This window comes from Bufo gargarizans, chromosome 5 (genome assembly GCF_014858855.1).
Source record: "Bufo gargarizans isolate SCDJY-AF-19 chromosome 5, ASM1485885v1, whole genome shotgun sequence".
NCBI lineage: Eukaryota > Metazoa > Chordata > Amphibia > Anura > Bufonidae > Bufo > Bufo gargarizans.
In genome coordinates this window covers 393,244,926-393,389,104 of record NC_058084.1, presented here as the reverse complement: position 1 = coordinate 393,389,104, position 144,179 = coordinate 393,244,926, and the positions used below count along the sequence as shown (strand labels likewise).

Sequence of the window (144,179 nt, the reverse complement as noted above, 5' to 3'; positions counted from 1 at the left end):
GGTGTCCCCTGCAGATATTTAATTTCTCCATGCCACATCTCCTGTTTAAAGTGTGCACATCCCTAAAATATCAGTGACATCTAGTACACTTTTTCCGTAGATGGTGTCCCCTGCAGACAGTTAAATTATCCGCGCCACATCTCCTGTTTAAAGTGTGCGCATCCCTAAAATATCAGTGACATCCAGTGCACTTTTTCCATAGATGGTGCCCGCTGCAGACAGTAAAATTATCCGCTTCACATCTACTGCTTAAAGTGTGCACATCCCTAAAATATCATTGACATCCAGTGCACTTTTTCCATAGATGGTGTCCGCTGCAGACAGTTAAATTATCCACGCCACATCTCCTGTGTAAAGTGTGCGCATCCCTAAAATATCAGTGACATCCAGTGTACTTTTTCCGTAGATGGTGCCCGCTGCAGACAGTAAAATTATCCGCACCACATCTTCTGTTTAAAGTGTGCGCATCCTTAAAATATCAGTGACATCCAGTGCACTTTTTCCATAGACGGTGTCCGCTGCGGACAGTTAAATTATCCGCTCCACATCTCCTATTTAAAGTGTGCACATCCCTAAAATATCAGTGACATCCAGTGCACTTTTTCCATAGACGGTGTCCTCTGCGGACAGTTAAATTATCGGCGCAACATCTCCGGTTTAAAGTGTGCGCATCCTTAAAATATCAGTGACATCCAGTGCACTTTTTCCGTAGACGGTGTCCGCTGCGGACAGTTAAATTATCCGCTCCACATCTTCTGTTTAAAGTGTGCGCATCCCTAAAATATCAGTGACATCCAGTGCACTTTTTCCGTAGACAGTGTCCCATGCGGACAGTAAAATTATCTGTGCCACATCTCCTGTTTAAAGTGTGCGCATTTCTAAAATGTCAGTGACATCCAGTGCACTTTTTCCGTAGATGGTGTCCCTTGCGGACAGTAAAATTATCTGCGCCACATCTACTGTTTAAATAGTGCGCATCTCTAAAATATCAGTGACATCCAGTACACTTTTTCCGTAGACACTGTGAATTGTGACATTAACTGTGGTACCTGTCCTGTATAACGTTTCTTCATGACAAATACCGATGTAATTTTTTTTGCACATACACTTCAAAATCCTACGCTACTGTAAGTGTGACATACTTTTAAGCATATGTCACATTTAGTCCTCTTTCACACTACCGTATTTTTCTTCCATTTTCCGGGCCGTTTTTTGCGTTCCGTATGGTCCGTAAATGGAACCATTCATTTCAATGGTTCTGCAAAAAAAAAACCAGAATGTACGTATGCATTCGGTTTCCGTATTTCCGTTTTTCCATTCCGTTGAAAGATAGAACATGTCCTATTATTGCCCGCAAATCATGTTCCGTGGCTCCATTCAAGTCAATGGGTCTGCAAAAAAAATGGAACACATACGGAAATGCATCCGTATGTCTTCCGTATCCGTTCCGTTTTTTTTCTGAACCATCTATTGAAAATGTTATGCCCAGCCCAATTTTTTCTATGTAATTACTGTATACTGTATATGCCATACGGAAAAACGGAACGGAAACGGAAACACAACGGAAACAAAAAAACAGAACAACGGATCCGTGAAAAACGGACCGCAAAACACTGAAATAGCCATACGGTAGTGTGAAAGAGGCCTTAAAATGAAGAAGGTGAGCAGTAACGGACGGGGAAGTGGCCGTGATGCTGATGGTGCATACAGAGGCCGTGGCCCTGCTCGTGGACAAACAGTGCCTGCTGTCAGAACACAAGAAAAACAATCAGACGATACCTAGCTTCATGTCCCACTTTTCAGTGCAGCACAGGACATCACTCTTGAAGTCAGACCAGTGCGGCCAGGTGGTCGGTTGGATTGCAGCTAATAATGCTTCCAGTCGGTTAAGCACCACCCTGTCTTTCACCAAGTCCAGTCTCAGTAGCCAGGAGTCTGGTCAACACAATCCTCACCCTAATCCTTCTTCCTCCCACCATTTACAGTCTGGCCAAACAAGTGATCCCACACTTGGATATTCTGAGGACCTCTTTTCATCGCCATTACTTGATTTGGCCCTCTCGCCAAGCAAGCTTGATGAGGGACATGAGATTTTGTGCCCTGATTCCCAACCTCTTGAACATCATGTTCCGTGGCTCCATTCAAGTCAATGGGTCTGCAAAAAAAATGGAACACATACGGAAATGCATCCGTATGTCTTCCGTATCCGTTCCGTTTTTTTTCTGAACCATCTATTGAAAATGTTATGCCCAGCCCAATTTTTTCTATGTAATTACTGTATACTGTATATGCCATACGGAAAAACGGAACGGAAACGGAAACACAACGGAAACAAAAAAACAGAACAACGGATCCGTGAAAAACGGACCGCAAAACACTGAAATAGCCATACGGTAGTGTGAAAGAGGCCTTAAAATGAAGAAGGTGAGCAGTAACGGACGGGGAAGTGCCCGTGATGCTGATGGTGCATACAGAGGCCGTGGCCCTGCTCGTGGACAAACAGTGCCTGCTGTCAGAACACAAGAAAAACAATCAGACGATACCTAGCTTCATGTCCCACTTTTCAGTGCAGCACAGGACATCACTCTTGAAGTCAGACCAGTGCGGCCAGGTGGTCGGTTGGATTGCAGCTAATAATGCTTCCAGTCGGTTAAGCACCACCCTGTCTTTCACCAAGTCCAGTCTCAGTAGCCAGGAGTCTGGTCAACACAATCCTCACCCTAATCCTTCTTCCTCCCACCATTTACAGTCTGGCCAAACAAGTGATCCCACACTTGGATATTCCGAGGACCTCTTTTCATCGCCATTACTTGATTTGGCCCTCTCGCCAAGCAAGCTTGATGAGGGACATGAGATTTTGTGCCCTGATTCCCAACCTCTTGAACATCCACAGTCACGAGAACATGACGGTGGGGAACGGCAATTAGTGTTTAATGAGGTGGATGATGATGAGACAACCGTAATTACTGTCTCAAGAGGTTGATGAAGAGGATGAGACACAGTTGTCAATCACTAAGGTTGTAGTTAGGTCAATAAATCAGGAGGATGATCAGAGTGAGGAAGGGGAAGAGGAGGTGGTGGACGATGAAGTGACTGACCCAAACTGGGAAGGTAGAAAGTCAAGCGAGGACAGCAGTACAGAGGGGGAGGGATCTTCAGCACCGCAACAGGCTGGAAGAGGCAGTGGGGTGGCAAAAGGGAGGAGGAGGGCCACACCACACAGGCCCGCAACTGTTCCCCGGAGCAACCCCTTGTGGAAATCTCCCTTGCCAAGGGGTAGATGTTCCGCAGTATGGCGCTTTTTTGAGGAAAGTGAGAACGACAAAAGAATAGTAGTTTGCAACCTGTGCCATACGAAAATCAGCCGGGGTGTGAACACTAGCAACCTCACCACCACCAGCATGATCCGCCACATGGCATCCAATCATCGTAATAAGTGGCACGAATGCCTGGGTCCACAATCTGTGTCTGCGCATCACACCACTGCCTCCTCTTTCCCTGGCCAATCCCCTGTTGAAGGCGCAGACCCGGATTCAAACCCGCCCTGCACCTGGACATTCTCAAGCACCATCAGCGACCACATCCACTTCCGTGTCCCAGTGCAGCATACAAATGTCCTTACCACAGGCATTCGAACGCAAGCGCAAATTCCCAGCTACCCACCCACAGGCCATAGCACTAAATTAGCAACTTTCCAAATTTCTGGCCCTGGAAATGTTGGCATTTAGGCTCGTGGACAGTGAGGCCTTCCACAGCCAGATGTTGGCGGCCTTCCCTCGTTATGCGGTCCCCAGCCGCCACTATTTTTCACAGTGTGCCATGCCCACCTTACACCAACATGTGTCCCATAACATCACACGTGCCCTGACCAATGCAGTTACTGGGAAGGTCTACTTAACTAGGTACACATGGGCAAGTGCATTCGGTCAGGGACGCTACATTTCTCTGACAGCACACTGGGTGAGCATTGTGGGGGCCGGGAGCGAGTCGTATTCTGGGATGGCACAGGTGCTACCGACGCCAAGGATTGCGGGCCTTACTTCCATCAGGGTTTCCGCCACCACCTACGTTAGTGGCTGTAACCCACTCTTTTCCTCCTCCGCCTCCTCTATCACTTTCACCTCTGAATTATCATCTTGTAGCACCAGTCAGCCATCAGTCAGTAACTGGAATCAGTGTAACACTGCAGTGGGGAAGCGACAACAGGCCGTGCTGAAGCTGATATGCTTAGGGGACAAACAGCACACTGCCGCAGAGCAGTGGCAGGGGATAAGAGACCAGACTGAGCTGTGGCTCTTGCCACTCAACCGAGAACCAGGCATGGTTGTGTCTAATAATGGCCGTAACTTGGTGGCAGCTTTGGAGGTCGGCAAGCTCAGACACATCCCATGCCTAGCCCATGTGTTCAACCTTTTGGTTCAGCGGTTTCTCAAAACCTACCCCAATTTGTCTGAGCTACTTTGAAGGTGCACATTTCTGCAAGTCACCAACAGCTTCAGACGGTCTGTAGGCGCTGCAGCAGCGCTTGAAATTGCCAACTCACTGGCTGTTGAGCGACGTGAGCATGCGCTGGAACTCCTTGTTACACATGTTGGCCAGGCTTTGTAAGCAGCAGAGGGCAGTAGTGGAATACCAGCTGCAACATGGTTGTCACCTTTCCAGTCAGCTTCCGCTTTTCACAAGCGACGAGTGGTCGTGGATGTCTGACCTCTGTGAGGTTTTAAGAAACTTTGAGGAATCAACATCGATGGTGAGCGGCAATAACGCTTTTATCAGCATAACCATCCCACTTCTGTGAATACTCAAACACTCGCTGATCACAATTAAAGACGTTGCTTTCCATGTGGAAGAGGTGGAAATGGTGGAAGACATTACACAGGGTGAAAGTCAGACCACCCATAGTTCGTTTCTCAGTGGAATGACGATGAGAGGAGGAGGAGCAGGAGACGGTTGCCTCCGCTACAGAGAGTAGTACCCATGGAAGCTTAATTCCATCTGTTCAGTGTGGGTGGGCAGAAGACTAGGAAGAGGATGAGGAGATTGAGAGTGATCCTTCTGATCACGACAGCAAAGTTTTGCCTGTTGGTACTCTAGCACACATGGCTGACTTTATATTAGGCTGCCTAGCCTACGCGTTATACGCATTTTAGACAACACAGATTACTGGTTGTTCACCCTTCTTGACCCTTGCTATAAAGAGAACTTCTCATCTCTCATTCCTCTAGTGGAGAGGATGAGCAAAACGGTGCAATACCAGAAGATCCTTGATGAAAAATTGCTTTAAAAATTTCCATCTGACAATGCTGGCGGCAGAGTATCACGATCGGCGTAACTGTCACATACGTGACACGGAGGGAGGAAAAGAGGGAGGCCCTGCCCTAGTGAGAGGGAAGGTGGTGACCCCTGACTCACCTTGCGACTGGCGCCTGGCTGCCCTGTCGTCCCTAGACGGGTTCCTCACCCGTACGCCGATCACGTGCCTAAAACCCTGTCTTTCCCTAGGATGAGCCCTAGATAGTGAACAGGGCGGTGGGAACACTAGTCCGCACCACTAGCTCTAAAGGAAAACACCAAGGGGAGGACAGACAATACAAACTAAACATATAATCCCAGGAGGGCAACAACAGGAGACAACAAAAGCCCAACAGGGATCCGGAGGGTAGCACTCTGGAACAACAACCAGATTCTCAGCTCCAGTGGGTCAGCATAGATGTCCAGGCAGGAAGCTCTATAACTGGCAACAAGAGAAGTGTGAGAGGAGAATATAAGGAGTTTGGGAGTGGCAGACAAGAAACAGCTGAGGAGGAGAAGCTACGGATCCCTGAGTGAGACAAAAAGGATAGCAAGGCAAACACAGAAAACAAACACTAAGAAACACCGTGATCTTTAGACATAGAGCGCGCAGCCACCCGCTGCGACTTCCTGACCCCGGGTATAATGGAGTCAGACGTGGCTCTTGACACCCTCGTGACACAGAGTCCCTAGTTTTTGGGCCAACCGAGGAAGGGAGACAAGTGGAACACACAGCAGTTCCAACAGAGGCAGGGCAACACTCTCCAAAGCCTGGGACAGTTTCATGACACCCCGCCAGCAACCTCACCCTGATGCACGGCCTCCAGTCACAAGGAGGGAAAATTTTGGAAGATGGTGAAGGAGTACATAGCAGACCGTGTCAGTGTCCTCAATGATCCCTCAGTGCCTTACAACTACTGGGTGTCCAAGCTGGACATGTGGCACGAACTTGTGCTCTTCGCCTTGGAGGTGCTGGCCTGCCCTGCCGCCAGCGTTTTGTCTGAGCTGGTATTTAGTGCTGCTGGTGGCATTATAACAGATAAGGTTGACTCTTAAAAAAATTAACAAGGCCTGGATTGACCATGACTTCTCGACTCCACCAGAGGAAAGCGGCTGAACATAAAGGCACTTTAAATGTGTTGTTTATAATGTACTGAATACACTGTATTCCCATGCACCCCTTCCACCACAAACAAGGGTATATTGTTGAATCTTTCTTTTCTCATCCTCCTCCTCCTCCATCATATCAACATGCTTATTCGTCACATATAATGTCCTTGCATATATGCCCTTCGCATATAATGTTTTACAGAGTCAGCTCACATACAGGCTCTCACATATAATATTTTAGAGGGTCAGCTCACCTGCAGGTCCTCGGCACTGGAATAATATTAATTAAAAACTTCCCCTTTATTAAACGTAACATAAATCCAAATACAAACAGGACCATGCACGAAGCGGTTGTTGAAGCGTTTCAGACAGATGTCCTTTTTCCTTTCTTCACATTACCTGGATAACCTGTTCCTTTCGTGCACTCGGAGTTCCTATACAAGGTGAGCTGGATTTGTAACTTTGTGACTCTTTTACAGGGTCAGCTCACCTTCAGGTCCTCGCATATAATTTTTTAGAGGGTCAGCTCACCAGCAGGCTGTCACTACCAGAGCTTTGAGACGTTCTCACAGCTCTGTTTCTCCACCCCTGTGATGATGTCACTACTAGAGCTTGGAGGAGTTCCCTCTGCCCTGTTTCTCCGCCCCTGTAATGAGGTCTTTACTTTCTGTTTCCTTCCTCCCAGCTGTCCCTCCTGTGTTTGATTTTGCTGCCTTTAAATCACCCCTCCTCCTTTGTAGAGGTGCGGATTATACTTTTCATTTGAGCTGTATCTCTCGCTTGAGGATCTTTCCACTGGATCTGTGTTCTGCTGAAGCAAGTACTTTCGGATATTGTCTGCTGACTTTGGATCTGTTTTCACTGCAGCTGCAGCTCCTTCAGTTAAGTGTTCAGACATTGTGTGTTTCTGTTTCTTTGCTGACTGGATCCGAGGCGACCCCGGTTCCCTCCATATACTGAGCAGGGCACCGGTGGCCGTGCCCCTTCCACTATTGTAGGGGTTTCAGTGGTCATCAGCCTTAGGTACGCGGGCATGTATCGATCCACCATCTGGATCTGGACATGTGCTTAGCAGCTTAGGGAGAGCTTTTAGGGTCTGACAGGGGTCACCCTTTATCCTCCCTAGTTTGGGTCCGGTCAGTTGCTATTCACTGTGTAGGCTCTTGTTGTTCACTTACAGCCGTGACACAGGCCTTCACCTACAATCTTTTACTGGGTCAGCTCACCAGCAGCCCCGCACATAAAATCTATTTAAAAAAAAATAACCATGATTTCCCCATTACCCATGGTCTACATGGTTTGGGCTGAAAATAACATTGAAAGTTAATAGGGCAGACATCCGAATGGACGTGCAATCGTCCCCAGGTTATCTAGAGTCACCAAAGCTGCAGCAGGCCCTTGCCCATAATGTTTTAGATGGTCAAATCAGCAGGCCCTTGCTCCAAATGTTTTTGAGGGTCACCAGCAGGGCATCAATCATAATTTTTCAAGGCTGTGTATGATGCCCTCCTTTATGTGTAACAAAGGGTGAATTGGAGTGCTGGTTCCTTGTAATTTTTGGCAGCACTTTCACTTAGTGCATAGGCTTTATGAGTGTAGGAGTCCCACTACCTGAACAATTGTACCACAATGTGAATGAGGCCCTCCTTTATGTGATATACAGGATGTATCGGAGTGCCTCTTCTTTGTAATTTTTGGCAGCACTTGGACTTTATACACAAGTAAATATACAGGAAAGTATGTTTCCTATAAATTTTTCTGCTAAAATCTATTTTTTTCTTCGGTTTTGTGCATATTATTGTCAGTCTGTAAAAGTGGCGTACTATTCAGACAACATCGTTCCCAGCAGCGACCTGGGAGTCCAAGATGCTTCCATACATCCTTCCCATGCTGTTCCCGAATCATTTCGGTCGGTGTTTCCATCAATTTCTGACCTTTTCCAAAGAACTAGGCACCCTCCCCTCTTCAGAGCAGGTTTGCCTGGTTTAATGCTCGTGTTCCCCCATTGACTTCCATTCATACTCGGGTGCTCGGTACCTTCATTTGTATACAAAAACACCCTGGTGTGGAATTTATTTTTCCCTTCAAGACCTGGATTTTGGGTACTTGCAGGTACTAGTCTCTTACTTCTTATATAGTCTAAATATCGCTGTTGTCATTTTTGCTGCTACTAGCAACTTATATTTTGAAGAGCTACTTGGGATAGCAGCCATTCCTGACGTCACCCATTTATTACTACTGATTGCTAACATTGACTTATTGCAAAATTGACTTATTGCTACTGATTGCTAACATTGACATTGCGGTCCTTTTCAGCTGTTTTTATATATTTTACATTTTATAGTTACTGCCTGTCTAATTGATACGATTGTATCTGCATATGCATATTTATTTATTTATTTATATATGGACCGAGGGTAAACCCCTCCCCCTCCTATTTTCATATATGAATTATTTAGTCATATACCCAATCGATATATTTATAATTAATGATATAGCAACAGAAGTTCAGGGCAGCACACCTGGTTACGGGTACTGGGTGCCAGCGATGTCAACACTCACCGCAGTGTCGAGTCAATGTAAAGAAATAAATCCACCGCAGCACATCCAATGGTGAAAAAATGTGGGATCCTTTATTCACCCAAGCATATATTCACCCAAGAAATATATTCATACCATTTTAGAGAATATCCCCTTTTTCTCTTTTCTTCTTTTTTCCTTCTCCTGTTCTAGAATCTTTATAGTTTATTTTAATTATCAATAAATTAACATTATATTCATGCTTCACAAATGTTTAGAGGGAGTCTGTCACCAGCATTTCACTTTTTTTTACCCTTCAACAGCTCCCTAGCATGCTTACAGTTAATAAAAACGTTACCTCTGGCATCAATGAGTGCGCAGGTGCGGGAGTTAGTAGAAAGGCGGTCAGAGGGAAAGGATGGGCGGGCGGAGGGTAGGAAGGGGCGGGGGGACGCAATGAAAAGGCTGAGCAAGCAGGGCACCTAGGAGAGTAACACCACCCCTGGGCACTTGCGAGCCCTCATTTGCACGTTTTTATTAACAGTAAGCATGCTAGGGAGCTGTGGGAAGGGTTAAAAAAGTGAAATGCTGGTGACAGACTCCCTTTAGAGTGCCATCTATCTGTTTTTTTTAATACAATTGGTTTTGGACATATATTTTTTTTTATATGTAACTATGATGAATTAAGCACAGATTATGAATTCACATAGTTTAATTGAAGTTATTAATCCTTTCACAGTATGGATACTGGTATATTATGTGATTTTTTTGTAAACAGGATTTGTTATTTTTAGACACAATACTAATCCAACACATTAATTGTAATTCACTTAGGCTACTTTAACATTAGCGTTCGGGGCTCCGCTTGTGAGTTCCGTTTGAAGGCTCTCACAAGCGGCCCCGAACGCTTCCGTCCAGCCCTAATGCATTCTGAGTGGATGCGGATCCGCTCAGAATGCATCAGTCTGGCAGCGTTTGGCCTCCGCTCCGCAGGCGGACACAGCGTTCGGGTCCGCCTGGCCGTGCGGGGGCAAACGAATCCGTCCAGACTTACAATGTAAGTCAATGGGGTCAGATCCGTTCCCCCATTGACTTTCAATGTAAAGTCTGGACGGATCTGTCCGAGCTACTTTCACACTTAGAATATTTTTTTTAATATAATGCAGACGGATCCGTTCTGAACGGATCCCATCGTCTGCATTATATGAGCGGATCCATCTGTGCAGACCCCAGACGGATCCGCTCTGAACGCAAGTGTGAAAGTAGCCTAAGTAACAGTTTTCTTTGAATAATCACCTGAGTTTGTATTTGGCACCATTCACTTTTGTCCCATTGTGTGGACCGAAACGTTGCTTTTGTTTTGTCGCACATTTTCTGGAGGCTGTGCCGTGGCATCTGTGTGTGTATATATATATATATATATATATATATATATATATATATATATATACATACACACACATACATACAGTCAGGTCCATTAATATTAGGGGACCGACACAATTCTAACATTTGTGGCTCTATACACCACCACAGTGGATTTGAAATGAAACTAACAGGATGTGCTGTAACTGCAGACTGTCAACTTTAATTTGAGGGTATTTACATTCAAATCAGGTGAACGGTGCAGGAATTACAACAGTTTGCATATGTGCCTCCCATTTGTTAAGGGACCAAAAGTAATGGGACATAATACTAATCATAAATCCAACCTTCACTTTTTAATACTTTGCAGTCAATTCCAGCCTGAAGTCTGGAACGCATGGACATCACCAGATGCTGGGTTTCATCCCTGGTGATGCTCTGCCAGGCCTCTACTGCAACTGTCTTCAGTTCCTGCTTGTTCTTGGGGCATTTTCCCTTCAGTTTTGTCTTCAGCAAGTGAAATGCATGCTCAATCGGATTCAGGTCAGGTGATTGACTTGGCCATTGCATAACATTCCACTTCTTTCCCTTAAAAAATTATTTGGTTGCTTTTGCAGTATGCTTTGGGTCATTGTCCATCTGCACTGTAAAGAGGCGTCCAATGAGTTCTGAAGCATTTGGCTGAATATGAGCAGATAATATTGCCCAAGACACTTCAGAATTCATCCTGCTGCTTTTGTCAGCAGTCACATCATCAATAAATACAAGAGAACCAGTTCCATTGGCAGCCATACATGCCCAGGCCATTACAGAACCACCATGCTTCACTGATGAGGTGGTATGCTAAGGATCACGAGCAGTTCCTTTCCTTCTCCATACTCTTCTCTTCCCATCACTCTGGTACAAGCTGATATTGGTCTCATCTGTCTATAGGATGTTGTTCCAGAACTGTGAAGGTGTTGCAATCCTACAGGCTCACCTGAGTCAGAGGACAGCTGGCTGGAGGTGGGAGCCCAGTGGCAAGGACCGCAGGCAGGTTGTAGTTGCAGGAAGTCAGGCAGAGGCGTAATCGGTTGGCAGGCGGTGGGTCAGGTCAGGCAGGCAGTGAGCGTGGTCAGACAATCCGGATCGGGAACGGTGGTAGCAGTTCAGTTGGTAGGGACAAGCAGAAGAGTAGTCGGGGACAATTCCGAGGTCGGCAGCAGTCAAGTTGGTAGTAGTAGCAACAGAGGAACAGCGGTAGATGCAGCAGGATCAAGTCCAGAAGAACAATAACCAGCAGGGATCTGGGGCAAGAGGCTGGGCTTATAAAGAGGAAGTAGCAGGTGCAAGGAATCACAGAGATTAACAAGGCAAGGCTGGAACAAGGTAGATCAAGGAGTTCAGTAGAAGGAAATGTCCAGAAGGGTTGGTAGTCTAGTGGCTAGAGTTACTACCTGGGACATGGCTGGTCACTGGTTCGAATCCTGACACAAGGCTTTTTTAGATGTCATTTGGCAAACTCTAATCTGGCCTTCCTGTTTTTGAGGCTCACCAATGGTTTACATCTTGTGGTGAACCCTCTGTATTCACTTTGGTGAAGTCTTCTCTTGATTGTTGACTTTGACACACACACACCTACCTCCTGGAGAGTGTTCTTGATCTGGCCAACTGTCGTGAAGGGTGTTTTCTTCACTAGGGAAAGAATTCTTCTGTCATCCACCACAGTTGTTTTCTGTGGTCTTCCGGGTTTTTTGGTGTTGCTGAGCTCACCGGTGCTTTCCTTCTTTTTAAGAATGTTCCAAACAGTTGTTTTGGCCACGCCTAATGTTTTTGCTATCTCTCTGATGTTTATTTTATTTTTTTCAGCCTAATAAAGGCTTGCTTCACTGATAGTGATAGCTCTTTGGATCTCATCTTGAAAGTTGACAGCAACAGATTCCAAATGCAAATAGCACACTTGAAATGAACTCTGGACCTATTATCTGCTCATTGTAATTAGGATAATGAGGGCATAACACACACCTGGCCATGGAACAGCTGAGAAGCCAATTGTCCCATTACTTTTGGTCCCTTAACAAGTGGGAGGCACATATACAAACTGTTGTAATTCCTACACCGTTCACCTGATTTGGATGTAAATACCCTCAAATTGAAGCTGACAGTCTGCAGTTAAAGCACATCTTGTTCATTTCATTTCAAATCCATTGTGGTGGTGTATAGAGCCAAAAATGTTAGAATTGTGTCCATGTCCTAATATTTATGGACCTGGCATATATATATATATATATATATATATTTATATATACATTGGATATAAAAAGTCGACACACCCCTGTTAAAATGTCAGATTTCTGTGATGTAAAAAAAATTTACAACTCATTTGAAAAACAAACTAAAATCTTTTAGGTAGAGAGAAGAAAAAATATAAAAATAAAATAATATGGTTGCATAAATGTGCACACCCTTAAACTAATACTTTGTTGAAGCACCTTTTGATTTTATTACAGCACTCAGTCTTTTGGGGGTCTATCAGCATGGCACATTTTGACTTTGCAAAATTTGCCCATTCTTCTTTGCAAAAACACTAATAATCTGTCAGATTGCGAGGGCATCTCCTGTGCACAGCTCTCTTCAGATAACCCCACAGATTTTCAATCAGATTCAGGTCTGGCCTCTGGCTGGGCCATTCCAAAACTTTAATCTACTTCTGGTGAAGCCATTCCTTTGTTGATTTGGATGTATGCTTTGGGTCGTTGTCATGCTAAAAGATCAAGTTCCTCTTCATGTTCAGCTTTCTAGCAGAAGCCTGAAGATTTTGTGCCAATATTGACTGGTATTTGGAACTGTTCATAATTCCCTCTAGCTTAACTAAGGCCCCAGTTTCAGCTGAAGAAAAACAGCCCCAAAGCATGATGCTCCCACCACCATGCTTCATTGTGGGTATGGTGTTCTTTTGGTGATGTGCAGTGTTGTTTTTTGCGCCAAACATATCTTTTGGAATTATGGCCAAAAAGTTCAACCTTGGTTTCATCAGACAATAACACCTTTTCCCACATGCTTTTTGGAGACCAGAGATGTTTTTTTTTTTTTTTTTGCAAAATGTAGCCGGGCTTGGATGTTTTTCTTCGTAAGAAAAGGCTTTCGTTTTGCCACTTTACCCCATAGCCCAGACATATGAAGAATACGGCAGATTGTTGTCACATGTACCATACAACCAGTACTTGCCAGATAATCCTGCTCTAGGCATCTTGGTAGCCTCCCAGACCAGTTTTCTTCTCTTCTTTTCATCAATTTTGGAGGGACGTCCAGTTCTTGGTAATGTCACTGTTGTGCCATATTTTCTCCACTTGATGATGACTGTCTTCACTGTGTTCCATGGTAGATCTAATGCCTTGGAAATTCTTTTGTACCCTTCTCCTAACTGATACCTTTTAACAATGAGATCCCTCTGATGCTTTGGAAGCTTTCTGTGAACCATGGCTTTTGCTGTGGGATGCGACTAAGAAAATTTCAGGAAAGACAAACTAGAGCAGCTGAACTTTATTTGGGGTTAATCAGAGACACTTTAAATAATGGCAGGTGTATGCTGACTCCTATTTAACATGATTTTGAATGTGATTGCTTAATTCTGAACATAGCTACATCCCCAGTTATAAGAGCTTGTGCACACTTATGCAACCACATTATTTTAGTTTTTTTTTGTTATCTTCCCTCCACCTAAAAGATTTCAGTTTGTTTTTCAATTGAGTTGTACAGTTTGTAGGTCACATTAAAGGTGGAAAAAGTTTTGAAATTATTTATCTTTTTTTCATATTTTTTACAGCACAGAAACTTGACATTTTACCAGGGGTGTGTAGACTTTTTATATCCACTGTGTATATATATATTTTTATTTTATATTTTTTTTAATATATTTTTTTTTTACATATTTCTTGTGGGCTTTTCAATCTTAAAAATCCTTAGAAATAAAAATTGTCATAAGAATATATTGCAATTTGTATGCATAGGAACACATTCCAGCTGTAGACAAAGAACCTGCTGCTGTCAGAGGTGTATACATTTAATTTTGATGTTGCACCGGTCTGGCTGGGGCCCATTCCTGGGAACATATACCTGCTACAAACAAAGAACTGGCTCCTGTCTGTTCTGGCTGAGTTTGGCCCAGCTATGTGTAGGCCTTATACTACACTGTTACAATTTACCTGCTGCTGTCTGTCCTGATGATTTTGTCCGAGCTATGTGTAGGGCTATTACTACCCTGTTATCATTTACCTGCTGCGGTCTGTCCTGATGATTTTGGCTGAGCTATGTGTAGGCCTTATGCTACCCATTACCATTTACCTGCTACTGTCTGTCCTGATCCTGATGAGTTTGACCCTGGACTAAATGTACCTTACTGAAATTTACATGAAATCAAAACAATATAAAAAAAACTGAAGCGCACGTTAGAACTTATTTTATTTTTATTTTTTACAAACATGGCTCTAAGGCAACTTTTTTTTGTTGGTAATGAAGGTCCAACATCTCCTGCATACTTTTGTGTTGCAGCACCTCCATCTTCCATATCTGCTTGCACATTATCTCGTGCATGCCGGCTTTGTGCTCCTGCTGCATCTACCTTAGTTTTTTTGAAAATAATTAGTACTGTTAGGATAAAAAAAATATGACAATTACTTCCAATTCAGATTAAGAGGCATGGATACAGAATTATATTGCTAAGTGCACATTTTTACCCTCCTCACAGGGATTGGTGACAACCTCCTCCTCTTCATCATCCTCACAGGAGCTGTGGGGAATCCGGCTGCTGGGAGAGTCCAGCCTCTTCCACCTCCACCTCTTCGCCCACAAAGGTGGGGGTGACGCCTCATGCTGCTGCTGCTGGGAGGGTCTGGCCTGCTCTCCCTCCTCTTCCTCGGCGGACAATACCACCACCTCCAGATCCTCTGTCGAAGGCCTGCGGCGGACAGAGGGAACGGGAACCCCTGTAATCATTGAAAATAACGTCCTCAACAAAACAGAAAAAAGTATTTCATTTTTTCAAGGGGAAATATTAGATTTAATGTTACAGTTATAAGATCAGATTGTTTCGCGATTGTATGTGTGTGGGTCTGAGCAATCGAATATTGGCCATCTGAGCAGAGATGTAACTGTCTAGTGAAGCAACGGTACGGTATGGGGTGTAAAGCTGGTTCGCCTCCCTGTAGTTCCCCCTGGGTAGCTCTAAATGAACCAGCAAATACTGGCAGTCAGACAAAGAAAGCTTCTCCTGAGTCCTGACCAACAGGGCACAAACTCTAAACTATACACTGTGTGTGTGGTATATAGTGTGCGGCAAGAAAATGAAGGTCCATGTGAGAGATATTTCTCGGCTGTCCATCCATACTTGCTACAGACATAGTGCTATGATTATCACAACAATACTTAGTGCACCAATAAGTAATATCTACTGAGACCTGATAAAATGTGAAGTTGTATGTATTGTGAAAAAACATTCACATCATTAGCAATGATTTTCACAATTGCGAATATTTTAAAACACTCTATCTGCATATAAATCGATTGTGCTGACATGCATGTGAAATGTAATACACTTCTGTAATGTCAAATTACTTACAGTGATCAGAAGTAGTGTTGGTCGAGCATCAAAGTGCTCGGGTGCTTGAGTGGAACACTTTGGGATGCTCGGGTGCTCTACAGAGCACCCAAGCACAATGGAAGTCAATGGGAGAACCAGAGCATTAAACCAGGCAACCCCTGCTCTGAAGAGGGGAGGGTGTCTGGTTCACAGGAAATGGTCAGAAATTTATGGAAACACCACTGAAATGGTTCGGGAACAGCATGGGTAGGATGTCTGGATGCATTTTGGACTCCCAGGTCGCTGCTGGGAACGATGTTGTCCGAGTAGTACGCCACTTTTACAGACTGACAATTATGTGCACAAAACCAAAGATAGAATCGATTTTAGAGGAAAAGTGCAAGTGCAGCCCAAAATTACAAGGAAGAGGCACTCCGATACAACCTGTATATCACATAAAATAGGGCCTCATTCACACTGTAGTTCAATTGTTCAGGTAGTGGGACCCCTACATTAAGTGAAAGGGCTGCCAAAAATTACAAGGAACCGGCAATACAACACACCCTTTATTACACATAAAGGAGGGCATCCTACACACCCTTAAAAATTATGATTGATGGCCTGCTTGTGACCCTCAAAAACTATTGGACCTGTTAATCTGACCATCTAAAACATTAGGGGCGAGGGCCTGCTGCTGATGTGACCATCTAAAACATTAGGCTTGAGAGTCTGCTGCTGAGCTGACCCTCTAAAACATTAGGGGCGAGTGCCTTCTGCTGATCTGACCATCTAAAACATTATGGGTGAGGGCCTGCAGACGACCCCCAAAATCATTATGGTTGGGGGCCTGCTGGCGACCCTCAAAATCATTATGGTTAAGGGACTGCTGGTGACCCTCAAAAACATTATGAACAAGGGCCTGCTGGTGACCCTCTAAAACATTATGGGTGAGGGCCTGCTGGTGACCCTCAAAAACATTATGGTTGAGGGCCTGCTGGTGACTCTCTAAAATAGTATGGGTGAGGGCCTGCTGCTGAGCTGACCCTCTAAAACATTAGGAGCGAGGGCAGCCTAATAAGCATGTTGATATGATGGAGGAGGAGAAGGACGAGAAAAGAGATATTGAACCATAAAGCCTTTTTACTGGTGGAAGGGGTGCATGGGAATACAGTGCATTCAATACACCATAAAAGCCAAATTTAGAGTGCCTTTATGTTCAGACACTTTCCTCTGGTGGATAAAACAAATCGTCACAAAATACATATAGATTTACGTTCACATATAGTGATCCTATGTGAAAAGAACACCCTACAGTAACATACCCACTCAGTGTACATCAATATATACAAACAAAAGATAAACTCAGACTAAACGAGTTTAGTAGCAAAATGTAAATATACTTTATTCAGTAATTCTCATAAAAATTATATATATATATGATGTAATACATCGGATAAAAAAAGTGGACTACATCTGAAGGGACATGACACAATAAACCAGTGGCAATAAGACAACCACAATTGGCTAGATTATACACTAGGTACACTGATATATACAGAAATCACATATCAAAAAGTGCAAGTGCATACCTCTATAAAAGTGCAAAGGAAATGACTATCAATGCCCTAAGAATGGGGCCGTAAGCAAAAATTTATATATGTATATAGATCAATAACTTAAATGGCTGTGCCCACTGTAAGGCTACTTTCACACTAGCGTTCGATCGGATCCGTTCTGAATGGATCCGATCATATTAATGCAGACGGAGGCTCCGTTCAGAACGGATCCGTCTGCATTAAAATGGCAAAAAAAAGCTAAGTGTGAAAATAGCCTCGGACGGATCCGTCCAGACTTTCAATGTAAAGTCAATGGGGGACGGATCCGCTTGAAGATTGAGCTATATTGTGGCATCTTCAAACGGATCCGTCCCCATTGACTTACATTGTAAGTCTGGACGGATCCGCACGCCTCCGCACGGCCAGGCGGACACCCGAACGCTGCAAGCAGCGTTCAGCTGTCCGCCTGTCCGTGCGGAGGCGAGCGGAGCGGAGGCTGAACGCCGCCAGACTGATGCAGTCTGAGCGGATCCGCATCCATTCAGACTGCATCAGGGCTGGACGGAGGCGTTCGAGTCCGCTCGTGAGCTCCTTCAAACGGAGCTCACGAGCGGACCAACGAACGCTAGTGTGAAAGCAGCCTTAGTGAGCACAAAATCGATAAGAAAGAGAGATTGCACCAGATAAATATAAAGAGTGATGTCCCTATAACATATGGCAAATGGCCAAGTGTATCAAAGATAACATATGCAGGCCCCAACCCCAACCACTCATGTAAATGCTTCACACCATAGAGTAACATACCCATAAAATAGTAATGTCGACCTCAGGAGAGCCACGTACCCCGATGCACGTTTCGGCTAGAATGCCTTCCTCTGGGGGATCCTTTGCACTTATAGAGGTATGCACTTGCACTTTTTGATATGATCTGGATACTCGTGATATTTGTGTGATTTCTGTATATATCAGTGTACCTAGTGTATAATCTAGCCAATTGTGGTTGTCTTATTGCCCTCTACCCACTGGTTTATTGTGTCATGTCCCCTCAGGTGTAGTCCACTTTTTTATCTGATGTATTACATCATATATATTTTTTTTTAATGAGAATTATTGAATAAAGTATATTTACATTTTGCTAGTAAACCCGTTTAGTCTCAGTTTATATTTTGTTTGTGTTTCCTCTGGTGGAGTAGAGAAATTAGGGGCAATCCAGGCCTTGTTCATTTTTATAAGAGTCAACCGGTCAGCATTTTTAGTTAACAGGCGAATGCGCTTATCAGTTACTATGACTGCAGCAGCACTAAATACACACTCTGACAAAACGCTGGCGGCGGGGCAGGCCAGCACCTCCAAGGTGTAGAGCGCCAGTTCATTCCACGTGTCCAGCTTGGACACCCAATAGTTGTAAAGCACAGAGGGATCACTGAGAATGCTGACACAGCCTGCTACGTACTCCTTCACCATTTTATAAAAATGTTCCCTCCTTGTTACACTAGGCTACGTGTTGCGGAGCTTCAAGGTATACCCTCAATATCTTCACTTAAATCCCCTTGTAGCTGAAGAAGCAGGTCAATATCCAAGAGACAATTCCCCCAGTAACTGGACGACACACAGTTTGGGAGTCAACTGACTTTACTAGGCATGCGCACCTGGTTTCAAACCTCCAACAGCCTCATTTACATACAATACATAGATTACTATGGAACAAGGAAAGGTGGGGTCAGACAATAGCAAGGGCTGATGGGAGGTTGAGGGGGGACACTGCAGCTAGTTTAAACTGGTCTCCCAGTGTCCCTGAGACAACACCCTGCTGGGGAAACAATGGGACAGAAAAAGGGGGGAGGGGAAGAGGTACAGACAAGAAATACATTCTATAAGTGGCGACGTTTGCCACACTACGCATCAGATTGAGGGTGCTGGTGGGGTGTCATAAAACTGTCCCAGGCCTTGGAGAGTGTTGCCCAGCCTCTGTTGGAATTGCTGTGTGTTCCCCATGTATCCCCTCCTCGATTGTACAAGAAACTACGTACTCTGCAGCCAGCGTTGTCAGCTGGAAATTTTTGGAGCAATTTTTCCACAAGGACCTTCTGGTATTGCACCATTTTGCTTGTCCCCTCTACCACAGGAATGAGAGATTAGAAGTTCCTTTTTGTAGCGGGGGTCGAAAAGAATGAACAACCAGTAATCAGTATTGGCCAAAATGCGTGGTGACGCGAGGGTCACGGGAAAGACAAGCTAAAATAAAGTCAGCCATGTGTGCCAGAGTCCTAACAGAAAAAGACTTTGCTGTCCTCATCAGGAGGATGACTCTAAATCTCCTCTTCCTTCTCTTCGTCCCATCCACGCTGAACAGATAGAATAAACCTGCTATGAGTACTACCCTCTGTAGCGGAGACAACCGTCCCCTGCTCCTACTCTTTCTCATCATCATCCAATTCGCGCTGAGAAGACGAACTGAGGATGGTCTGGTTATCACCCTGTGTACTGTCTTCCCCCATTTCCACCTCTTCCACATGCAAAGCATCCTCTTTAATTGTGATCAGCGAGTGTTTAAGTAGACGTAAAAGTGGGATGGTTATGCTGATAATAGCGTTATCGCCGCTCACCATCTGTGTTGATTGTTCAAAGTTGTGTAAAATCTCACAGAGGTCAGACTTCAATGCCCACTCGTCACTTGTGAAGAGAGGAAGCTGACTGGAAAGGCGACGACCATGTTGCAACTCGTATTCCACTACTGCCCTCTGCTGCTCACAAAGCTTGGCCAACATGTGGGACGTCGAGTTCCAGCGCATGCTCACGTCACACAACAGTCTGTGAGCTGGCAATTGCAAGTGCTACTGCAGCGTTGCCAGACCAGCGGAAGCTGTCGATGACTTGCAGAAATGGGCACACATGCGGCGCACCTTCACCAGTAGCTCAGGCAAATTGGGGTAGGTTTTGAGAAACCGCTGAACCACTAGGTTGAACAAGTGGGCTAGGCATAGTATGTGTGTGAGCTTGCCGAGCTCCAAACCCTCCACCAAATTTTGGCCATTATCAGACACAACTATGCCCGGTTCTAGGTTGAGTGGTGAGAGCCACAGCTCAGTCTGGTCCCTTATCCACTGCCACAGCTTTACAGAGGTGTGCTGTTTGTCACCTAAGCAGATCAGTTTAAGCACGGCCTGTTGCCACTTCCCCACTGCAGTGCTACACTGCTTCCAGCTACTGACTGATATCTGACTAGTGCTGCAAGATAATTCAGAGGTGAACGTGGAGGAGAAGGGGGGTTGCAGACACTAATGTAGGTGGTGGCGGAAACCCTGATGGAAATAGGGTCTGCAATCCTTTGCGTCGGTAGCACCTCTGCCATCCCAGGGTATGACTCGCTCACGGCCTCCACAACGTTCAGCCAGTGTGCCGTTAGGGAAATGTAGCATCCCTGGCTAAAATAATTTGTCCATGTGTCAGTCGTTAAGTGGCCCTTCCCAATAACTGTGTTGGTCAGGGCACGTGTGATGTTACGGGACACATGCTAGTGTAAGGCTAGGACTGCACACCGTGAAAAATATTGGCGGCTAGGGACAAAGTAACGCGGCACTGCCATCAGGCTGCGAAAAGCCTCAGTGTCCACAACCCTAAATGGCAACATTTCCAGGGCCAGCAATTTGGAAAGTTGCACATTTAGTGCTATGGCCTGTGGGTGGGTGGCTGGGTATTTGTGCTTTTGTTCAAAGGCCTGGGGTATAGACATTTGTACGCTGCGCTGGGACACAGAAGTGGATGTGCTAGCTTATGGTGCTTGCGAAGGTCCAGGTGCATGGCGGGAGGCATCCGGGCCTGCATCTTGGACAGGGGAATGGCCAGCACGTAACACAGGGGACGAGGAGGTAGTGGTGTGACCCGCAGACACTGATTGCATACCCAGGCGTTCGGCCCACCTATTAGGGTGCTTTGATGCCATGTGGCGGATCATGCTGGTGGTGGTGTGGTTGCTAGTGTACACGCCCCTGCTCATTTTGGTACAGCACAGGTTGCAAATGACATTACAAATTATTTTATCGTCCGCAGTTTCCTAAAAAAAAAAGTGCCAGACTGCGGTACACCTACCCCTTGGCAAGGGAGATTGCCGCAAGGGGGTGCTCCGGGGAACAGTTGCGGACCTGTTTTCTGTGGCCCGCTTCTCCCTTTTGCCACCCCACTGCTTCTTCCAGCCTGTTTTGGTGCTGCGGATCCCTTCCCCTCTGTACTGCTGTCCTCGCTCGGCTTGCCACCTTCCCAGGTTGGGTCAGTGACTTCATAGTCCACGACTTCCTCTTCCACTTCCTCACTCTGGTTATCCTCCTGACTTGTTGATCTAACAACAACCTCAATTATTGACAACTGCGTCTCATCCTCATCATCAACCTCTTGAGACACTAATTGTGGTTGACTTATTGGCAACTGTGTCTCATCATCATCATCATCCACCTCGTTAAACACTAATTGCCGTTCCCCACTGTCATCTTCTTGTGACTATGGATGCTCAGGAGTTTGGGAATTTGGGCACAATATATCCTCATGTCCCTCTTCAAGCGGGTTGTCAAGAGGCCTAAATCAAGGAATGGCGATGAAAAGATCTCCTTGTAATATTAGAGTGTGGGATCACTTGTTTGCCAAGACTCTATATGGTGGGAGGAAGGAGGATCAGGGTGAAGATTCTGTTGACCAGACTCTTGGCTACTGAGACTGGACTTTGTGGAAGACAGGGTGGTGCTTCACCGACTGGAAGCATTATCTGCTGCAATCCAACCGACCACCTGGATGCACTGGCCTGACTTAGAGAGTGGTGCCCTGTGCAGCCCTGCAAACTGGGACATGAAGCTAGGTATCGTGGACGAGTGTTTTTCTTGTGCTCTGGCAGCAGGCACAGTTTCACCGCGCCCAGGGCCACTGCCTCTGCGTGCACCATCAGCAGCACGGCCACTTCCCCATTCCTTACTGCTCGCCTTGCGCATATTAAATGGTATATATGCTTGCAAATATGTCACACGTACAGTAGCACAGGTTTTGTAAGTGTATGCGCAAATAAAGTACACAGATTGTCACAGATATTTTTAGGATGCACACACATTAAACAGGAGATGTAGCGCAGGTAATGTCACTGTCCGTAGCGTCTATGAAAAAATTACACTGAATATTACAGATTATTTTAGGATGCGCAAATGTTATACAGGAGGTATAGCTCAAGTAATGTTGCTGTCACCAGCGGCTAATCAAAAATTACACTGAATTAATGTCACTGATATTTAGGATGCGTAAACGTTATACAGGAGATGTAGCGCTGGTAATGTCGCTGTCACCAGCGGCCAAACTATTGCGCTGAATGTCACAGATATTTATTCTGCACATATGAAGAATAAAATATATAGCAGAGGTTGTGTCACTATCAGAAGTGGTACTAACAATTTTACGCAATTTAGCTCAGGTTGCGCTAATAATATATATTGCTGCCAGATACAACAATAGTCCTTAAAAGGACTTTTGGGTCTCTAACAAGTTTTTTACTAAAATATTACTATTTCACTTCCTACACTATCTGTCCCTTCTTCAGCACAGCTCTCCCTGAAAAAGAATGAGCCGAGCACGTATCATCAGGTGCTATATAGCACCTGATGACGAGTTCCAGCCAGCCAATCACTGTAATGCCAGTAGTCAACTTGGCTACAGCATTACAGTTAGTGCCAGTATCTCCGTGTGCGTTTATTGGCTGCGTAGCAGCCAACAAACGTGCGGGCAGGAGACTCGAGCATCGAGATTCTCAATTAAAATTAGTATTCAGCCGAGCATACTCGCCCAACACTAATCAGGTGTTCTTCCTCACTGTCGCGAACATTGCTGCCAACCATGTTTTCTAATCTCATCAAACTTCGGGTAGTTTGAGAGCAGTTGCTAAACTAGGCCACGCCCATTTTGCGCATGCGCAATACGCAAATATTACACTGCCAATTTTTGCAATGAAGAAAATAATGAATGGAGATCGAGAATTCTCAAATTTGCGAATATATGACGAATATTTGCTCAAATATTCACAAAATATATTGAATTTGAATATAGCCCCTGCCGCTCATCACTAGTCGTAATGCTGCGTGTCTGCCATTGAGTAAGGAACCTGTTAAACATTTGAATCCCACCCCTGGGTATAGCAGCCTCTATCCCACCAAACTGCTGTCCAGCATTGTGATTGTGGATCTGAAATAAGCATGTGGCACTATCCGTACGGTTGCAGGTCAGTATTTTCACCCGCAGCGCCATACTCTGCAGCTAATATAAGGCACAATATAGCTGCCTCTGGATAGCCCTGGGTGGCTCAGCCCTGGAGTGTATCTCCCCAGTAACAATGTGACTAAAGCTCTACAGACTTTGTGGCTGAATGGCCTAAGTATTATGAACCGGCGTCTAATCCAGCTCTACCATGTGTGTGTGCTGATAGCGCTAACCTGGATTCTACACCCTGACAACTTTGTAAATTTTGTGACATTCAATTTCCAGCATAAATAACATCATAACTTTAGTCTTTGGGTCAGTATGATTACAGCGATAGCAAATACACATATATTTTTTAAGTTTTACTACTTTTGTTCAACTTTCCTTTTTTTTATTTATTTTTTTAAGAAAATGTTTTTGGATACCAAGACCCATAACTTTTCTATTTTTTGTTCTGCAGAGCTGTGCGGAAGCTTAATTTTTGTTGGACTTTTAACTTTTATTGATACCTTTTTGATCGCTTTTTACATTTATTTTATGTTGTTCACTGTGCTGGAGATATTACATGATAATTGTATTGCGTGAACACTATAGGAAAAAACACATCATAAAGGGATTAAATTAGAAGATTCCTTAATATTATGTTTGTTATTTCAGTTTTTTTACGTCACCCCATCTGTGACAGACTTGAGCTTACCAGAGGAAAAGATCCTTTTATCTATAAGGAACATTTACTTGTTCACTTGAAAATTGCATCATACTTTGTTGTTGTTGTACATGACATTTCATTGTCAAATAAGTTATTGGTGATCGAACTGTAATTGATAAGATACAGACCCTAGTGACAATGGTTGACCCCAAGGTTAGCTAGAAATCTTCCGCTGAACTTTTGGGGTCCATTAATGGATTAGAGCCAGGGACTGGATGATCATCTGGTACTCTGGTGGGCCAATCTAATCCTGGATTATTATTATTTTTTTTACAATAAAGCTTACACTTTAACACATCATATGCCTTTCTTTCCATCTCTCATTGTCCACCTAAAGGCAAACTCAACCAAAAAAACATAAAGATTTTATTTAAAGTATGCTGCCTTACAACACATGAAGTGAATGCACAGCATGAAAAATCCATACACAGCATGAGCTATACAGGGAAATGTTTTGGTCTGCAGAGCTCTGGACTATCTATTTATTTAAGCACTGTCCATACAGTTTGAAATTAAGGTCATAGATCTTCAGAAAAATTTATAGAAACCCCAGCATCGACTGGAGACTTTCAAGCTTATTAGTAGGGGAAATGGTACTACCCAGTTTTCAATTATATGTATACATTTTCTGGAGGATTAATAGAGGAACAGCACAATTCAAAGTTCTAAGTAAAGATTCTCTAGAATTATTAGTTTGTGGCGAATGCAAGGTTCAACAGAAGAGAGGACGATGCCCTTTAACAGATATTGGGGGAAAATAGTACTAGCACACAGTGCTGGCGAATAGCCTCTCTTTCTGTCTCTGGTGAAGCAAGCACTTGGATAAAATGGTAAAGGACCTTATTATATATGGCATTCAACCCAATGTTATCAAATCAAAATAATTTAAAGGGGTTTTCCGGAAGTAGAATATTGATGAGCTATCCAAATGTCATTAATATCTGATTGCTGATGGTCCAACTCCTGGCACCCCACGACTAGGGATGAGCGAACTCGAACTGTATAGTTCGGGTTCGTACCGAATTTTGGGGTGTCCGTGACACGGACCCGAACCCGGACATTTTCGTAAAAGTCCGGGTTCGGGTTCGGTGTTCGTCGCTTTCTTGGCGCTTTTGTGACGCTTTTTTGGCGCTTTTTGAAAGGCTGCCAATCAACAAGTGTCATACTACTTGCCCCAAGAGGCCATCACAGCCATGCCTACTATTGGCATGGCTGTGATTGGCCAGAGCACCATGTGACCCAGCCTCTATTTAAGCTGGAGTCACATAGCGCCGCCCGTCACTCTGCTCTGATTAGCGTAGGGAGAGGTTGCGGCTGCGACAGTAGAGCAAGATTAGGCAGATTAACTCCTCCAAAGGACTTGATTTTTGATCGATCTGCAGCTGTGGGTCATTAAGCTGCTGATACTCAATTGCTCACTGTTTTTAGGCTGCCCAGACCGTTTGTCAGTCACTTTTTTCTGGGGTGATCGGCGGCCATTTTGTGTCTTGTGGTGCGCCAGCACAAGCTGCGACCAAGTGCATTTAACCAGCAATAGTCTGTTTATTTTTTGGCCATATACTACATCAGGGGCAAGCTGCGCCTGTCACCAAGTGCATTTAACCCTCAATGGTGTGGTTGTTTTTTGGCTAAAGCCTACATCAGGGTGAAGCTGTCACACCAAGTGCATTTAACCAGCAATAGTCTGTTTATTTTTTGGCCATATACTACATCAGGGGCAAGCTGCGCCCGTCACCAAGTGCATTTAACCCTCAGTAGTGTGGTTGGTCAAGCTGTCACACCAAGTGCATTTAACCAGCAATAGCGTGGTTATTTTTTGGCCATATCCCAGTCTAATTCTGTCAGTAAATCTATACCTGTCACCCAGCGCCTAAATACTAGGCCTCAAATTTATATCCCGCTAAATCTGTCGTTACTGCTGTACTGTTGTGGCTGGGCAAGTTATTTAGTATCCGTCAAAGCACATTTTTTGTTCTGGGTTGAAATACAATTCCCAATTTAGCAATTTCCTAATTTAGTGGTTTCTGCTGTATCAGAGCTATTTGAAATCTATCCCTAAAAGGGTATATAATATTCAAGGTGCACATAGGGTCATTCAGAATAACTTCACACACACGCTACTGTGCATTTCCAAGTCTAATTCCGTCAGTAAATCTATACCTGTCACCCAGCGTCTAAATACTAGGCCTCAAATTTATATCCCGCTAAATCTGTCGTTACTGCTGTACTGTTCTGGCTGGGCAAGTTATTTAGTGTCCGTCAAAGCACATTTTTTGTTCTGGGTTGAAATACAATTCCCAATTTAGCAATTTCCTAATTTAGTGGTTTCTGCTGTATCAGAGCTATTTTAAATCTATCCCTAAAAGGGTATATAATATTTAAGGTGCACATAGGGTCATTCAGAATAACTTCACACACACGCTACTGTGCATTTCCAAGTCTAATTCTGTCAGTAAATCTATACCTGTCACCCAGCGCCTAAATACTAGACCTCAAATTTATATCCCACTAAATCTGTCGTTACTGGTGTGCTGTTCTGGCTGGGCAAGTTATTTAGTGTCTGTCAAAGCACATTTTTTGTTCTCGGTTGAAATACAATTCCCAATTTAGCAATTTCCTAATTTAGTGGTTTCTGCTGTATCAGGCCTACTTTAAATACATCCCTAAAAGGGTATATAATATTCAAGGTGCACATAGGGTCATTCAGAATAACTTCACACACACGCTACTGTGCATTTCCAAGTCTAATTCTGTCAGTAAATCTATACCTGTCACCCAGCGCCTAAATACTAGGCCTCAAATTTATATTCAGCTGAATTTGAATACAATACATTGGGCCAAATAATATTTTTGTTGTTGTGGTGAACGATAACAATGAGGAAAACATCTAGTAAGGGACGCGGACGTGGACATGGTCGTGGTGGTGTTAGTGGACCCTCTGGTGCTGGGAGAGGACGTGGCCGTTCTGCCACATCCACACGTCCTAGTGTACCAACTAGCTCAGGTCCCAGTAGCCGCCAGAATTTACAGCGATATATGGTGGGGCCCAATGCCGTTCTAAGGATGGTAAGGCCTGAGCAGGTACAGGCATTAGTCAATTGGGTGGCCGACAGTGGATCCAGCACGTTCACATTATCTCCCACCCAGTCTTCTGCAGAAAGCGCACAGATGGCGCCTGAAAACCAACCCCATCAGTCTGTCACATCACCCCCATGCATATCAGGGAAACTGTCTGAGCCTCAAGTTATGCAGCAGTCTCTTATGCTGTTTGAAGACTCTGCTGGCAGGGTTTCCCAAGGGCATCCACCTAGCCCTTCCCCAGCGGTGGAAGACATAGACTGCACTGACGCACAACCACTTATGTTTCCTGATGATGAGGACATGGGAATACCACCTCAGCATGTCTCTGATGATGACGAAACACAGGTGCTAACTGCTGCGTCTTTCTGCAGTGTGCAGACTGAACAGGAGGTCAGGGATCAAGACTGGGTGGAAGACGATGCAGGGGACGATGAGGTCCTAGACCCCACATGGAATGAAGGTCGTGCCACTGACTTTCACAGTTCGGAGGAAGAGGCAGTGGTGAGACCGAGCCAACAGCGTAGCAAAAGAGGGATCAGTGGGCAAAAGCAGAACACCCGCCGCCAAGAGACTCCGCCTGCTACTGACCGCCGCCATCTGGGAACGAGCACCCCAAAGGCAGCTTCAAGGAGTTCCCTGGCATTGCACTTCTTCAAACAATGTGCTGACGACAAGACCCGAGTGGTTTGCACGCTGTGCCATCACAGCCAGAAGCGAGGCATTAACGTTCTGAACCTTAGCACATCCTGCATGACCAGGCACCTGCATGCAAAGCATGAACTGCAGTGGAGTAAACACCTTAAAAACAAGGAAGTCGCTCAGGCTCCCCCTGCTACCTCTTCTGCTGCTGCCGCCTCGGCCTCTTCTGCTGCTGCCGCCTCGGCCTCTTCCTCCGCCTCTGGAAGAACGTTGGCACCTGCCGCCCAGAAAACAGGGGATGTACCACCAACACCACCACCACCTCCGTCACCAAGCGTCTCAACCATGTCACACGGCAGCGTTCAGCTCTCCATCTCACAAACATTTGAGAGAAAGCGTAAATTCCCACCTAGCCACCCTCGATCCCTGGCCCTGAATGCCAGCATTTCTAAACTACTGGCCTATGAAATGCTGTCATTTAGGCTGGTGGACACAGACAGCTTCAAACAGCTCATGTCGCTTGCTGTCCCACAGTATGTTGTTCCCAGCCGCCACTACTTCTCCAAGAGAGCCGTGCCTTCCCTGCACAACCAAGTATCCGATAAAATCAAGTGTGCACTGCGCAACGCCATCTGTAGCAAGGTCCACCTAACCACAGATACGTGGACCAGTAAGCACGGCCAGGGACGTGGAGTTTCAGCTGCAGCACGCACGGGTCAGTCGCACTGCGGAACAGCACCACTTCACCACCAATGACTGGGCCTCCATGCGAGACCTGTGTGCCCTGTTGCGCTGTTTCGAGTACTCCACCAACATGGCCAGTGGCGATGACGCCGTTATCAGCGTTACAATACCACTTCTATGTCTCCTTGAGAAAACACTTAGGGCGATGATGGAACAGGAGGTGGCCCGGGAGGAGGAGGAGGAGGAGGAGGAAGAGGGGTCATTTTTAGCACTTTCAGGCCAGTCTCTTCGAAGTGACTCAGAGGGAGTTTTTTTGCAACAGCAGAGGCCAGGTACAAATGTGGCCAGCTAGGGCCCACTACTGGAGGACGAGGAGGACTAGGATGAGGAGGAGGTGGAGGAGGATGAGGATGAAGCATGGTCACAGCGGGGTGGCACCCAACGCAGCTCGGGCCCATCACTGGTGCGTGGCTGGGGGGAAAGGCAGGACGATGACGATACGCCTCCCACAGAGGACAGCTTTTCCTTACCCCTGGGCAGCCTGGCACACATGAGCGACTACATGCTGCAGTGCCTGCGCAACGACAGCAGAGTTGCCCACATTTTAACGTGTGCGGACTACTGGGTTGCCACCCTGCTGGATCCACGCTACAAAGACAATGTGCCCACCTTATTTCCTGCACTGGAGCGTGATAGGAAGATGCACGAGTACAAGCGCACGTTGGTAGACGCGCTACTTAGAGCATTCCCAAATGTCACAGGGGAACAAGTGGAAGCCCGAGGCCAAGGCAGAGGAGGAGCAAGAGGTCGCCAAGGCAGCTGTGTCACGGCCAGCATCTCTGAGGGCAGGGTTAGCATGGCAGAGATGTGGAAAAGTTTTGTCAACACGCCACAGCTAACTGCACCACCACCTGATACGCAACGTGTTAGCAGGAGGCAACATTTCACTAACATGGTGGAACAGTACGTGTGCACACCCCTCCACGTACTGACTGATGGTTCGGCCCCATTCAACTTCTGGGTCTCTAAATTGTCCACATGGCCAGAGCTAGCCTTTTATGCCTTGGAGGTGCTGGCCTGCCCGGCGGCCAGCGTTTTGTCTGAACGTGTATTCAGCATGGCAGGGGGCGTCATTACAGACAAACGCAGCCGCCTGTCTACAGCCAATGTGGACAAGATGACGTTCATAAAAATGAACCAGGCATGGATCCCACAGGACCTGTCCGTCTCTTGTCCAGATTAGACATTAACTACCTCCCCTTAACCATATATTATTGTTCTCCAGGGCACTTCCTCATTCAATCCTATTTTTATTTTCATTTTACCATTATATTGCGAGGCTACCTAAAGTTGAATGAACCTCTCCTCTGTCTGGGTGCCGGGGCCTAAATATATGCCAATGGACTGTTCCAATGTTGGGTGACGTGAAGCCTGATTCTCTGCTATGACATGAAGACTAATTCTCTGCTGACATGAAGCCAGATCCTCTGTTACGGGACCTCTCTCCTCTGCCTGGGTGCTGGGCCTAAATTTATGAAAATGGACTGTTGCAGTGGTGGGTGACGTGAAGCCTGATTCTCTGCTATGATATGAAGACTGATTCTCTGCTGACATGAAGCCAGATTGTCTGTTACGGGACCTTTCTCCTCTGCCTGGGTGCTGGGCCTAAATATCTGACAATGGACTGTTGCATTGGTGGCTGACGTGAAGCCTGATTCTCTGCTATGATATGAAGACTGATTCTCTGCTGACATGAAGCCAGATTGTCTGTTACGGGACCTCTCTCCTCTGCCTGGGTGCTGGGCCTAAATATCTGACAATGGACTGTTGCATTGGTGGGTGAAGTGAAGCCTGATTCTCTGCTATGACATGAAGACTGATTCTCTGCTGACATGAAGCCAGATTGTCTGTTACGGGACCTCTCTCCTCTGCCTGGGTGCTGGGCCTAAATTTATGAAAATGGACTGTTGCAGTGGTGGGTGACGTGAAGCCTGATTCTCTGCTATGATATGAAGACTGATTCTCTGCTGACATGAAGCCAGATTGTCTGTTACGGGACCTCTCTCCTCTGCCTGGGTGCTGGGCCTAAATTTATGAAAATGGACTGTAGCAGTGGTGGGTGACGTAAAGCCTGATTCTCTGCTATGACATGAAGACTGATTCTCTGCTGACATGAAGCCAGATTGTCTGTTACGGGACCTCTCTCCTCTGCCTGGGTGCTGGGCCTAAATTTATGAAAATGGACTGTTACAGTGGTGGGTGACGTGAAGCCTGATTCTCTGCTATGATATGAAGACTGATTCTCTGCTGACATGAAGCCAGATTGTCTGTTACGGGACCTCTCTCCTCTGCCTGGGTGCTGGGCCTAAATTTATGAAAATGGACTGTTGCAGTGGTGGGTGAGGTGAAGCCTGATTCTCTGCTATGATATGAAGACTGATTCTCTGCTGACATGAAGCCAGATTGTCTGTTACGGGACCTCTCTCCTCAGCCTGGGTGCTGGGCCTAAATTTATGAAAATGGACTGTTGCAGTGGTGGGTGAAGTGAAGCCTGATTCTCTGCTATGACATGAAGACTGATTCTCTGCTGACATGAAGCCAGATTGTCTGTTACGGGACCTCTCTCCTCTGCCTGGGTGCTGGGCCTAAATATATGAAAATGGACTGTTACAGTGGTGGGTGACGTGAAGCCTGATTCTCTGCTATGACATGAAGACTGATTCTCTGCTGACATGAAGCCAGATTGTCTGTTACGGGACCTCTCTCCTCTGCCTGGGTGCTGGGCCTAAATATCTGACAATGGACTGTTGCATTGGTGGCTGACGTGAAGCCTGATTCTCATCTATGATATGGACTGATTCTCTGCTGACATGAAGCCAGATTATCTGTTACGGGACCTCTCTCCTCTGCCTGGGTGCTGGGCCTAAATTTATGAAAATGGACTGTTGCAGTGGTGGGTGACGTGAAGCCTGATTCTCTGCTATGATATGAAGACTGATTCTCTGCTGACATGAAGCCAGATTCTCTGTTACGGGACCTCTCTCCTCTGCCTGGGTGCTGGGCCTAAATATCTGACAATGGACTGTTGCATTGGTGGCTGACGTGAAGCCTGATTCTCTGCTATGACATGCAGACTGATTCTCTGCTGACATGAAGCCAGATTGTCTGTTACGGGACATCTCTCCTCTGCCTGGGTGCTGGGCCTAAATTTATGAAAATGGACTGTTACAGTGGTGGGTGACGTGAAGCCTGATTCTCTGCTATGACATGAAGACTGATTCTCTGCTGACATGAAGCCAGATTCTCTGTTACGGGACCTCTCTCCTCTGCCTGGGTGCTGGGCCTAAATATCTGACAAGGGACTGTTGCATTGGTGGCTGACGTGAAGCCTGATTCTCTGCTATGGGACCTCTCTCCAATTGATTTTGGTTAATTTTTATTTATTTAATTTTTATTTTAATTCATTTCCCTATCCACATTTGTTTGCAGGGGATTTACCTACATGTTGCTGCCTTTTGCAGCCCTCTAGCCCTTTCCTGGGCTGTTTTTACAGCCTTTTTAGTGCCGAGAAGTTCGGGTCCCCATTGACTTCAATGGGGTTCGGGTTCGGGACGAAGTTCGGATCGGGTTCGGATCCCGAACCCGAACATTTTCGGGAATTTCGGCCGAACTTCTCGAACCCGAACATCCAGGTGTCCGCTCAACTCTACCCACGACCAGCTGGTGAAGAGGCCAGTGACGTCTAGTTTATCTGTTACTCAGCTTTCAAGTGAATGAGGCTGGGCTACAATACCAAGCGAAGCCACTATACAGTGTACGGCGCTGTGCTTTGCATTCTGTGCGGGGCTGCCACACTCGCTGGAGTACCACAGCCTCTTCAACTAGCTCATCAGAAGTGATGCTGAGGTTGGGACCCCCATCAATCAGATATTGATGACCCATCCTGAAGATAGTTCATTAATATCCTACTCCCTGAAAACTCCTTTAATACTTAGGATAATGATGAAAATGCTAAAAACATTTACTCTATACACTAATTTTTAGCATACATGGTGCAGACTGTGGCACAAAGGTCATTTGTACCGCAATCTGCGACTTTTTCCCACTCACGCCTGGTCTAAAAAAGTGGGCGTGGTGTGAGAGGGGAAGGGGGCGTGGTGTGGGAGGGGAAGGGGGTGGGCCGGCAGACCAGTCTCCTTTATCCTTTTCTAAGTCTGTTTTAGGCGTAGAAAATGGTCTAAATGTAAGACAGCTAGGAAGCTGTCTTACATTTAGACAGGCAGTGGATATGCCAAAGTTATGTAGAAGCCAACGCCTCTACATAATTTAGGCCAGCAACACTTGCACAAAGGGGTATTAAGAGGGGCGTCTTAATAAATGACCCCCATAGTGCATGTAATGACACATAACAAGGTGTTACCATATTACATAAAGGCTACTATTTGGCTCTTCTTCCTACATTTCAACATAAATCTGGAATATACCTTGTAATAAAGCCATTACGCTACACGCTGATATGTTTTTCTACCACATTGTGGCATTTTATCAAACTACAATCCTAATCCTTCAACTTCAATACTTGTACCCTTTCATCAGTTCTTACTCATGGCAAAATATATTGATGTGGATGGAAAAGAATGGACCCGTGTTCTTTTCAAGAAAGCTTTATTGGAAAAATGACATGAAAGTGATAAGATGTTTATTTCTAACTGAAAAATGGAGAGTTTTATATTACATTATATTATATTATATAGTCTTTCACCAGCACACCCCAAGAAATCATCATGTATGGCTCATTTTAAATGCCCTACAGGCATTATTCTTTTTAATTAGATTTTCAGCTCAAGGACATAAGACACTTCAGTGAAGGTTACTAAGATCTCCATCAAGTCATTGCAGCAACTGGAGAAATTCTGTTAAATGGAGCAATGGACAGTAGCACACTCCAGCCATAAGGCACCTACCCAGGTCAGTGCTGATGCACTTACCCTCTGCCCTACTACTTCCATCAATGAACTTATGTCAGGGGATATCTATAGTGGAGCTGAGATTGCTGTCTCACCCGGACCTTGACGATTGATGGGGTCTTCCCCATACGAGGAGAACAGTACTGCTAACAATGCTTGATTGTGTGGGGCTCTGATGCAGATTTTGGAACCCAGAAGTTATAGAAGAGCTGCCTAGCCAAGCTCCACTTTTCATTTAAAATACAGAAAAACTGTAAATTTTTTTTTGAATTTAACGCTTTGGCTGCGTAAATGATTTTTGGGCCAGGAATTTTACATCACAAGTATGTATTAGGAAAGTGGATGAAAGATCCCTGTGTTTCCTAGTTCACAGAGGTCACTTTACCACTGAAATACTCAGGAAGATGACACCGCTTGCTTTTTCTAATAGTACATGTAACCCTTAGGCTGGTTTCACACGGGCGTTGCGGAAAAATGTGCGGGTGCGTTGCGGAAACACCCGCGATTTTTCCGCGCGAGTGCAAAACATTGTCATGCGTTTTGCACTCGCGTGAGAAAAATCGCGCATGTTTGGTACCCAAACCCGAACTTCTTCACAGCAGTTCGGGCTTGGGATTGATGTTCTGAAGATTCTATTATTTTCCCTTATAACATGGTTATAAGGGAAAATAATAGCATTCTGAATACAGAATGCTTAGTATAATAGTGCTGGAAGGGTTAAAAAAAAATAAAAACGTTAACTCACCTTATCCCCAAGATCGTGTAGTTCCCGGTCGGTCTCTTCTCTAGCTGTGGGCTTGGGCTGAATGACCTTTGGTGATGTCAGATCACATGCTCCAATCACATGGTCCATCACCATGGTGATGGAGCATGTGATCTGACATCACCAAAGGTCCTTTAGCCACAGCTAAAGAAGAGACCGACCGGGAACTAGGCGATCATGGGGATAAGGTGAGTTAACTTTTTTATTTTTTTTAACCCTCCCAGCACCATTATACTAAGCATTCTGTAGTCGGAATGCTATTATTTTCCCTTATAACCATGTTATAAGGGAAAATAATACAGTGAATAGACTGTCACCTAGAACCCATGCGTGAAAATCGCCCCGCATCCGCACTTGCTTGCGGATGCTTGCGATTTTCACGCAACCCCATTCATTTCTATGGGGCCTGCGTTACGTGAAAAACGCAGAATATAGAACATGCTGCGATTTTCACGCAACGCATAAGTGATGCGTGAAAATCACCGCTCATGTGAACAGCCCCATAGAAATGAATGGGTCAGGATTCAGTGCGGGTGTAGTGCGTTCAACTCACGCATCGCACCCGCACGGAAATCTCGCCCGTGTGAAAGGGGCCTTAAGGTGCCTCTGAGACTATGGCCTCTGTGGCCTCTGAGAGAGCTTCCTCTATTCTCTGATTGAAGCCCCTGGAGCAAAGCTGCAGGGCTCTGATCGGTTGTAATGACAGGCTAAAGCCTTGTCAAGGCACATCATAATAAGCTGCCTGTTAAGCCACATTCATGCAAGTGTTTAAAAAGCAACTAGTAAAAATTCCCATACTTTGCAATAGTATTCTATTGCAGTCTATGGTGCAAACAATCAGGGTATCTCCTATTCAAGCCCCCAAAGAGATTAATAATTGCAGTAAAAGAAAGTTTTAAAAAAGTATATAAAAATAAATAAATAATAAACATCATTGGGGCCATATTGCACACTTCAAAAATATTAAATGGAAAGGGATCAAAAAGTTGTATGTACTTCAAAATGATACCAAGAAAAACTACAGCTTGCCCGCAAAAAATTATCCCAAACACACCTCTGTAGACAAAATATAAAAAAGGTATGGGTGTCAGAATAGGGCGATGCAAAGAACACTTTTTAAAGGTTTTTTTTAAATAAGAAAACCTATTAAAACACAATAAAAAGTTTAGTATCGCCGCAATTGTACTTACCCACAGAATAAGGTCATGTCATTTTTGGTGCACTGTAAATGCCGTAAAAATGAAACCAAAAAAACCATGGCGGAAACTTTTTCTTTTTAGTTTTCAATCTAACTCCACAAAGGATGTTTTTCCCATTTGTCAATACAAGCTATGACAAATTTATTGTGCTATTACAAAACACGACTTAGGGCCGGTTCACATCACTGTTATGGATTTTGTCATTGTTTTCTGTTATAACATGGTTATAATGGAAAATAATGGAATCCATAAGACGGAAGTCAAAACAGAAGCCTTTAAGAGGCATTCCGCTTTGATCCGTCACAATAGAAGTCTATGGGAATCATAACGGATCTGTCTGGTTCCCGTTATGCAAGACGGAAAACAAAGTCCTGTCGACAGGACTTATTTTTCCGTTCTGCATAACGGAGACCAGAAGAATCCGTTTTGATTCCCATAGACTTCCATCATGATGGAAAGCAAAATGGAATGCCTTTTAAAGGGATTCTGTCACCTCCCCTAAGCCAAAAAACGATTTTAAAGCAGCCATGAAGCACAGCTTACCTGGATTAGGCTGTGCTCTTTTATCTTGAAATCCGTCCAGCAGTTACTGCAAAAAACGACTTTGATTGATATGCAAATGTGTCCTGAAGGTGCCCAGAGGGGCGTTTTGTTCCTCTTAGAGAGCCCAGTACCGCCCCTCTTACAGTGCCCAGCCCGCCTTTCTTGTACTGTCTAACCGCCCCCAGCCTGCCACAGCTTCTCCTCCCTCTCCTCCCCCTCCCTCACGCCGAACGAACTCTCGCACAGGCGCAGTACCCACTGAGGGCTGCGCCTGTGCGATCAGCAGGAGACTGAGGGCAGGAGCTTCATCCTCGTCACTGGGCATGCGCCGAGCCCAGTGACGTCCGATGCTCGCTCTTCCCTCAGTCAGCAGGGAAGAGCGAGCATCGGACGTCACTGGGCTCGGCGCATGCCCAGTGACGAAGATGAAGCTGCTGCCCTCAGTCTCCTGCTGATCGCACAGGCGCAGCCCTCAGTGGGTACTGCGCCTGTGCGAGAGTTCGTTCGGCGTGAGGGAGAGGGAGGAAAGGCTGTGGCAGGCTGGGGGCGGCGGTTAGAAAGTACAAGGAAGGCGGGCTGGGCACTGAAAGAGGGGCGGTACTGGGCTCTCTAAGAAGAAAAAAACGCCCCTCTGGGCACCTTCAGGACACATTTACATATCAAAGTCGTTTTTTGCAGTAACTGCTGGACGGATTTCAAGATAAAAGAGCACAGCCTAATCCAGGTAAGCTGTGCTTCATGGCTGCTTTAAAATCGTTTTTTGGCTTAGGGAAGGCTTCCGTTTTGCATTTAGTCATAATACATGTCTATGTTCAGCATAACGAATCTGTCCTGATTTCCGTTATGCAGGACTGGACTCCTGCATAATGGAAACCAGGATGGATCCGTTATGCTGCCCATATACTTGTATTATAAAGGATCAAAATGGAATGCCTCTTAAAGGCAGCCAAGAGTCTGGTCAACTGAATCCTCTCTCTGATTATCCTTCCTCAAACCATGGAGAGGCTTGCCAAATGAGTAATACCAAACACAGATATTCCAAGGAGCTCCATCCAGCACCACTATTACATTTGGCCGCACAGGACCTGAGATATCGTGCCCTGATTCCCAACCTCTTGAGCCTTAACAGTCTCAAGAAGATGACGGTGGTGAATGGCAATCATTCGTCCACGAGGTGGATGATGATGAGACACAGTTACCAATCACTGAGGTTGTGGTTAGGTCAAGTCAGGAGGATGAGCAGAGTGAGGAAGTGGAAGAGGAGGTGGTTGACAATGAGGTCAATGACCGAACATGGGAAGGTGAAAAGCCGAGCGAGGACAGCAGTACAGAGGGGGAGGTATCCGCAGCAACGCAACAGGCTGGAAGAGGAAGTGGGGTTGCAAAAGGGAGAAGTCGGTCCACACCAAACAGGCCCGCAACCTTTACACCGAGCACCCCCATGAGTAAATCTACCTTGCCAAGTGGTAGGTGTTCCACAGTATGGTGCTTTTTTGAGGAATATGCAGATGACAAAAGAGTGGTAGTTTGCAACCTGTGCCGTACCAAAATGAGCCGAGGGGGTGAACACTAGCAACCTCACCACCACAAGCATGATCCGTCACATGGCATCCAAGCACCCTAATAAGTGGGCTGAACGCCTGGGTCCACAATCTGGGTCTGCGGGTCACACCACTCCCTCCTCTTTCCCTGTGTTACGCACTGCTGGCCAATCCCCTGACTAAGGTGCAGGCCCGGATGCCCCTCGCCCATCAGCAACAACATCTACTTCCCTGTCCCATCGCAGCGTACAAATATCCACAAAAGTCATTTGAATGCAAGCGCAAATTGACACCCGCCGACCCACAGGCCATAGCACTAAATGCGCAACTTTCGAAACTACTGGCCTCTGAAATGTTGCCATTTAGGCTTGTGGACACTGAGGCCATCCCTACCCTCCACTATTTTTCACGATGTGCCGTGCCCGCCTTACACCAGCATCTGTCCCTGAACATCACCTGTGCCCTGACCAACGCAGTTACTGGGAAGGTCCACTTAGCCACGGACACATGGACAAGTGCTGGTGGCCAGGGATGCTACATTTTCCTGACGGCACACTGGGTGAATGTTGTGGGAGTTAGTCGTACTATGGGATGGCACAGGTGCTACCCATGCCCAGGATTGCGGGTCCTACGTCCATCAGAGTCTCCGCCAGCAGCTATATTACTGGCTCCAACCCCCACTTATCCTCCTCTGCCGCCTCCACCTCCAGCAGCAGACAGCCATCAGTCGCTAGCTGGAAGCAGTGTAGCACTGCTGTGGGTAAGCGTCAACAGGCCATGCTGAATTTGATCTGTTTAGGAGACAAACAGCACACCACCGCAGAGCTGTGGCAGGGTATAAGGGACCAAACTGAGCTGTGGCTCTCGCCACTCAACCTACAACCAGGCATGGTCGTGTCTGACAATGGCTGTAACTTTGGTGGCGGCTTTGGAGCTCGGCAACCTGACACAAATCCCATGCCTTAAACTTAATGGTTCAGTGGTTTATCAAAATCTACTTCAATTTGCCAGAGCTACTAGTGAAGGCGCGCCGCATGTGTGCCCATTTCCGCAAGTCGTCCACCGCGTCATCCGGTCTGTCAACGCTGCAGCAGCGCTTGCGGCTTCCAGCTCACCAACTGTTGTGCGACGTGAGCACGAGCTGGAACTCTACGTTCCACATGTTGGCCAGGCTTTGTGAGCAGCAGAGGGCAGTTGTGGAAAACCAGCTGCAACATGGTCGTTGTCTTTCGAGTCAACTGCCACTATTCACAAGCGAGGAATGGGCATTAATTTCAGACCTCTGTGAGGTTTTGAAAAACTTTGATGAATCCACACAGATGGTTAGTGGCGATAACGCTATTATCAGCGCAAACATCCCACTGTTGTGTCTCCTCAGACGATCGCTGCTCACAATTAAGGACGAAGCTCTGAATGTGGCAGACGAGGTAATAATGGAGGACATTACACAGGGTGATAGCCAGCCCACCCTCAGTTCATCTTCTCAGCGCGAATTGGATCATAAAGAGAAGGAGGAGGAGCTGGAGACAGTTGCCTCTGCTACAGAGGGTAGTACCCATGGAACTTTAATTCCATCTGTTCAGTGTGGATGGGAAGAAGAGGAGGAGGATGAGGAGTCATCCTGATGTCGACATCGACGTCTTGCCTGTTGGTACTCTGGCACACATGGCAAACTTCATGTTAGGCTGCCTTTCCAGCAATCTTCACGTTATACGCATTTTAGATAACACGGATTACTGGGTGTTCACCCTGTTCTTGACCCCCGCTACAAAGAGAACTTCTCATCTCTCATTCCTCTGGTGGAGAGGACAAGCAAAATGGTGCAATACCAGAAGATCCTTGTTGGAAAATTGTTCCAAAAATGTTCCATCTGACAACTCTGGCGGGAGAGTCCGTACTTCCTTAGGCAACCAAGGAAGGAAGACAAGGGGAACATACAGCAGTTCCAACAGAGGCAGGGCAACACTCTTCAAGGCATAGGACACCCTGAAGCGTGACCTAGTGGTACAAGGAGGGAAAAGTTTTGGAAGATGGTGAAGGAATACATAGCAGACCGTGTCAGCATTCTAAATGATCCCTCAGTGGCTTACAACTACTAGGTGTCTAAGTGGCACGTGGACACGTGGCACGAATTTGCGCACAACGCCTTGGAGGTGCTGGCCTGCCCTGCCACCAGCGTTTTGTCTGAGCGTGTATTTAGTGCAGATAAGCATATCCGCTTGTCCACTGGCAATACTGACAGGTTGACTCTGATAAAAATGAACAAGGCCTGGATTGCCCCTGACTTCTTAACTCCACCAGAGGAGAGCTAAGCAGATGATGAACATAAAGGCAATTTCAATCTATCATTTATAATGTACTTAATCTACTGTAGTGTATTCTCATGCACCTTTTCCACCACAAAAAAAGAGTATATGGTTGAATCTTGTTTTCTCCTCCTCATCCAGATTGTATATATTCCCTCCACTTTAATTTTTTTAATAGGGTCGGCCACCATGAAAGTCACTGGTAAAGGGGCGGTTACCATTAAAGGGGCGGCCACTGTGAAAGTCAGTGTTAATGGGGCGGCCACTGTGAAAGTCACTGTTAAAGAGGCGGTCACCATTAAAGGGGCGGCCATTGTGAAAGTCACTATTAAAAGGGAGGTCACCCTGAAAGGGGTGGCCATTGTGAAAGTCACTGTTAAAGGGGCGGTCACTGAAGTCACTGTTAAAGGGGCGGTCACCGTTAAAGGGGCAGCCACTGTGAAAGTCACTGTTAAAGGGGCGGTCACCGTTAAAGAGGCGGCCACCATGAAAGTCACTTTTAAAGGGGCGGTCACCGTTAAAGGGGTGGCCATTGTGAAAGTCACTGTTATTTCATATGAAATTGCAATAAATAAATCCCCGAAGTCACAATTAAAGGGGCGGGCTTTGTAAAAGTCACTGTTAAAGGGGCGGTCACTGTTAAAGAGGCGGCCACTGTGAAAATGACCGTTAAAGGGGCGGTCACCATTAAAGGGACGGCCACTGTGAAAGTCACTGTTAAAGGGGCGGTCACTGTTAAAGGGGCGCCATTGTGAAAGTCACTGTTAAAGGGGCGGTCACCGTTAAAAGGGCGGCCACTGTGAAACTCACTGTTAAAAGGGCGGTCACCATTAAAAAGGCAGCCACTGTGATAGTGACCGTTTAAGGGATGGCCATTGTGAAAGTCACTGTTATTAAATATAAAATTGCAATAAATAAATACCCGAGCAACACCGGGTCATAAGCTAGTATAGATATCTTATATATATATAAAAATGAATTTCTGTCTGACTATCTAGATGTCTGTCTGGACGTTCTTTATGCACGACCAAACGACTGGACCGATCTTCACCAAATTTGGCACACAGGTACATTAGGTGTCCGGGAAAGTTTTAGACCGGGTCTCAGTTCTCTAGGACGTTCCTGAGATATTCCCAAAAAATAACCCACATTAGCCAATACAAGCCTGCAAGTCTTTCTCTTCAAATCCCAACTGCCATAAACTCCGTTTTACTCCAGGTTTCCATAACAACCGAGCCATTTTTTTCTTTTATGCTTAAAGGTGTAGGCACTGTGGAGGACACCGTTTTTAAAGGAACGGGCACAGTGGAGGTCACTGTTATTAAAGGGGTGGGCACTGTAGAGGTCACTGTTATTAAATGGGCGGGCACTGTGGAGGTCACTTATTAAGGGGGAGGTCACTGTGAAAGTCACTGTTAAAGGGACGGTCACTGTGAAAGTCACTGTTAAAGGGGCTGTCACTGTGAAAGTCACTGTTAAAGGGGCGGTTACTGTGAAAGTCACTGTTAAAGGGGCGGCCACTGTGAAAGTCAATGTTAAAAGGGCGGCAACTGTGAAAATTACTGTTAAAGGGGCGGTTACTGTGAAAGTCACTGTTTAAGGGGCGGTCACTGTGAAAGTCACTGTTAAAGGGGCGGTCACTGTGAAAGTCACTGTTAAGGGGCAGCCACTGTTAAAGGGGCGGTCACTGTTTAAGGGGCGGTCACTGTAAAAGTCACTATTAAAGGGGCGGTCACTGTGAAAGTCACTGATAAAGGGGCGGTCACTGTGAAATTTTATTTTAAAGGGGCGGGCACTTTGGAGGTCTCTCTTAAAGGGGCGGCAACTATGAAGGTCATTGTTAAAGGGGTGGTCAATGCTAAAGGGGTGGTCACTGTTAAAGGGGCGGGCACTGTGGAGGTCACTGTTAAAGGGGCAGGCACTGTTAAAGGGGTGGGCACTGTGCAGGTCATTGTTAAAGTGGCGGGCACTGTGGAGGTCAATGTTAAAGGGGCGGGCACTGTGGAGGTCATTGTTTAAGGGGTGGGTACTGTAGAGGTTACTGTTATGGAGGAAACTGTCGATATCTTTTTACGACACACAGAAACATAAAATGAAATAGATGAAATATACCCGTGCGAAGCCGGGTCCTTCTGCTAGTGTATATATATATATATATGCTACAAGAAAATTTTGACTAGCACATTCATAATCATAATCACAGGTACATATCCATCAAGAAAACATGGTTGATAAAAAAATGGCTGCACAACATTTCACATGCAAACAATAGAACTGAGAAATGGGGATCATTCTTGATTAAAGTGGTATTTGCCTACTATAAATGGAAAAATAGAAGCTCTTTGCGCACATTTTTGATCAAACGTGTGTTGGGCCAATCTACTAGGCGTCAAGGTGGCTTCCGCAGATGGGTACCTAACACTAATATACCGCCTCTCTTGGACTTACCCAAGCCTACTAATTTCAGGGCAGTGCAGGAACCAGCTACATGCGTACTCTGCTCAGAAGCCCCAGGCAGATGGACGTTGCTCAGTCTAAATCAAGGCGCAACCCTCAATATATACACTACAAGAAAATTTAGACTAGCACATTCATAATCATAATCACAGGTGCATACCCTTTAAAGGCACACTCCATAGGCAGAGGGAGGAAGTGCCGTCAAGGAGCAGGCTGAAGCCTGTGAAGGAGGTGAGCAGTGCTGCTCTGGCAACTGGACCTGCCAGGCAGCAGAAGAAGAGGAGCGCTGGGACCAGACTGATGGGGAAGCAGGAAACAGGTTCGCAGAGCGACAGCTGTGTCTGGGAGCAAAAATGGCTGTAGGCAAGGGCCACTGCTAAAACACAACCATACAGAAGTTGATACATTGTAGCAAATAAAGTATTATCTTCACAGACAGTGTGGGTATTTAGCTACCAGTTAGAGGTTGTTCCCACATGGTATAAATGCTGCGGACCTGTTGCAGTTGATTTTGCATGTGGCAAAGCTGCAGCATTGCATAGTAGTAGTGATGTGGAAGATATTTGAAAAAAAATCTTGTCCACCTTCTGCTGTGAGTATCTGCTATTAATTTGACACACAGTTATTATTATTTTTATTTTATTTATGTTAAATCCCTGAACAACTCCTTTAAAAACAACAAGAAGTTTGCTTCTGCTTTAGGTATATCCATTTCTCCACACTGGAGATATTGATTGGATATTTATCTGTACAGTCCATTATTACTATTGTAAGAAAAATGTTCTCAAACTGCATTATAAAAAAATTCCCCTTAGTTGTCATCTTATGCATTTGCATAATACATTACATTACATAAAGCTGTATTCTAGAGTTCATTCTACTGTGGAATGTGAAAGGTACTGGTGGTGGCATGAGAGGACCTTATAGCTCTCCTGACAAAATAAACATTTGTACACATTGTGAAATAATTCTGGTACATCATCTGTTATCATTTCATATTGTGCTGTTCATCTGATATTTCTACTAAGACTTTATTAATAAATTGACATTTGGGGGCGTTCCCCTGAACATCTACCATGGTCCAATCAGTGCTGGTAATGCCACACTTTGTAGGGACTTACCCCTTTGACAAGAAGAATGTTAAGTCTATTTATTTCCTACGACAGACATGTCAGGAAAGGTTACAGGTCCTCTATAAAACAGAACATATCTCACTCTATTGCTCCATAAGCCAACATGTATTATTAGAAATATTAGGGAGTTATGTGTGCGATTCACTATTCTATTCTCTAAAATATTTCTTACGACACTCCAAGCATGCAGCGTCACTTTAATGCTGTTTGGTAATGGCAGGGAATCCTGCTCTGTGCACTATCATGCTGTAAGCCTTCACTGTAGGTCTGTGCAGTGTCATCAGCTGCCGTCCATGTGCTCTTGTGATCAATACTCAGGAAGCATTCATCATGGATCTGGCTTTTCCCATAAACATACATCATATCAGATCTTCTCTATTCACCTAACACTTCTACAGCTGCTCAGAAACTGCAGTTTCTCCATCCAGAGCTAATGTCTGGGATGAAGGAAGAGGTGATAAATCTCCTGCCCCCTCCCTGCTGCTGCTAACACAGAGGTTCAGCAATTCCAAGAGGAATAGCTCTTTAAATTGCCTGTGTCTCCCTAGACTGCTGGAGACACCCACCTCTTCAAGCTGCCTTAGGCAGTGCCTAATCTTACCTAATGGAATAGCCCTCCCTGCCTGGTACATAAAACCTCAGTCTGCCACGAGAGACAAACTAGGAAAGACTCCAGTGCAAGTTGTTCTTGATAGATGAAGTCGACAAGAAATCTAATGAAGGCTACTGAGCTGGAGCTTCTTTTGTGAGGGACAAACCTCTTCGGAGAAGTGGATGGTTCAGCACTCTGGACAGCAGCTCAATGGGAAAAGAAAGTTAATTAAAAGGTTCAGCACTCTGGACAGCAACTCTATCTGATGGGAAAGCTAGATGGCGAATTGGAAGCTTCAGCACCCTGGTCAGTGACTACTCATGCAATGATGACCCTATGGTTTCTGGGATGTTCTCCTGATCACTTGGAATATCAAACGGAAGTTTAAGATTTTCTTTCTGTTTTTTCTTTTTTTTCTAATAACACGTGATTTATCCTCTAATGACATGCCTTGTAGGAAAAGTTTGGATAAGAACAGAGCAAAATAATATCCAAAAAGGAGCTCCTCTGAAGGCTGATACTTGGCTTCCTTGCTTGATCTGAAAGGAATGATGACTGGAGAAGCATGTGCACCAGTAGCCAAATCATTGGAAGCCTCCTGGTGCTCTCTGTGTTGGAGACAGGACTGGGCTTATCCAGTGTAGTTGTGGGAGCTGTCACTTTTGCCAGGGTGAGGACTAGGACGGATCCACCACCACAGCTGGGAGACTTTTCTCCGGTATGGAGCGGGGCGTGTGTACGTTAGTCATTTCACTATCTTTTCAGTATTATTAATCACAGTTTTGCTTCGGATAGTTATGCTTCATCTTTGTAATTAACTCCACAATAGTGAAATCTGTCATTACCAAAGATTACGTTTGCAAGTAATATTTGGGCCAACATTGTGTATTATTAATATTATTAATAACTAGTGACATAATTGATACCTTTTGAATGTGACCTCTGCATTTTGGATGGTAACTGAGCTGCTGCTTTTTATGACTGTGTGTAGACTATGATGTAGTGTGCACGATGTCTGATCATAGAAGGCTTGATCAATAGATGTATTAAATAATCTATTATTCTTTCATATTTAGCCGCAGCTTATACAATGGGGTTACATTAATCACATGCATCATTGCCAACTATATCTAGATAATCTAATGCATCCATAGATATTTTTAGTTCACCCATTTTCCATCTATATACTGGTATAGTACAGTGTGTCATGACTGGTTTGCTGGGTAAGTGAATCAATGGTAATGCAATATGTTAGAGTTTATATGCAGCCAGCTATCTGTTTATTAGTCTGGTTACATATGTCATGCAATATGTTGTCACTGTGACATATTATACAGTAGAGGCATAAAGCATAACCCAGCAGACATAGCTAAGGAGTTTTCTAATAGCATTACTTGATTAGATCAGTGGTTCCATACTGAGCCACATGGTTCTGAACGGCATAGTTATCAGAAGGAAGACCCAAGGAAAGTGATGCCACCAGCCATGAGTACATTACTGAGTGAGATCAGTGAGATACTTTATTTTATAATGTTGGCCAATGGTATATGGATAAAAAGGGTGAAGTACTTGTTGGGTTTGAGTGTAAACCATGAGTTCCTCACTCTTTATGCAAGAAATTGCAAAGCGGAGGAGTCCATTTTGAATCTATGTGGATAAATCATCTAAAGAAGTAGTCATTTTATACTGAATTGAGCAATGTGTAATCTACTTATCTGGACATGTGAATGTTATAAGCGTCTATTGTATTATAGCAAATACTTACACAAAGCGCGTGACTATTCTTGGAAGTCCCATAAAAATGAAAGGAGATCAGACCATGCAAGCATTCCCACCGCCCAATTCACCTCTATAGGACTGCTGGAAAAAGCCAAGCCAGCTATACTACCTGACCTATCTGACACCTGTCTGGCATTGGTGGCATATCCTAGTGATGAGATGAGACAACCCCTTTAATATAAGATCCATAAATACATAGATAAGATTGTCCTACAGACAAAAGTTTACCTCTTTCTTAGTGATTGTAATGTGCGTTTGAGTCGGCTCCGTGTACTGCTCATTTAGAGTATGCTCACATGATGCAAATTTATTGTGGATGAAATCTACAAGTATATCTGCAACACAATTGTGAGTTGTGGATTTATTTTCAGATTTAATAAAGTTACTGGAAGAAATCTGCAAGTAATCCATAAGATAATGGGCATGCTGTGGGTCCTTCATGAGCAAATCCACATCTAAAAACTTGCAACATGCGGTGTCAGATTGGAAAATCCTATAGACTTGTATAGGGCTGTACTTTGCTGCGATTTCAGTGTGCAATCTGTGCCACAAATCCGCAAGAAATTTGCTACATGTGAACTTAGCCTTAATGTGCAGAAATGAGCAAATTTCCCCAAATTCCTTGTGGGTCCAATTGGATTGAATCAGCTGTTTGATTAATTCCATCCAAATTACGTCAACCTGGAATCGAAATCGCCCAATTGCCCTGAAAATTCATGTATGACACTCTGAGGTCTCTGTATCCAACGCCTTTCAAGCTTATTAACCCCTCCTACCCCAGAATTTTTTATTTTTTTTTGCGCTCCCTGCCTTCCCAGAGCCATAACTTTTTTATTTTTCCATTCACATAGCCGTATGAGGACTATGAGGGCAAAAAAAACACAAATTTACCATTTTTTTATTTGCGAAGTTTGGTGAGCGATAAAACTGACCAGTTACAGATGCAGCAGGGTTAACACACAAACTTAACTCAAATTTCTTAACTCATCGTGTTATCTTGAAACAAAAGCCATTGAAAAGCAATTAAAGGTGTTTGCTTTAACGCATTTAATTTATATAACATGTCTCATAAAGCATGTGTGTTAACTCTACTACATCCGTACTTTCATTCTACAGGTCAGTACGAATCTGGCAATACTTTATATGTATAGTTTTTCATGCATTTTAAAACTGATAAAAAATAAATAAAAAACAGCAGGCACTCCACAGCTATGGCGCCTGCTCCGCTCAGTAGTGGACGCCATCTTTAAGGATCTGGCTGCTGGTCGGGAAAGGGTTAATGCCGAGACTGCATTAGCAATGTCAACGTGACAGTGACATATATGGCTTTGGGTAAACGCATTGTAGCCCGTGGTAACAAACACTCTATTTAAAAATGCACTGCCCGGTCATATTTTTTTGTCGTTAAAAAATATCACTTTTGGGGTCAGATGCCTACTTCTCCATCTCTAATTATGCAGCTATAGCACTGAAGAAGGAAAGCAGAATCAATCACATGTTTTGCCAAGGTCAAAAGCAAAATGCGCTGTGGTAGACAAACCTAGAGGGACAGAGGTACCGTGGCATAGTCAGGCCATATCTGGTGACGGTAGGCACAGGCATAAGGATATACTTTACTAGTTAAAAGAATTTAGTCTAGTTTCACATCTGAGGCACAGATTTCCGGCACGCTGTTGTGCCTGCTGGAGTTCTTCGGATCTGACATTGCCAGATAGTGCCATCTGCCCGCTGGACCCTATTGACTATAATGAGTTCCGACAGAGATCCGGCCAGAAAATGTTTTTTGGCCAGACAACATCTGGCCAATTCTGGGCAATCTCTGCCAGAAAGCTGTGCCGCAGATGTGAAACTGTATCACTCTGGAAACTGTAACTAAACTACACTAATAGTTTAAAACATGCTGATCTCCGAATAGAGATGAGTGAATTTTTCAAAAATTAAATTCGCCGGTTTGCCACATTTTTCGAGAAAAATTTGGTTTGATCCGAATAAATTTGCTACGAATTAGTAAAAAAACTGCTATTTCCTGGCTGCTGAGAGCCTTTATAGTGGTGTAGAACACTGTGCCTTGCAGTAACACGCATAGGGATTTTGCTTTGGTAGTGAGTCAGTATGACATGCAGATGACAGACGTCGCTCTTAGAATCACTGCACACTTCACTTATTAGGGCAGTCACAGGGCCAAAACTGACGAAATAACTTGTGTGAACTCAGCCTCACAGGTCGATGTAAGCGCCAAAAAGCGCACTCCTTTTACACCCTTATCAGCTGATTCCACATAGATGTCTACAAAACCTGTTCTATTAAACACTTATACAAGTAGAGCCCCCGACAGAGTGGAGAGGGCGTCAGCAGTAAGTTTGTGTTGACGTCACTGATTCATTTTCCCCATTCTCTGATCCGTCAGAACAATAATCCACAAAAAACAGATCCTGTCTGTGGAGAATACGCCTTTACTCGGTCAACATTTGGTCAGTAATCCATGAGTATTGGTAATGCCCCCCAAAAAATGGAGTGGATCGAAAAACAGAGATGACACGTGAATGGAATATTTGCATGTCTTCAGTGCTTTGTACCCACTCCTGCTTTTGTCTACCAAATCACAAGCCAATTCTAATGGGACCATACAGTCCTTAAAGCTGCTACACAGACAGGAACCATTGTGCGTCTAGTTTTTCATTATTTCTGACAGATCAAAAGAAGTGTCAAATAAATGATGATGTCAGCTAAGCCGAAAGCCAGAATAGTGGACCAGTCATGAAGTGGGGAGGGTGGGAACAGCATGAGAAGTCCACAGAGTGGACCTATGACTTAGTGGTGAGGTGAAAGCCGCATGAGGAGACCACAGTGTGGCACAATGACAGAGTCTGGAGGTGGCAGCAGCATCAAGGTGACATACTGTGGAGGTGGGTGGCAATACCAGTACTTGCTGAAGATGGTGGGTGAAAGAAGGAGCACTTGGCATCAGATGTGTGGCATCAGGCGGGTAACAGCATCAGATTAGTAGCTGAGGCAGGTAGCCAGAAGAAACCGGTCTCTTTTGTAAAATGTTTGGTGTGGCACCATGGACGATCTAGTCTGATGCATCAGGCATTGGTGTGTGGAAATCCTGGCTGATCCACTCCTGATTCACCTTGATGCAGTGTCCCAATATGTGCTATATGTGGGCACTTTAAACTCTTACTTAATGTCATATCAAATGTATTGTGGTATCATGCTGTAGTTCCCTTTAACAGGCTGGCAGTGTCATTTAACTTTATTCGCCCCTTATATATATAGCTGGGGGGGGGGGTGTAAAGTTAGTGTGTCTGATGCTAATGAAGAGGAAGTTAATGGAGGAGGTGGAAATTTGTATTTCCACCCAAATAATAAAAAAATTATTTTAACGCACATAAGTGCAGCGCTTAATGCAAAATACAAGATATTTTTGTTTACCAAAATAATTCAAAAAAGATTTTACTGCATATAAGTGCAGCGCTTAAAGGGAATCTGTCATCAACTTTATGCTGCCCATACTAACAGCAGAATAAAGTAGAGACAGGTGACTTGATTTCAGCGGTCTGTCATTTATAAGTTCAAAGTAAGTGGTTGCCGAGAACCAACATCATAATCATTGCAGACTGGGCCTGGAAAAGAGTCACAGCCACCTGAGAAGAGTCATGGTTATTCATAAATTCCTGCTCCCCCTGCCCACCTGCTGATGATTCACAGTCTTCTACCTAGTTTTCTCCGTTTCTCTCTAAGAGAGAACTGACAATCATCAGCAGATGGGCGGAGAGAGCAAGGGATTGTGAATAACCAGGACTCTTCTCAGAAAGATTTGACTCTTTTTAGTGCCTGTGCTGCAATGATTAAGATGCTGGTTCTCAGCAACCACTTACTTTTAGCTCATGAGTGACACAAGGCTGAAATCAGCATTTCTGTCACTAATTTATGCTGCCTTCAGTGAGGTTCCCTTTAATGCTGAATACAAGATTTTTTTGTCCACCGAAATAAATCACACAAGATTTTACCACGTATAATAGCATCGCTGAACACAAGCTCCTGGGAAGGTCATGGAGCGTCCCTGTCATCCGGCATCTATTCACTCCGCTGAAGGATTATTTTAATAGTGTGTAGAAGCCACATGGGGTCCCCACGCTGCAGATTTATCATGGAGACATCATGGAGATTTAACTGCATATAACCGCAGCGCTGACCGATGAATACATTTTGTTTTTCGACCAAAATACTTTAATAAAGATTTTACCACATATGTTCAACGCACTGACTGACTGCTACCGCCACTACTTCCATGAACCCCTGCTACTTCCCGGATAGGTAGGCTGCTGCGAAGCAGGTGCTCTACCCTGGGCATGTTTGGCTCCTGACCTCCCACTGCTGCCACCCTGCTGAATCCCAGCCATGCTTTCAACACATATAAACGCCAACGTGAACTGAGAATGCATTTTTCTGTTTGTACTGAAATAGGCCACTAAACGCTTTCAACACATCTAACCGCCGCCGACGTGAACTAAGAATGTATTTTTCTGTTTGTAACAATAACAATAATAACAATAACTGACTGCTACAGCTGCTACTTCCGTGAACCCCTGCATCACTACTTCCCGGGCAGGTAGGCTGCTGCGAATCAGGTGCTCTACCCCGGGCACGTTTGGCTCCCGACCTCCCACTGCTGCCACTCTGCTGACTCCCAGACATGCTTTCAAAATATATAACCGCCGACGTGAACTGAGAATATATTTTTCTTTTTGTACTGAAATAGGCAACTGAATGCTTTTGCCACAAATAAGTGCACCAGTGAAATGCGTATATATATATATATATATATATATATATATATACATACACACACACACACACACAAACCGGATTCCCAAAAAGTTGGGACACTAAACAAATTGTGAATAAAAACTGAATGCAATGATGTGGAGATGGCAAATGTCAATATTTTATTTGTAATAGAACGTAGATGACAGATCAAACGTTTAATCTGAGTAAATGTATAATTTTAAAGGAAAAATACGTTGATTCAAATTTTCACGGTGTCAACAAATCCCAAAAAAGTTGGGACAATTAGCAATAAGAGGCTGGAAAAAGTAAATTTGAGCATAATGAAGAGCTGGAAGACCAATTAACACTAATTAGGTCAATTGGCAACATGATTGGGTATAAAAAGAGCTTCTCAGAGTGGCAGTGTCTCTCAGAAGCCAAGATGGGTAGAGGATCACCAATTCCCACAATGTTGCGCAGAAAGACAGTGGAGCAATATCAGAAAGGTGTTACCCAGCGAAAAATGTAAAAGACTTTGCATCTATCATCAACTGTGCATAACATCATCCGAAGATTCAGAGAATCTGGAACAATCTCTGTGCGTAAGGGTCAAGGCCGTAAAACCATACTGGATGCCCGTGATCGCCGGGCCCTTAAACAACACTGCACCACAAACAGGAATGCTACTGTAAAGGAAATCACAGAATGGGCTCAGGAATACTTCCAGAAACCATTGTCAGTGAACACAATCCACTGTGCCATCCGCCGTTGCCAGCTGAAACTCTACAGTGCAAAGAAGAAGCCATTTCTAAGCAAGATCCAAAAGCTCAGGCGTTTTCACTGGGCCAGGGATCATTTAAAATGGAGTGTGGCAAAATAGAAGACTGTTCTGTGGTCAGACGAGTCACGATTCGAAGTTCTTTTTGGAAATCTGGGACGCCATGTCATCCGGACCAAAGAGGACAAGGACAACCCAAGTTGATATCAACGCTCAGTTCAGAGGCCTGCATCTCTGATGGTATGGGGTTGCATGAGTGCGTGTGGCATGGGCAGCTTGCATGTCTGGAAAGGCACCATCAATGCAGAAAAATATATTCAGGTTCTAGAACAACATATGCTCCCATCCAGACGTCATCTCTTTCGGGGAAGACCCTGCATTTTTCAACAAGCTAATGCCAGACCACATTCTGCATCAATCACAACATCATGGCTGCGTAGGAGAAGGATCCGGGTACTGAAATGGCCAGTCTGCAGTCCAGATCTTTCACCTATAGAGAACATTTGGCGCATCATAAAGAGGAAGGTGCAACAAAGAAGGCCCAAGACGATTGAACAGTTAGAGGCCTGTATTAGACAAGAATGGGAGAGCATTCCTATTTCTAAACTTGAGAAACTGGTCTCCTCGGTCCCCAGACGTCTGTTGAGTGTTGTAAGAAGAAGGGGAGATGCCACACAGTGGTGAAAATGGCCTTGTCCCAACATTTTGGGGATTTGTTGACACCATGAAATTCTGATTCAACATATTTTTCCCTTAAAATTGTACATTTTCTCAGTTTAAACTTTTGTTCCGTGATTTATGTTCTATTCTGAATAAAATATTAGAAGTTGGCACCTCCACATCATTGCATTCAGTTTTTATTCACGATGTGTATAGTGAATTTTTTGGGAATCCGGTTTGTATATATTTTTACTGTAATACGCCCCTATACGCTTTTAATAGAAATAACTGCAGAAGGGAACTGAGAATATATTTTTCTGGTTGGACTGAAATAGGCCACTATATGCTTTCACCAGAATTAACTGCAGAAATGCACTGAGAATATATTTTTCTTATTTTACTGTAATACGCCCCTATACGCTTTCACCAGAAATAACTGCAACAGTGCAGTGCGTATATATTTTTCTCGTTGTAATGAAATTACACTTTAACCGGAAAACAATTAAAAAGTGCAGTGCGTATATATATTTCCTATTTTACTGAAATACACCCCTATACGCTTTCATCAGAAATAACTGCAACAGTGCAGTGCTTATATATTTTTCTTTTTTTACTGTAATACGCCTGTAACGGATCTCCTGGCACCCTGACTGGGTAGCTCCGTTGATGGATGCTCCTAGTGCTTCCTGACGGCTCCAAGCACTCCACTTGACACCGTAAGCACTGCTAACCCCACAAACCGCCGCAGGTTGGTTGGGATCTCACCGTCTTCTACCCACCCTGGACCTATGACAAGACTTCCAGATTCCAGTGGGTGAACTCCTCTTCCTTCAGAGAGCAATGCAGGAACTTTAATAGGGCTACATGTGACATTTGACCGACCGCAAGCATGGCTTTCCTGATCTGACAGTATATTCTAACACAGAGGCGTTCCCATAGTGATGGGGACGCCTCTAGTTAGAATATACAACGAACTGTGTACATGACTGCCCCCTGCTGCCTGGCAGCACCCGATCTCTTACAGGGGGCTGTGATCAGCACAATTAACCCCTCAGGTGCTGCACCTGAAGGGGTTAATTGTGCGTATCATAGCCCCCTATTAGAGATCAGGGGCTGCCAGGCAGCAGGGGGCAGACCCCCCTCCCTCCCCAATTTAAATTTCATTGGTGGCCAGTGCGGCCCCCCTCCCTCCCTCTATTGTATTAATAACATTGGTGGCCAGTGTGCGCCCCCCCCCCGGCCACCCCCTCCCTTTATTGTAATAATAACATTGGTGGCCAGTGTGCGGCCTCCCCCGGCCCCCCCTCCCTCCCTCTATTGTAATAAGAACATTGGTGGCAGTGTGCGGCCTCCCCCGGCCCCCCCTCCCTCTATTGTAATTAGAACATTGGTGGCACAGTGTGCGGCCTCCCCCGGCCCCCCCTTCCTCCCTCTACTGCATTAATAACATTGGTGGCAGTGTGCGGCCTCCCCCGCCCCCCCCCCCGATCATTGGTGGCAGCGGAGTTCCGATCGGAGTCCTAGTTTAATCGCTGGGGCTCCGATTGGTAACCATGGCAACCAGGACGCTACTGCAGTCCTGGTTGCCATGGTTACTTAGCAACAGTAAAAGCATCATACTTACCTGCTGGCTGCCGCGATGTCTGTGTCCGGCCGGGAGCTCCTCCTACTGGTAAGTGACAGTTCATTTAGCAATGCGCCGCACAGACCTGTCACTTACCAGTAGGAGGAGCTCCCGGCCGGACACAGACATCGCAGCAGCCAGCAGGTAAGTATGATGCGTCTACTATTGCAGTAGCGATTAAACTGGGACTCCGATCGGAACTCCGCTGCCACCAATGATCGGGGGGGGGAGAGGGGAGGCCGCACACTGGCCACCAATGTTATTCTTGCAATAGAGGCCGGGGGGAGGCCGCACACTGGCCACCAATGTTCTTATTACAATAGAGGGAGGGGGGGCCGGGGGGGGCGCACACTGTGCCACCAATGTTATTATTACAATAGAGGGAGGGAGGGGGGGCCGCACTGGCCTCCAATGATATTCAAACTGGGGAGGGGGGGTCTGCCCCCTGCTGCCTGGCAACCCTGATCTCTTACAGGGGGCTATGATACGCACAATTAACCCCTTCAGGTGTGGCACCTGAGGGGTTAATTGTGCTGATCATGGCCCCCTGTAAGAGATCGGGTGCTGCCAGGCAGCAGGGGGCAGTCATGTACACAGTTTGTAGTATATTCTAACTAGAAGCGTCCCCATCACCATGGGAACACCTCTGTGTTAGAATATACTGTCGGATATGAGTTTTCCGTTTGCAATTGCACCATATTGTGTCAACGTCAAACGGATCCGTCCCCATTGACTTGCATTGTAATGCAGGACAGATCCGTTTGGTTCCGCACAGCCTGGTGTGTTCGTGGATCCTCCAAAAATCAAGGAAGATCCACGGACGAAAAAACTGTCACGGATCACGGACCTACGGACCCCGTTTTTGCGGACCGTAAAAAAAAAAAACGGTCGTGTGCATGAGGCCTTAGGCTGTGCAGCCAGTCTACCTTCTCCTTCAAAGTTTTAGTATATGAACCATAATCCTGAGGCAAAAGGCTGGCAAACAGGCCCCTCCAAATCCCAGTGGCGAGGTTATTTCCGCCACAACGCCCCTACAGGCTTTCAACAGAAATAACTGCAACAGTGCAGTGCGTATATATTTGTATTTTTTTTTTACTGAAATACGCCCCTATACGCTTTGACCAGAAATAACTGCAACAGTGCAGTGCCTATATATTTTTCTGGTTGTACTGTAATACGCCCCTATACGCTTTCAACAGAAATAACTGCAGAAGTGAAATGCGTATTTTTCTTGTCGATAATGCAGGGACTCGAGGACTCACTCTTTAGCAGGAAGTCTCCGGTGCTTAGCGGTGGAATGAGACTATAACCATAAGAAGTACAGATTTAAAATCAGCATGCTTAAATCTATGGATTTGAATAGTGTTCCCGCCAATGTGATTATCTACACTGCTTAACATAGGGATGACCAGCAGTGAGGCAAGGTGAATTTATAGAAGCATATCGATATAAAAGAGTGTCAGCAGAAAAAGAGCAAATGGTCTTCACTTTCTATACATTTTCCAACCACATCTGCTGGAAGTCTGTTCCGCGTGTCTACTATACTTTCAGTAACAGAATTTCCTGACATTGCTTCTGATTTTCCCCCAACTAATTCCAGATTGTGCCCCATTTCTCACATCTAGTTTCTTAATAAAAACAATTCCCTTCAGACCCTTATTTAACTATTTAATATAGATATACTGTATATAAGGTTTCCCTTCTTTCCTCAGGGCTATACAAGTTCTCTAAAATTCTACCGAGTTTTATGCTTAAAGGGAACCTGTCACCAGTTTTATGGTGTCCTAACTAAGGGCAATATAAATAAGTGACTGATTCTCTTAGCAAAATGCTGGGTCACTTTCTTTAATTGACATTCAATCTGCCAACATCTTGTGTTGAAAAGCTCCAGCTGATAATGATGAGTCCTGAATATTCATGAGCTCCTGACTCTCCCTGCCTACCTGCTGCTGATTGACAGTTTTTTTTCAATATGAATCAGCAGCAGGTGGGCAGGGGAGTGGCTATAGCTGCTAATTAAATAAACGCTGGACTCGAATTAACTCATTATCATAAGGCATGTGGCAAGTTTGTATATATATTATGAAATAACCATCTGTCAAACCAGTAAGTCAATACATCTAAAGTACTTTTTGGTAGTTAATGATTGTATATAATTAGTTAGATAATAATCAAATATCCACACGACAGGTTCCCTTTAAGACTTTTGACTCTTTTTGCTGCTTGTTTTTATACCCATTTTATTTTATTAATGTCATAGAGAGAAATGTATTTAATTGACTAATTGAATCAAAGAGTAACATTTCTTACTTTCTTATTCTAAAGAGGTATATCGAAAGGTCTGATAGGTGCCGGTACCACCTCTGGGACCATGCTCCTATCTCAAGTTCGTGGGCCCCAAAGTGAATTGAGAACAAGCTGCGCATATGCAACTACACCTCCACATGCTATTCCACAGTAGTGAATGGAGGGGTGTCAGCTTATGTGTAGCTTGGTTTCCATTCACTGCTGGTTCAGTTATTTTTGGAAGGCAGTGAATGGAGAGGACATTGCGCATGCGCTGCATGTTCTCTGTATACGGTGGTGACGTTTTCTTCAGATAGGAGCGTGTCCCAGAGACATTGTTGGCATATCCTATTGATATGCCATAATGTTCCAGGTGAAATAAACCCTTTAAGTACTCCTCATTACATAATTATATTTATGGTCCTATTAAATACAGTTTTCAGGGGTAAAATATGTGAAGCACTTTTAAACACAGTTAGTTGTTCAGGTAAAGGGTTTGGATATATATCCATGGAAGAAAGCAATCAGGCATCTGCACATTATACAATTATACCATCTACGGTGGAGGCTCAGTCTTGGCCCTCCATCACAGAATTAGTCAAAAATAGTAGAGAGAAAAGTCCTGCATTCAGGACTTTATTCTCTACAACAACAAAAAACGAACGGAAACCTAACAGACCCTATTATAGTCAATGGGATCTGTTAGACTCAATTCCTTCACTTCACTTCCATTATTTTTGCTCTTTAAGCAGAAGAACGGAAATAAAGAGTGCCAATGTGAAAGCGCCCTTAGTAACAATACACATACCAGCAGTATGTGAGTTCTGAATGAATATGTCAGTAGTGATAACTTTTGACTTACATCTAAAAGTCTACATCTAAGAGACTTTTTTACTAGGTGAATGCATCCCTAGAGTTCTTTTGTTTTTAAAAGGAGGGTCCCAGAAATTGCCCCATACAGTCTATCTTTAAGATTCTTTATAGGGGCTGGAATTCTGTTTTCTTACACAATGCACAAAATCCCTTGTTTCTCTTCACACAACAAATTTTATGATCAAATTTAGGGGTTTTGGAGCACCACCGATATTCTTAGCCCTCAGACATAATCTGATTGCCTGCCTCTGTTACGATATCAAGTAGATCAAAGACTCACAAACACACTGATCCTAAGTAACATTTACAATGGAGTAGACACAATCTCATATGCCTCATATATCACCATGGCGTCCTATACTCCAATGGCTGTGATATGCAACTGCTTTCTGTAGGTACACCTATATGTTCACTTAGGATTTAATATTTTAATTAGAGATGAGTGAACTGAATCTCACAAAGTGGAATTCGATCCGAATTTCAGGATAAATTAGAATTGCCGCGAAGCTGAATTTCCTTGTGCTTCGTGGCTTCGATTTAATGTGAAATGTGAAAAGTCTAATAAACAAAAAAAATCATACTTACTTCCTACATGTGCTCGTGACGGCCCGGCCGCCGCCATCTTGATTGAAGATCACGGCCGAAATCCCATGCCTGGTGACATATGACGTCGCAAGCAAATGGTGGTGGTATCATTTAAAAAAATGTTTATGTTACTGTTACACTGTTTTTACTCTCAGATGCCGTGATCATGTATGAACGCAGCATCTGTGGGGTACAATGACGGGGAGCGGCGCTATTGCAGCTCCTTGTTAGTTCACCCCCTACTTACAAAAGTTTTTTGTAAAGTTTGGCATAGCAGCCGAATCAAATTTTCCAAAACTTCGCTCATCTCTAATTTTAAATAATTCTAATAAATTCACAAATTCTAAATTCGTGATCTCCAGTATTATCTTGATTGTGAAAATCGGCGATGTAATATGCGATTATTGCATGCGCAATACAGGCGTGGCTCACTTTTGTTACATTTTTCAAGCTGCTAGATGTTTCCTGAGACTGGAGAAAATGCACAGTACAGTAATTCCTATCACACTACCTAACACCCTGGAACCAGTGCTACACTATATCACTGTCTAACCTACACTGACTATCTCCCACTAACTATCTGTATTATATATATATAAGCTAACTAACTATCTATCTAATGTAGTGTGGAAAGCACAGAGCACAGCAATGACACTGCTCTCTCTCTCAGAACCGCAAAAAATAGAAGAAAATGGCTGCTGGGGAAGTTCTTATATAGTAAGGTGTAGGCAACTTTCCTATTGGTTGCTAGAGATGTTGCTAAGCTCAGACAAAGACATTGCAGCCTTCTCATTGGCCCACAAGCAAGAAGCAGTGAGGGTACTGATGGAAAAAAAATCTGCGATTATGAAGATATAGTACTATATTTTAAATCTTCGCGAATTCTCAAAGTGCCGATATTCACGATTAAAATTTGTGATTGGAATATTTGCGATCAACACTAAATAGAAGCTGGAAATCTGTCTGATGTTCATGTGACTACTGAAGAAAGACTTTGAAAAATCTGGACTGTAAGATTCCTCTTAATGCTCTGTGGTTTGAATAGAAGTATATAATTTAATGCTTTAGTGCTCGGTGCCACCAGTCAAGGCATTGCTCCCACCTCTAATTGATTTACAATGTGGGATGATGACTGAGCAATAACTACTTTTCTGACTTCTCTACTGACTCTCATATTTCACAATACTTTACTCATAAGATAAGCATATCAAATTGGTTAAAATATAAGTCAACATGCCAAGATAACAGATTTAGTTGGAAGCATACACAAATAAATATTTTGCTGTTTTTCTCTGATAAAAATGTACGGAATGGTTTCTATACACTGTATTATCTATCTATCTATTCAAATAAAATAAGCTTTGTTGGCAGGACTAAAAACATTTTAGCATTGCCAACGGGTTGGGGGATTGGGAAACGTCCAGGGTGGGGGTATAGGGTAAGTTTGGGGGATGGGGATACATCCACGGTGGAGGTATAAGAGTCCATGGTATTTCAGGCTCCTTGCAGTCTATGGCAGGCAGTAATATGCTGTGCTGCTATGGCTGCTGTGTTCTCCTCTTCCCCCAGCAGTATGGAGAGACTTTCTTCCTCCTCCATAGAGGTGATGTCTGGGCAGAGATCAGACAGTCTCCTGAAGTGAGAGTCCCTGACTGCTGAGTATTTGGGGCACAGCAGCAGAAAGTGAGCCTCATCCTCCACAGCCTCTTGGTCGCACTGCTGGTCTCTACAGTTCTGCTCTCCCTAGGCATGTACGTACCTCTTTCGGTGACGCCCAGATTCGATGAGCAGGCTGTGGGCATTCAGTCTATACCGGCTCAGGATCTGACGGTCTCTTGGATTGGGGTTTCTCCAGATATGGAACCCTTTGCCCTCTGGTATACTGTCAGCTTTTCTGATGTTCTTATGTAATCCCTCCAGACACTGATATACTCTTCTTTGCCCTTGTATATCGTCCTCTGGATTTCACCCTTTACCAGGCTGTACTGGTTGGTGGCTTGGGCAGTCTGGGTTTGGGTGACTTGTGGAGGGCTTTGTTTTTCTGGGGCTTCTTGGTGTAGCAAGGCTTTTGTGATGGTAGGAACTGAGACTCTGCTATGCAGATGGGCTCTGAATGATAGCATCCTCTTCTGGACAGCAAAGTGGGAATCTGCCCAGTTCTGCTGGACAGGAGCTGTTCGAGGTGCCTCTTTGGACCTGGAGAAGGTGTCTGCAGAATTCTAGGTGGAATAGTTCTGTTGGCAGAGAGTCACACTTTGACTGATGTGGGAGATGCCTGGGCCCCAGACTTCGCTGCCATACAGGAGGATTGGGGCGATAATTGTGTCAAGGATTTTAAGTCAGACGGTCATTGGTGCCTTAAGATGATACAGATGCCTTCTGATGGCATAGAAGGTTTTGCTCGCCTTGTCTTTCCGTGTTTCCATGGCTTTCTTAAAAAAACTGATTAGCTGATTTCTAAGCCCAGGTAGGTGTAGCTGGCGGTTTCTAAAAAAGTGGATCTATCTATCTATCATTTATCTACAGTATCTACCATTTATCTACAGTATCTATCTATCTATCTATTTGTATGTATGTATGTATCATCTATCATTTATCTACAGTATCTATCTATCTATACCCAACTAGTATTTATCTATCTATTTAGTATATTTCTATCTATCTATCTATCTATCTATCTATCATTTATATTCTATCTATCTATCTATCTATCATGTATCTATCGGTCTCAGATGTAGCGAGCACCAAGCTGAATTCAGTTTAGTTTGATTCTGCCAAATCAGTCAATTGAAACAACTACCTGAATCAAAAGTGCTACAACAGGCCTGAGGTCTCGTGGGACTCATGACTGGGTCAAATCTACAGTATCGGGGGGCGTGGCCGGATGCCGAGCGGACGCATAGAAGGAGAGCTCCGTGAGACCAGGCCATTAAGCGGCTCACAGCGCTACTTATAAAAGAAACCTGCAGCTACTTACTGCCCTCTGTACCTCCGGAGCAGCCGAGGACACTGCAGATGATGACTAGGGGCAAGAAAAAAGGCTCAGGGCTCCAGAAGATGACAGCCTTCTTCCCCTCTGCTAAAGCCGTCAGGCAAGATGGCGCGGACTCCCGCCAGAGAGGACACTCCACGCTCCTCTCCCAGATCTTCTGGATCCAGCTCACCTCTGCTCATGCCGAGCACACAGCAGGACCCTTACATCTCTCCTATGCAAGATAGCAAAACGCATAAAAGGGTGAGTGAGTATCCATCACAATCCTCACTGTCTGCAGCAGCTACTGAATCCACCATTAACCCTAACAGCACTGGTCTGTCAGTAGCCATTATGCAAGATATGCTCACTGAACTCAAACAATCGATCCACAGAGACTTTAGAGATACTATAGCTACTATACATGCTGAAATTGTGGCCATAGGGGAGAGAACAGCTCATCTAGAAGATAAAATGGAGGAATTTGTCACTGCGCACAACTCTCTGGTGGATGTTCATAACTCAGTCGAAGATGAGATTTCCACCATCAAACTAAAATTGGCAGATCTGGAGGACCGTTCCAGAAGGAACAATATCAGGTTTAGAAATATCCCTGAGTCTGTGAATGACACACAGCTATTAGAATTTTTAAACAGACCTCATGGTGGCATACCTGCCCGACGCCTCCAGTACTGATCTGACCATTGACAGAGCGCACCGCGTTCCAAAGCCAAAGTCACTGGCTCCCTCAATCCCCAGAGATGTATTAGCCAGAATTCATTTCTATCATGTAAAGGAAAGTCTAATAAGACCAACGGTGAAAAAGGACGATCTCCCAGAAAGATTTCAAAATGTCCTTTTATTTACTGATTTATCTCCTGCCACTCTAGCAAAAAGAAGAGAGTTCCAGCAATATACAAAAATCCTCAGAGAGAATAATATCCCCTATAAGTGGGGGTACCCTGTGAAGCTGATAGTCAGATATCAAAACACGTCATCTGTTTGGAATACTCCTCAAGATGCTGCTGCTTCTATCACTAAATGGAACCTCACTTCCCCTGATATCCGTAAGGAAATTAAGGATCCCTCGTCGTCGACTTCACCTCCAAGAAAAAAGATGTCCAACCTTCCTCATGAGTGGTCAAAAGTAGGATAAAAAGCTGTATTCGATATAGCTGATGTGAGACATCTCCATACCCATCGGTAGCATCGGACAAATATTAATTGGCCGGTCATTTCACGGTCGCCTTAGGATATTGATCCTAGCTCGCACTCTAATCCTTTTTATAGTTCACCCCTCCTGGAAGAATTCACTTAGCTTCTTGTAGATTGTGGTCCTGGTGGACCCCCTTTGTAATGTTATTACAATGTTGGTTACATGCAGTTTTTTTTATGTTTTCTTCTCTTTTCTTTTTTCTATCTGCTGTATAAGGTTACTAAAACTCATAATAAGAAGTCAATATCTGGACGCAGGTCAATCTCATCAGTCACCATATGCCTGGTATTTCACAATGCATATATGTTCTTATACGAAAAGCAAACAATGTGTATACCCTCTAATAATCTGTGTACCCGTACAATTGTCTTGTGACAGAGATATCCCACAGCACACAATTTTAAACCTAAAATGGGTCTAAAACTCTTATCTTATAATGTTAAAGGGCTCAATAGTCCCTTTAAAAGGACTAAACTGTGGTCTTAAGTTAAGAAACAAAAAAGTGATATTATATGTATTCAGGAAACACATTTAAATGCCTCAGACACTCATAGAATACATCACCGAGATTTCCCATTCTTATTCTTTGCACCTGCTACCCATAAAAAAGGCGGAGTACTGATAGGTTTTAGGAATTCAATTGCCTTTGTTCTCCATAACATCGTTGTAGACGAAAAAGGCAGATACATAATTATTATATGTGATATCAATAATACTCAATATACTCTAATAAATATGTACGCCCCTAATAGACATCAGATTAGGTTTATTAAGAAAACCATCAGGCTAGGTCAGGATATCAAACAAGGGCTATTTCTAGTATGTGGTGACTTCAACATTTGCCCTAACCCTACACTAGATAAATCATCACGAACACAACAAACAAACAAAAACTCTGGTCTCCAAGATTATCTTTTTGAGGAGGGACTATATGACACATGGCGAGTCCTCCATGCTAATGAAAGGGATTACACCTTCTACTCTAATCCTCACAACTCTTTTTCAAGAATAGACCTAATTATTGTAGACAAATGGTTACATCAGGAAATTATTTCATCCAACATTCACAATATAACCTGGTCGGACCACGCTCCAATATCGCTAATAATTAAAGACCAATATTCTAACACAGTACCCTCTCCTTGGAGAATGAATAACTCTTCACTACAGTCAACCGCCATTAATAATGACATCACGAAATCCCTTAAGGAATACTTTCTCTTAAATGATAATAATACAGTACTTGACACGTCCTTATGGTGTGCTCACAAAGCCTTTATACGAGGTCATTTGCTAAAGCATGCAGCAACTCAAAAAAAGATGCGCCAAAAAACCACAGATGTTTTAACATCTTCAATTCGGGAACTAGAGAAGAAAAAAATCCTCATTAGACTCCACCATAGGTTCTCAAGTAAAGAGAGCCATGTGACGAACTGCGACCGCCGCGGCCACAATACGTCACGAAACCGTCACAGCGCCCCTAGTGGCCAATCGGCAAACAGGCCTCCCAGCCACTTTCAGCACACCGACAGTCTAACTTGAGTCCGTACAGTCGATAGGCTGAAAGCGCAGGGAGTGGACCGCCGATTGACCGCCAGTAAGCGTGCGACGAACTGCGACCGGAACTACACACAGGGTAGTTTAACTGCCACCACCTTGCAATTTATGGGAGCAAAGAACCCACTATCTAGATAACACAACCGAGTAGCTTTCTCTTCGGAGAGGCTAGGGTAAGTTTTTGCAGTGTTTGAAAACAGGCATATGGCTAGAGAAATGACTTGGAGGTCATTTATTATATATCTATATACAATACAAATTATCACGATGCACAGTAATTATAAACACAATAATCAAGGAAAGTATAGTCCAATAAACAAAAAGAGAGAAAAGAAAGAAAATACTTAGTTTCCGCAGAAAAGATGTCCGTTGGTGAAATAGTCCGTTGCAGGGGTAAAGTCCAAGAAGCCTTTGTCCAGTGTAATATGCCTACAGCCCACAGGTTCTCTGGCTGAGGCCCTCTAGGTGTTGTTAAAAGTGGAGAACTCCTTTAGCAGATCCTAGGTCTGTGTTATAAAGGGTCCTAGAATCAAGGCGGGGAATTGAGAGTCCGCCTGCTGGGCAGGCTGTATTCCTGAGGTGCATGTCAGTTCTGAAATATGTCATGTGCCATATCGCGGGATGTCTCCGCTGTACACAAGTAACAAGCACATATTCACATTCCCCACAAAATATGGAGTTCAGGGATACCAAATATTACTATTATAACTGGTTCTATGATGGGGTAACACCACAACTTTATCTGGGCACATCTTAGAGTTATGTTTGTCCTATGTAAACGTCCAGTGAATTCTGAGTGACACGATGATGTAATTTTTACGTCCGTAAGATGCATGGGCTCTCTTAAAAAAGGTAAAAATCATATCTCAGATTCATGTTGCAATCTGGGAAACCTTGGTGCCGGACTGTCTGCAGCAAGCCAGCTTACAGACCCTGATAGCAGCGACACCAATCGGCTCCCCCCCAGGTGCAGTCTTCACACCTAGCTCTGATATCTCTTCAGGAAGGGAAGTTCTTTTGTCAACCTAAGGAAACCAGCTGTAATTGCGTTATCTGCTAGGCATCTATTGACTGACTTGAACAAAAGGACTATGTTGTTCTCTGGGTACAACAGAAGGAGACGCTCTGAATAATCAAATTGTAGGTTCTGGGGCCTAGGGAAATAATTACTGTTTAATAAGGCAGAGTAATATTGATAATATTGGGAGGACAGTTCAATATTCTCGCGGATCATCCGTGACACCTCCCCCCCGCGTCTGTGGCTAGACATCCGTCCGCAAGACGGGTGGCGTCGCCGCTAACCTGCGCTGATCGGTCTGGATCGCCGTTGCACCGGGATAAGCCATCCGCATTTTGATGTCTGCTGCCTGCCCTGTGCTGGATGGTAAAATCGTACTGCTGCAGCGACAAGCTCCAACGTAGGAGCTTCCCGTTGGACCCCGCAGTACGGTTCAGCCAACTGAGAGGATTATGGTCCGTAATGATTGTGAAGGAGCGGCCGTACAGATAGGATTGAAGCTTCTGCAGGGCCCACACAATCGCCAGACACTCCTTTTCTGTAGTTGAGTAGGAGACCTCTTGGGGAAGAAGTTTCCGGCTCAGGTACAGAAGAGGATGCTCGTCCCCTTTTCCATCCACCTGGCTTAAGACAGCGCCGAGACCGTAATCTGATGCGTCGGTTTGCACTATGAACCGACGGCTGAAATCTGGGGCTTGAAGCACAGGGGCGCTAGCTAACGCCTGCTTCAAGGCCCGGAAGGCGTTCTCACACTCAGGGGTCCACGTAACCACTTTCGGGTGCTTCTTACCAGTGGCATCCGTCAGGGGCTTCGCGATGGCACTATAGGCCGGTACAAACTTCCTATAGTAGCCCGCGGTCCCCAGGAATGCCTGAACCTGTCGCTTGGTGATAGGACGAGGCCACGCTAAGATGGCGTCGACCTTTCCCGTGTCCGGTTTCAGGGTGATCCCTCCCACTCGGTGCCCTAAATACTGGACTTCCATCATGCCGATCTGACACTTACTTGGCTTAACTGTCAAATTGGCTGCAGCCAGCCGTTGCAGTACCTGGGACAGATGTTTGAGGTGTTCTTCCCAGGTGGGGCTAAACACCGCAATATCGTCCAAATATGCTGCAGCGAACGGCTGCATTTCCTCCAGCAGGTCGTTCATAGCCCGCTGGAACGTGGCAGGCACATTTTTCATTCCAAAGGGCATCGTCGTAAATTCGAAGAGCCCGAAGGGAGTGATAAAGGCCGATTTCTGCCACGCGTCCGGGGCAAGAGGGATCTTCCAGTACCCCCGGCTCAGATCCATGATTGATAGATAGCTGGCAGCAGCCAGCTTATCTAGCATCTCATCGATGCGAGGCATGGGGTAGGCGTCCGTAGTGGTTACAGCGTTCAACTTCCGGTAGTCCACGCAGAACCGCGTTGTCTTGTCTTTCTTGGGTACCAAGACGACGGGTGCCGCCCATGGACTACAGGACCTCTGAACGACCCCCAGTTCTAGCATTTCCCCCACCTCACGCTGCATGTCCGCCTGCACCTCCGGAGAGACGCGATAGGCGGATTGCTTGATGGGGGGATGTGCTCCGGTATCTAACCGGTGAGCGACCAGATTGGTCCGTCCCGGGATACCTGAGAAGGTCCGGTGGTACCGACCTAACACCTCCTGTAACTGCTCTCTCTGGGACGGGGAGAGCTGCGGGTTGACATTGATGTCCCCGTCCGTCTCCCGGGTGTCAGCCAGCAGATCTACCAGAGGGTCTGTCTCGCCCTGTTCTAACCGGCTGCACACTGGGAGTACATACTGGGTTCTATCCTGGTGAGCCTTCAGCATGTTAATGTGAAAGGCCTTCTGTTTTCTACCCCCCATGTTCACCAAGTATGTCAGGGGGTTTAAACGCTTCTCAATGGTGTATGGCCCCTCCCATGCCGCCTGTAACTTATTGTGCCGTATAGGAAGAAGGGCATAGACCTTGTCTCCAGTTTCAAATGCCCGGTCTCCTGCGGTGCGGTCGTACCATAGTTTCTGTTTGGCCTGGGCCTGGGCCAGATTCTCCGTTACCATGGCAGAGAGTGACTCCATTTTGTCTCTGAACTTCAGGACGTAATCCACTACAGAGACATCCGTGGGATCACCTTTGCCTTCCCACGTCTCTCGCATCAGCTGTAGTGGTCCTCGGACGTTCCTGCCATACAGGAGTTCAAACGGGGAGAACCCGGTGGACTCTTGCGGTACTTCCCTGTAGTCAAACAGCAGATGAGGCAGGTACCGTTCCCAGTCCCCACCCTGCGACTCAACGAATGTGGCCAGCATCTGCTTTAATGACGCGTTAAAGCGCTCGCAGAGGCCGTTGGTTGGCGGGTGGTATGGACTGGAGACGAGGTGCGTCATCTGGATCTTTGCCGCCAGGGTGTCCATCAGTTCAGACATAAACTGGGGTCCCTGATCTGTGAGCATCTCCGCAGGGAACCCTACACGTGAAAATATGGAAATTAGCGCGTCTGCTACCCCGTCTGCCCTCAGGGAGGAGAGAGCGACCGCATCTGGGTAGCGAGTCGCGTAATCCACCAGCGTCAAGATGTACCTTTTGCCGCTGCGGCTGGGAATGGGCAGAGGTCCAATTATGTCGACTGCCACTCAGTGAAATGGCTCACTTATGATTGGCAGTGGACACAGGGGAGCCCTGCGCGGATTCCCAGTTCGTTTAACCTTCTGACAAACCGTACAGGAGCGACAATAATTGATGACATCTATCCTCATTCTAGGCCAGTAGAAATGCCCCATAATATGGTCAAGTGTCCTGCAAATTCCCAGGTGCCCTGCCAAGGGGATGTCATGTGCGGATTTCAGCACATGCCCCCGGAAGGCACTAGGTACCACAAGCGACTTGGTACTCACGGTCGTTTCGCCTTCGGTGGGTTGTATCGCCTCACTATACAACTTCCCACCTTCCCAGTACACTTTGAACCCGGCCCCATCCGCGAGGGGCTCAGCAGCCTGTCTTCTGAGACCCTCGAGGCTAGGATCGGTTTGAAGTGCGTGCTCGAAGGCTGCCTGATCCGTTTCAGCCAGCTGGCCCGTGGCGTACGAGGCCTGTGGCTGACAGTCACCCTCCCTGGGGTCAGAGGAGTGGGAGGGACCCGGAGCCTCTTCCCCCTGTTCTGAGTTCAAGTTTTGGGTGGCCCGACTCCGAGTCACAGCTAGGACAGGTATGACTTCGGAGCAAGGCAGATTAGCATTTTCAATATCACATGTAGAAATCACATTAGCAGGTACGTCATGCATATCATCAACATTAATATTGGATACATTCAACCCCCCTCCCCCAGACTTTTGCCCCCGGGTGCCAAGCACCTGGGTGGGGGCAGAGGGCGGACCCCCTTCCTGGGATCCCGAGGGGTTCGTGGCGGGTTCATAATAGGATACCAGCTTGCCTAGATCGGACCCCAACAAAACAGGAACTGGTAGCTGGTCTAGGATACCAACTACCTTTTCTTGAACACCCACCCCCCAGTCGATTGAAACCCGGGCTTGGGGAATGTGAGAAAGAGTGCCCCCCACCCCAGCGAGGGTGAGATACTTGTCTGGGATGATGTCCTTTGTAGGCACAAGGTGCGGACGCACCAGGGTGACATCGGCTCCCGTGTCCCGGAAACCGGTGACTAGCTGGTCATTCACTGTAACAAGCTGGTGATTGCTGGTGATGGGGTGAATCTCCTCCCCACCAGCGAACAAAACAGCTGAAGATGATGGTTCACGCTGGGATGCGCTGGCTGGCTGTGTCTGTCGTGGGCGAGGTACAGGTGGTTCAGATGCTGGCTGTGGCTGTCTCCGCTCAGGACATTTGAATTTCATATGTCCAGGCTTGCGGCAGTAGTGACAGGTGATTCCATTAGGTGCCCCAGGTCTGGAAGCAGTAGCTGCACTTGGTGGTCTCTGTGGTGGACGGCCCACAGAGGCAGGGGGGTCTGCCCTGACATTGGGAAGACCTCCTCTCCAGTGAGATGGTGCAGATTTACGCAGATCGGGCACTCGGGTTGTGACAAAAGTCTCAGCTAAGTCTGCAGCAGCGGTTGCTGATGCAGGCTTCCGTTCTAGCACGAATTGTCTCACATCCGCAGGGCAAATACAAAGAAGCTGGTCTAGCACCATCAAGTCCTCTAGGATGTCATAAGACCCTTTTGTTAGGCCTAAAGTCCACTGGCGGAATGTAGTGCGTAAGCTGCTGACCACATCCGGATAAGAGTCCGTACGATCCTTTTGTAAGGACCTAAACCTTTTCCGATAGACTTCAGGGGTCAGCTGGTATTTAGCAATGATAGCGTCTTTTATGGCGGAATAATCTTCATCCTGCTCCATGGATAACTCCGCAAACGCGTCCAGCGCTTTGTAGCGCAACAGGGGGGTCAGGTGTCTGGCTCACTGCTCTTGGGGCAGACGATACTGACGGCAGGCTTTCTCAAAGGATCGCAAAAACAAGTCTATGTCAGTGTCCTTTTCAATGGGAGCAAATTTAAATTTTGCACTCACGTGTGATGCTGCTCCTTCTGCAGGAAAGGTGATGAGCTTCGGCTGGGTTGGTGTATTCTGGCCATGCTCAGTTCATGCCGACATTGGCTTTCTGCAGCAGCGGCCTCCCTCTCAGCTTGGCGTTCTTCGCGCTCCGCCATGTACTGCAGGTACTTTACCGGGTCAGTGTCCATTAGTTTTTGGAGGGCCTGCTGCATCATAGGGTCCGTACAAATAGATAGTCCGGTACTGGCCACTTCCGGGCGAGTACTTAAAGAAAAATTAGGATCCGTACTGAAATACTGCGCTGGGGGGCCAACAGGGCCCGCAGGATGTTCCCCCTCCGAGTAGTCAGGATTCTCAGTCTCCGGTTCCTCAGGACTTGAGTCAGATGGGCCGGTGTCTCCCACAGTAGACACATCCAACAGCCGCAGTTGTTGGTTATCCCATCGGAACAAGTCTTTTATCAGGTCGGTCTTCGTCTTGCGACCGACTTCAATGCCCCGTTCTTGGCACAGATTTTCCAGATCTGCCAAAGCCATTTTCTTGTATTCCCCGGACATTTTCACGCCAAATAAAAGATAGATAAAGAAAACAAGATTTCGGGGAGGGTACTGGACTACACCGTCTCTCTGTACACACAGATAAATGTATTACACTCAGCCACACCACCACCAAATTGGTTTGGTTCTGACAGAGGTAAATTAGTTAATCTCTGTTCAGATGTTCTAAACACATGCAAAAAGGAATCCCAGTAGCTGCCTACCAATATGTGACGAACTGCGACCGCCGCGGCCACAATACGTCACGAAACCGTCACAGCGCCCCTAGTGGCCAATCCGCAAACAGGCCTCCCAGCCACTTTCAGCACACCGACAGTCTAACTTGAGTCCGTACAGTCGATAGGCTGAAAGCGCAGGGAGTGGACCGCCGATTGACCGCCAGTAAGCGTGCGACGAACTGCGACCGGAACTACACACAGGGTAGTTTAACTGCCACCACCTTGCAATTTATGGGAGCAAAGAACCCACTATCTAGATAACACAACCGAGTAGCTTTCTCTTCGGAGAGGCTAGGGTAAGTTTTTGCAGTGTTTGAAAACAGGCATATGGCTAGAGAAATGACTTGGAGGTCATTTATTATATATCTATATACAATACAAATTATCACGATGCACAGTAATTATAAACACAATATTCAAGGAAAGTATAGTCCAATAAACAAAAAGAGAGAAAAGAAAGAAAATACTTAGTTTCCGCAGAAAAGATGTCCGTTGGTGAAATAGTCCGTTGCAGGGGTAAAGTCCAAGAAGCCTTTGTCCAGTGTAATATGCCTACAGCCCACAGGTTCTCTGGCTGAGGCCCTCTTTAGGTGTTGTTAAAAGTGGAGAACTCCTTTAGCAGATCCTAGGTCTGTGTTATAAAGGGTCCTAGAATCAAGGCGGGGAATTGAGAGTCCGCCTGCTGGGCAGGCTGTATTCCTGAGGTGAATGTCAGTTCTGAAATATGTCATGTGCCATATCGCGGGATGTCTCCGCTGTACACAAGTAACAAGCACATATTCACATTCCCCACAAAATATGGAGTTCAGGGATACCAAATATTACTATTATAACTGGTTCTATGATGGGGTAACACCACAACTTTATCTGGGCACATCTTAGAGTTATGTTTGTCCTATGTAAACGTCCAGTGAATTCTGAGTGACACGATGTAATTTTTACGTCCGTAAGATGCATGGGCTCTCTTAAAAAGGTAAAAATCATATCTCAGATTCATGTTGCAATCTGGGAAACCTTGGTGCCGGACTGTCTGCAGCAAGCCAGCTTACAGACCCTGATAGCAGCGACACCAATCGGCTCCCCCCCAGGTGCAGTTTTCACACCTAACTGTGATATCTCTTCAGGAAGGGAAGTTCTTTTGTCAACCTAAGGAAACCAGCTGTAATTGCGTTATCTGCTAGGCATCTATTGACTGACTTGAACAAAAGGACTATGTTGTTCTCTGGGTACAACAGAAGGAGACGCTCTGAATAATCAAATTGTAGGTTCTGGGGCCTAGGGAAATAATTACTGTTTAATAAGGCAGAGTAATATTGATAATATTGGGAGGACAATTCAATATTCTCGCGGATCATCCGTGACAAGCCAGACATGATTTATACCTCCACCTCCACCATAAATATGAACTCCACCTTCGAAAACTCAAAGCTGAACAATACTGGCAAGGAAACAAAGTATCTAAGCTTCTAGCAAACAGGATCAGGAAAAAAGAATCGAAAACTAAAATCCCATTTTTGTATGACGAGAAAGGCGGTAAAATCATAAACCCTAAATTAATTGCAGACGAATTTGCAAATTTTTACTCCAAATTATATAACCTCCACAATTCCCCAGAGACATTTCAACCTAACCCAGCCACTATCTCTAGATTCCTCAACGAAATCTCTCTCCCCTCATTGACACCCAGTCAAAGTTGAGCGATAAATGAAAAAATATCTGAACCTGAAGTTGTCAAAGCCATCAATGCATTAAAGCTCAACAAATCACCTGGTCCGGATGGACAATCAATGAATATTATAAAACGTTCTCTAAAATACTAGCTCCTTATCTCGTACGCTCTTTTAATTTGATAGCTTCCCTTGAAACAGTCCGGAGAGATATGTTACACGCCCTCATTATAACACTACCAAAATCAGGTAAAACAGCAGACACTCCAGCCAACTTTCGCCCCATATCCCTACTCAATTCAGACATCAAAATGTACGCAAAATTTTTAGCTGATAGACTATCTAAATTACTCCCCTCCCTTATCAACAGTGACCAAATAGGCTTTGTTTCCAACAGGCAATCATCAGACGGGACTAGAAGATTCATAGATTTAATTGATGTAGCCTGGGAGTCTCGTACGCCTTCTCTGCTCCTCTCATTGGATGCGGAGAAGGCGTTCGACAGAATACATTGGGGCTATGTGCGGGAGACTTTGATAAAATTCGGCTTCAAAGGTTTTTTTTTTAAGTGCTGTAAGGGCTTTATATTCAAACCCCAGTGCATCAGTATACACATCCAATTTCCTGTCTAAGCCATTTGCTATTAAAAATGGCACTAGGCAGGGATGTCCTATGTCTCTGCTTATTTTTGCCCTGACTATGGAACCCTTTGCCGAACATATAAGAACCTCTCCTGATATTAAAGGTCTGAGGGCAGGTGGACAGGAGCATCGGATAGGTCTTTTTGCCAAAGATGTCCTAATTATCACCTCTAATCCATCTTCTTCCCTACCTGCTATAAACAATATTATTCATAATTTCGGACAAGCTTCATACTACAAAGTAAATGCTAATAAATCACAAATGCTAGATTTAGGCTTATCACACCATGCAAAAACAAAGATTTCTATTTCTCAAGAATTTACATGGGCACAAGGGTCCCTTAAGTATCTAGGAATACAACTTACCTTTCCCACTAGTAATTTATTTAAGCATAACTACCTTCCGTTACTAGATAAAATTAAAATGAGCCTACATAACCTCCGTCTTCATTCTCTATCTTGGTTGGGGAAAGTAGCAGCCATTAAAATGACGATTCTACCCAAAATTCTATACATATTCCGAAATGTGCCGATTTTAGTCCCAGATTACTTCTTAAAAAAATTACAATCACTAATCCTCTACTATTCATGGGGCAAACGTAAACCCAGGGTTAAATCATCTATACTATATAAACCCCTTGATCAAGGAGGTCTCAATTTCCCCTCGATTTCACATTATTATAAAGCTAACATCTTATCCCAACTCAGGTCATTGATAAAACCTGATGAGTCTAAAAAATGGGTATTAATTGAAACAAGCTTTCTTAACTCAACAAATATATATTTACATTTATTGACTCATTTTTTGTATTTTTGGTACACCACTTAGGACACCCTTGATATCCATATCCACCATCTCCAATATATGGAAACAAATAACAAGAGTTGAAAGACGTTTACCTATATCAATGATGGAGGCTCCCCTCAGAATCTGTGAACTTGCTATCCCAGATCTTTCGTTGAGGGGTTGGGAACAAGCAGGTTTAATAAACATATCACAATTTTGGCAAAGAGGAGTTTTGGTAGATTTCACCCATTTACATAAGACGTATAACATTCCTAACAAAGAATTTTACAAATTCCTGCAACTAAGACATCTATTGATCTCCCCCTTGTTTTTACTCATGCACCCATATACATGAGATTATACACCTGGTTATTCTCAACAAACGCAGCAGACAAAGGGATTACCTGTGGCTACCAACTCCTAAAATATCAGATTATAGACCCTTTGTCAAAGCTGCTAGACTTATGGAAAGCAAACCTAAATATAACTATATCTTCTATTGAATGGAAAGAAGCCTTCTTTAGTACCTCAAAATACTCCAGATGTGCTAATCACCTGGAAGGAGCTAGTAAAATTCTCTATCGATGGTATAGAACCCCTGCCTCTCTTAATGCAATATTCCCTAGCTTCTCACCGCTATGTTGGAGGTGTCACAAGGATACAGGCACTTACCTTCATATGTGGTGGGACTGCCCACAAGTAAAAAAGTTATGGGTTGAGGTTTTTGCTCTAATCTCGACTACTGTGGGCATTAAGATATCTCCTTCTCCAAAACTAGCCCTACTATCTATAGGTCTGAATTTACTGCCTAAAAATACAAGATGTGTAGTCATCCATTCCATTATTGCCACTAGGAATAAAATTGCAGCATGCTGGAGATCAGACTCCATTCCTAATATTAACAGAATCTCCAGAACGATAGATAATAATTGTGTATATGAAGGGATCTGGGCTTCCTCTAAAAGTAAAAAGCCTCTCTTTAAGGAAGCTTGGAAGCTGTGGTTGAACAGTCAAGCGTGCCAGATTGATAATAATTCATTTATTAGAACTTAGTAGATTCACATGTATAACTCTACGGATATAAGTACCGTATTTATCGGCGTATAACACGCACAGGCGTATAACACGCACCTTCATTTTAAGAGGGAAATTTCAGGAAAAAAATTTAAATTTCAAATAAAGAACTATAATAAGGGTAGCTCAGAACTTTTTTTTATTAATATTATTACCACTTATAAAGGTAAATAATGTAAAAGGGTGACACTTATAGGGCTCTGTGGATGACACAGATCCCCATAAGTGTCATCTACAGATCCCCCATCAGATGGATCAGTGTGGAGAGAGGAGGCGGGGACACTCATGGCGGGGCCCGGTGCAGTGACTCTACTCTAATACACCGGGCCCCGCAACTGTTAAACATTCAATCTGATCTCTATAATTGTAGACGCGCTGTACAGTGTACGGTACTTACTGTAGTACCGGAGGTATAACATTAAGACGGCGCAGACCGGCATCTCCCTCGGTCATGCGCCGCCTGTCTCAGCTCCCTCCTCATGCGCCGCCTGTCTCAGCTCCCTCCTCATGCGCCGCCTGTCTCAGCTCCCTCCTCATGCGCCGCCTGTCTCAGCTCCCTCCTCATGCGCCGCCTGTCTCAGCTCCCTCCTCATGCGCCGCCTGTCTCAGCTCCCTCCTCATGCGACGCCTGCCCCAGCTCCCTCCTCATGCGCCGCCTGCCTGCTTATCTCACTTTATGAATGAACAGGCAGGCGGCGCATGACAGAGTGAGCTGGGGCAGGCGCCGCATGACAGAGGGAGCTGGGACAGGCGGTGCATGAGGAGGGAGCTGCGGCAGGCGCTGCGCCGTCTTAATGTTATACCTCCGGTATGTAAAAACATGGCTTCTTAACATTATATCGGCGTATAACACGCATACATCATTTGCCCCCTATTTTCAGGGGGGAAAAGTGCGTGTTATACGCCGATAAATACGGTATACTGCCACTGATTTGACTTGTCCTCTTTTTATTTTTTTTTATTTTTTTTTGGTATTCCAACGTACTACCTCTAAAATCTTATTTCATTTTATTTCTAATACTGTGCACCCATATCAATAACCAATCTGCTCTTTTATTACTATTTTTTTTTTCTCTCCTTACTCCTTTACTATTATTACTTTGCTATGTTATTATACTGTACCTATGTCATATTTACTACAATGTATGATTCTACACTTTGAATACCCTATTCAAACTCTCAATAGAAATTATTGTTCACAAAAAAAATCTACAGTATCTATCTATCTATCTATCTATCTATCTATCTATCTACCCAGTTAGGGTAGCTATAGTAGAAACAGAGAAAGCTGCTGCTACAGGGCCTGAACTCAGAAAGGGCTCAACCAGGAGGAGAACTAAAAAAAAAATTGCTGTGGGCTCCAGTCAGTTCTAGTTTTGCCACTGCATCCATCCATGCATATACAGATGTAGCCCCCATTACTTTGACTAGTTAAACACAGAAAAAACACATTACAGTAATATATTACATTATAATAATACAAAACATTGTGTTAAAGTGACCAAGCTGGTTCAGCTGGTGTCAAAATAATGCTGGCGATATCTGTACACTTATAAAAATTAAAATGGCTGCAAACCATTATACATACAAACAATAGAGCTAAGAAATGGGGGTCATTCTAAATAAAAATAGTACAATACTGACTATAAATGAGTTAATGGAAGCTCTTAGCGCAGATATTTGATCAAACGTGTGTCGGGCCCATCTACCAGGCGTCAAGGTGGCTTCTGCAGATAACACTAAATATACTGCCTCTCTTTGGACTTACTTAAGCCTACAATATTCAGGGAAGTGTAGGAACCAGCTACATATACTCTGCTCAGAAGTCCCAGGTAGATGGGCGTGTTCAGTCTAAAAGAGGCGCTACCCTCAATATATACTCTTGTAGTATATATTGAGGGTAGCGCCTCTTTTAGACTGAACATGCCCATCTACCTGGGACTTCTGAGCAGAGTATATGTAGCTGGTTCCTACACTGCCCTGAATATTGTAGGCTTAGGTAAGTCCAAAGAGAGGCAGTATATTTAGTGTTGGGGACCCATCTGCGGAAGCCACCTTGACGCTGGTAGATGGGCCCGACACGTTTGATAAAATATGTGCGCTAAGAGCTTCCATTAACTCATTTATAGTCGGTATTGTACAACTTTTATTTAGAATGACCCCCATTTCTTAGCTCTATTGTTTGTATGTATAATGGTGTGCAGCCATTTTATTTTTTATAATCATGCTTGCTTCATGGATATGCACCTGTGATTCTGAAGGTTCTAGTCTAAATTCTCTTGTAGTATATTTGTACACTCCGAGTCTACCGGTCTGCCATAATGCTTTTTTGCTTGCAACTAAAATTAAAGGGTATCTGTCACCAGGATCTTGGACTATTATCGGCAGTAATACATGAGGAGCACTGCAGATGATGAGTCCAGATCACTATTTTGTATTTTACCACTGCCACTCGTCCCCTACTGTAAGCATTTAAAACTACATTGAAATACATTGTCAGTACATGTGCAGCACAGCTTTGAGCGCTAACCGCAGGGGGACAATTGAAAAATAAAAACAATAGTGATCTGGTTTTCACATGTGCATTACTACTCATACATTAACGCCGATAATAGTCCAGAATCGCAGTGACAAATTCCCTTTACCTTCACCTCAGATCATCACTACTAACAGCAAGCAAAACTGGAACCCCATTACTAGTCTAAGGCGAGTTCTACAGGGAGACCACTCCATAATCACTGCCCATAACAAGGTATTTTATTCACTTAACCCCTTAAGGAACGGGCTCATTTTCACCTTCAGGACCAGGCAATTTTTTGCAAATCGGACCAGTGTCACTTTATGTGGTGATAACTTTAAAACGCTTTGACTTATCCAGGCCATTCTGAGATAGTTTTTTCTTCACATATTGTACTTCATGACACTGGTAAAATGGAGTAAAAAAAAATTAATTTTTATTTATAAAAAAATACCAAATTTGCCAAAAATTTTGAAAAATTAGCAAATTTCCAAGTTTCATTTCTCTACTTCTATAATACATATTAATACCTACAAAAATAGTTATTACTTTACATTTCCCATATGTCTTCTTCATGTAAGGATCATTTTGGGAATGACATTTTATTTTTGGGGGACGTTACAAGGCTTAGAAGTTTTGAAGTAAATCTTTAAATTTCTTAGAAATTTTCAAAATCCAACTGTTTAAGGACCATTTCAGGTCTGAAGTCACTTTGTGAAGCTTACATGATAGAAACCACCCAAAAATGACACCATTCTAGAAACAACACCCCTCAAAGTATTCAAAACTGATTTTACAAACGTTGTTAACCCTTTAGGTGTTCCACAAGAATTAATGGAAAATAGAGATACAATTAAAAATTTCACTTTTTTGGCAGATTTTCCATTAAAAAAATTTTTTCCAGTTACAAAGCAAGGGTTAACAGCCAAACAAAACTCATTATTTATGGCCCTGATTCTGTAGTTTACAGAAACACCCCATATGTGTTCGTAAACTGCTGTACGGGCACACGGCAGGGCGCAGAAGAAAAGGAATGCCATACGGTTTTTGGAAGGCAGATTTTGCTAGACTTTTTTTTGGACACCATGTCCCATTTGAAGCCCCCCTGATGCACTCCTAGAGTAGAAACTGCAAAAAAGTGACCCCATTTTAGAAACGACGGGATAGGGTGGAAGTTTTGTTGGTACTAGTTTAGGGTACATATGATTTTTGGTTGCTCTATATTACGCTTTTTGTGAGGCAAGGTAACAAGAAATTGTTTTGTTATTTACAAAATTCATCTGACAGGTTAGATTATGTGGTATTTTTATAGATCAGGTTGTCACGGACGTGGTGATACCTAATATGTATACAATTTTATTATTTATGTAAGTTTTACACAATGATTTCATTTTTGAAACAAAAAAAATCATGTTTTAGTGTTTCCATAGTGTTAGAGCCATAGTTTTTTCAGTTTTTAGGTGATTATCTTGGGTAGGGTGTGATTTTTGCGGGATGAGATGACGGTTTGATCGGTACTATTTTGGCGTACATGCAACTTTTTTGATCACTTTTAGTACCTTTTTTGGGAAGTAAGGTGGGCAAAATTTCAATTTCCTCATAGTTTAAATTTTTTATTGTTATGGCGTTCACCGTGCGTGGAAAGTAACATGCCCTCTTTTTTATTCAGTGATAAATGTGTTTTTTTTAATCTTTACTTTTTTTCACTTAAAAAAATAATAATTTGACCCAGACCCACTTGGTTCTTGAAGATCCAGTGGGTCTGATGTCTGTATAATATAGTACAGTACACTATATAGTGTATTGTACTGTATTTTACTTACACTTTGTCTGAACAGATCTATGCCTTTAGCTCCCTCCCTCTGTGACCCCATTCTGTCTGGGGGATGCAAAGGCACAGCAGTCCCCCGATGGGAGAGGGAGGGAGCTCCCTGACTGTTAACCTTTTCCATACAGAGGTCCGTACGGACTGCGGTATGGAAAGGGTTAAATGGCTGACATCACAGCACAGATGTCAGCCGTTTATACCAGAGTGTCAGCAATGTGCTGACACTCTGGTATACCCACTGGACGCCAATGAATATTCAAGAGGAGGCGGGCGGGCGATCGCGATCCCACCTGCCACACCGCCCACTTCCTGCACCGCCCGCAACCCCCCCCCCCTTCACCACCCGCCGGCATAAAATCATTCAGGGGTGCAGGGGGGGGGGGTGAAAAAAATCTTTACACTACGTGCAGAATTATTAGGCAAATGAGTATTTTGACCACATCATCCTCTTTATGCATGTTGTCTTACTCCAAGCTGTATAGGCTCGAAAGCCTACTACCAATTAAGCATATTAGGTGATGTGCATCTCTGTAATGAGAAGGGGTGTGGTCTAATGACATCAACACCCTATATCAGGTGTGCATAATTAGGAAACTTCCTTTCCTTTGGCAAAATGGGTCAAAATAAGGACTTGACAGGCTCAGAAAAGTCAAAAATAGTGAGATATCTTGCAGAGGGATGCAGCACTTTTAAAATTGCAAAGCTTCTGAAGCGTGATCATCGAACAATCAAGCATTTCATTCAAAATAGTCAACAGGGTCGCAAGAAGCGTGTGGAAAAACCAAGGCGCAAAATAACTGCCCATGAACTGAGAAAAGTCAAGCGAGCAGCTGCCAAGATGCCACTTGCCACCAGTTTGGCCATATTTCAGAGCTGCAACATCACTGGAGTGCCCAAAAGCACAAGGTGTGCAATACTCAGAGACATGGCCAAGGTAAGAAAGGCTGAAAGACGACCACCACTGAACAAGACACACAAGCTGAAACGTCAAGACTGGGCCAAGAAATATCTCAAGACTGATTTTTCTAAGGTTTTATGGACTGATGAAATGAGAGTGAGTCTTGATGGGCCAGATGGCTGGATTGGTAAAGGGCAGAGAGCTCCAGTCCGACTCAGACGCCAGCAAGGTGGAGGTGGAGTACTGGTTTGGGCTGGTATCATCAAAGATGAGCTTGTGGGGCCTTTTTGGGTTGAGGATGGAGTCAAGCTCAACTCCCAGTCCTACTGCCAGTTTCTGGAAGACACCTTCTTCAAGCAGTGGTACAGGAAGAAGTCTGCAAGGTAAGAAAAACATGATTTTCATGCAGGACAATGCTCCATCACACGCATCCAAGTACTCCACAACGTGGCTGGCAAGAAAGGGTATAAAAGAAGAAAATCTAATGACATGGCCTCCTTGTTCACCTGATCTGAACCCCATTGAGAACCTGTGGTCCATCATCAAATGTGAGATTTACAAGGAGGGAAAACAGTACACCTCTCTGAACAGTGTCTGGGAGGCTGTGGTTGCTGCTGCACGCAATGTTGATGGTGAACAGATCAAAACACTGAAAGAATCCATGGATGGCAGGCTTTTGAGTGTCCTTGCAAAGAAAGGTGGCTATATTGGTCACTGATTTGTTTTTGTTTTGTTTTTGAATGTCAGAAATGTATATTTGTGAATGTTGAGATGTTATATTGGTTTCACTGGTAAAAATAAATAATTGAAATGGGTATATATTTGTTTTTTGTTAAGTTGCCTAATAATTATGTACAGTAATAGTCACCTGCACACACAGATATCCCCCTAAAATAGCTAAAACTAAAAACAAACTAAAAACTACTTCCAAAAATATTCAGCTTTGATATTAATGAGTTTTTTGGGTTCATTGAGAACATGGTTGTTGTTCAATAATAAAATGAATCCTCAAAAATACAACTTGCCTAATAATTCTGCACTCCCTGTATTTTGGGCATTTTAAAGTGTCTGATCCCCGCGATTAGGGACCGCAGGGATCAGAAACTGCAGAAAGCGCTGCAAACCGCAGGTCTGAATTGATCTGCGGTTTGCTGCGATCGCCGATATGGGGGGGTCATATGACACCCCCCCCCCCGGCGTTGTGACAGGATGCCCGCTGAATGATTTCAACGGGCATCCTGTTCCGATTAACCCCCGCCGTGCCGCAATCGCGTTTTAAACCCATGACGTACCGGTACGTCATGTGTCCTTAAGGACTCGGGAAACATGCCGTACCGGTATGTCAAGTGTCCTTAATGGGTTAAAGTCAAGACAAACTGATCAATTGCAATTTTCTTTTAGAATTGCTGCTTAAACATATTTCTGTGTTATTTTAAACAATAGTTTTAGATACTTTTTCCTCTTCTGAGTAATACTAAAATTAAATATAATTCCTTAACCTTTTGATTAGTTTGTGGACAAAAGTCCTACCACAAAATAAATTCAGTATATTCCCAATCCTGGTCTACCAACAGAAAAACCATCACAGTGTTACTGCCATCAGTTCAAAGAGGCACTGGAATGTGGAACCAAGAACACACCACCAGTCAAATCACCTAGGAAGAACTAAAGAACATAGTGATTGAAGGAGTTGCATTTATTTTGAGTGATGCTGGAAGCTAAAGCTTCATTGATGAACATTGCTTGGGCCAAAAGAAACAACTCAATCAGTATCATACAAGTCTGTATATTCTGCAGTGCTCCCTGAGAGTAACAGTGCCATCAAATCATGTTTGAATAGTCTTCTGAGAGCATGTTGAGACACCTACTAAGAGAAATCTTCTTAGACGGGACTGTCCTTTCACCGATCTAGCACACAGTTACGTGTATTAGGGTTTTATGATTTAAGGTCCACTTTATTTGGAGCCTCCCACTCCCATTCCTTCAAGAAGTTTGCCAGCTCCGCTTTTCCATTGAGCTCTGTCTGTAAGACATTACCCTGCACATGATGATTGAGCAAGGGTGTGGAAATGAGCTGAGAAGAAAGAAAGGGTGTTGGGATGTATATGGTAGTTTTTCAGGGTGTGAAACTGCAAATTCCATCTCATACTTGAAAGTTTATGAGTGGCTCAGAGCTTTACTTCAGGGTTCACTAACTCAAAATGATGGTTTAACATATAGTCATGGCTGAGAGGTGTTTACAAATTTTTAAAAGTTTTTTTCTTCGGTGGTCCCTGGATATTCCCTTTAAATTGAATCTGTCACCAGGAAATTCACTGTTAAACCAAACATCACGCCTTGTAGAGCTAGCTCAACTGAATGAAATACCTTTCACTTAGCAATCCGTCATTTCATTCTGGAGAAAAAGTAACTTTGACCCATATGCAAATGAATGGTTAACTGCACCAAGGACTGGCCCAAGCCAATCAGTGCACCCTTGCGCCTCTCACTTCCTCCTCCAGCCTCTCCTTCTCCTCTTAAATTGACAGGGCCAGGCTAGATGACTATAAAGGAACTTGTCCCTGTCAACTAAGAAGGGAAGAGGGTCTGGAAGAGAAAGCATGAGAAGCAACGCTGGGGTCCTAATTTCGAATCCGACCAAGGACAACATCTGCATAGAGTTTGTATGTTCTCCCAGTGTTTGTGTGGGTTTCCTCTGGGTTCTCCTGTTTCCTCCCACACTCTAAGAACATACTGATAGGGAACTTTTGAGCGCCATTGCTGACAGCTTGATGCTAATGTCTGTAAAGTGCTGTGGAATATAACAGCGCTATATAAAAGCACTAAATAAATAAAAAAGGGTGCACTGATTGGCTTGGGACCACTGTAAGTGCACTTAACTGCTTATTTGCAAATTAATTAAAAGTAGATTTTTTTCCTAAATGAATCAGCAGATAACTAAGTTAACAACATCACTACATTCAGCTGAACTGGCCCTACAATCATTGTGCCTGGTTTAATAATTAGTTTCCTTTAAAGTAACTGTACTTTGAAGTGCATCACTTCCTGTTACATCGCCACCTACTGTCCTAAACTAGTAGATTACCACAGTCATCTGGTTCTCTCAACAAACTGACCACCATGACCATGACCCCTTAGCTGGATCTCCCAACATCAGTTCTGAGCTTTAGCTATGAGAAAGGACATTCTGAGATACTGGAGCTGCACCTATACATATGATAATTAGATAAAACTGTGGTAGTTGGTAACAATTTCTTCTGCTCAAGCACATAGAACATGTAAACTGCTCTTTAATTATTACCTCTAATGTGAAGTTATGTCTTTTATACATTGTGGTAAGCATCTCGCTATTTTTCCTGTTATGCTGTGCTCCATATCCATGCCTGATAAGCAATTACAGCTTTTATCATAGTGTAAGTTGGAAACACAGAACAGCTGGAGCCATTTGCAGTCCTTACCACCTTCTATTATCAGATATGTGATTGATTTTGCTGAGCATAATGGGCTTTTTTTGGCACGAGGTGGAGAATGACAAAAGAGCACAGAAAAGTACAGTCTAGAGGTAAAGAAGCTGTAACTGATTCTACTTATTATTTGCTAGCTGTGGCTCAGAAATGAATAAAGCAATTGCAGATCTAATGTTTAGATGTGAAGATCTCAGCAGAAGATTAGGGGGAAACAGTTAATATAGGTTAATACAGTATACGGAAATGGTCAATACTGTGCAATTAGAAGTAGCAATGGGAGGCATTAATGTAATGAAAAATATGTCAAGGATAAGAAGGCTGGGTAGTCAAGCCAGAGGTCATCCAAGTGAAGAAATAGTGATTGATTTGGTTTAGTCATCTCCTTATGGACACATTTCTTTATTTTGTGTGTTATTGTAGTTTATCATGTTTAGAAACCACTGCTATCCCCACAATGGGCCCCCCAAAGTGGAGAATGCAATGTGCAAATGAGGCCACCCTCTGTGTACCACTATAGGAGTAGCAAAAATAGCTTGGACAAATATAGCCAAGCATGCTGTTGGCTCACCTTAATTTAGAGGACCCCATTCTGGAAACAGGAAGGGGTCCTAGAGGTAGGACTCATACCTATCTGACCTTGATGACATAGCCTAGCAATATGCTATCAATGTCGAAAAAGTGGAGATATAGAACACAAATGAGAGAGGCAGACACATAACTCTACTCTGGAAAAGAGAAAGATATTTTGCAAATCTTTCCCAGAAACCCAAAGATATACAAATTACGATTCCTTCCAAAAATGAAAAGGCGGCTAAGTTTCTTTAATGGCAACAAATGTAAGAAGTGCTAATTTGGCCATATTTTGCCCAGAAAAGTGTTGAGTGGACTATGATGCTCCTCACATGTATTTGGCTCCATAAGGATAAATAGTACCCCATGGACCCCAACCAAGGCCTCTTAGGCATCTAAGCTCTTATAAAAAAAGAACTGCAGGATTAGATATTCAGTTTTCATTTTCTTTTAGAAAAGAGACTGGTTTTCACATTTCTTGTCAAGTGAAGCATTATTTAGATATTTAGGTTTCCTGTTCTTTTGGAAGGAGGATTGAGTTGCGTGTCTCTTTTCCATAGGAATGTTACACCTTGGTCTCTCTCCCTCAAATCTAAATAAATTTTGGTTTGTTGGAATCTTTTTTTTTTCTTTCCGAACAATTGATTTACTCAAATCGAATATGAATATATATATATATATATATATACACACATACATATACACACACACAATGCATTTGGAAAGTCTTTAGACCCATACACTTTATTCCGATTTTGTTATGTTGCAGCCTTGTGCTAAAATAAAAAAAATCTGGTTTTCCACCATTAATCTGCTCTCAATGCATAGACATAAATATTTAGACACTTTGCTATGTCACTTGAAATTTAGCTCTGGGGCCTCCCATTTCTTTGATCATCTTTAAGATGCTTGGTCATCTTGATGGAGTCTATCTGAGATAAATTCAGTTGATTGGACATGATTTGGAAAGATACACCCCTGTCTATAACAGGTCTCACAACTGACAATGCATATCAGAGCCTGGAGGAGAAAAGAACTGCCTGTAGAGCTCAGACAGAGATCTGGTCAAGGGTGCCAAAACATTTCTGCTAAACTGAACGTTCCAAGAGCACAATAGCTTCCAAAATAGAAATGAAAGATGTTTGAACAACTAGGACTGATCCTAGAGTAGGCTTTCCTCCCAAACTAAGTAATTGGGAGAGAATGGCTTTGATATGAGAGGTGACCAAAAAGCTAATGGTCAATGTGGCTGAGCTTCAAAGAACCTGTATGCAGATCAGAAAAACTTCCAGAAGGTCAACTGCAGCACTCCAACAATGTGGGCTTTATGGCAGAGTGGCCAGAAAAAAAAACTCTCCTCAGTAAAAGAAACATGAAAGTCGACCTGGAATTTGCAAAAAAAAAAAAAACACCTAAAGAACTGAGAAACAAGGTTCTTTGGTCTGACAAAACCAAGATTTACATTTTTGGACTCAAATTTAAGCGCCATGTCTGGAGTAAACCAGGTACTGCTAATTACTTGCCCAAAACTATCCCTACTGGTGAAGTATGGTGATGGTAGAATCATGCTGTGGAGGTGTTTTTCAGTTGCTGGGACAGTGAGACAGAGGTGAGGGAAAGTTGAATGGAGCAAAGTACAGAGATATTCTTAATGAAAACCTGATCCAGAATTCTCAGGACATCAGACTAGGCAAAGGTTCACCTTCCAACAAGACAATGACCCTAAGCGCACAGCCAAAACAGCACAGGAGTGGCTTAGGGACAGCTCTGTGAATGTTTTTGCGTGGCCCAGACTGACCAAAATATGAGCTGAGAGTTAACCTCTTAATAACTAATAACGTACCTACAGTATTTGGCATTGGTCGCAAGGGTGGGTATCAAGTGGGCCCAGGAGCTCAGCCTTCTCTTCACAAGGTGGTTTCTGGTAGTGTTATACAGCTGACACATGCTTTCCTTTGTCCCCCGAATACCATCCTGTGACACAATCGTGAGGTGCTTATCAACTGTCATGGCAGCTGAGGGATTGGTAAAATTATATACACTGCAATACAGATGTACAATGTATCATCAAATGACTGCAGATTAATGGGACTAAAATAAATTTAAAGGGGTTATCCAGGTAAAGATAATGATGACCTATACTAATAATAGGTCATCATTATCACATCGACGGTGGTCTGAGTCCTGGCACCCGCGGCGTTCAGCTATTTCGGGGACCCGTTGCTTTCACTCAAGCTTCGGGCTCCCAGCAGCTTTTCAAGCACAGCACCATACATCGTATAGTGGCAGTGTTTGGTATTGCAGCTCAGCCCCATTGACTTGAATGGGCTGAGCTATAACTAGGCTGACATGTGACAGATGTATGGTGATGTCACTTAACCTAGGAAGAGGGCTCAGTACTCACAGAGCACCTGGCCAATGATAACAGCTGATTAGCAGGGAGTCCCAGGAGTTGGACCTCTGATCTGATATTGCTGACCAGTGGGGTACATAGAGAAGCAAGGGCCCAAAAGTAAGGATCAAACCCGGCCCTCCACATAGGACAGAAGGGTTTCTGCCTAATCCCTTTCAATGAACCTTGGCCCATTTTTCCACTGCTTGATTTGCTAAAAGTTGTTCCTTTAGAGGTTACAGTCTTGACTAAGTTTTCACCTCCAGTAGAAGAGGAGATAATCCCAACTAAGACTGAGCCCCATAGCAGTCGCATGGTCTGCTGCTATGGTAGTTATGCCCTTGTTGATGACCTATCCAAAGGATAGACCCTTTAAAATATTTTTTAGCATATATAAACACTAAAAATGTATACCCCACCTTTGTCCCATTTATATTTAAAAAAAATGAATTTAGTTGATATTGCCATATCTGAAAATGTCCAAAATATAGAAATGTCACATTTTATATAACGCTCTGTAAATGCTTTAAAAAAAAAAATTCTCCCTCCCCTCACCTACCCCTATCTCCTTGCCCTTCTTTCTCTCTTTCTCAAATTTGGACTAGATTAAGAGTTGGTCTTTTACTAAAATTGACAAAACAAAAAAAAAAAAAAACAGCACAGAGAGGCGTATGTTGATGTTAGGACAGTAATATTTATGTCGTCTGATTTCAGCATATCTACATTTGAGCCTTGTGAATACATACATACGTGCTTGTAAGAAAGATGAATGACATACTGTTTATTGATCTTGATGAAGTAAAAATGGATCAATAGGCTCTAGGGACCCATTTCATGCTCCAACGGAAATGACCATATTAAGTTTAATCTACGTAACTACAATAAAAAAAGATAACATATTGCATCATATCACTCAGTGTATTGTCCAGCTAATTTACCAACACACCAAAAAAAAAAATCGAACTACGACTCCACCATGTAAATAAATAGAAAATTATTTATTCAATAAACATTAGACAGACATTATGATATGTAAAATCAGCAGTAAAAAGACATACTTCGTGGGGAATAAAAAAAATCTTTATAGGGGACTGGGGGATCGACACACAGGGGCACCCAAAGTCGAAAGAAAAAGCCACACATAGAACCAACAAGGAACAAATAGCCCCTGGACGTGAATGTCCGATAAGAACGTTGGTAAACTAAATGTGGAAATCAACAAGCAATGGTAAATACCCCAAAAGTGCCCCTCGGGGTATTTACCATTACTTGCTGATTTCCACATTGCGCAAGCTCCGAGTTACCTAGTTTCGATGTTGCCACGAGAACACAGGGCTAGACTAAATGTCTAGCTTTGTCAAGTAAAGGAGAGGGGGGTGTACAGAGAGCATGGGGGTGTTGCTCCAGTGGTGCTCCTAGCGCTATGGCCACCTCCCTAGAAATAAGAAAAATACAAACTGCAGATACATTTTATCGAATAACTCAATAGCTATACTAAATTTTTAATTACATGCAATAAAAAAAAACTATTCAGATCCATGCACTGGTTTGAAAGCTGTAGAATATTTTTCGTGGGACAACCCCTTTAATCAGACAACCCCTTTAATTACTATTGCTGAGAAAAATGAAATGTTAGTATATATGCAAATGAGCCTCTAGGAGCAACGGTGGCGTTACTGTTATTCCTAGAGGCTCTGCTCTCTCTGCAACTGCTGTGTCCTCTGCACTTTGATCGACAGGGCCTGACAATGTAAGCATGATCACGACTGGCCCTCAGCAGTTGCATAGAGAGCAAAGCCTCTAGGTATAATAGTAACGTCTCAGAGGCTCATTTACATATATTAATATATAATTTTTCTTAATACGAGCACATATGAACAACATGGGACTAACACAGATGTCTTCTGCTACCAAGCGCACATGTAACAGGTCAGCCAGTGTCATAGGTACAGATCTGCTGACAGATGCCCTTTAAATAAAAGCATCACAGTTTTTGGTTGCTGGCGGTGGGGCTAGAAGTGTGCCACGTTTTACTGTCCAGCATTATAACTGTATGGGCGCTGGATCGGTGCTGTGTGTAAAACAACTGGCCGGGCACAACTGATATATGTGCAGTGGGCCTTAGTACAATTGGCTGTTACATATACATAGACATGTGAAACCGGCCGATGAACGAAAGATCTTTCTGCGAACATTCTTTCAAACAAATCTCTTTTTTTTTTTACTTTAAGATTTTTATTTGTTTTTCTTAGTACAAATCAGTACAACAATCAACGAGATGCTGTTCAAACATTACATTGAATACAAAAGAAAGCATTCAGCGTTCTTGTAGTTTGTACAATCTAATAAAGCGATAATAAACAATCAATACTGTTACCAGTCAATAGGACAATGTGATCCATAAGAAAATAGTAAAGACACTAAAGTGCTTTGTAGCACAACAACTAAGACACAGCGCCAGTAATGGCGATATGCCAGAACCGCCCATCTATCTCTCCTCCAAACACTCTTCAGCAGTTTAGTCGGATATAAGTAGCTGTGTGGTGTATGCTTCACAAGACTATCTTCAAATAAAGATCTTTTATTTCTGAATTCTCATTTTTTTTTTTTAACAAAAGCTCTTTTTCTGATGAAAATTTTAAACATGGCCGACTTCTTTTCAAACAATAATGCTCTGTCATTGGTTGGCTAAAAAATATTATTATTTTTTTCAATTTTAACTGGTGAATGTTCATTTTAGTTGAAATTGTCCATTTTGATTAACTTTAGACTAATATGTATGGCATGCGTAAGACCCAGCATCTCCTGCAGTTGCCTTGCATCTGGAGATTACCTGATCGCCATGACTGGCTGCTTACTGAACTGTATACACGGTGCTCACAGTGTTTAGGGAGACACGGCTGAAACTGCCTCGGCCTTCATTATAGGGAGTCCAGTTGTCACTGACAACCAGAATTCTGCTCCTGCAGCTGTATGATCTCTGTGTGCATCCTACAGTACATGCAAATCCCCCACTAATATAAATGTATCCTGTCCAACAGATAGCACTTTCCACAAATACCACCATTTAGCATAACAGTAATTTTCTGAAGTTATTAGCTTACCATTGCGCCCTGTGGGAAATTGGAGCCTTGTAACGTAGGAAGCCTCATTGGTGAGAACAAGGGGCGTGGTCAGTGTCACATGATCTGCTGATGTCAGGACACATCTCACCGCCCTTAGGCATGATGGGACAGTAGACACATGAGCAACCAGGAAGGTGGATTCAAACATGGGGGATAGGAGAAAACGGTGAATGAGGCAAATTTGAAAAAAAAATTAAAAATAAAAAGCAATCCAACGAGGATCGGGTAATAGGGTAATTGATGTAAATTCGCTTAAGAGTATAAAGTAGTTTATAGCGGCAGTCCACAAGTAGATAACTAACGAAAACCAAACCTTGACAAAAGTTTGAGAGTCAGATCTGAAGGAAAGCCAAGATTGAACAAGTCACTGCTTTCTGGCTTACGACACCAAATCATGTTTATTTGCCCCATTAAAGCATATGCATGTCACAGAACGGGGTCTCCTGCTCAGATCCTTCTCTATGAGTCACAATGGAGATCTGGTCTACAATAGTGGCTCCCATTAGAGTGGACTCAAAATGTCTCCGTGAACGGCCATTCATCTTATAAGTCAAACAGAAAAGGGCTGTCTCTGTGTACTGACAACTAACATCTGTCTGGTAAATCATTATAACCACGTTCTTGAAGTTTCAACTATTTTCTTTGGTTACAGTTAAATGTAATAAAGCTAGACATTTTTGCATTGTCCTATGTTTAACTCAAACCCAGCAAAGGATTTTAAAGGGAACCTGTCACCAGGATTTTGTGTATAGAGCTAAGGACATGGGCTGCTAGATGGCCGCTAGCACATCTGCAATATCCAGTCCCCATAGCTCTGTGTGCTTTTATCGTGTAAAAAAAACGATTTGATACATATGCAAATTAACCTGAGATGAGTCCCCTATGTGAGATGAGTCAGGGACAGGACTCATCTCAGGTTAATTTGCATATATATAAAATAGGTTTTCTTTACACAATAAAAGCACACAGAGCTATGGGCACTGGATATTGCAGATGTGATAGCGGCCATCTAGCAGCCCATGTCTTCAGCTCTATACCCAAAATCCCGGTAACAGGTTCCCTTTAAGAATAAAAGAGTGTAAAATAGAAAGAACAGACATTTTGTCCACCTGATGTGAGACTTCTCGGTTAAATTGTGTTTCCTCTTTTTAGTTTCTAATTTGTGGAGTCTGTGGAGTCTTCTGCGCCAAAAAGAAATCGGGACTCATAGTAAGTGCCTAATATGTAAGTGATTTCTATGTGTGATGTAAAAACCTAAAAAGGTTAAAGGACAGTAAACCTAGAAATGAATGATAAAAGTAAACTGTAGAGATAAAGGGCCAGATTTATCATGACAGCTCACTCCACTTTCACATATGGCTAAAGTCAGTTTTAGCCAAGTCAGATTTATGATCGGCCCTTTAAGACTGTAATAAATGTGGTTTGACGGTAGCAGTTTATCCGTCAGTAAGCAGCTTTACAAAAGTCGCACATCTTTACGAAAAAGTTGCACGTTTTTATGAAAAAGTCGCATGTTCTATTAAAAAGTCTCATAAGATAAGCATGGTCCTCACTGGAGTGAAATTGCGACTTTTTAGCGACTTTTTAAATCGTCACAATAGTAAATCTGTCAAGAGATTCATTTACATAAGAAAACACGCCCACTTTCAGAAAACTGGCGAGCATAGCGCAGAGCAGAAAAAAGTCGCAAATTTTTGCGCAGTTTAAGCGATTGCGCAAAAATTTGCGACTTTTTCACTCTATTATTCTGACTTGAGCTAATGATAAATCTAGCCCAAAGTGTAGTATAGGGTGTATCTGCCGGTCAATGGAGAAAGCAGCCAAGGGTTGTCCATACTGAAGAAATCCTTGAGCTCTATCGTGCGGTAAAAGCATGGTACTGGAAGGTCAGATTCTATATTCAGAGCCCCAGTGACATACAAAATCAGAGCAGGATTGTTAACCTCCTTATGAGGCTATTGCCAATATGGATTGTAGCAACTACAAAGAGAGGGGTTCCTTTTGCATAGTGATGGATAATCCCAGTAGTAGTGATGACCCATAAAGGGAATGTGTCACTAGTGACTTCCCTACCAAACTGTTTCTATAGATACATAGCTGTAGTTCACCTGATTAAAATACAGTTTTTCTTTTGTTGATCTGAGGCTCCATTCCCGTGTTTTGATACTTTTTCTTAATATGCAAATTAGGCCTATAGTGCAACAAAGGCGTCAGCATTGCTCTTGTTTTACCCAAGCTAGACTTTTTTCTGTGGTCACCCCCTCCCTCGCTGCTTTGCCACTGCCTGGCCCTGTCAATCAAAACTTGGGAACAGAGCCCTGGATCAACAAAACAAAAATAGTGCTTTGATTAGGCGATCCAGAGCTATGTGCCTATGCAAACAGTTGGATAGGGAGATTCGCTTTAACAATGCCCCCAAGACTACATTTTATAAACAAAAGAAAATCATAAACTGCAAACATCAGGGGAAAAAAAATTGAAAAAATAGAAATAAAAAAAACAAACATAAAAAAAAATGTGCTGTTTCCTAAAAGCCGAAATTAGCAGTGCCTTCGCAGAGGACCTATCAGCAGGATCTACCATATTAAACTAGGTATGGTACCCAGTAGGGTTGATCTTGCTGATTAAAATGTTACCTGTCTTGTGAAGATCAGATGAGTAAAGACTTTTATTCTTTATGCAAATTAAGGCTTTAGTGCACCGAGGGATATGGCCAGCACTGGAAAGCAGAGGAGCTGAGGTGCACCGAGGGGCTAGGCTGCATCCCTTTGGGCACTGAAACACTCCTTTGCAAAAATAATTTAAAAAATTATTGGGAAGGATCAACCGATTTTCACAAGACAGGTAAAATTTTATATGGGGTCGTCTGCTTTGTTATATTAATGATCTATTCTCAGGATAGGTCACCTATATCAGATCAGCGGGGGTGTAACTGTCGGCACCTCCGCTGATCATTTGTTTAAAGATAATGCAGAGCTCGTACGAGCGCTGTGTTCTCTTCACTGTTTACCTGCTAGCCGTCCAAACTGCAGTAGTGTGCAAGTGTAATTACAACTATGCCATCCCATTCACTTCATTCTGTTCAAACACTACAGAGCCGTCCATACAAGTGAAAGGGACGGCATAGTTGTAATTACTAGTGTTGAGCGCGAATTTTTTTCTCGAATATCGCAACTTCGAGATTTTGCGAATATTTAGAATATTGTTCTATATATTTGCAAAATCGAATATTCTTTTTTTTATTTTTTTATTGTTATATTTTTTTCTTTCCCACTTCCCTAAAGTTGTTCTTACCTGTCCTTTGGATTCCTGGCTTCCTGGCTGCTCCAGTCAGTGCCCGTTGCCGCTTCTGCCGACTTCCGTGCTCATGGGGCGTCCCCATCACCATGGGAACGTCTCCATATACTAGAATGTACTGTCGGATTTGAGAATTACGTTGAAATCACAATCCGATTAATTCAAGTTATAATAATCGAATTGCGATTTCAACTTAACACTGCTATATTCCATATTCGTTAATTCTAGCCTAATATGGAATATAGCAGTGCTAACTTAGCTAAGTTGAAATCGCAATCCGATTAATTCAAGTTATAATAATCAAATTGCGATTTCAACTTTTTACGTATATTCGTAATATTGCTCTAACTTCGTCTTTTAGAATATTCGGAATATTCTAAAAGACGAAGTTAGAGCAATATTACGAATATTCTAAAAGACGAAGTTAGAGCAATATTTAGAATATTCGTAAAATACACATATAGATTGTAATTTAGCTAATATACTGCTATAGTAATTTTTTTAATAGTGTACATATTTTACAAAACTTAAGTTCAGAAGAGGCAAAAAAAATTAGAGAAAAAAATGCATTATAGCACTATATTAGCTAAATTACAATCTATATGTGTATTTTACGAAATTTCGTAATATTGCTTTAACTTCGTCTTTTAGAATATTCGTAATATTCTAAAAGACTAAGTTAGAGCAATATTACGAAATTTCATAAAATACACATATTAGCCTAGCCATAGTCAATTAGTCATAGGAACATTGCCTTATACTATCAAAAGAAAAAATCGCAATACGCGATTAATTAAATCACATATTATTTGCGATAATTGGAAAAATTACTAATATTCGATTTCGACGAATAATCAAACGAATATTCGCAAAATATCGCAAAATCGAATATGGCACCTCCCGCTCATCACTAGTAATTACACCTGCTTTCTGCTGCAATATTACTGAGCATGGTCAACTATAGTAACATAGTTTATAAGGATTTAAAAAAAAAGACATATGTCCATCCAGTTCAGCCTGTTATCCTGCAATGTTGACCCTGAGGAAGGGGGAAAAAAAACATTACAAAGACAATTTTCCTAATTTTAAGGAGAAAATTCCCTTCTGACTCCAATCAGGCAATCAGAATAACTCCCTGGATCAACGACCCCTCTCTAGTAGCTATAGCCTGTAATATTATTACTCTCCAGAAATACATCCAGGCACCTCTTGAACTCTTATAGTGAGTCTTATAGCGAGTTCACCATCACCACCATGGTTGAGCGAAGCACGCTTCAGATCATAGATCAGAAGTCGCTTCATTCAAAACTTCATTTAAATGCTATATGGAAACCCATCTCGGTACAATGTATGGGTTTTGCAAAGGTGAAATTCATTATGTCCGAAGTCTCGCGAGACGTCGTTTAATAACTTTGGACTTTGATTATTCAACTTGAAAATAATTTTAAAACTGGAATCCGAAGTAGGCTAAGGTACTGACTGGTAACACGGTACTGAAGCCGACTACAGATTGCAGTTTTAAAATGGTTTTCACGTTGTATAATCGAATGCTGAAGTTCTTCACCGAAGTCTCATGAAGTTCACCTCTGCAAAACCCATACATTTGAAGGCTGCACGGAGACAGGTCTCCATACAGCATTCAAACGATGTTTGATCCGAAGCGCATTTCGCTCAACCCTAATCACCACCTCCTCAGGCAGAGAGTCCCATAGTCTCACTGCTCTTACCGTAAAGAGTCTTCTTCTACCCAGTCCTGGGTATAAATAGATGATGGGAGAGATCTCTGTACTGACCCCTGATATATTTATACATAGTCGTCTTTAAGTCGTCTTTTTTCTAAAGTGAAAAACCCTAATTTTGATAATCTTTCAGGGTACTGTAGTTCCCCCATTCCAGTTATTACTTTAGTTGCCCTCCTTTGTACCCTCTCCAGCTCTGCTATGTCTGCCTTATTCACAGGAGCCCAGAACTGTACACAGTACTCCATGTGTGGTCTGACTAGCGATTTGTAAAGTGGCAGGACTATGTTCTTATTACGGGCATCTATGGTCCTTTTCATGCAACCTATGATTTTATTGACCTTGGCAGCAGCTGTCTGGAACCTTTTTCTCCAAAATGAGACAAATCACCAGCCCATGGATATTTTGGAGCTACATTCTATTTCTTCTACTTGTTTCTGTTTCTTCTCAAATTATCTCTTAAAAGGGATGGTTTTGAGTTTAGTAAATAATTACATATTACAATTTTATATCATTGATCCTGTTCTCCTTCTATTAGCTGCATTTTGGTCTTGCAGAAATGTACTGATCCTTGTGTCATTTCTTTCTGCCATGCAGATGATTCTTTTCTCTGCCTGCTGCATATGTGGACTCATCGGAGGCATCCTAAACATCCAATTTCTACGTGCCCTCACCAAAAGATCCTCATTGCATCTTGCCTCGTTGTCCCTTGCATGTATTGGCATCAGCGTTTGCACTATATCTACATGGCTTACCTGTCGCCTAGCCAGTTATGAGCAAAGGAGGATGTTTTTAGAAAGGGAACACTCGCTTCATCACTCTCATGAAATGACAGAAAAGGTAAAAGACTTGGGTAAAGACTTCCTATTTTATTGCTTGTGTTGCTTACTATATATATTGTACTAGCTGAAAGACCTGGCTTCGCTCGGGTATATTCTATCTATTTCATTTAATGTTTGTGTGTGTCGTTAAAAGATATCAACACTGGCCCACTATAATAGTGAAATCTACAGCACCCTGCCCCCTTAACACTGAGCCCCCCACTGTGCCCCGTCCCTTAAAATTGGACCTCCACAGCAGCCTTAACTTTGACCTTTACAGCAGCGTTCCCCTTTAACAGTGAGTTTCACAACACACCACACCCTTGACATTGACCCCTTAACACTGCCCTTCATAGCGGACCACCCCCTTAACTGTGACCTCCACAGCAGCTGCCCCTAGGGTAGCCAGAGGTCAGTGAGTGTGAGCTGCAGGAGGAAAGTCACTGTCCCTCCCAGCGATGCAGCTGACAGAAGTTGATTTTTAACTTAATTTTTTCAATACCTGTCAGCTGAGGAGTGGGAGAGGGCGTGGACTAACCAGATTGGGGCGTGGCTTAGCGGGACCTAGAAGTTGATTTTTAACTTCATTTTTTCAATCTCTGTCGGCTGAGGAGTGGGAGGGGTGTGGCCTAACCAGATCAGGTGTGTGTCCTTTTGAACAGCTCACTCTAAGACAGCAGTACAGTGCTGTCTAAGTGTGAGCTGCAGGAAGAAAGTTACCCTCCTTCCCACCCCTGCAGCTGACAGAAGTTGATTTTTACCTTCATTTTTTTCAATTCCCGTCGGCTGAGGAGTAGAAGGGTATGTGGCCTAACTAGATCAGGGGCGTGGCTTAGCGGGACCTGGGAGCGTGGGTTTTAAGTTCGTCTTTTGAGGGTGGACACATTGTGGCAGGGAGCATGTCTGGGCTCCTTCCTGCAAGAGTGACGCCCTTCTGGGCACCATACTGGCTCATTTGTATGTATACTAATGCCAGAAGTCTGACTAATAAAACTGGTGAGCTGGAATTAGTGATGTGTGAGGAGGACTATGACATAGTGGGAATAACTGAGACATGGCTGGATGATAGCTATGACTAGGCAGTTAATGTACAAGGTTACAGTCTGTTAAGAAAGGATCGTCAAAACTGGAGAGGGGGGGGGGTCTGCCTTTATGTAAAGTCCTGTCTAAAGCCCACACTTCATGAAGATATAAGTGAGGGACATGAACATGTGGAGTCACTGTGGGTAGGGATACATGGAGCTAAAAACAATAAATTATCAATAGGAGTTTTCTATAAACCACCTTATATACCAGAGTCCACAAAAAATCTACTACTAAACGAGATAGACAAGGCGGCAAATCATAATGAGGTGGTTATTATGGGGGACTTCAACTACCCAGGTATAGACTGGGAAACTGAAACTTGTATATCTCATAAAGGAAACAGGTTCTTAGCAATAACCAAAGACAATTACATCTCCCAACTGGTCCAGGACCCGACTAGAGGGGGGGCCATACTGGACTTAGTATTAACCAATAGGCCTGACAGAACAACAGACGTGCAGGTTGGGGGACACCTGGGAAATAGTGACCATAAAGTAATAACCTTCCGATTATCATTCAAAAGAGCGTTTCTACAGGGAGGAACAAAAATACCAAACTTCAAATAAGCTAAATTTAGTCAACTAAGAGAGGCCATAGGCCTAACTAACTCGGACAAAGTCCTCAAAAATAAAAATACAGCCACAAACTGGGATATCTTTAAAAGCATCCTAAAATCTCATTGTGATAGATACATACTGTATGGGAATAAAAGGTTAAGGAACAAAAATAAACCAATGTGAATAAATAGAACTGTAAAGAAAGCAATAAATGACAAAAAGAAAGCATATAAATCACTAAAACAGGAGGGTAGCACGGAAGCACTGATAAACTACAAGGAAAAAAATAGAACATGTAAAAAACAAATAAAAGCAGCCAAACTAGAGACCGAGAGATTAATTGCCAAAGAGAGTAAAACTAACCCTAAAATGTTCTTCAATGATATAAAAGTATAATTCTGAAGGTGTTGGTCCTTTAAGGAGTAATGAGGGGGGAGTCGCAGAGAGCGACGAGGAGAAAGCAAACCTGTTAAATATTTTTCTCTCCAATGTATTCACTGAGGAAAATAAACTGTCAGATGACATGCAGAATGTAAAAATAAATTCCCCATTAAAAGTGTCCTGTCTGACCCAGGAAAAAGTACATCAGCGACTTAAATATGATTAAAGTAATGTCATAGCCAGACCCTTATTTCTGATATTTGCGGACTCTATACTGACAGGGAATGTCCCACAGGATTGGCGCATAGCAAATGTGGTGCCAATATTCAAAAAGGGTCCAAAAACAGAGCCTGGAAACTATAGGCCGGTAAGTTTAACATCTGTTGTGGGTAAACTGTTTGAAGGTTTTCTAAGAGATGTTATCTTAGAGCATCTCAACGGAAATAAGCAAATAACGCCATATCAGCATGGCTTCATGAGGGATCGGTCATGCCAAACTAATTTCATCAGTTTCTATGAGGAGGGAAGTTCTAGACTTGACAGCGGCGAATCAATGGATGTCGTATATCTGGACTTCTCCAAAGCATTTGACACTGTACCACATAAAAGGTTAGTATATAAAATGAGAATGCTCGGGCTGGGAGAAAACGCCTGTATTTGGGTAAGTAACTGGCTTAATGATAGAAAACAGAGGGTGGTTATTAATGGTACACACTCAGATTGGGTCACTGTCACTAGTGGGGTGCCTCAGGGTTCAGTACTGGGCCCTATTCTCTTCAATATATTTATTAATGATCTTGTAGAAGGCTAGCATAGTAAAGTATCAATTTTCGCAGATGACACTAAACTGTGTAAAGTAGTTAACACTAAAGTAATAACTGGAATGGGGCAACTACAGTACCCTGAAAGATTATCAAAATTAGGGTTATTCACTTTAGAAAAAAGACAACTGGGGGAGATCTAATTAATATATATAAATATATCAGGGGTCAGTACAGAGATCTCTCCCATCATCTGTTTATCCCCAGGACTGTGACTGTGACGAGGGGACATCCTCTGCATCTGGAGGAAAGAAGGTTTGTACACAAACATAGAGGATTATTTACGGTAAGAGCAGTGACACTATGGAACTCTCTGCCTGAGGAGGTGGTGATGGTGAGTACAATAAAGGAATTCAAGAGGGGCCTGGATGTATTTCTGGAGCGTAATAATATTACAGGATATAGCTACTAGAGAGGAGTTGTTGATCCAGGGAGTTATTCTGATAGCCTGATTGGAGTCGGGAAGGAGTTTTTTATTCCCCTAAAGTGGGGAAAATTGCCTTCTACCTCAGTTTTTTTTTTTTTTTTGCCTTCCTCTGGATCAACTTGCAGGATGACAGGACGAACTGGATGGACAATTGTCTTTTTTCAGCCTTATGTACTATGTTACTATGTTACTTATTTGCATACCAAATAAACTGGATTTTCAGAGGATAAAAACATTGATTGCTGGAACAAAAGCACATCTTGAAATTAGGTACTAAGTGCTATTAGGTTATGGCTTTACTTCAATAGTGATTTCCATTTAAGCTCACCTACAGCAGTGAAGAAAATTGTCTGGTGTAAAGCTGTGTGTATGTGGAGACTGGCCTTCGAGCTTCAATTGGCTGATAAGGGTCATGTGACCAGGCTTCTATTGGCTAATGCATTTATTGGGAATATCTCAGGAACGGTACGTGCTAGAGAGCAAAGACCTGGTCTAAAACCTTCCCGGACACCTGATGTACATGTGTGCCATATTTCGTGATTGTAAATTTGACGGTTTGGATTCCTTTAGTAGACATACTTACATACACACACACTCAGCTTTATATATTAGATTACTAGTTTAAAGGGGTTGGCCCATCTCATACATTGGGGCATATTACTTGAATATGTCACCAATGTCTGATAGGTGCGGGTCCCATCTGTGGGACCCCCAACTATCTCTAGAACGGACCCTGCAAAGTGAATAAGAGCAGACCGCACATGCGAGGTTGTCCTCCTTTCATTTCTATGGGAGTGCTGAAAATAGCTGAGCACTGGTTCAGCTATTTCTGTTAGCCCCATAGAAGTGAATAGAGCGTAGGCTTTGCTTGCGCTGTGCGCTTTCCATTCATTTCTATGGGACTTCTGAAAATAGCCAAGCATGCAGCACAGCTCAGATATTTTCATCAGTCCTATAGAAATTAATTGGGGGTGGTCCACTCTCCATGCGTGGTCCATTCTACTTTACTTTGTGTGCTCCATTCTAGAGATAGGTGCAGGTCCCAGAGGTGAGACCTGCACCTATGAGACATTGGTGGCATATCCTAGCGATATGCCACCAATGTGTGATATGGGGTCAACCCCTTTAAGGGATCTTTTACACCTAATGATGAAAGAGACAATGGTCTGTAAAGGTACCACCGATCAATCAACATCCCAGCAAAAAGCCCACTTCTGCGGCACCAAAGATCCTTGTTTGCTGACATTACCCTGTGCAAACAGGAGATGTACTGGCAACGATATAAAAAGAAACTAGTGAACAAAGGACCATAATAATAAATGTCCCTTCCTCTTTTACTTTATATTGGGCCGTGTGAAAGGCCCTTTAAAAGAGCGCTGCAAGACTTGTATGTTGGCACTCATTTATTTCCCACCATCAGCCCATGTAAGAGGGTACCTAAAAGAATCATTCACTACAATGGACCGCTATAACTTTTGGCATGTTCTACAGAGCCAGTGGCACTGGGTATAATGCTGTGTAGTGGCTTTCTATGCCACCATATTATAAAGGTATTCTCTGTAATATGGCAACTGATGGAGCACAGCTCTTTTTTTTTTTTTAATCTACGGTATATAAATCAGACAAAAATAAACCTCTCTGCACATAGTTACCAACAGTCCAGGATTTGTGGGCACCGTCGCTAAGTTTCAGACAGTGCAGGCAAATTTGAGCAGTCCTGAGCCAAAAATGTAAGCCCCACCCATAGGTGGAAGGTCCCGCCATATCTGTGGGTATTCTCCCAAAAAGAATGTTGCTAAGTATGTGGATGCCTCTTTAAAATTGGAGTCACGGTATTGCTTATATTCCTCCATGAGTGCCATACTATGGAGCTTGTAGGAAGCTGGAATATAGTTGTATTCATCATTCCCAAGTCTGATTGTGGTGAACATTGTATCCTGCAAACCCAGACTTGAAGAGGATTTTTAAGTGCACAATTTGATGACCTTTGCTATTCACATCAGTCAGTACATCAGCGTGCATGTTCCTTAGAAGTTACGGGTCTCATTCAGCTTTCTCTTCCATCATATATGACTGTAGTCATAGATTGTCTGTGGTATGGCAGGGAACATGAGTACTACTACTGTATCATTTCTTCCAGACAGGTGATATACTGTAGGTTACTTCACTTCTGGTTTAGGGGGCAATATCCTTGATGTCAATAGTCTAAGACTACTGGCTTAAGAAATCAAACATACGATGGTATATTATCTTGGGGAAACATTGGTAGACTGACCAGTTATAGGGGTCTCCCATACACAACTTTTATCATCTTTCCACAAGATTGGTGATAAACATATGATTGCTGATCATGATAATGGTGGTCCCTGAGTCCCTTGTGTATGGGACTACTCTCAAGCTCCATCAAAGTGAGTGGAGCAGAGGTCACACATGTACATCATTGATATATACACACAAGACTCAAGGATCTCCACTCTGCTTTAAAAAAGTAATTTTCAAATAAAAAATATGGGTTTAATTTAGTCCTTTAAACCGCTTGTCATCGCAGACATTGGTGGTACATTGCTAGGATATGCCACCAGTGTCATAAAAGTGCAGATCCCACCTCTGGGACCTGCTACTATTTCCTGAATGATGACTTTAAGGCGGAGGAAAGCACACATGCGCAGCTTGTGCTCCATTCAATTCTATGGAAGTTACAAAAACTGTCGACCAAGTGCACTAAGCTATTTTGGATGTCCCATGGCCTCCTGTCCATTACTGCTGGAAATAATGGAGCCAGTGCTCGGCTAATTTGGAACACCCACAGAAGTGAATGGAGAGCGGCTGTGCTTGCGCACTGCTCTCTCCTTCACTTTGTGAGGTTCGTTCTGGAGATAGGACTCAGAGTTGGGACCTGCACCTATCTGACATTGGTAGTATATCGTAGCTATATGCCACCAATGTCTGAGACAAGACAACCCCTTTAGGTCTCATGCTCATGACTTAAAGGGGTTGTCTCACTTCAGCAAGTGTCATTTATCATGTAGTAAAAATTAATACTAGACACTTAGGGTGGGTTCACATCAGCATTATGTAGTCTGTTATGGATTTCCGTTATAACATGGTTATAATGGAAAATAACGGAATCCATAAGACGGAAGTCAAAACGGAAGCCTTTAAGAGGCATTCCGTTTTGATCCCTCATAATAAAAATATGGGCAGCATAACAGGTCTATTATGCAGGAGTCCAGTCCTGCATAATGGAAACCAGGAGGGATCCGTTATGCTGGACATAGACTTGTATAATGACGGAATGCAAAACGGAAGCCATTAAAAGGCATTCCGTTTTGCTTTCCATCAAAATAGAAGTCTATGGGAATCATAACGGATCCGTCTGGTTCCCGTTATACAGAACGAACAAAAAAGTCCTGTCGACAGGACTTTGTGTTCCGTCTTGCGTAACGGCACCCAGACGCATCCGTTATGATTCCAATAGACTTCTATTATGACAAATCAAAACGGTTGCCTCTTAAAGGCTTCCGTTTTGACTTCAGTCTTATGGATTCCGTTATTTTCCGTTATAACGTAAAGCCATAACGGAATATATAGCGCTGATGTGAACCCACCCTTACAAATGTATTGTTATTATCCATATCGTTTCCTTTGATGGCTAGACTGATTTTTCCATCACATTATACACTTTTAGTTTCCATGGTTAAGACCACCATGTAATCCAGCATCGGTGGCCGTGCTTGCACACTAAAGAAAAAAGCACTGGCCTCTCTGATGTCCGGGGCCATAAGAACACACATAGGCCGGTAATTTTTCCTATAGTGTTCAAGCACAGTCACATTATACATGTCTTGTTTCAAAGATTACGACCACCCTTCAATCCAGCATCAGTGGCCTTGCTTGCACACTAAAGAAAAAAGCACTGGCTTCTCTGGTGGCCGGGACCATAGGAACACACATAGGCCATTACTTTTTCCTATAGTGTGAAAGCACAGCCACCAATCCTGGATCGAAGGGTGGGCGTAACCTTGGAAACGAGACGTGTATAATTTGATGTAAAAATTAGTATAGCCAGCAAATGAAGCAATATGGATAATAACAATACATTAGTAAGTGCCTTGTATTAACTTTCTCCACATGATAAATGCTGAAGTTAACTACCGGACCATAAAAGTGTACTTGACAAAGTCAATGTGGTCCTGTATTTCTCTGTCTCTGAATCTCTCCAATTTCACACCGAAGCATAAATAGATATATACCAAAGGCACGTATGGAGGCACACGGAGTATCTACAATTCCAAAGTATAGAACTGTAGAGATCCTGTGTGCCACCATACAGGAAGCCTGAAGAATACTGATACAAGAACTGAAACAATGCAACCCTAATTATTATTAACAAGTCATATCTCAGTAAAACCTAAAGCTACTTATGATATATGCTGACAATGTGGAATAAGTATCTGAAATAAGATTACTATTAATTTTAGAAATACTAATACCAGATGCCAGCATCACAGGATGGCATTACCACTGCCAATAGCAATGAACTGTACATTCTGTGTATTCTGCAGCATGCAATTAGCAGCAACAGAAAAGAAATGGAAATTATATGACTAATATTCTGCTTTGGTATATAGTTAAAAGTTCAGAAATGCTGTGCTTTTTCTGTGCAGTAGAAATTAAATTATATGCTACAAATAGTAATGTAAAAGTTACCTGGGGATGGGGACAAAAGCTTATAGCTAAGGGAGACTTTTGCATGTATTCAGCTCCCTAGCAAATGATTTCATATGAGCAGCATAAGTTTACAGGTTAACATTTCTAGATAAAATGAGGTTGAAGTATATATTTGTCACACATTTTAGACATTGAATGATGTAAAAACTAATCAGAATGAGAATGTATAAAAAGAAAAGTATAAAGGGGATCTCTATTATTACTACTTTATCAAATAGGAAGGAAATTACCATTAGGCATTGAGTTTTTTGTCATTAGAATGACGAAATTAAAGGGGTTGTCCAGATTTTAAAAATGTAAGTAATTGAAAAAAAGGATACTCACCTGTCGGTATGAGCGAACCTGATGTTTTCAGGTTCGGTTTTGGGTTCGGCATTTGGGCGGTGAAAGAATTCCGTTATGAATTCCATTAGCATGGAATATAACGGAATTCCTATGATGGAATGCAAAATGGAAGCCTTAAAGAGGCATTCCGTCATAATAGAAGTCTATGGGCAGCAAAACGGATCAGTCTGGTTTCTGTTATGCAGGACAGGACTGTGTCTTCTGAACTCCATAACGGAAACCAGACGGATCTGTTATGCTGGCCATAGACTTCTATTATGACAGAATGCAAAACGGAATGCCTCTTTTAAGAGCTTCCATTTTGCATTCCATCATAGAATTCCGTTATATTCCGTGCTAACAGAATCCATATTGGAATTCCTCCACCACCCGAACTCGAACCTGATAAACATCGGGTTTACTCATCCCTACTCACCTGCTCTACGCTTCTCACCTGCTCCAAACTTCTAGACGGACAGGATAAAGTGCAAAGCTGCGGCCAATGACTGGCTCATCGGTGACATGTCCCCAAGCTGGGTAACATGCTGCTTGGGCACATGTCACCACTGAGGCCAGTCATTGGCTGCAGTGGTGCATGTGACCTATTGGAAAAGGAATTTGCAGGATGGGGACCAGAAGACCAGTGAAGGCAGTCAGGGAGGCAGAATGGAGCAGCTCTTATGGTTTGAATGTGAAGAAGAAAAAACAAAAAAAAGCTTGGTCCTTAAAGGGGTTGGCCCATCTTTATAGGCATATTACTGGGATATGCCATCAATGTCAGATAGGTGTGGGTCCCACAGGTAGGACCCGAACCTATCTCTAGAACAGAGCCTGAAAAGTGAAGAAGAGCGGATCCACATGCAAGGCTGCCCTCCATTTATTTAAATGGAAGTGCTGAACATAGCAGAGCACTGGCTCAGCTATTTACATCAGTCCCATAGAAGTGAATGGGGCATAGGCCACGCTTGAGAGACCTGCTCCTATCTAGAGAATGGAGCTCCGAAGTGAAAGAGACTACGACACTCATGACGGAAATAGTTGAGCCAGTGGTCGGCTGTTTTCACAACTCCGACAGCAGTGAATGGAAGGGTAGGGCTGCTCTCGGTTCACTTCAGGGGTCCTGTTCTGGAGATAGGAGTGGGTCCCAGATGTAGTCCATCAATGTCCTAGATGGGGATACTCCTTTAAGGCCTAATAAGGGATGGTCCTTAAGGGTTTAAGGTGGGTTGAGTTAGGAGGATTTTTTGTTTCGCACCCTAACTTTGTTATGTTTCATCAGAAATACAATAAAATGGTGTAGCATTTTCAAAAAATTCTGATACTAATAAATTAATTTTGCGTTTTTTCGATATGGGACAATCAAGGAGGGAGAAAGAAATGGGAGGGAAACAGAGAGAGACTTTTTAAGGCAATTGGAATGCTGCTGATTTAGGAAGAAGGTATTGGTACCTGACTCCAATCACCCAGCCTATTCAGCCCTGAATGAAATTTTACTAATGATCTGCTGGAAGCATTTTCTAGAGCAGGAGAAGCTGAGCAGATCGAGTTTTGTGGGAAAAGGTTCAGTATAACTTGTCGTTTATTCATTAAAGTTCTTTCTGTGTTTAGGAGTCCAGTCCTAACATAGGGCAGGCTATCAGTTATGAGGACTGGCCGCCGGTGCCGCGGCAAGAACAGATTTCAATCCATAAGATAAATCCCTTCCCATAAACCCATATATCAGTCTGCTCAGCTCCTGCTGCTCTATAACCTGCAGATTGGATAGCATTTTCCTGGTGACAGATTCTACGTATTTCAATTTGAGAAAGCTGAAGGTGGGCACATCTGCAGGTCTTTTCAGGTGGCCCTAATTAACAGGATTGAAATACTATGTTCTGTCTATTTGGGTCCAAACTGATAGGATGAGCCATGTAGTCATTATATTGTATTATGGTTGTTTTTCCTTTTTGTGACAAAAAAAATAACAGGAGAAAAAGACAAAGCTGAATTCAATTTCTGGAGCTAGAAAGAAACTGTGGAGCTATTAACCAAAATAGAAATGACTTCTAAAAGTTGAATGACAGAGGTATATTTTCTGGCTCATTGACTTCTTGGCTTGTTTCAGGACCTCTGCAACTGCAAACACATAGACAAAGGTATGGTGACGAGATATGAATAGCTACTTGTAAGGGTACTTTCACACTAGCGTTATTCTTTTCCGGTATTGAGTTCCGTCACAGGGGCTCAATACCAGAAAAAAACGCTTCAGTTTTATCCTAATGCATTCTGAATGGAGAGCAATCCATTCAGTATGCATCAGGATTAGGGATGAGCGAACTCGAACTGTATAGTTCGGGTTCGTACCGAATTTTGGGGTGTCCGTGACACGGACCCGAACATTTTCGTAAAAGTCCGGGTTCGGGTTTGGTGTTCGTCGCTTTCTTGGCGCTTTTTGAAAGGCTGCAAAGCAGCCAATCAACAAGCGTCATACTACTTGCCCCAAGAGGCCATCACAGCCATGCCTACTATTGGCATGGCTGTGATTGGCCAGAGCACCATGTGACCCAGCCTCTATTTAAGCTGGAGTCAAATAGCGCCGCCCGTCACTCTGCTCTGATTAGCGTAGGGAGAGGTTGCGGCTGCGACAGTAGGGCGAGATTAGGCAGATTAACTCCTCCAAAGGACTTGATTAATTGATCGATCTGCAGCTGTTGATCATTGTGCTGCTGATACTCAATTGCTCACTGTTTTTAGGCTGCCCAGACCGTTTGTTAGTCACTTTTTTCTGGGGTGATCAGCTGCCATTTTGTGTCTTGTGGTGCGCCAGCACAAGCTGCGACCAAGTGCATTTAACCCTCAATGGTGTGGTTGTTTTATGGCTAAAGACTACATCAGGGTGAAGCTGTCACACCAAGTGCATTTAACCAGCAATAGTCTGTTTATTTTTTGGCCATATACTACATCAGGGGCAAGCTGCGCCTGTCACCAAGTGCATTTAACCCTCAATGGTGTGGTTGTTTTTGGGCTAAATCCTACATCAGGGTGAAGCTGTCACACCAAGTGCATTTAACCAGCAATAGTCTGTTTATTTTTTGGCCATATACTACATCAGGGGCAAGCTGCGCCTGTCACCAAGTGCATTTAACCCTCAGTAGTGTGGTTGGTCAAGCTGTCACACCAAGTGCATTTAACCATCAATAGTGTGGTTATTTTTTGGCCATATCCCAGTCTAATTCTGTCAGTAAACGTATACCTGTCACCCAGTGCCTAAATACTAGGCCTCAAGTTTATATCCAGCTAAATCTGTCGTTACTGGTGTGGCTGGTCAAGTTATTTAGTGTCCGTCAAAGCACATTTTTTGTTCTGGGTTGATATACAATTCCCAATTTAGCAATTTCATAATTTAGTGGTTTCTGCTGTATCAGAGCTATTTGAAATCTATCCCTAAAAGGGTATATCATATTCAAGGTGCACATAGGGTCATTCAGAATAACTTCACACACCCGCTACTGTGCATTTACAAGTCTAATTCTGTCAGTAAACCTATACCTGTCACCCAGCGCCTAAATACTAGGCCTCAAATTTATATCCAGCTAAATCTGTCGTTACTGCTGAACTGTTGTGGCTGGGCTAGTTATTTAGTGTCCGTCAAAGCACAGTTTTTGTTCTGGGTTGAAATACAATTCCCAATTTAGCAATTTCCTAATTTAGTGGTTTCTGCTGTATCAGGCCTACTTTAAATACATCCCTAAAAGGGTATATCAGAATCAAGGTGCTGATAGGGTCATTCTGAATAACTTCACACACACGCTACTGTGCATATCCCAGTCTAATTCTGTCAGTAAACCTATACCTGTCACCCAGCGCCTAAATACTAGGCCTCAAATTTATATCCAGCTAAATCTGTCGTTACTGCTGTACTGTTGTGGCTGGGCTAGTTATTTAGTGTCCGTCAAAGCACAGTTTTTGTTCAGGGTTGAAATACAATTCCCAATTTAGCAATTTCCTAATTTAGTGGTTTCTGCTGTATCAGGCCTACTTTAAATACATCCCTAAAAGGGTATATAATATTCAAGGTGCACATAGGGTCATTCTGAATAACTTCACACACACGCTACTGTGCATTTCCAAGTCTAATTCTGTCAGTAAACCTAAACCTGTCACTCAGCGCCTAAATAATAGGCCTCAAATTCATAGTCAGCTAAATCTGTGGTTACTGCTGTGCCTGTATTAGTGTAATACGGTACCTAAATAGATAGCCAGATAGTGTTAGTTGTCTTTAAAAAAAAGGCCTGAATTTGAATTCAATACATTGGGTCAAATAATATTTTTGTTGTTGTGGTGAACGATAACAATGAGTAAAACATCTAGTAAAGGACGCGGACGTGGACATGGTCGTGGTGGTGTTAGTGGACCCTCTGGTGCTGGGAGAGGACGTGGCCGTTCTGCCACAGCCACACGTCCTAGTGTACCAACTACCTCAGGTCCCAGTAGCCGCCATAATTTACAGCGATATTTGGTGGGGCCCAATGCCGTTCTAAGGATGGTAAGGCCTGAGCAGGTACAGGCATTAGTCAATTGGGTGGCCGACAGTGGATCCAGCACGTTCACATTATCTCCCACCCAGTCTTCTGCAGAAAGCGCACAGATGGCGCCTGAAAACCAAGCCCATCAGTCTGTCACATCACTCCCATGCATACCAGGGAAACTGTCTGAGCCTCAAGTTATGCAGCAGTCTCTTATGCTGTTTGAAGACTCCGCTGGCAGGGTTTCCCAAGGGCATCCACCCAGCCCTTCCCCAGCGGTGGAAGACATAGAATGCACTGACGCACAACCACTTATGTTTCCTGATGATGAGGACATGGGAATACCACCTCAGCATGTCTCTGATGATGACGAAACACAGGTGCCAACTGCTGCGTCTTTCTGCAGTGTGCAGACTGAACAGGAGGTCAGGGATCAAGACTGGGTGGAAGACGATGCAGGGGACGATGAGGTCCTAGACCCCACATGGAATGAAGGTCGTGCCACTGACTTTCACAGTTCGGAGGAAGAGGCAGTGGTGAGACCGAGCCAACAGCGTAGCAAAAGAGGGAGCGGTGGGCAAAAGCAGAACACCCGCCGCCAAGAGACTCCGCCTGCTACTGACCGCCGCCATCTGGGACCGAGCACCCCAAAGGCAGCTTCAAGGAGTTCCCTGGCATGGCACTTCTTCAAACAATGTGCTGACGACAAGACCCGAGTGGTTTGCACGCTATGCCATCAGAGCCTGAAGCGAGGCATTAACGTTCTGAACGTTCACAACCTGCATGACCAGGCACCTGCATGCAAAGCATGAACTGCAGTGGAGTAAACACCTTAAAACCAAGGAAGTCACTCAGACTCCCCCTGCTACCTCTTCTGCCGCTGCCGCCTCGGCCTCTTCTGCTGCTGCCGCCTCGGCCTCTTCCTCCGCCTCTGGAGGAACGTTGGCACCTGCCGCCCAGCAAACAGGGGATGTACCACCAACACCACCACCTCCGTCACCAAGCATCTCAACCATGTCACACGGCAGCGTTCAGCTCTCCATCTCACAAACATTTGAGAGAAAGCGTAAATTCCCACCTAGCCACCCTCGATCCCTGGCCCTGAATGCCAGCATTTCTAAACTACTGGCCTATGAAATGCTGTCATTTAGGCTGGTGGACACAGACAGCTTCAAACAGCTCATGTCGCTTGCTGTCCCACAGTATGTTGTTCCTAGCCGGCACTACTTCTCCAAGAGAGCCGTGCCTTCTCTGCACAACCAAGTATCCGATAAAATCAAGTGTGCACTGCGCAACGCCATCTGTGGCAAGGTCCACCTAACCACAGATACGTGGACCAGTAAGCACGGCCAGGGACGCTATATCTCCCTAACTGCACACTGGGTAAATGTAGTGGCAGCTGGGCCCCAGGCGGAGAGCTGTTTGGCGCACGTCCTTCCGCCGCCAAGGATCGCAGGGCAACATTCTTTGCCTCCTGTTGCCACCTCCTCCTTCTCGGCTTCCTCCTCCTCTTCTTCCACCTGCTCATCCAGTCAGCCACACACCTTCACCACCAACTTCAGCACAGCCCGGGGTAAACGTCAGCAGGCCATTCTGAAACTCATATGTTTGGGGGGACAGGCCCCACACCGCACAGGAGTTGTGGCGGGGTATAGAACAACAGACCGACGAGTGGTTGCTGCCGGTGAGCCTCAAGCCCGGCCTGGTGGTGTGCGATAATGGGCGAAATCTCGTTGCAGCTCTGGGACTAGCCGGTTTGACGCACATCCCTTGCTTGGCGCATGTGCTGAATTTGGTGGTGCAGAAGTTCATTCACAACTACCCCGACATGTCAGAGCTGCTGCATAAAGTGCGGGCCGTCTGTTCGCGCTTCCGGCGTTCACATCCTGCCGCTGCTCGCCTGTCTGCGCTACAGCGTAACTTCGGCCTTCCCGCTCACCGCCTCATATGCGACGTGCCCACCAGGTGGAACTCCACCTTGCACATGCTGGACAGACTGTGCGAGCAGCAGCAGGCCATAGTGGAGTTTCAGCTGCAGCACGCACGGGTCAGTCGCACTACGGAACAGCACCACTTCACCACCAATGACTGGGCCTCCATGCGAGACCTGTGTGCCCTGTTGCGCTGTTTCGAGTACTCCACCAACATGGCCAGTGGCGATGACGCCGTTATCAGCGTTACGATACCACTTCTATGTCTCCTTGATGATGGAAGAGGAGGTGGCCCAGGAGGAGGAGGAGGAGGAAGAGGGGTCATTTTTAGCACTTTCAGGCCAGTCTCTTTGAAGTGACTCAGAGGGAGGTTTTTTGCAACAGCAGAGGCCAGGTACAAATGTGGCCAGCCAGGGCCCACTACTGGAGGACGAGGAGGACGAGGATGAGTAGGAGGTGGAGGAGGATGAGGATGAAGCATGGTCACAGCGGGGGGTGGCACCCAACGCAGCTCGGGCCCATCACTGGTGCGTGGCTGGGGGGAAAGGCAGGACGATGACGATACGCCTCCCACACAGAGGACAGCTTGTCCTTACCCCTGGGCAGCCTGGCACACATGAGCGACTACATGCTGCAGTGCCTGCGCAACGACAGCAGAGTTGCCCACATTTTAACGTGTGCGGACTACTGGGTTGCCACCCTGCTGGATCCACGGTACAAAGACAATGTGCATACCTTACTTCCTGCACTGGAGCGTGATAGGAAGATGCGCGAGTACAAGCGCACGTTGGTAGACGCGCTACTGAGAGCATTCCCAAATGTCACAGGGGAACAAGTGGAAGCCCAAGGCCAAGGCAGAGGAGGAGCAAGAGGTCGCCAAGGCAGCTGTGTCACGGCCAGCTCCTCTGAGGGCAGGGTTAGCATGGCAGCGATGTGGAAAAGTTTTGTCAACACGCCACAGCTAACTGCACCACCACCTGATACGCAACGTGTTAGCAGGAGGCAACATTTCACTAACATGTGGAACAGTACGTGTGCACACCCCTCCATGTACTGACTGATGGTTCGGCCCCATTCAACTTCTTGGTCTCTAAATTGTCCACGTGGCCAGAGCTAGCCTTTTATGCCTTGGAGGTGCTGGCCTGCCCGGCGGCCAGCGTTTTGTCTGAACGTGTATTTAGCACGGCAGGGGGTGTCATTACAGACAAACGCAGCCGCCTGTCTTCAGCCAATGTGGACAAGCTGACGTTCATAAAAATAAACCAAGCATGGATCCCACAGGACCTGTCCGTCCCTTGTCCAGATTAGACATTAACTACCTCCCCTTAACCATATATTATTGTACTCCAGGGCACTTCCTCATTCAATCCTATTTTTATTTTCATTTTACCATTATATTGCGAGGCTACCCAAAGTTGAATGAACCTCTCCTCTGTCTGGGTGCCGGGGCCTAAATATATGCCAATGGACTGTTCCAATGTTGGGTGACGTGAAGCCTGATTCTCTGCTATGACATGCAGACTGATTCTCTGCTGACATGAAGCCAGATTCTCTGTTACGGGACCTCTCTCCTCTGCCTGGGTGCTGGGCCTAAATATCTGACAATGGACTGTTGCAGTGGTGGCTGACGTGAAGCCTGATTTTCTGCTATGACATGCAGACTAATTCTCTGCTGACATGAAGCCAGATTCTCTGTTACGGGACCTCTTTCTCTTCTGCCTGGGTGCTGGGCCTAAATATATGACAATGGACTGTTGCTGTGGTGGCTGACGTGAAGCCTGATTCTCTGCTATGACATGCAGACTAATTCTCTGCTGACATGAAGCCAGATTCTCTGTTACGGGACCTCTCTCCTCTGCCTGGGTGCTGGGCCTAAATATCTGACAATGGACTGTTGCAGTGGTGGCTGACGTGAAGCCTGATTCTCTGCTATGACATGCAGACTAATTCTTTGCTGACATGAAGACAGATTCTCTGTTACGGGACCTCTCTCCTCTGCCTGTGTGCTGGGCCTAAATATATGACAATGGACTGTTGCTGTGGTGGCTGACGTGAAGCCTGATTCTCTGCTATGACATGCAGACTAATTCTCTGCTGACATGAAGACAGATTCTCTGTTACGGGACCTCTCTCCTCTGCCTGTGTGCTGGGCCTAAATATATGACAATGGACTGTTGCAGTGTTGGGTGACGTGAAGCATGATTCTCTGCTATGACATGAAGACTGATTCTCTGCTGACATGAAGCCAGATTCTCTGTTACGGGACTTCTCTCCTCTGCCTGGGTGCCTGGGACTAAATATCTGACAATGGACTGTTACAGTGGTGGGTGACGTGAAGCCAGATTCTCTGCTATGGGACCTCTCTCCAATTGATATTGGTTAATTTGTATTTATTTTATTTTTATTCATTTCCCTATCCACATTTGTTTGCAGGGGATTTACCTACATGTTGCTGCCTTTTGCAGCCCTCTAGCTCTTTCCTGGGCTTTTTTACAGCCTTTTTAGTGCCGAAAAGTTCGGGTCCCCATTGACTTCAGATCCCGAACCCGAACATTTCCGGGAAGTTCGGCCGAACTTCTCGAACCCGAACATCCAGGTGTTCGCTCAACTCTAATCAGGATGTCTTCAGTTCAGTCATTTTTACGGAATTTGGCCGGAAAAAATACCACAGCACTTGGTATTTGGCCGGAACACTTTCCATTGAAATGTATTAATGCCGGATCCGGCACCAAGTGTTCTGGCAAAACGGATCAGTTTTCCTGGTCTGCGCATGGCAGACCTTTAAAAATGGGGGAAAAAAGAAATACTGGATCTGTTTTTCCAGATGGCGCCAGAGAGACGGATCCAGTATTGCAATGCATTTGTGATACGGATTCGCATCCGTCTACAAATGCTATTCGTTTGTGCACAGATTTCCGTTCCCGGAGCTGCCTGCCGGATCCGGAACTGCCTACCGGATCCTCAAAAGGCAGTGTGAAAGTACCCTCATTCTGAGATTGCTTGCAGTTTGGCTTCTCAATGTTAAATGAGCCACATATTCACATACCCTTTACTCTGTAGTTGCGTAGTATGATTTACTTGCACATTAACAAGTTACAGACCGTCCAAAGACTTTGGGTGGATTGCATCTAAATGGGCAAAGATATTTCTGGACGTACTTCCAAAGTTAGAAGCTGCACAGAGATTGTTCAGGTGCGGGGAGCCAGTCATCAGTAATGGCCAGGCTCATGGTCTCTCACCATCTCTGCCAGCCCCATCACTGTATACACAGCGTTCAGTGAGCCTATACAGGTCAATGTCGCATCCTGCTCTAGTCCCAGCAGTCATGTCAGGTAACTGCAGGAGATGATGGCTCTTAGCAGACCAAGATTAGGTCTGCAGCGAGGTGAAAAGGCCTTTTTAAAACATTCGGGGACTACGGTCTTATATGATCTTTAACCCTTTCAGACCCAGAAAGTTATTTGTTTTTGAGTTATAAATTTTCACTCCCTGCCTTTCCAGGGTTATAACTTTTTAATTTTTCTGTTTACATAGCCAGGTGAGGGCTTGTTTTTTGCGGGACAAGTTGTACCATTTAATATTGCATAATATGTAGTGAGGTGAAATTGGAAAAACACCACAATTCCGCAACAGTTTGACGAGTTTAGTGTTTACAGCATTCCCTATAAAGCAAAACTGACCTGTTACTTTCATTCTCTGGGTCAGTAAGATTACGTAAATACCACATATGTATAGTTTTTCTTGCATTTTTATATTGAAAAAAAAACTTTGTGGGAGGTGAAGAGACCAAAAAATGGCAAATCGTCCATTTTTACTTTTTGTCTTTTTTATTTTGCCGTTTGGCATATGGGAAAACTATTTTTTATATTTTAATAGTACGGGCATTTTTGCATGCGACGATACCCATGATGTGTATATTTTTAATTGTTTACTTTTTTTTTTTACATTTTTGGGAAAGGGGTGTGATTTTATTTTTTTAATTTTTTTTAATTATAAATTATATAACAAGCAATCATTAGATTGCTTCTCTCATACACTCCAATGCATTAACATTGGAGTGTATGAGAAATACGCTATGGGGCACATTTATTAAAACGGGTGTTTTAGACGCTGGCCTTAACAAGGCCCTGCGCTGGCAGTGGATCTGTCGAAGTTATGAAAAGGTGCCAGCCATTTTCTACGCCTAAATCGGAGTCAGTAAATGCCAAGTTATAGCTTTTGAAGATGCATATACTAAAAAGACGAAAGATGTATTTGGTCAGGGATGAGGGGCAGTTGATTAATCGTCTAATCTTGAACTGGCTAAACTGGGACCCCATTTCGACTTTTGGTCTAGCAATTTTCACTGTAAAAGTTACAGTTTACTGTTTCTCTTGTGTTCAGAAATCTTGCATTTCATTGAGGACTTATGACTGTCTCACAACCAAAAGTCACCAGTTACTTCATATATTACAAAGAAAAAAATGTGGGGGGTTCAGTCAGCACAACCCTGTATGCAAGTGCACATTGCTATGGTGAAATACACAAACAAACGCAAAAACACTCATATTACCCTCTGGCTAAATTAGGCTAGTTTCACAAAGACAGCAGAGCAATCTGTCAGGCTATTTCAGCAGCTTGCCGGAGGTCTCAGATCTGTCCTAACCGGATAGTGCTGTGTTCCCGCAGGACCCCATAGACTATAATGGGATCCGGCAGGATTCAGCCAAACAAAAACTGTTGCGTATAGAGATGTGTTCAGCCGAATCCCAGGATAAATGTCAGGGAGTGGGCGGATTCCTGCTACACCCTATTATAGTCTACTCTTTCCGGCTTCCTAGATAGAGCAATCTGTGAACGGCGAGTCAGTTTCAGACGAATGTGTTACAGACTAATATACTGCCCCCCACTGTGGGATCACTAGCCAGAACTCGGTATCATAGAGATGTATGATTTTTTTTTTACTTCTAATCTGAAGAAAAATCATTTCTCTTATGTCTCTATCTGAAACTCATACATGTTTCTGTTTCTTTTCACAGGAGACCATTGAAAACATTAGCAATGGAGGAGCACAGCTTGTTTTTAATGGACGTGTTTAACTCAATTTTGGGGACATTATTTAGGACACTACCTGTAATAAGACAACCTTATTTTTACGAGTACTTATGTCTTTTAGTTGCTACAACTTCCAGGACACCGCTTTCTACTTTTCAGTATGATTTTTATGAAATGATTTTTTCAGCAGCAGACGGATTACATTTTATATTATGCAAAAAAAAAATTGCATTTCACCAGTATTTTACACAGAGGAGCCTGGGCCTTCTAGAAATATGTGTAGAGAGATTATCTGTAGTGCACCCACAAAAAGCAAGCCATTTGAGCATTGGCAAGCAAAGTTTCCTGCCATTGTGAATTTAAGAACTTGTATCAGATTAAGCACAGTTAGATATGTCACCTTGGGTACCCTTCAAACATAATGCTTTTAGAATATTTCACTGTAACTGGGACGATTACTAATTCAGTCAGTTAAACTTATACTTATGGATCCATTTATTGCTAGTTAAATTTTGGTTTAGAAATGTTGGTCAGATCTTAATACACACATATGGGTTGGGGGATGGGGTCCAACATTAGCAATTCTACATTTATCTAGGATGAATCTTTTAATAAGTAAGGCCTTATTCAGACATCACAAACTTGTGCTGTCCGTCTTCTCCATGGACAGAACATGTATTTGTTGATATTAAAGGCTATCTACACCTTGGAGGCATTTTTTTTATATTATTGCATGGTACTCATTTTGAGCTAAAAATCATTTTTTCAATTAGTCTTTAATAAAAATGTTGAGCCACTTTCTCTGTACAGTCTTGAGATTCTCTAGTTACATGCTCAGTATTTTTACTGTTTCCATGATCCGTAGTTACACCACAGAAGCATGCCTTATTTTTTCCCTGTTTATAGATCCATCTCGCACAATATAGTCTATGGTTCTGTGAAAAAACACTGACAAAACACGGGTGGCATCCATGTTTTGTTCGTGGTTCATGGATCGTTGCTAGGAGATGCTATTGAAATTAATTTTCAGCCTAGCAGTGTCCGTGGATAACATACGGAGGACCAAAAAATTGACACACGGAGCAAACATGGATCCTTAATGAGCATCTTCACAGATAAACCACTGACCATCTTGTCACTGATGTCATCACAGACACGGATGTGTGAATAAGGCCTAATATTTATCTCTGTTAGGGCTCATGCACGCGGCCGTTGGTTGGCCGTGCCCGTATTGCAGCCCGCAAACAGCTGGTCCACAATAGACGGCACCAGCCGTGTGCACCCCGCTTCACAGATGCGAACCCATTCACTTCAATGGGTCTGCAATCAGGAAGGTCCAGTGCGGAATGGAGGCACTATGGAGTGCTTCCGTCGGGTTTCTCACCGTGCCTCAGTACAGCAAAAAAAAATATATATTTTTTTGCGGAGTCAAATGATCACTGACCCATTTAAGTTGAATGGGTTTGGTTCTGTCCGTGGAATCTGCACAGATTTGCCCATGCATTGGGGACCATGAGCATGAACACTTCAAGACATACAAAAACCCCTGGTATGGTCAGTAAAAAGAGTACAGTAACATTAACGTCACATCCATACGTTGCATATTTTGTGTGTGTATGCTGCACAGGTTTCGGAATCCAGTAACATAAGGGTGAATTCACACATGGCAGATTTTTTGCAATAGTTTCTGTGACTGACCCATTCATCTGAATGGAGCTTGCACAAATCTGTGTGCTTACTGCAGAAACCCCATTCAGATTAATTGAACTGATTATCAGATATATCTGCAACAAATCTACCACATGTGAATTCACCCCGAATGAAATGATCAAAATGTACTGTGCACATTGTAGAATATTTCTGTGCGCAAATTGATTGCGGTGTGGATTTTAAAATCTGCAGCATGCCAATTTATGTCACAGATCCATCAGGGATTTGATGCAAAACATTCCCAATTGACTTCAATAGGGGGGTATTTTCTACACAAAATCTGTATGAATGAGGTTTTTATGCAGATTTTAATGTGGATTTGACACTAATCCGCAACAAAATCCAAAGTCTTAAATAGAGATGAGCATGTTTCCCAAAACTTGTGTCATGTCCAAATCAAAAGTGCCTCAACTGCCCTGGAAAGTTGTGTATGATACTCTGAGGTCTCCTAGGGCTATATGCAACCCCTTTCAGCTCATTAATGCCAAGCAAGCATCAGTAATGTCAAAGCAGGGGAAAACTGGCTATATACCCTACAGGGAAATCTCCCGATGGGCCGATGTCCAGGGGGCCGCCCAAGCCCTCCTAACTACCGCTGGCCAGTTATCCAACCATCTGTCTGATGCTCTCAGCAATAATGAATGCTAGAAGTAACAGCTACTTATGCACCTGGTCGGCAGCTGTAGGTGCCATCTTGAATTTAATTGAGGATAGCAGTGGGGCAGCAGTATTTTTTGATGCGCTGTGGTATTTGGTTCTGCTGGGACGGTATTTTGTGCTGCACTACAGTGTTGTCAGCCCCACCTACTTCTATTATCCCTGCCTACTTGTGTTGGCCCGCCTTGTATAAATTTGGACCCGGCTACAAAATGGGGACAGTTATTCTCCAGGACCACTTTAAATTTCTTGTGTTAAAGTGACAATGACATATATGACTATGTGTAACCAAATGGTAGCCGGTAGTGATGAGCAAAGTTCTGAATTTTTTTTTTAGGCTGGTTCGTCGAATTTCATAAAGAAATTTGATTTGAAGTGCATTTCTTTGTATGTAGCGGGTGCAATGATGCGGAAAGGGGATCTTGCCACCCCCGACATTAAGTCCCTCAGATCGCTGATTGCAGCATCTGATGCTACAATTGTGGGCTTTCAGGGGTTAATCCAGTAAAAAAAAAATATATATATATATATATATATATATATATATATATATACACATACTCACCTTATCCATTTGCTCGTGGAGAGGCCATCACACGTCACCCCGCACAAGATTTTGCATGGTATCATCAATCAAGATGGCTGGATGAGGTATGTATTTTTCTTTTCTTTTTTTTGTTGCCATTTTGGTAATAAAATAGATTTGTTACAACAAAGTGCAAGGAAACTCAGCTTGGCTCCAAAATAATTTTTTCCCGAAATTTTGATTGAAGTCAATTTGTTTAAATTTTATTCGCCCAACACTCAACAAACAACCTGTTTAACAATACACTGCAACAAAATGGTGCGGCAAAATTCACATGTTTTGGTGTGGATTTGTCACTGCAGATTCTTAAAGGGGTTCTGCACTTTGTTTAAACTGATGATCTATCCTCTGGATAGATCATCAGCACCGCCAATCAGCTGTTTGAGAAGGCAGCGGCGCTCCAGCAGCGCCACGGCCTTCTCACTGTTTACCGCCGGCCCGGTGACGTCACGACTAGCATCAACTTGCCTGGGCGGGGCTAAGCTCTGTTCACTTGAATGGAGCTTAGCCCTGCCCAAGCAAGTTGATACTAGTCGTGACATCACTGGGCTGGCGGTAAACAGTGAGAAGGCCGCAGCGCTGCTGCCTTCTCAAACAGCTGATCGGCGGGGGTCCCAGGTGTCGGACCCCCACCAATCAGATGCTGATGATCTATCCAGAGGATAGATCATCGGTGTAAACAAAGTGCAGAACCCCTTTAAGCAACACATGCATTGGTGCGCGTTTGCACCAGCCTGATTACACAGGCCAATGGCTACCGCAGTCGTTCCTCCCTCATTCTCTTTCATTCATTATCAGTAGCACATCCCTGATTACACAAGAGGATGTGCTGCCAATAATCCAGCATCTTTTATCCTGCAAACACTCGTTCATTGGATGCCTGATTATACAAGCCAATTATTGCAAACGTGCGTTCCTATGACTGTTCGTTCGCGATAATTTGCCAATAATCATGCGATCATATAGGCACTAAAGACTGAACATAGTAAATAAAAAAAATATATGCAAACAGTCAGACAGAACAGACATAACCATACAGAGTCGGTATGGTAAGGTGGGAAGGGGCATGGCCAGAGGCGTACATAGAAATCATTGGGCCCCATAGCAAGAATCTGAATTGGGCCACCCTAACACCGACTACTACCCACCCTGACCCATCCCACCACTTGCCCTGGCTCCTCCCCTCCCACACCCCCATTGTATTCCTACTGACCCAGAGAATGAAGGGCACAGGTGTCACAGCGGACAGGAACTCAGATACACAAACAACCAAATACACAGGTGTCTAGACTAGATGCTGGGGACATGTCACCTCCTATCACATCCCTGACTTCTCTCCCTATGATGCTAAGCCCACTTTCAGACCTTGATGGTAGGTAAGAAGTGTCCCCGTGCCTGGGCTGCAAATACCCTAGAATCCCTGAGATGGTGAAAGGGGAGAAGGGGCAGAAGACACACAAAAAGCCTAGACCGCAAACAACACAAACAGAAATGAAACTTATCTGAGCTGGAACAGACAATCCTTCCTTCCTGAATCCAAGACCAGAATGAATACTATAACCCGCACAGCCCTCTGGGATAGAAGACAATTTAAGCCAATGACCCCACCCAGAACACCTGATGGAAGGCGGATCCAGCATGATTCCAAAACAAACAAAAAGGTTAGACACGTGCTGCCAATTTGACAGACCTCCGCACACCGTCCGAGCAAGGCATGACAACAGGTCAGTTTTGCCACAAAGGAAACACCGTAGGAACAAAAGCCGTAAAATGGTGGAGAAATTTGTTGTTTTTTTTGCAATTCCACCCCTATTATGCCCTCCAAAATGCAACAGTTCTTCACCCTTATGGCCCCGGAATACACCACATGCCCCCTCCCCTCACAGCAATGAGTTCCTCTTAAAAACTGGAAATGTGGCTTCCCCCCAGCGGAGATCAGGAAAAGCACCATATTCTATAAATAAGCCACAGTCTGTACTAAGCTTCCAGGCTCATTGTTAGTATATCCCAGTTTAGGCCACTAGCTGGCAGCAATGAACTGTGATATAGTGATTTCGTAAAAATTAAAATCATACCCATTTCCCAGATAAAAAGAAACAAAAAAATAGCATTATGGGCATCGCCGCATGCAAAAACGCCCATACTATTAAAATATTTTTAAAAAGTTAGCCCATATGGCGAATGGCGTAACAGAAAAATATATAAAAAAAGGCTGATTCTTGTTTTTTTCATCACTTTATCACCCAAGAAAATTGAATAAAAAGTGATCAAGTCATACACACCCCAAAATGGTATTGTCAAAAATGACAGATTGTCCCACAAAAAATTACCCCCATACATCTCCGTAGACATAACTGTAAAAAAGTTATGAGGGTCAGAATATCGCAAAGGTTCTTGTCTTTACTGTTGATTGTTGTGAGTTTGAATCATCACAGAAACATTTCAAAAATAGAGTCTAAATTAGACTTGTATACACAGGGTGTCCCCCAAGCATAGTGACCATGCTTGGGAATACCCCTTTCATGTTCATAACACTGACTCCATATATGGACACATGCATGGAGTCAGAGTTGAGAAATTCCCCACTGTGGGGTCCTGACTTAGCATAGGGGAAGCAAGCAGGGCCTGGAACAGAAGAAAAATGGGTGGGGCCTTCCTTGTGCTCCGGGACAGGACACCTCCTAATGGTGGGGGTGCCCTGTCCTCATACCTAAACCTATTGCACCCCTAAAATAGCTCTATATCCCATATCATAGGTTAGACTAAAACAATAGTCTCTGACGATGCCTACGAAGGATACAAAAAAATATATATAGAAAAACACGGATCCCGACGCATTTCTAGGCTCATCAGGGGGTAGTAATAAAAATTTGCAGAATAGATAGTGGATAATAGTCAAAGAAAAAAAGGATACTTAGCTCCTATATGATTGAGGTCCAGATACACGTTTCCACATCAGAGTGATATATACCTGAAGGTCACAGTATAAGATAAACATCACCCACAGTATACTCCTCACAGATAAATACATCCATCTTAGACATGTTTACTTACTGATGGGAACTTGGATCGAGCGTACGCCGCCTGGTGAGGGAGCTAACACGGCTGATGTTAGTTTAGGTGCGCTTCTTATTTAAAGACTGTCGCCTTAGATACCTGCCCGGCATCATTTCCGGTCAAGTGAGTCATGTGACGATCAAGAAGACGTCGCATCCGGGATTTGGAATGCATAGAAACGTCACTTCTGGGGTTTGGGGACGCAGGGTTACGTCACATCTGGGATTTGGAGCGCACATGTCGCTATGTAGATACGATCAGAGGTAAATACATGCCTTTCGAGATTTAAAGCGCATGTATTACATATAAAGATGTAAGACGATTCATGCATATAAACTTAGAGAAATAAACCTATTGCTGAGGCGCACCTAACGTTAATTCTTAACAGGTAACAGCCGAATATATTTTTTGTGTTTTTGTGAAAATCGATAAACAAGAAGGTGATAAGTACTGTTATATATAAACATTAGTGGTGGGAAAGGAGCGGGTCCTCCACACTATAGTGGATGACCAGGTCAAGTCCCAAAAAATATATTCGGCTGTTACCTGTTATGAATTAATGTTAGGTGCGCCTCAGCAATAAGTTTATTTCTCTATGTTTATATGCATGAATCCCGGATGTGACGTAACCATTAGTGTTGATCACGGATATTCAAATTGCGAATTTTTATCACGAATATCGGCACTTCGAGAATTCGCGAATATTTAGAATATCGCAAAATATATTCGTAATCGCGAATATTCAATTTTTTTTCCATTTTTTTCCATTTTTTAAATCTAGATTTGCTTATGCAAATTTTTTTATGCACATTTTCGCTATCAAGAAAATAATGCCTGGAGATCACAAATTCACTAATTCTCGAATATATGGCGAATATTCGCCCAAATATTCGCAAAATATTGCAAATTCGAATATTGCCCCTGCCGCTCATCACTAGTAACCATGCCATCCCAAATCCCGGAAGTGACATTTCTATGCGTTCCAAATCCCGGATGTGACGTCTTCTTGATCGTCACATGACTCACTTGACCGGAAATGACGCCGGGCAGGTATCTAAGGCGCCAGTCTTTAAATAAGAAGCGCACCTAAACTAACATCAGCCGTGTTAGCTCCCTCACCAGGCGGCGTACGCTCGGTCCAAGTTCCTATCAGTAAGTAAACATGTCTAAGATGGATGTATTTATCTGTGAGGTATCCTCCATAGGCATCGTCAGAGACTATTGTTTTAGTCTAACCTATGATATGGGATATAGGGCTATTCTAGGGGTGCAATAGGTTTAGGTACGAGGACAGGGCACCCCCACCATTAGGAGGTGTCCCTGGGCTGAGTAAGCCATAGGGTCGTAACTCGGGACAAATTTCTTGATCCCTTTTACATCAATGACCCACATGCCTGCACTAGCATTGCCTATATATCTCCCCTTGTAATCCGGCCCTTGATAGAAAAAGCTCTCTATTATTTTTTGTTTTTCTAACTGGCACGGTAATTAACTGGCACGGTATTAGTCTGTGTAAGTGATTTTCACTAGGGCTATTTTAGCCTATTACCCGTTTATGAAATTAAAAGTATTTTTAACTGAGCACGTCTAATTAAGATACTCAACTACTTACGTGTATACTACTGACCATCATATGATATAATGTTGCTAGTTTCACATTAACACTAAACTGTTCATCGCAAACGGGCATAGCTTGAGACTACATTTCCCCTCCATTAACTATAATGGGACCCAGTGGGGATCTGACTTGTTTCTGGCATTAGTGCCAGGATTCTGGTGGACAAAAAACACTGCTTTCAGTGGTATTCATTAGTGTTGATCACGAATATTTGAATTGCAAATTTTTATTGCGAATATTGGCACTTCGAATATTTAGAATATAGTGATATATATTAGTAATTTCGAATATTTGAGATTTTTTTTTAAATCAGTACGCATGATCCCTCTCTGCTTCTAGCTTGTGGGCCAATGAGAAGGCTGCAATATCTTTGACTTTAGGATTAGTGTTGATTGCAAATTTTCATAATGCTATATATTCTTGTTTTAGAATATTACGAATATTACCAAAAATTAATATATTAGTTTTTTAGAATATTTGTCTTTTTTCATTATCAGTACGGTTGTTCCACTTTGGCATACTCCTCCCCAACAAGCGTCCCCGTCACCATGGGAACGCCTGGGGGTTAGAATATACCATCAGAGTTTTCACAATCTCATTGATTCTCATTACAAAAATTTGCATTGCGAAAATTCTCATTACAAAAATTCGCATTACGAAAATTCGCAATCAATACTACTCATAATGAATATTCGAATTTGCAAATATTTGACAAATATTCTACCAAATATTCGCGAAATATCGCGAATTCGAATATGACCCCTGCTGCTCATCACAGTATTCATCTGACCGAATCTCGGTACTAATGCCGAAAACAGGCCAGATCGCCACCGGGTCCCATTATAGTCAATAGGTCCTGGCGGTGCTGCAGAAGTTTCCGGCTGTGTTGGATGTAATGAACTTTGGCAGGCTGTTCACCTACTGAAACAGTTAAGTGTGAAACTAGCTCAAACACCCTCAGACATTGCTAACAGTGGCTTATTACCCACAGGTACAAGGGATTGGGCATGTTGTAGTCCATATTCCCGATACTATTTTCACTCCATCATTTTCTGTTGGCTGAAAGTTGGCCGGCCTCCATAATACTGCATTTTGGCAACTATGATCTAAGGCTAGGTTCATATCAGGTTTTTGCCCTATGCTTCTGATTTCTTTGGAAAAAAAAGTATACGTTAAGGTATATGTTTTATTTTTTTACAATGGAACACTATGGTGATGAATTCCAGTGTATGGCATCCATCTTTGGCATCAATTAACCGTATACATTTTTTGTACACAATAAACGTAAGACAAAAGGCATTCTGGAAATGACTTCTCCTGTCCTCCAGCGTGGCTCCAGTTCTACATGGCCTTGAATGGTATTACAGAATAAATCTAAAATAAAACTGTAGGACTCGCAAGTTTTCAATTCATGCCGGTTTATTCACCAAAGCTCAAAAAAGACCAAGAGGTCGAAACGTTGCAATTTTTCGTGAATAAACCAGCAGCTTGTAGATGAGCGAGTGCTGCAGTTTTATTTTTGATTTATTCTGGATGATTTGGGGATGGAACAGACTGGTATCCAACACTGCGGGCACCACCATAGAAACTTTTTGCTATAGATTCGTAAGTGCTGCTATTTGTTTTCTTTTTTGAGCCTTGAACAGTATTTCAGTGATGCCACGGTGTAATGCCTCATTTCCTCTTTTGTAATAGCTATTTTGGTTGTCATACAGCTTTCCTAGAGCTTGATACATCTAAAACACAGATGAATGCAACTGTAACGACTTCACAGAAGAACAGTACTTACCTGTTAGATACCCCACCGCTTTAGGGCCACTGCACAGGTGCTCCTCATCTTTGTTCATTCAGCTGCAGCGATGACAGTACATACATATTCGCAGGAAGCCAATGGCTGGTCTTAGGCTAGGTCTACACGACGACATGTGTCGCGCGACAGATAGGGCACAACTACACTGTAACATTTGTTGCGTGACATTTTGATCGCACCAATGTTGCTCGACAATTATTACAATGATAGTCTATGGTGTTGCACTGCGACATGCTGCGACTGCTACGTGACATTCACGGAAAAATCCATCTCAAATGGATTTTTTGCGACTGTCGCGTCGCAGTCGCAGCATGTGGCATGTCGATGTGCAGTGCGACACCATAGACTATCATTATACAAATTGTTGCGCGACATTGGTGCGACAAATGCCGTTGTGTAGACCTAGCCTTAGAGGTCTATGGCTTAAGACCAATCAGGCCAGTAATTGGTTGCAATAGTCACACGGATATATGGGCGTATCATCGTTGCAGCCAAGTGAACTCCTGGGAAGAAGCACCTGAGGGCTTCGCTGGAGCAGGAATCTAATTGGTACTGGTTCTTTTTTTATTTTATCAAATTCAGTCAACCCCCCCCAGTTGCCTAGTTTTTCCGGTATCTTGGACAACCCCTTTAAGGACATATATTTACTGGTGATTTTTATTATTTTTTAAAGTGCTCTTTCGAAAATTCCCTATAAAAATGACGCAGGAACTCTTTTTTTTATCTCCCACTGTATTATGTTGTTCTGATGTTATTCTTTTTTTTTAAATGTCTGAATAAATTGAAAACTAGACATTCCTCTAAGTTGTCAATAAGTTGTATGCCTACACCTTCTGACAGTATCAGACCGTGTTGGGATCCATCTTATTGCCACGAGGAATGGGTATGCCGAGTTGTTAATTTAGTCATACCTTTCTAGGAGGAAGAACAGAGGACCAGCACAGCACAGTGTTGGGAGAAAAGATCCTCCACAGTTGATATTTTATGTTAAATGTAAGTATTTAGTAAAATAGGTGAAATGATAGATCCAGTGTACTATTACAGCTATAGATCAAATGTATTTCTTGATCTACAGACTGATTTATTTTTGTTAAGAAAGCAATACTTAGAGATGAATGCCTTTTATGTAAAAAAATCTATAAATGAAGACTAAAATGTTGTATGGTAAATCCTTCTGTTTATGATACTGATATAGTGTGCCCATATACCTTCACTTCTTCCAGGGGTGCACCACCAATGAGGCTAGATGAGGCGATCCACTCAGGCAGCATCAGGTAGGGACAAGAGGGCAAAATGGGCAATGAGTGCTTTCATTGTGAAAATGCTCATCTGTACATATTCAACTGCATCGCTGTACTAAGGACAGCAATACAGTTGAATGTTGCAACAAGACACAGGACCGATGTCTCCCTGGCCCACCATTTCCTCTAATAGGCTTTAGTCCTAGTTCCTGTAGCCTATCAGAGGCCAGTGTCATGATTAACGCGCTGCCTGAGCAGGGCACAGACTAGAAGAGGTCTGTGTCTTGCACCGCATCGCTGAAAGCAGAATGGAGGTAAGTATTTGAGTAGATTATTTATATTTGGCATCATGGTGTTGGGCCACAATGGGGTAGGGTCCTTATTTTGTAATTGGAGAAAGCACTATGGGGACATTTTGGCTGTAAAAAGGAGCATTTTTGTACTGGCACACATTATAAGGTGACCACTATGGGGACATTCGTTTTACTGGGGGCACTAAAAGGGGGTAGTTTTCTGTACTGACACACACATTATAAGGGAGCATATTTTGTACTGGCACATAAGGGAGCATTTTTTTGTACTGGCACATAAGGGGGCATTTGGCACATATTATAAGGGAGCATTTTTGTACTGGCACACATTATAAGGTGGGCACTATGGGGACATTTCTTCTACATGGGACACAAAGTTTTTTTTTGTACTGGCACACATCATAGGGGAGCATTTTTTGTATTGGCACACATTATAGTGGGAATTATTACCACTGGGGGCACTATGGGGGCATTATTACTATTGGGTGCACTGTTACCACATAGTGCACTCTAGCAGAGAATTATTACTATTGGTGGGACTTTTGGGAGGACTGTTACATTTGGAGCCATCCTGGCACAGTATCAGTTTAGCACAAGAATTTTTGGAGGACACTATATTTACGTCATTATACAGGTAAATTCGAAAAATTTGAATATCGTTCAAACTAATAAGTTCATTTATTTCAGTAATGCAACTTAAAAGATTAAACTAACATATGAGATAGACTCATTACATGCAAAGCAAGATATTTCAAGCCTTTATTTGTTACAATATGGATGATTATGGCTTACAGCTTATGAAAACCCCAAAGTCACAATCTCAGGTCCCCTTTGCTCAGGGGGGTATGGATTAATTAGCTGACTGGAGTGTGACACTTTAAGCCTAGAATATTGAACCTTTTCACAATATTCTAAATTTAAGTTGCATTAATGCAATTCCTTTTAAGTTGCATTACTGAAATAAATGAACTTTTGCACAATATTGTAATTTTTTCGAGTTTCACCTGTAAGTTTCAGGGACACTATTTTCCGGGCACAGTATTTTTTAGAGCACCGTGTGCCAGTAATTATTGAAGGGGAACTATCTGTGTGGTAATAGTATTTTCAGGGGGATTATCTGTTTCTGCAGTATAGTATTGGGAAGCACATTGGGCACAGTATTAGAGGTGGCAGGATGAGTGTTCAGAAGGTGGGGAGGAGCATGGAAAAGTAGTTGTCAAACTCTGCAGACAAGATAAGGCTGAAAGAAATATTCATGGCAGTCTGGTCTGAATGGAGAAGATAAATAAAGAGAACATCTACATCAGAGGACACATCACTGGATGTAAGTATGTGGCACTGTATTACCGTGTATGTTTTGTAGCTCTGTATGTAATGTTTTCCAAGTATGTCTTTAACTGTAGGGCTGAAGGGAAGGGGTTAGGTTAAGAAATTGGCATGGGGGGCGCAGTTTCAGTTTTCACCTCAGGCAGCAGAAATGCTAGGCGCACCTCTGCTTCTTCCTGACTCCACCACACACATGCACACTCAGCTCAGCTGTGTTTTCAATGCAGAGAGGGGAGTATGCCGCTGACAGACACCTCAGGTGGTGGCTTATCTCCTTCAAGAACAAAGGGAATATAACACGCCGATCCTTCTGACCCCTCACATCTGTTGGGGTATGGTCAGCACCCCTCCATATACATAATGTTAGGCTTTACTCTTAAAGCCCCCATATCCCATTTTCTACAGGACTAGTTCAGGAATGGTTGACAATTTAATGTACAGTACAGTCCAAAAGTTTGGACACACCTTCTCATTCAAAGAGTTTTCTTTATTTTCATGACTATGAAAATTGTAGATTCACACTGAAGGCATCAAAACTATGAATTAACACATGTGGAATTATATACATAACAAAAAAGTCTGAAACAACTGAAAATATGTCATATTCTAGGTTCTTCAAAGCAGCCAAGTTTTGCTTTGATTACTGCTTTGCACACTCTTGGCATTCTCTTGATGAGCTTCAAGAGGTAGTCACCTGAAATGGTTTTCACTTCACAGGTGTGACCTGTCAGGTTTAATAAGTGGGATTTCTTGCCTTATAAATGGGGTTGGGACCATCAGTTGCGTTGTGGAGAAGTCAGGTGGATACACAGCTGATAGTCCTACTGAATAGACTGTTAGAATTTGTATTATGGCAAGAAAAAAGCAGCTAAGTAAAGAAAAACGAGTGGCCATCTGTCACAACCAGACAGCTGAGAAGCTCTGACAGAGGCCTTTCAGAACCTCCTCTTTGAGTTTCTGTGTTGTGGTATTCAGCTCCTCCTCTCCTTAGCCTCTCTCAGCTGTCATGTGTTGGACTAATTGCTTCCCTTTAAATTCTTCCCCAGAAGGCTTTTCTGGGCGGCTTATATTTCTTCCTGGAGTATGTGTGCATGCCCATCTGGTTCTCCTCTCCTCTACAAAGTTAAGTGTTGAACTGTTATTTTCTGTTTGCTGGATCCCAGGTGACCCTGACTCCCTCCGTGTCTGGTGTAGGGAGCCGGTGGTCGTGTCCCCTCACTATTGTAGGGTGCTCAGGGGTTAGATAGTCAAGGTACGTGGATATGCATACCTCCACCATTCGGATCTATGCATAGGCTAAACAGCCAGGGAAAGTGCCAGGTCTTCTACAGGGGTCTCCCTTTTGTTCCTTAGCTGTTGGATCCAGCGAGTCATTTATGCATGTTGTTTTGCCTTGTTACCTGTACACATTCCGTGACATTATAAGCCGCCAAAACCGTCTTAAGCATGGATCCGGTTTCACTTTTGGCTGAACGCTTCCAGGGTCTTTCATTGGAGGTAGCTGACCTCCGTAAGACTTTTTCTCAGCTTCAAGTGACCGGTTCAGCTTGTGTTCATGGAGCTTGTTCTGAGCCTAAGATCTCGCTCCCGGATACGTTCTCCGGGGGTAGTGAGAATTTTGTGCGTTTTAGAGAGGCTTGCAAACTCCATTTTCGCCTTCTTCCCCTTTCCTCTGGAGATGAGGAACGGAGGGTGGGGATCATTATATCGCTGCTCAGAGGTAACGCTCAGTCCTGGGCCTTTTCGCTGCCGGAGGGGGCACGGCCTCTCCGTTCAGTGGATGAATTTTTTTTAGCCCTGGGTCAGATATATGATGATCCGGATCGTATTGCTCTGGCGGAGTCTAGACTACGTCTCTTATGCCAGGGTAAACAATCCGCAGAAATATACTGCTCAGAATTTCGGAGATGGGCAGCTGATACTGGTTGGAATGATGCTGCACTCCGAAGTCAATTTTGCCATGGTCTTTCAGAGGGATTGAAAGATGCATTTGCCTTTCATGAAAGGCCTATTTCTTTGGACTCTGCTATGTCTCAGGCCGTTCGTATTGACAGGCGTCTTAGAGAGAGAGGAGAGATCTCTCCTTCATGTCATACTCGGTCCCAGGACTGTGCAGCGGTCCCATTCTGTGCGCAGGGGTCTCAGTCGCTATCAGCCCCTTCTGAGCAGGAGCCCATGCAGCTGGGGTTGATTGCTTCTGACAATAGAAGATTCAGCCCGCATGGGACGGTTTGTTTTTGTTGTGGAGGTATTAATCATTTGGCAAATATTTGTCCCTCTAGGAGATTCAGGCAGTTCTCTGGGTATAATAAAGAAACAAAGAGGAAAAAATCTTTGAAAAATGTTCCGTCTGTTACTATTGGCAGGGTTGAGGCGGAAATTGAAGGTTTTCCGTTTGCTTGTAGTTCCCGTTTTGTCCTGCCGGCTAGGGTGGCGCTAGAGAGCAAGAACATTTTTTGTGAGATTTTTGTGGATAGTGGAGCAGCGGTCAATCTCATTGATAATCAATTTGCGATAACTCATGGTTTCCAGGTGTGCGCTTTGAGAAAGGATATCCCTGTTTTTGCTATCGATTCCGCTCCACTTTCTCAGAAATCATTAAAGGGCATAGTTCACAATATCCGTTTGATTGTGAGTGATGCTCATGTTGAGGATGTGTCATGTTTCGTCCTTAGCGGTTTGCCCACCCCTCTGGTGTTGGGGCTGCCCTGGCTCACTAAGCATAACCCCACCATTGATTGGCAAGCGAAGCAAATAAATGGTTGGAGTGACTTTTGCAGAGAGAATTGCCTCATGACATCTGTTTCTGAGGTTGCTACTAAGACTATACCATCTTTTCTCTCTGAATTTTCGGATGTCTTCTCTGAGAGTGGAGTTCAGGATTTGCCCCCGCACAGGGAGTACGATTGCCCTATTAATCTCATCCCAGATGCCAAGCTGCCTAAATCTCGTTTATACAATCTTTCCCAACCTGAGAGGATCGCTATGCGTGCTTATATCTCTGAGAGTCTGAGAAAGGGACACATACGACCCTCGAAGTCACCTGTTGCCGCTGGTTTTTTCTTTGTTAAGAAAAAAGATGGTTCTTTAAGACCTTGTCTGGATTTCAGGGAGCTGAACAATATCACAATTCGTGACCCTTATCCGCTTCCTCTGATCCCGGACCTATTTAACCAGGTTGTTGGGGCTAAAGTCTTTTCCAAATTAGATTTAAGAGGGGCATACAACCTGGTCAGGGTCAGAGAAGGGGACGAATGGAAGACGGCCTTCAATACCCCTGAGGGCCATTTTGAAAACTTGGTTATGCCTTTTGGTTTGATGAATGCCCCAGCCGTTTTTCAGCATTTCGTGAACAGCATTTTTTATCATTTGATGGGAAAATTTGTATTGGTGTATTTGGATGACATTTTGATTTTTTCTCCCGATTTCAAAACTCATAAGGAACATTTACGTCAGGTCTTGCTCATTCTGCGGGAGAATAAATTATATGCGAAACTGGAAAAATGTGTGTTTGCAGTTCCAGAAATTCAATTTCTGGGGTTTCTTCTCTCCGCTTCTGGTTTTCGCATGGACCCCGAGAAGGTCCGCGCTGTGCTTGAGTGGGAGCTTCCTGAGAATCAAAAGGCGCTGATGCGTTTTTTGGGCTTTGCCAATTATTACAGGAAGTTCATTTTGAATTATTCTTCTATTGTTAAACCACTCACTGATATGACCAGAAAGGGGGTAGATTTTTCTTCTTGGTCAGTAGAGGCGCGTAAGGCTTTTTCTGATATCAAGGAGAGTTTTGCTTCCGCTCCCATCTTGGTGCAACCTGATGTTTCGTTACCCTTCATAGTTGAGGTTTATGCTTCTGAGGTGGGTGTGGGGGCGGTCTTGTCTCAGGGTTCCTCTCCTGCCAATTGGCGACCGTGTGCCTTTTTCTCAAGAAAACTCTCCTCCGCAGAGAGAAATTACGATGTGGGAGATAGGGAATTGTTGGCCATCAAGTTGGCTTTTGAGGAATGGCGCCATTGGCTAGAGGGAGCCAGACACCCTATTACCGTATTTACTGACCATAAAAATCTGGCCTACTTGGAGTCAGCCAAGCGTCTGAACCCGAGACAGGCCAGATGGTCGTTGTTCTTTTCTAGGTTTAATTTTGTGGTCACGTTCCGCCCTGGAGTTAAGAATGTGAAGGCAGATGCCCTGTCACGTTGTTTTCCGGGAGGCGGGAATTTTGAAGACCCGGGTCCCATTTTGGCTGAAGGTGTGGTGGTCTCTGCTCTTTTTCCTGAATTGGAGGCAGAGGTGCAGGCAGCCCAGTCAGAGGCTCCTGATCTTTGCCCTCCTGGGAGGTTGTTTGTGCCTCTCGCTTTAAGACACAAGATTTTTAAAGAACACCACGATATGGTCCTTGCTGGGCACCCGGGGGTAAGAGCCACACTGGATCTCATCGCTCGGAGATTCTGGTGGCCTGCGCTTCGTAAGTCGGTTGAGGGTTTTGTGGCAGCCTGCGAGACTTGCGCTCGTGCCAAAGTCCCTCATTCACGGCCATCAGGTCCTCTCCTTCCCTTACCCATTCCTTCCCGTCCTTGGACACATCTGTCCATGGACTTCATAACGGACCTGCCTCGTTCCTCGGGGAAGACTGTGATTCTGGTGGTGGTGGACCGTTTCAGCAAAATGGTGCATTTCATCCCTTTTCCTGGTTTGCCCAATGCTAAGACGCTGGCGCAGGCATTTATTGATCACATTGTCAAATTGCACGGTATTCCTTCAGACATAGTCTCTGATAGGGGCACGCAGTTTGTTTCCAGATTCTGGAAGGCTTTCTGTTCTCGCTTGGGGGTTCGGTTGTCATTCTCTTCTGCTTTCCACCCGCAGTCGAATGGTCAGACAGAGCGCGTCAATCAGAATCTGGAGACATATCTGCGTTGTTTTGTGGCGGAGAATCAAGAGGATTGGTGTTCTTTTTTGTCCCTTGCTGAGTTTGCTTTAAATAACCGTCGTCAGGAGTCCTCTGATAAGTCACCATTTTTTGGTGCATATGGGTTTCATCCACAGTTTGGGACTTTCTCGGGAGAGGGATCTTCTGGTTTACCTGATGAGGACAGATTCTCCTCGTCTTTGTCATCTATTTGGCAAAAGATTCAAGATAATCTAAAGAGCATGAGTGAGAGATATAAGCGTGTGGCTGATAAGAGACGTGTGCTTGGTCCGGACCTGAATGTTGGTGATCTGGTGTGGTTGTCTACCAAGAATATCAAATTGAAGGTTCCCTCCTGGAAGTTGGGTCCTAGGTTTATTGGGCCTTACAAAATCCTGTCTGTCATCAATCCTGTTGCATACCGTCTTGATCTTCCTCAGACTTGGAAGATCCATAATGTTTTTCATAAGTCCTTATTGAAACCTTATGTTCAACCCATTGTACCCTCGCCTTTGCCTCCTCCTCCGATTATGGTTGATGGGAATCTTGAATTTCAGGTCTCTGGGATTGTGGATTCTCATCTTGTCCGCGGTTCTCTTCAGTACCTTGTTCACTGGGAGGGGTATGGTCCTGAGGAGAGGATGTGGGTCCCAGTGACGGACATTAAAGCCTCTCGTCTCATCAGGGCTTTCCATAGGTCCCATCCTGAAGGGTGGGTTCTGAGTGTCCGGAGTCCACTCGTAGAGGGAGGGGTACTGTCACAACCAGACAGCTGAGAAGCTCTGACAGAGGCCTTTCAGAACCTCCTCTTTGAGTTTCTGTGTTGTGGTATTCAGCTCCTCCTCTCCTTATCCTCTCTCAGCTGTCATGTGTTGGACTAATTGCTTCCCTTTAAATTCTTCCCCAGAAGGCTTTTCTGGGCGGCTTATATTTCTTCCTGGAGTATGTGTGCATGCCCATCTGGTTCTCCTCTCCTCTACAAAGTTAAGTGTTGAACTGTTATTTTCTGTTTGCTGGATCCCAGGTGACCCTGACTCCCTCCGTGTCTGGTGTAGGGAGCCGGTGGTCGTGTCCCCTCACTATTGTAGGGTGCTCAGGGGTTAGATAGTCAAGGTACGTGGATATGCATACCTCCACCATTCGGATCTATGCATAGGCTAAGCAGCCAGGGAAAGTGCCAGGTCTTCTACAGGGGTCTCCCTTTTGTTCCTTAGCTGTTGGATCCAGCGAGTAATTTATGCATGTTGTTTTGCCTTGTTACCTGTACACATTCCGTGACACCATCATTACTTTAAGAAATGAAGGTCAGTCAGTCCGAAAAATTGGGAAAACTTTAAAAGTGTCCCCAAGTGCAGTCACAAAAACCATCAAGCGCTACAAAGAAACTGGCTCACATGCTGACTGCCCCAGGAAAGGAAGACCAAGAGTCACCTCTGCTGCGGAGGATAAGTTCATCCGAGTCACCAGCCTCAGAAATCGCAGGTTAACAGCAGCTCAGATTAGAGACCAGGTCAATGCCACACAGAGTTCTAGCAGCAGACACATCTCTAGAACAACTGCTAAGAGGAGACTGTGTGAATCAGGCCTTCATGGTAGAATATCTGCTAGGAAACCACTGCTAAGGACAGGCAACAGGCAGAAGAGACTTCTTTGGGCTAAAGAACACAAGGAATGGACATTAGACCAGTGGAAATATGTACTTTGGTCGGAGGAGTCCAAATTTGAGATCTTTGGTTCCAACCACCGTGTCTTTGTGCGACGCAGAAACCAGCATGTCTACCACAGCATCTTGCAGCGGCATGCTATTCCATCCGGTTTGCGTTTAGTTGGACCATCATTTATTTTTCAACAGGACAATGACCCCAAACACACCTCCAGGCTGTGTAAGGGCTATTTGACCATAAATGAGAGTGATGGGGTGCTGCGCCAGATGACCTGGCCTCCACAGTCACCGGACCGGATCGAGATGGTTTGGGGTGAGCTGGACCGCAGAGTGAAGGCAAAAGGGCCAACAAGTGCTAAGCATCTCTGGGAACTCCTTCAAGACTGTTGGAAGACCATTTCAGGTGACTACCTCTTGAAGCCCATCAAGAGAATGCCAAGAGTATGCAAAGCAGTAATCAAAGCAAAAGGTGGTTACTTTTAAGAACCTAGAAGATGACATATTTTCAGTTGTTTCACACTTTTTTGTTATGTATATAATTCCACATGTGTTAATTCATAGTTTTGATGCCTTCAGTGTAAATCTACAATAGTCATGAAAATAAAGAAAACTCTTTGAATGAGAAGGTGTGTCCAAACTTTTGGTCTGTACTGTATATGGGGAGATCATAACTTTCGATGAGAGATGATATTAGGGAACCAAGGGTTTGGGCACACTAAATTTTAAAATCAAATCCTTTAGTCCTACTGGAAGAAAAGTCCCTGCTAGAAGTTTTGAGAAGTGGCATTGTCCTCTCCCCCATTAGAAACACATTCACCTCAGCTCTGGAGAGACAACACTGGCCAACAGCTATTGAAGGCACATGAAGAAAGTTTTCAACTTGGTAAATGTACGAAAATGAAGACAACTATTTCCAATGCAGTTCTTCCAAGATTTATTCTTGGTTTTGGCAAACTACATATGGATGAAACAAAGAACACATGCAAGTTCATCCATAGATACATGTACACAATACAGCTTTTGAAGATGGGAAAGATATCACATATAGTACATAAAACATAGATTATAGGAGTTCTTCTGTTCTTTATGGCTGAGCAGAGCATACAGCATACAAGAGCAGTCATGAGTGATCACTATCTTGAGCAGGGGAGCACACAAGGAGGCAAATACATAGTTAATTTTGATATTGGCTAAGCATTGAGGCAGTTAGATTTGCCCTTTGGTGCCCTAGTAGCTCTGCTATTCCAGGACTGACATCAGCACTGGAGGCTGTGATTGGTTAGCTGTAATGTGTAGAGATAACTTGTCAGCAGATTTCTTATGCCCAGTGACCCTATTTACAGGGCCCCAACTCAACTACAAAAGGTGTACTCAGATCCCCATCACACCTGGACAAGTTAACTGTGTCTAACTGCCCACCTACCTCTTAACTACCTCGGCCAAAAATGTACCTTCCTATTCTTCACTATCTGCCTGTCTAATCTCAGCTGAGTGCCAACTCTATGTTCTAAAACTACCCAACCCTAGCCCTATCCCTGACAATCACCAAGTGGCTGTAGTCTCTAATTACTTGGTCATGTTCTCAACATACTTGCAGAGAACACGTTAGAAGGGTTTGGCATGTTGGGCTTCCATTTCAACCACAGCTGGAGACCCTGCTAATCCTAAAGAAGGCTTCTCATCAGTAAATTAGGGCCACCAATTGAATGTCAGTGGTCTAAATGAAGCTATGGATGACCTAAAATACTGTTCTGATCTCTTTTCATTCTAAACAACAAAATACTACCATGAAATCAGCTTATCAACCTATTATACCTATACAATTGGGCATATTTCATCAAACTATGCTTTTATCATATGCACCTATACCCCCAAAGTGGCAGTTGTACCTGGGTGTTAGAACCTGTTGAGGCTCAAAGGCTTCCTCTGCACACAGGAGGGAGCTGATACATTCAATGACGCTTTTTACAGTAGCTGAAGGCAAATTTTTGCACTGGGACCAGTTGCTTTTACTTTGGTCTATTAGTATTTTCTATCTCTGATTTACCCAAATGTATTCTATTTGATATACAAGTAGAATGTCTTTTATCAGTTAAATTCCACAAATTAGATTTTCTCATTGGTTTCTAAAGTGATGCAAAATTTGCAATTTACAAAAAATATAGAAGATTCTTAGAATATTCAGTACATGTACATCAGCAAACATTACATTTATACAGGTCATCTTTTTGGTAAATTATGGCCCCATGCTGGTGCTAGTTAACACCACCACACGCCTAACCACCTGATGCTTATTTGCCCCAATCTAATTTCCATGATCGCTGGGTTGATTCCCCACTTGTTTGCTAAAGCTATGTTCACATCTACATTGCTGCAGATTGTCGTCTTTAAAAGGCAAATAGTGTTTCATGCAGGTTCATATCACTCGTAATAAAAAGGAATGAATAAAACCTGTCCTGAACCCTATCTTCCTCTTTGATTGGACTTGCAGCAAATCAGGGGCAGCTGAGTGTACTGACTACTAGGGATGAAGTTCGGGTTCGCCCGGTTCGGCCAAACTTCAGGTCAAAGTTCGGGTTCGGGACCCAAACTTGACCCCGAACCCAGACCCCATTAAAGTCAATAGTGACCCGATCTTCACTTTAATATTTTCCGTTATAACATGGTTATAATGAAAATAATAGCATTCTTAAAAAAGGATGCTAGATAAAATGGCAATGGAGGGGTTAAAAATAATAAAAACACTCACCTCATCCACTTGATCGCACAGATCTTCTTTCTTCAGGATCTGTGAAAGCACCTGCGATGACATCACAGCGCTCATCACATGGCGAGCGCAGTGACATCACCGCACTTACCATGTGGTGAGTGTGGTGACGTCATCGCAAGTCCTGAAGAAAGAAGACCTGCGCGATCAAGTGGATGAGGTGAGTTTTTTTTTATTATTTTTAACCGCTCAATGGCCATTTTATTTACCATTCTGTCTTAAGAATGCTATTATTTTCCGTTATAACCATGTAATTACGGAAACTAATAAAATCACCCGAACACCGAACTCGCAAAGTTCGGTACGAACCTGAACTTTTCAGTTCGGGTTCGCTCAACCCTACTGACTACATACAGTTGCAAGAAAAAGTATGTGAACCCTTTGGAATGATATGGATTTCTGCACAAATTGGTCATAAAATGTGATCTGATCTTCATCTAGGTCACAACAATAGACAATCACAGTCTGCTTAAACTAATAACACACAAAGAATTAAATGTTACCATGTTTTTATTGAACACACCATGCAAACATTCACAGTGCAGGTGGAAAAAGTATGTGAACCCTTGGATTTAATAACTGGTTGAACCTTCTTTGGCAGCAATAACTTCAACCAAACGTTTCCTGTAGTTGCAGGTCAGACTTGCACAATGGTCAGGAGTAATTCTTGACCATTTGTTTTTACAGAACTGTTTCAGTTCAGCAATATTCTTGGGATGTCTGGTGTGAATCGCTTTCTTGAGGTCATGCCACAGCATCTCAATCGGGTTGAAGTCAGGACTCTGACTGGGCCACTCCAGAAGGCGTATTTTCAGAAATCCATATAATTCCAAAGGGTTCACATACTTTTTCTTGGAACTGTATCTTCAATCTCCCTTACCATCCATTCTTCCATGAAAGCAGAATCTATATCACTTCACCCTCTTTAGAGTGAGCAATTTTATTCTCTAAGGGTATGGCAACACGGTCAGGTTTCTGCATGCAGTTTTGGAAGCTAAAACCAGTAGTGAATTAAAAAAAGAGGAGACATTGTATCTGTTCTTTATATTTTCTCTATTATTATGAGCCAGCCCTGATTTTGGCCTCCAAAACTTCATGTAGAAACCTGACCGTGTGGTCATACCCTAAATAGCAGCAGTGGTCGCCCAAGCAACACATGAAGAATCTAATTTGGGAAAAGCCAACTTCCCACTTTCAATGTCAGCAGCGTGTAGTCCATGAAGGAAGTCATATGTGGTGAGTTGGCTTGGTGGGTATATAAGGTTTGTGATAAGCTGTCTATACACACATCCCTCATTGCTGTTATGGGTAAAAGGTGCAATTTTTTAGAGTTGCAAAAAGGGATAATTATTGACTTTCGGACTAAGGGTGGCTGTATTTCTAAAACTGCGCCGTGCACACTGTGGTGAAAGTGTATCACGAGTAGACAAATAATTGTTCCTTTGTGAATAAGCAATATTGAAACTGCAGAGCACCATGGGCCATTGATGTAAGAGGTGATGGTTGACTATGAAGGTGCGCAAGGGCAGACCGACACACTACAGTGGAGAAGCTCACTTCCAAAATCAACCAGAGAGCTACCAGACGTGTTTCTAAAACAACAGTTCAGTGAACCCTACTGCATATGGAGTTCCGAAGTAGACAGATGGTCACTGCACCTCTGCTAACAAAACTGCATTTGCAGAAAAGGCTTCAGTTTTCACCTCAGTATTGGAATTGGACCTCTGCTGATAGGCAAAGGGTTTTCTTCTCCAATGAGTCAGGTTTTCTGCTTCATTGAACAGACGAATGATGAGAAAGATCAGAGAAAAAATGATCTTCAACCATTGCTAGGATAACACAAGCTGGCGGTGGCAGAGTTATGGTCTGGTGAATGTTTTTCGTGGCATTCTCTGGGCCCACTCATCCTTCTGGGAGGCACTCTCAACTGATTTGGGTATGATTCTATCCCTGTAGATCACGTACACCCATACAGTACATGCTGATTGTCTGGGCAGACAGCAAGACAATGCAATATGTCACACGGCTAGAAATGTCTGACATTGGTTGGACAAGCATGGCCAAGACATCCAAGTACTATCCTAGCTGCTGCCCGGATAGTACTAGCTGCTGCCCGTGCTGCACATGATGGTTACTCTGGATATCATAATAATGTGACTCAACTGTGTATAACAGCACCTAAAGGGCTTTTCCAGCTTTTTATGAGCTGTGGATCACTTTTGTGGCTAGTCATTGGCTACAGAGGCTCACATGATCTCTGTCAGTGCTGGAAGTTTAAAATGGTAACCAGCAGTAGAGAGCAGATAACTGTGCTTGACTTCCCACCATAAATTTATGTTGTTAGTTGGGTATTTAAATATGGTGCCCGCTAGCAAGCACAGCGGAAGCCATAGTCACTGGGTGACAGTTATTTTAAACAGCAGACACCTGGGGCTAATTGTCCCAAAATCAGAGCTTTTACACTGTAGCAGAACTTCAGTGGTGTTTCTGGTGGATACTCAGACACTGTGTTTCAAAACAGGTAAGGAATTTGTTAGACAGGGTATTACTATTGTCTGATTGCAAATGAGCATAGGCGAGTAAGGTGTTAAATTGCTGTTGGGGGAGGAGCCTTTGTGGTAGTGTGTGTATATATAGCAACATAGTATTAGCTTGCTAATTAGCTTGCTAATTATAGCTTGCTGCTTTTCCAAGTGCTGATTTTATAAGTGCATTGGAGATATTCAGGAGGTAATCTGGAGGTGGATACAATCTAAACAAGTAAGATTTGTTTGTTTAAATCTTTCCCCTCTTTACAATGGCAGACCTGGTTCTGTGCAGGAATTGTTGTGCTTTTATTTCAGGTTCCACTCTTCGAAGGTTTGGATACTGTCTGATCTGTAGACAGCTCTCCATAATGCAGCATTTTCTATACAGGAAAGACAGAGAAGGCAAGAAGGGGGAGGGTGGCCCTGTATGTGAAAGATAGCATAAAATATAATTTGATACAAGTTAGCGAGAACAATTTAGAGTCAGTTTGGGTTACCTTGCAGCTTGATAATCATAAGGTAACTGGTGTAGGTGTGATATATAGACCACCTAGCCAAGTCAAAGAATTAGATGATCTACTAGTTGAGGAAATAGCTAAAATGACCTTCAAGGGGGAAGTTGTCATTATGGGAGACTTCAATCTTCCTGATGTAAACTGGAAAACCAAAATAGCTAGTTCTGCCAGGAGTACAGATATTCTAAATTCCCTACTGGGATTATCTCTACAGCAAGTAGTGGAGGAGCCAACCCGGAAGGAGGCTATTTTAGATTCAGTATTGACAAATGGGAATTTGGTATCTGATATTACTGTAGGGGAAAGCTTGGGATCTAGTAATAACCAGTCAGTGTGGTTTACTATAAGTACAGTGACTGAGTCACACCACACAAAAACAAAAGTTTTAGATTTTAGAAAAACTGACTTTTCTAAAATTAGATTAGTGGTATACGAGTCCCTATCAGATTGGAACAGTTTTATTGGAGTCCAGGAGAAATGGGACTACTTAAAAGTGGCACTATTGAAGGCAACAGAAAATTGCATTAGGCTTGTCAGTAGGGATGAGCGAACCCGAACTGTATAATTTTGGCGTGTCCGTGACACGGACCCGAACCCGAACATTTTAGTAAAAGTCCGGGTTCGGGTTCGGTGTTCGTCGTTTTCTTGGCGCTTTTTGAAAGGCTGCAAAGCAGTCAATCAACAAGCGTCATGCTACTTGCCCCAAGAGGCCGTCACAGCCATGCCTACTATTGGCATGGCTGCGATTGGCCAGTGCAGCATGTGACCCAGCCTCTATTTAAGCTGGAGTCACGTAGCGCCGCACGTCACTCTTCTCTGATTAGTGTAGGGAGAGGTTGCAGCTGCGACTGTTAGGGCGAGATTAGGCAGTGATTAACTCCTCCAAAAGACTTGAGTCAGTGATCGATCTACAGCTGTGGATCATTGAAATGCTGCTATTCAATTGCTCACTGTTTTTAGGCTGCCCAGAGCGTTTTTCATTCACTTTTTTCTGGGGTGATCAGCGGCCAATTTGTGTCTTGTGGTGCGCCAGCACAAGCTGCCACCAAGTACATTTAACCATCAATAGTGTGGTTATTTTTTTGGCTATATCCTACATCAGGGGCAAGCTGTCACCAAGTGCATTTAACCATCAATAGTGTGTTTATTTTTGGCTATATCCTACATATGGGGCAAGCTGTCACCAAGTGCATTTAACCATCAATAGTGTGGTTATTTTTTGGCTATATCCTACATCAGGGTCAAGCTGTCACCAAGTGCATTTAACCATCAATAGTGTGGTTATTTTTTGGCTATATCCTACATCAGGGTCAAGCTGTCACCAAGTGCATTTAACCATCAGTAGTGTGGTTATTTTTTGGCTATATCCTACATATGGGGCAAGCTGTCACCAAGTGCATTTAACCATCAATAGTGTGGTTATTTTTTGGCTATATCCTACATCAGGGTCAAGCTGTCACTAAGTGCATTTAACCATCAATAGTGTGGTTATTTTTTGGCGATATCCTACATATGGGGCAAGCTGTCACCAAGTGCATTTAACCATCAATAGTGTGGTTATTTTTTGGCTATATCCTACATCAGGGTCAAGCTGTCACCAAGTGCATTTAACCATCAATAGTGTGGTTATTTTTTGGCTATATATTCTACATATGGGGCAAGCTGTCACCAAGTGCATTTAACCATCAATAGTGTGGTTATTTTTTGGCTATATCCTACATCAGGGTCAAGCTGTCACCAAGTGCATTTAACCATCAATCGTGTGGTTATTTTTTGGCTACATCCTACATATGGGGCAAGCTGTCACCAAGTGCATTTAACCATCAATAGTGTGGTTATTTTTTGGCTATATCCTACATCAGGGTCAAGCTGTCACCAAGTGCATTTAACCATCAATAGTGTGGTTATTTTTTTTGCTATATCCTACATCAGGGGCTTGGCTGTGCTTGCTATTTTATTGAGGGGTGAAATACAATTGCCAAAATAGCAGTACCCTAAATCTGGTGTTTCAGCTGTGGCCAGCCAATTGTAATACTGTCTGCTGTCTGGCAAAGGATATATTTTTGTTCAGGGTTGAAATACAATTCCCAACTTAGCAATTTCCTAAATTAGTGGTTTCTGCTGTATCAGGGCTACTTTAAATCTATTCATTAAAAGGGTATATTAGATTCAAGGTGCTGATAGGGTAATTCTCAATAACTTCACACACACGCTACTGTGCAATTCCAAGTCTAATTCTGACTGTAAACGTATACCTGTCACCCAGCGCCTAAATAATAGGCCTCAAATTTATATTCATCTAAATCTGTGGTTATTGCTGTGGCTGGGCAAGTTATTTAGTGTCCGTCAAAGCACATTTTTTGTTCTGGGTTGAAATACAATTCCCAATTTAGCAATTCTCTAAATTAGTGGTTTCTGCTGTATCAGGCCTACTTTAAATCTATCCCTAAAAGGGTATATTAGATTCAAGGTGCAGATAGGGTCATTCTCAATAACTTCACACACACGCTACTGTGCAATTCCAAGTCTAATTCTGTCTGTAAACGTATACCTGTCACCCAGCGCCTAAATAATAGGCCTCAAATTTATATTTAACTAAATCTGTGGTTATTGCTGTGGCTGGGCAAGTTATTTAGTGTCCGTCAAAGCACAGTTTTTGTTCTGGGTTGAAATACAATTCCCAATTTAGCAATTCTCTAAATTAGTGCTTTCTGCTGTATCAGGCCTACTTTAAATCTATCCCTAAAAGGGTATATTAGATTCAAGGTGCAGATAGGGTCATTCTCAATAAATTCACATACACGCTACTGTGCAATTCCAAGTCTAATTCTGTCCGTAAACGTATATACCTGTCATCCAGCGCCTAAATACCAGGCCTTAAATTTATATTCAGCTAAATCTGTCGTTACTGCTGTGCCTTTATTAGTGTAATACGGTACCTAAATAAATAGCCAGATAGTGTTAGGTGTCTGTAAAAAAAGGCCTGAATTTGAATTCAATACATTGGGCCAAATAATATTTTTGTTATTGTGGTGAACGGTAACAATGAGAAAAACATCTAGGAAGAGACGCGGACGCGGACATGGTCGTGGTGGTGTTAGTGGACCCTCTGGTGCTGGGAGAGGACGTGGCCGTTCTGCCACAGCCACACATCCTAGTGTACCAACTACCTCAGGTCCCAGTAGCCGCCATAATTTACAGCGATATTTGGTGGGGCCCAATGCCGTTCTAAGGATGGTAAGGCCTGAGCAGGTACAGGCATTAGTCAATTGGGTGGCCGACAGTGGATCCAGCACGTTCACATTATCTCCCACCCAGTCTTCTGCAGAAAGCACACAGATGGCACCTGAAAACCAAGCCCATCAGTCTGTCAAATCACCCCCATGCATACCAGGGAAACTGTCTGAGCCTCAAGTTATGCAGCAGTCTCTTATGCTGTTTGAAGACTCCGCTGGCAGGGTTTCCCAAGGGCATCCACCTAGCCCTTCCCCAGCAGTGGAAGACATAGAATGCACTGACGCACAACCACTTATGTTTCCTGATAATGAGGACATGGGAATACCACCTCAGCACGTCTCTGATGATGACGAAACACAGGTGCCAACTGCTGCGTCTTTCTGCAGTGTGCAGACTGAACAGGAGGTCAGGGATCAAGACTGGGTGGAAGACGATGCAGGGGACGATGAGGTCCTAGACCCCACATGGAATGAAGGTCGTGCCACTGACTTTCACAGTTCGGAGGAAGAGGCAGTGGTGAGACCGAGCCAACAGCGTAGCAAAAGAGGGAGCAGTGGTCAAAAGCAGAACACCCGCCGCCAAGAGACTCCGCCTGCTACTGACCGCCGCTATCTGGGACCGAGCACCCCAAAGGCAGCTTCAAGGAGTTCCCTGGCATGGCACTTCTTCAAACAATGTGCTGACGACAAGACCCGAGTGGTTTGCACGCTGTGCCATCAGAGCCTGAAGCGAGGCATTAACGTTCTGAACCTTAGCGCAACCTGCATGACCAGGCACCTGCATGCAAAGCATGAACTGCAGTGGAGTAAACACCTTAAAAACAAGGAAGTCACTCAGGCTCCCCCTGCTACCTCTTCTGCTGCTGCCGCCTCGGCCTCTTCTGCTGCTGCCACCTCGGCCTCTTCCTCCGCCTCTGGAGGAACGTTGGCACCTGCCACCCAGCAAACATGGGATGTACCACCAACACCACCACCTGCGTCACCAAGCATCTCAACCATGTCACATTCAGCGTTCAGCTCTCCATCTCACAAACATTTGAGTTAAAGCATAAATTCCCACCTAGCCACCCTCGATCCCTGTCCCTGAATGCCAGCATTTCTAAACTACTGGCCTATGAAATGCTGTCATTTAGGCTGGTGGACACAGACAGCTTCAAACAGCTCATGTCGCTTGCTGTCCCACAGTATGTTGTTCCCAGCAGGCACTACTTCTCAAAGAGAGCCGTGCCTTTCCTGCACAACCAAGTATCCGATAAAATCAAGTCTGCACTGCGCAACGCCATCTGTGGCAAGGTCCACCTAACCACAGATACGTGGACCAGTAAGCACGGCCAGGGACGCTATATCTCCCTAACTGCACACTGGGTAAATGTAGTGGCGGCTGGGCCCCAGGCGGAGAGCTGTTTGGCGCACGTCCTTCCGCCGCCAAGGATCGCAGGGCAACATTCTTTGCCTCCTGTTGCCACCTCCTCCTACTCAGCTTCCTCCTCCTCTTCTTCCACCTGCTCATCCAGTCAGCCACACACCTTCACCACCAACTTCAGCATAGCCCGGGATAAACGTCTGCAGGCCATTCTGAAACTCATATGTTTGGGGGGACAGGCCCCACACCGCACAGGAGTTGTGGCGGGGTATAGAACAACAGACCGACGAGTGGTTGCTGCAGGTGAGCCTCAAGCCCGGCCTGGTGGTGTGCGATAATGGGCGAAATCTCGTTGCAGCTCTGGGAATAGCCGGTTTGACGCACATTCCTTGCCTGGCGCATGTGCTGAATTTGGTGGTGCAGAAGTTCATTCACAACTACCCCGACATGTCAGAGCTGCTGCATAAAGTGCGGGCCGTCTGTTCGCGCTTCCGGCGTTCACATCCTGCCGCTGCTCGCCTGTCTGCGCTACAGCGTAACTTCGGCCTTCCCGCTCACCGCCTCATATGCGATGTGCCCACCAGGTGGAACTCCACCTTGCACATGCTGGACAGACTGTGCGAGC

At 43.8% G+C, this 144,179-nt stretch overlaps 1 protein-coding gene across 1 annotated transcript; it reads left to right on the top strand.

Moving 5' to 3' along the window:
• The first annotated feature begins 44,804 nt into the window (after nt 1-44,804).
• TMEM196 (transmembrane protein 196) lies at nt 44,805-114,304 on the top strand. The gene is made up of 4 exons (XM_044295543.1): nt 44,805-44,957; nt 89,759-89,815; nt 94,240-94,482; nt 114,245-114,304. The coding sequence occupies exons 1-4, from the start codon at nt 44,805-44,807 to the stop codon at nt 114,302-114,304; spliced, it is 513 nt and encodes a 170-aa protein (XP_044151478.1).
• The last annotated feature ends 29,875 nt before the right edge of the window (nt 114,305-144,179 follow it).

Coding starts and splice junctions, on each gene's coding strand:
- TMEM196 (XM_044295543.1), top strand. CDS start 44,805: ATGTGCACCAGTAGCCAAATCATTGGAAGCCTCCTGGTGCTCTCTGTG. Junction 89,816..94,239: donor AAAAGAAATCGGGACTCATA/GTAAGTGCCTAA, acceptor TCTGCCATGCAG/ATGATTCTTTTCTCTGCCTG. Junction 94,483..114,244: donor CTCATGAAATGACAGAAAAG/GTAAAAGACTTG, acceptor TTCTTTTCACAG/GAGACCATTGAAAACATTAG.